General features: G+C 38.2%; 3 protein-coding genes across 12 annotated transcripts; 1 reads left to right on the top strand and 2 right to left on the bottom strand.

The window, feature by feature from the left end:
- Positions 1–20909: 20909 nt before the first annotated feature.
- Positions 20910–42261, top strand: TEX9 (testis expressed 9). 2 transcript variants are annotated; one of them, XM_021546305.3, is made up of 12 exons: positions 20910–20954; positions 21033–21118; positions 21938–22001; positions 23161–23231; positions 27029–27077; positions 28040–28125; positions 29591–29769; positions 33502–33584; positions 35868–36041; positions 39775–39909; positions 40402–40536; positions 42154–42261. In XM_021546305.3, exons 1-12 carry the CDS (start codon positions 20910–20912, stop codon positions 42229–42231), a joined length of 1185 nt encoding a protein of 394 aa, XP_021401980.3. In that variant the 3' UTR covers positions 42232–42261. The 2 variants fall into 2 exon arrangements, with proteins under 2 accessions (XP_021401980.3, XP_077642015.1); XM_077785889.1 differs by having other exon boundaries at positions 20910–21118.
- MNS1 (meiosis specific nuclear structural 1) lies at positions 41939–51499 on the bottom strand. Of its 2 annotated transcripts, none has more exons than XM_031505793.2 (10): positions 51432–51499; positions 50537–50626; positions 50207–50334; positions 49624–49726; positions 48561–48790; positions 47626–47842; positions 47440–47547; positions 46437–46694; positions 45399–45524; positions 41939–43817 (listed from the first exon to the last, which is right to left on the bottom strand). In XM_031505793.2, the coding sequence occupies exons 1-10, from the start codon at positions 51432–51434 to the stop codon at positions 43719–43721; spliced, it is 1362 nt and encodes a 453-aa protein (XP_031361653.2). In that variant the 5' UTR covers positions 51435–51499; the 3' UTR covers positions 41939–43718. The 2 variants fall into 2 exon arrangements, with proteins under 2 accessions (XP_031361653.2, XP_077642014.1); XM_077785888.1 differs by lacking the exon at positions 51432–51499 and adding an exon at positions 50781–50797.
- A 21014-nt stretch (positions 51500–72513) lies between these two features.
- ZNF280D (zinc finger protein 280D) lies at positions 72514–119461 on the bottom strand. Of its 8 annotated transcripts, none has more exons than XM_021546309.2 (18): positions 119309–119461; positions 115705–115922; positions 114479–114630; positions 110688–110753; positions 110206–110576; positions 105241–105358; positions 98092–98201; positions 96312–96541; positions 94205–94362; positions 93652–93752; positions 93413–93559; positions 92724–92858; positions 91052–91296; positions 89803–89943; positions 88087–88149; positions 87424–87542; positions 87214–87250; positions 72514–77700 (listed from the first exon to the last, which is right to left on the bottom strand). In XM_021546309.2, exons 3-18 carry the CDS (start codon positions 114621–114623, stop codon positions 77070–77072), a joined length of 2817 nt encoding a protein of 938 aa, XP_021401984.2. In that variant the 5' UTR covers positions 114624–114630; positions 115705–115922; positions 119309–119461; the 3' UTR covers positions 72514–77069. The 8 variants fall into 8 exon arrangements, 7 of the variants coding, with proteins under 7 accessions (XP_021401984.2, XP_021401983.2, XP_021401982.2 ...); XM_021546308.2 differs by having other exon boundaries at positions 115859–115922; XR_002466890.3 differs by lacking the exons at positions 115705–115922; positions 119309–119461 and adding exons at positions 84834–84931; positions 118505–118922 and having other exon boundaries at positions 77596–77700.
- Positions 119462–120920: the final 1459 nt, after the last annotated feature.

The following is a 120920-nucleotide window of genomic DNA, read 5'->3' as shown; positions in this document are numbered from 1 at the left end:
GCAAGGAAGGGGTCAGCTGCAGTTCACAGGGGCCTTGCCACCTGCACAAAATCATCACCCAAATTAGCCTGACACACTAATGCAGTGCTTCCAGGTATCTGATAGCAGGGAATGGGAGAGCACCAAATCCCCAAACACAGAGCCATATGGCATGGGAACCATGAATTTTAGCTATGTTGGTTCAAGATCTGAATCCCCAGATAAACTATGGATGTCCTTAATCTTACTGCTGCCTGAAGGATTTCTGGAAGATTTCCAAGTCATACAGCCTCCTGAGAAATTTGTTTGCATTTTCTCCTGTATGCAAATTGTCAATGCAGCAATCCAGCGATACTCAAGTGCTTGTGATTATGGCATTACCCTTTGATTCCCCATCTTGAGAGCAGGCAGCATCTTGAAAGATCAAACCGAGCCTGAGGACATACTAAGGATATTTGTTCTGAGAGAAGTTGCCCCCCACCAGAAATGGGGGAAAGGGAAATGCCCCCTGCAGCATGTAGAGCAGACAGGTAAACCCACACCACAGTAAAGCCTTCCATTTGGACCTTCTTATTTCAAGTCTCTTCTTGACAAGGCAGAGGAGTGTCCTGTCAAAGATCAAAGCAATCACACCTCCTCAGTTCTGGTTTATGCCCATCTGGTTTTAACACTTCAGTTCCTCTTGGTCAAAACTCCAGCTCTTCTCCTGCTCGTCTTCTGTCTGACAGCTCCACCACTTCTGAGCACCATTTCAGGACCCTCTTTTCCACTCAGTCTTTTGCCCCTGGGGCTGCCTCACGGGCTCTTCCCAACCTTTGTGTCAGCACGCCTGCTCTGCAGCCTCGGTGGCTGCTGGAGGCATCAGTGCCTCGCCTGGGAGCGCCGCTATCAGTGCCTCGTCAGGACGCAGCAGGAAACGTCTGGCCTCGGCTCCAGGACCATCTGCTAAAACCAGGCCTCCTCTGGCGGGAGTCCAACGCAAAGTAAACACAGTTTCACAGCCAGATTTCAAACAGCAAAATAACTGAGAAATATGGCTCACTGCTTCTGGTTTTCAAATTCAAAACACTGAAGTTCCTAGAAGCAAAAATCCTTTATGGATCTTAAGACTTCTTGGTTGCCAAATGGATCCATTACAACTAACACTATGGAGAAAGTGCAGTGATGTAGCAATTTTAGTTAGTTACACCTAATTAATTCAATGTATGCATTTGGTAATTTTTAAGATTATTTCTTTTTCAAGATCAGTGATGCAGAAAAATAAATTTGTTATACTGCAGATTTCAGCTTGCAGTATTTGTTTGTATGGGCAACAGTGGAGAAGAATTCTGAATCTTGCTACTGTACAATATTTTTCATGGTATAGGAGACAGAGAAGGGCTCAATGAAGTGTGAAGGATTTTTTTAAAAAGAACAGATTGCCATGTCTTTTAAAATAGGTCAAGTTTTTGGCCTACTTTCATTTAAAGTATCCCTTAAAGCAATTGGGTTGGAATATCCATGATAGTGACATTGCTTTTTTGTTTTTAGCTATGTTTATGTGTGGCTCTAGTTGTAAGGCAGAAATGTTCCAGTGTAAAACAATGGCAGACAAAGACCACGTATCTCCGGGAGCATTTGTGAACAAGTTACACCGAACAATAAAATTTCAGCAGCAGCTGCATTTTATCCTTATGTGGAATGTTATTCTGAAACATGTGACTGAGAAAAAGCAAACTATTAAATAAGGTGATGGCCAGTGAAGACAAAACCTGTAGATACAAACTTGTCAAACCTAATTTATTAGTTCTCCAAATTTCAGGAGGGTTTGCACTGTTGTTTGCTTTCCATCTTTAAATTAATTAAATAAATTCATAAACTTGATTTAAGCAGAAAGGAGAACTATAATAATGACAGGTAGACTGAAGATACACAAGATAGTACAAACCAAGGCCACCTATGTTGAATGGAGAAAAAATACAACAGTCAGCTGTCAAAACAAAAAGAATCTGTATGTGTACATTTAAATTTTGAAAACGGATGTTCAAGATATTTAAAGAGGGAGGAAATTCTGCATGCAATATTAATTAATAGGGAATAAATACCATCTGTCTTCTTTGTACAGAGCAGTCTGGTGTGTATTTTTATGGCTATATCTTTTCTCTAAGAACATAACAGGTATAATACATATATATTTATTATGTTACATAGATGTAATCAGTCTGCATAATACATATACCAGTAATTGCAGTTGGCCATAGTGCAGCTATATGGAGTGAGACAGGACATGAGGAGGATTTCCTCCAGCACAGCAGCCTGGAAAAAGGCCAGGTACAAATCAAGTGTAGTTGTGCTTGGCAACTACAAGGATATAGGACTTGCCACTTTAACTTCTCTCCCCTGAGGCTCAGGTGGGTGCTCAGCACATCCCTGCTAAGATGCAGGTTCTTCTCCTCATTAAGCTGATCCAGAATGGATAGTGCCCTTCATGCACAACCTGAAGCAGAATGTACCTTGTTGTGGTGGAACTCTGCATTGACCTATTGCACAGTAATAAACATCAGTTGGCTTACAGTGGTGTACAGTACTAAACACACTGAAGAGTTTGTCAGTGCACACTTTGGGAAAGGTACAGTCTGGAACAGCGGGGCCTGTGCACTGCTTGCACACTTGGAATACAAATTTTTTGCAGGCTGTATACTTCATTATGAAAACTGTTTGTGATTCCAGTTAAGCTGTGAGCAAGGGCAAAGGCTTGCCTGGTATTTGTCTCATTATAGTGTGGAAAGATAAATCAGCCTTTAACAACAGAGAAAGTTTTAAAAATACCTTTCTTTTAATAATTATAATTATTTTGCACTGAGATTTGTAGTTGTAACCACCATCATGAGTAGAACCTTTGTTTTGTACCTGATCCTACTCTACATCCTTTGCTGAGCAACCAGTGTGAACACACATGCCTTTGTGCGCACAGTTTGTGACATAAAAAGGCTCAAGAAAGGGAAATATGAACTTTCTTTTAGCAGAAAATCACAAAATGCAGGAAGAGTCATCTAGAGAGCTCCTAAGGATTCTGACTTGTGAACAACTCTTTTTCACATATTACTCCCACAGCTTCCTGCAAGACAAGAATATTATACACACAGGTCTGGTGTGAGTTTTCAAACTGGCAGTTCCTCCCAATGCTGTTCATATATCAAAATCACTTTCACTTCATAAGAGACCATAAATTCTTCTAATAATATTTCTAAGAATATTATTTTTGTCTGCTACACTTAAAATGATTGACAAAGATGCTGGGCAGATTTGTGATGCATTTGATATGGAACAGGAAAATGTTAGTGGCTCTGCAATTATCACACTTCCAATAGCTGGCAAAGATTTATCTTGAAAAAAATCTCACTGAAAAGTTTTCCTCAGCATGAATATGTGATTCCAGAATTACTCATAAGGAGTGGAGGACTAAATCTCATTGATTTATAATCTGAATCAAGGTAGGGGAAAGTTATATTATCTATTTGCATGAATTTATAAGCTTCACACAGAGTTTTACTCACCAGCATAGAGCTCAGTGGACCACAGGCATTATATTCTCTTATTAGGGTAAAATATAAGAAATGAAAGATGGTTTATTTAGGATACTGTACAAAGGTCCAGATTCTTAATGCCTTCATCTGCCTTTATAAGGCACTATGGAGTCCTGATGTCAGCAGCACATTCAGATTCCAGGTGCAAAACAGAAGATGTGAGTGGAACGCCTTCTGTGGAGCATGCACAACAATTACACTGCATGCTAAAGTAAGGCAACTTGCTCAGCTGTCTGAAGGACAGGATTTTATTCTGTTGGGCTAAAGCAACCTTCTGTGGGGTTGGATCCAAGAACGTTGAAAAGAAAATGTTGTTATTAGGGTTTTGAGAGAGGTACCAGTGAGATGGGGATGAAGCCAAAGAGCTGGTGAGAGAACCTGGTCCCTGGGCAGAGAACAGCCTGGGAAGGGGGTGGCAGGAAAACGCTGGGGAGCAGCTCCCGTGTCATTGAGCACAGCAGTGAATGAGTCAGCAGTGGTGGTGATGGTCTCCTCAGTACCTGTGGTCTTAACAGTGCTCAGCAAGAAAGCCAGTATCAAATCAGTTTAGATAAGAGAAGAATGGCATCCTTTATCAAGATACTTTATCAATGTCTTAATTAGCTGAACAGTTCTGTATCACTGCTCTTACAAATCAATACCACACAGAGCCAAGAAACAGCTGTTAGCCACTCTATCAGGTTTCTAACATTGCTCTAACAATTCAAAAGAAAAAAGGTATAATTTTTAATACAAGAGAATACTTCATGTCCTCTGCTGTTTTTAAGTGAACCTAAGAGATGATTCATGTATTTTATAAATATTATGTGTGAAATTATGGAAATTTACCTAAAAGGTGCCACTTTATGACTTATATGATCTGGGAATAGTAGGAAAGCATGTGGCTTATAATTAACAAAATACTGGACTTTACTATTTGGGATGGTGCTCAGGGTTTTTCAGCATTTTTCATCTGAACAGTTTCTAGTGGAGTGGCTCAGTTTACAAGCCAGTACACTTTGCAGCTGGATCTTTTTTATCATCATGCAAAAAGTAAAATAAATATATAGGCAGGTCACCTTCCTAACTTGATTTTCCTGACTCAAATAATTTTCTTTCCTTCATGAAGCAAGGAACAGATCTCTTTCAGCATTAAGAAGAAAGGAAGTAGGGGCAGCTTCCCTCTGCTCATTTGCTTTAACTTTGAGAATGAATTGATCACATTTTGTTCATTAAAAATTCCCATGTTGGGGCATTTCTCTGTTTGCTTTTTTTCTTAGTTTCCCCCCTTTCAGTTTTTCACAAGTCCTCTCCTCAAATTCTAGCAGAACCCAAAAATTCTAACTGTAGTTTTAGAATATTGCTATTTACATGATGTTCTAAGGGCCAGTGAGCCCAGGAGTAAGGCTTGCCTTAGATATAGGCTGTGTTCTGTCCACACACAGGAGGTAGGAGAAATAATGTTTAGTCCTTTTATTAACTTAGCAGGCACCCAACTTAGAGCTGTGCCTGTTCAGGCATCTAAAAACAGTTAGCACTGACTGTGCCCTCTGGCTTCCTGGCAGGGCTACTCCCATTCCAGTAACTTGATCTATTCACTCATGGTCACCATAACGCCAGCCAAGCACATGGAAAGAAGAGCATCTTTAGAAAATACTTCAATGGGTTAAAAAAACCAGCAGGTCTCAGCTACCAAAGCCATGTCTGGGATTCTTCCCTCTGCAGCACAGAAAGGGGGCTCAGTACCTTCTGGCTGTTTGCTACTTGAAGAGGAAAAGGATGATTGTGCAGATGACAAGTTGGTGCACAGAAAATCTGTTTTCAGAATTGCAGCAATTGACTAGTTTGAGTTGCTTTATTCCTCCAGTACCAAGGTAAGGGAGGAAGTAGAAAGGTATCAGCTCTGCTACTGGAACAAAGTTTGATTAACTAAGTGTTACAGGCCCAGATTCTGCCCTCACTGTGCTGAGCAGCTTAGAGCTGGTGATGCAGTTGCACAGCCATGTTAGAGGACAAACACTGTCATGGCACAGTTATAGAGCCTTATTACTAGTAATTTAACTGTCAGAAAGGAAACAATATACTGCATAAATGCCTGGTAGGTGGCTAGAAAATATTATGTTTTTAACCTTATCCACAGTGTATTTAATCTCAAATTACAGACGCAGATATAGAACACACTGGGGTTACTTTTAAACATGCAGACATGCCTCTCTGTAAGAGAGTGGGGTATTTACTTATTTTTTTTTTCATTTTGAGGGATTTCTTGAATAGAAATTTTAACAATCCCAGCACAGTTGTCTGTTGCAAAAAATACTATTCTGCTTTTGAGCAATTTCCTCTCTTTCTGAAAGCATAGACAAATTAATGAAGGATAATCATAGCTTACTCATAAAAACAATCTGTCAATATTTACATGGTGCTCTTTCATTTCGTGGTCTTTCTTTGCTGGTCTGATACTTCAGCTAAGCCCAGTACACATCACCAAGCTCTGGATCTAATAACTTCAGAAGATGGTATTTTGAAATGCATTTGCATCTGAAATTTGGAGGAAATCCAAAGGGGGAAAGAAAAAGTGTCCTGAGCATGATTCAAAATAATTGCTGAATGAGAGGTCAGGCTATAATAGGATAAAAAAATAGCAAAGGAAAATAAAGCAGGTGGCCAGAACCTAACTGGTGAGTCTGGTGAGATGAGCTGCTATGTGCAGCAATGAGAAGGCCTGTGAGTGCACTGGCAACTTCCTCAGACACTGACTGTAAAACTCCAAATTGACTTATACTTCTTTTCAAATAAGATGCAGCAAATACATAGTTATGTCAGGTCCATTTTAAACTCTTCTACTCTTCGAGGGTTTTGATATTAATCTTTAGGGGTCTAAAGAAATTCTGAGAAAGAAAAGAATTGGGCCTTGAAAACTCCCACCTCCAACAGCTGGTGCCAGAGGCACCGTCTGGAAGAAGAGCAGTTTAAGAGCTGTCAGATGGCTTTTCCATCTCACTGGCATTACAGCTTCATAGTTCTGACTTATTAGGGATCAAACACAGATATTGATAGCTATTTGGGCATAAATGTGACTTCTAAGACCAGCTTTTAGTGCAGCAGGAGCAGGCCCACTGCTTTAGCAGTGAAGCAAGGAGGGTGAACGCTCAGGCTCCTTTTCATGGCAAGAACTGCTGCTGCTTCTGAAACCCAGCTGCTTAGTACTGCAAAGGGTAACTCAGAGCAAGTATGAAACCAAAAGTACTGCCACACAGACACAGCATATTTCTTTCAGAAGGTTTTTACCCAGAATTATAGTTGATAGCTATAAAAGTCTTTCTCATCATGCTTTTTAATTTTTTTAATCATTCTTGCAAACCTGCTGCTTGGGGACTAAGCAAATAAATTTTATACATGGAACAATTTTATCAGAACTGATTAAATGAACACCCTCTTTCTTTCTTCATTGAAGATACCCCTCAAGATTTTTACAGTTATTGGGGCTGGCAGTAATGCACAGTCAGAGAAGGCACTTGGAATACAGCATGATGGGGGATGCTTTAAGGGGCAGCATACCTGAACTCGCTTATTGAACTGGTGTCTGAATCCTCCAGTTTAGGGAATAAAAATATGACACACAGCTTATTAAACCCCATAAATGGTTCCAAATAGTTTGTTTTCCAGGTATTTCTAAGTGGTTTGCTTATTTTGAATTTCTGGGACACTTCTGGATGACACAATCTTAGTATCAAATTATTGCCAAGTGTGCACAAGCCTCTTCCCAGAAGATCTGGCCCGGGGGTGAATAATGTACTTGGTGCATTTGCAACACAATTACAAGGCAGAGCACAGAGCATGCATTGCCCTGCTCCACTGTTTGCCTCAATTCAAACACTCACTCCAGCTACTCCGGATGAAGAAGCAGCTTTACAATTTTTCCCACAGTACACCTCCCTCCTAAAAATCTCCCACACAAGCATTCTGACTCCTGCAGCCCCACCAATGCTAGCGCATGTGGGAGGGCTGGCATTTTTGGTATAAGAACATTTGGAGCCTCTTTACAGTGTCTGCTCTGCTCCCTTGAATACATTTGCACTTAATCAGAGCAACATATGACAAAGGGTGGTCTGCTGTGAAAGGTACCCAGTGCACTTCGGCTTAATATCCCCTCATTTCATCCGGATAATGATGCTCTGTCTTCCCCCCAGATTCCTTCTTTTCCTCAAAACTGCTGAGTGAGAAAGACTAGAAGTTCCGTCTGAGGAAACTGAAAACAATAAAAGCTCTGGTCTGCTTAGGAAAAGTGCTGTAAGAGAGCCAGGCTCTATTATACTGTCAAATATAATGTAATAAAACATAATTAAAATTGAAGCAGTTGAGTTCATTTTCAAAGAGATGATGTGTGGAGATAAACGTTCTTCAGATAATTCTTATTAGTATTTTCACATATGTTATCCTGGTTTTCATATAAACATTGTATGATCTTATGTGGTATGTAGTCAAATAGCTGGAATCCATTAAAAGCATGCTCCAGCTGTGCAATCACTGTCCTCACAAAGGCACATTTTTATATGTGGTTAATGCCAGAAAGAATCTACAGTTTCAATTATAAGAACATCAAAATATGTTGTTTATTGCAGGAAAAAAAAAAGCATTTTCAGCAGTATAAAATATCCAGTCAACACCACATTGCTAAATCTAGATAATAGAAATCCCAGAGAAATTTGAGCTAAATCTGTCTGGATTATAGCTGTGGGATTATCTGAATGCTAAATTACTGTATATGTTTAACTCACAAACATGAGCACAGACTGTATAGGAATATGGATGACTATGCAGATTGCAATAAAACCCATCCCCAAGGGACTTTTTCATACACTAGGTAAACAACCCCTCTCAATTTATCAAGCTTTCTGGATTGAATTGATGCTCATTGATGTAATTTACTTTGCTGTTGCTGTGTAGAGGAATATGGTTAACATTAACAGATTTAGCCTAGAAAAATAACACAGGTTTTCTCTGTGCACCCTTCACAACGCAGAGAGTGCACTAATATTAATTTGCTGCTGTGCTTGTATAACTGAACTAAAGAAAATACAACTGTTGTTCGGTGTATAATTAAAAAACCAAATTACATGCAATATTGAAAGAAAAGATTAACCCTGATTGTCTTATTAAACCTTCCTTTCCCCTCCCCCCTTGTTTACACACCAGCGTTTCTGGCTTTCTAAGGATAAACAGTGAATGAACCTGGACTGACCTGACACATAGCATCTCTCAAACTTTCCCCTTGGATGATTCACAAATGCAGGATACTGTACAGGCTGAGCAAATTTTGAAGAGGTGAGACTGTCCAAGTGTGCCATGCCCCAGTCCCTCCTCCGCTGCAAGTGCAGTTACTGAGTACAAACATACATTCCTTCCCTTGCCAGTTTAGCTCAGTTTGACAACTGCAACTGAAATTAGCTTCAGTCCTGTTCATGCGGGAATTACTGTCATTCTTATTAATCTATCCCCACAAATTAGTTTTTATTGCTCTCTAGTGCTTTATTTACTATTCTGTGTGGCCATGCACAGCACAGCCCCATGGTACAGGAAGCAGTCGGGAGGGCTTTCCCAGGGAAGAAGGCTAGACAGTAATTGCTGCTTCCTGAACAGCTACCAGCTGATGTAGATATGGCCACTTTCATTTCCCTCTTTCTCATTCCAATAATACATGTAGTTCTGTAAACAGATTAAATACAATTTTGGATCCTGGGAAGCCATCAATGTAATCCTTTGGCCAAAGTACAAACAAACAGATCGGTCTTAGCCAGGGAGTTCAACTGAATCCAGATTTTAAGATACATAGTTTTTGGCAGAAAACAAATTCTGAAAAGTCACCCAAACCTCATGTTTTTACTGAGAAAGAGGGATTCTTATGAATAAATGCCATGGAAATTTGGGCATGATAGCTGTTTTTGTCAGACTGTGTGCATGTGCCACCACATCACAATGTCAGCACTCTCTGGTGTTCGAGATAATGAAACGCCCATTCCATTCTTCAGTTTTTTTCCCTCTACCAAAGGAGCAGTTTCCCACTATTTCTGCCACTATTTTGTCTGCTTTAGTGATGAATGTCTGAACACCAGCTGACCTACAAAAGTTTGGTTGTTACATGAACTGTCTGTGGACTAAAGCTCTCATGAAGCTTTACTAGTGGTGGCAACAATGAGATATTTTAAGAGTAAAAGCTTAAAGTCACCTAGACACAAATATCACAGCATGAGTGCAAAACTGAGTTAATGAGCTCAGGTCTACCTGTGTCAATGACTGCAATATGCACTGCAAAGACTCCAGATCACACAGCACCAGTCCCAAAATGGGTCTCTGGATCTTAGTCTCTGCCAGAAGAGTTACATAAAGAACAGAAAAACTTGAGAAACAGATAAGCCAAGTGAAGGAGTGCAAGTAGAAAACAGTTAATATTAACACTTTGAAAAATGGAGATAAACTCATGTAAAAAAGTAAATTTTAAAATAATTTGGAAAGACACAGTACTGCTTCATACCATGTTACTAACTCAAAGGATAAATAATTTTACAAACTGAAATGTTTGGAACAGATTTAAAGCAAAAGGAGAAATATTTTAAGTTTCAAACAGTACAGCATAGCCATAGTTAAAACAATAAAACAGAGTGCTTCATGTTACTTGCCAAACTAAGTCTGCTTCTCAAATCTGTTAGATATTCATGATGAAATTTGGTCTACTGTAGCCCAGACACAATTTAAACTATCCCCTCTGCCAGGAGAAACCAAACTTTAAAGGCAAGCACTAACTCAACTAGCATGGCTTTCTGGAAAAAGAAACATATTTTTATTAGCATGAGCAGTATTTCAGAAGATATATCAATTTCCAGTCAAAAAGAGATGAAACAAATCTCATCAGCAAGCTAGTTAGGTAACAGCTCACATGCTTATTACTATATATAAGCTTAACCATGTTTCTGAAACAGAGTTTCAACATTAGAATGAATCTCCAACGAAAAAATCTTTGTTAGATGAGATCCACAAAAATACTACGCAAGTTGGGAAAAGTATGTTTTCAGATTTACACAAATATTGCTTTCTTCAGCACAGCCCCTTCAGGTGGACAACTGCCCTTCTCACTCGAGTAGCTTTGTAAAACTCTGCTGACACAAACCTGGGTGCTGCTCTGTGGAACACTGAATGCTCAGAAACACAAGTGCCTGGTACTTACCAAAAAGTTGTTCAACACAGCCCAGAAAAAAGGAAGTTAATTTTAATTTCCTATTGGACAGCTGACCACATAAGGAAAAACACAATTATACACAACATGGAATAACATTACACACAGCTTCGTGGTTAATGTCAACACTGTTGGAAAGGCTGGAAAATAAACCAAAGCCTTAGTGGAGGTGGTTTCTCTGCTACAGGCCACCACTTGGTCATGGTGCCAGAGAAGCACAGGGAAAGGATGCATGATTGCAGTTCATGCTGTACTAAAAAGGAAAAATGAACTTATTTTTCACTGACATTACCTGCTTTTTTCCTCTTTCACAAGCAAAGATTTTTGAAGTCCTTAATTTTCCACTGAGTGCTGGTGAAGTGATTTCTTCTGTTCATTGCTTGATTTGAAAGAGTCATCAGGCAAACCTCCACTAACTCTGCTCATTGCTACTCACAACGTGTGCTCAACCCTTTGACAGCTCTCTTTGCTGTCCCAGCCTGGCTTTGGAGACCCTTTCTTTAGATCATTCACCAAGGCTAAAAGAGTTCTGACAACCATTTCTGGAAATGTCTTCCTTTTGCTCAGTTCTTGTGATCTCTAGCATCATCTCCCAAATCAGCCAAAGTTCTTTCTCTGATTTCCTCTGTACATGGGACAGGCAGTATTGTACTGTGTCCCAGGCCAGTGAACAGAGCAGAACACAGGAGTTACTCAGGCCGACTGAAGAGTTTGGAAGAGAAAATAAACCAGGGATGCTGTGAGCAAACCTCTGAGAGTCTGATACTGTCTCAGAAACTCCTCTGCTAAGTTGGGTTGTTACAAAATATTAAGATGATTTTATTGTATTCAGTATCTCCTTAACCTCATTTTAGTTTAAAACGACTCCACTTCTACTTGAATAAACCTTCTAATATTTAAAAAGAGGAGAAAGATTTATAAGTAACTTCATTAACTTTCCACAACCAGCATCACATTACTTTTAACTTGCTCGTTCCTAGGAAAAGTTTCGATGTTTGTTGTCACTGAACGCATTAAAATTCAGGTCAGAGATAATGACTTCCTCTACAAACAGTGCCTGTACAGTGAGTACAGTAGCTTTTCATCTATCAGCTGTGTGAGGTTTCAGTGCACTTTTGGACTAACTTTGCATTAAGGCTATCTCCTGCAATACAGCTGTTAGTTCAACCTGGTTAAGAAATGATAGGCAGGTGATCTGCACAGAAGTGAAGTCACTGTTCTGGAAGTAGCAGTTTATGACACTCTCAGTCCATAATTTATTAAGTTTTAATTCTACTTAAGTAACTTTTAAGAATCAATTTACAATGCAAATAGTACTACAGAATTTTACATCTCTACATCCCACTTGCTTCTTCTTATGCAGTGGCATGATCTTGCAAAATCTGAGCTCCCAACATTGAAGAAGGATGTCCAAATCTAAGGAAACAAAATTGCTGTTCTAATGGATCTTTTTCTTTTGATCAGGTTTTACAGAAAAGAACCTACAACCTAGTCTCTGAATTTCAACACCTTTGGAGTGCTCCTTTTACTCAGGACAGCAAAAGGTATAAGAGCTGAATTCATTCAAAATTAACTTTTGCCAGTTTTTGATTCCTTCCTACCTTCTTAACTAAGGGTTCAGAACATTTGAACACAGACATTCACTTAGTAATGATAATAAACTAGTTGACAATATATTTTAAAGGACTGAAAAGTCATTTATCTGTCACTACATTACTTGTGTATCTGTCCTAAGACACTCAATGAATTAAACACCTAAATTAAGGTAGAGATTAATCTTTGCTTAAGAAAGAAAACAGTAAGGTGTGATGGGATGGAAGTAAGGTTGCATTTTATTTGCAAATGCAATTAATACATTTTGTGTTATGTACTTGTTTTTTGTTAGGGACTTGAAACCTTAAATGCTTTGGGTTTTGGTTGGGTTTTTTTTTGTTTTATTTTTGGTTTTTTGTTTGTTTGTTTTTAACAGAAGACTTTCTCCATTAACTATTACCTCATGAGGCACAAATCCTGGGAAAACCTTAGTTGCAATATGGGAAAAAACTCATTTTGACCACACAACAGAAATCTTTAAAATCAGAAGGGCCAACCCTGAGAATTGAGCTCAGTGTTCAGTCTGGGGTTATTTTTGCCATAGACAGTTTTTTCATAGGACAGATGTTTCCCTGTGCCTAAATATCCCACAGTGGTTATGCCACAATCTTACCTCTGCATTCCATTTCACAAATCAATTCCATTAGAGAAATCCTTTAGTGTAGGCTAACTTGCACATTTTCTGACTGCTGAGATGCTAACTTCACAAGTTTATGAGCACATTCAATACATGTACCTTCCAAAAGACAGCCCAATTTGTGTTCATGTATAGAAAACAAAGCCTCTGTGCTTGTCCTGGTAACTGTGCTCACATCAGAGATGTTCCCTAATGCTGTACATGGATCTTGAATCAGGGACTGAGGCATCTGCAGCAAGAGCTGATTTTAATAGAAATTATGGGGCTCAGCATGCCTAAAAACTAGGCCTTGTATTTTTAAAAGCTATCAAACATTCTGTGTTAAAATAACATCTCCTTTTAGTATGGCAGTACAACAAAAAGAAACCCCCTATGAATTTCTGCTAGCTCTGCAAAAACAACAATTGCTGTCGGCATTTGTTTATGAAAAGAGGCAAAAGATAACAAACCAGCACTCTCCCCCAGCTGACAGGGAGCTACTCATCTTTTCCTCCAGCTAGTGAAAAAGCTCCTACCTCCCCTAAGCCAAAATAACCTTTCAGTGCAGTTTAATACCCTAATCAGTCATGTGTACTTATGCTGGCGGTATAAACAGGGGCACAGAGCTTGACTTTTAATTCCTTTTCTTACACTGGCACAAGTTTCCCACAGAGAGCAGGCGTTATCAAGGAAGCCAAGGGCTGAACTGGCACTACAGACTCAATGAGCATTTCTTTTATCAAGCAACACAGTATACACAAAAACATGTGTTATTCTAGTTTAGGGCCAACACTGAATGCTAACATTAGCACACTGAAAATGTTAGAACTTGTTTATACTTGATACGCAATATTAATTTGCTTGGCCATAGCCCACTATAGCCACTGAATATTTCAGAATATTTCACTGAATGAAAAATTAATAAAAATATGCAATTTGATAGAAAATGCCAGATATGTTGTACTGTTGTCAACACAGCAAAGTAACTTTGAAAGCCCTCACCGGCATTCACTGGTATTCATATACACACTCCAATACACAAAGCGGCAAATCCCATGAAAGCAACAGTATAAAATGTTTTTTCCAAATGAATTTTATGCTGTGTAGCAGAACATAATCTTCCAAGTAAAGAGGAACTGGATATAAGTGTGACACACCTATGCAGATAAAATATTCATGATGAGCACAAAACTATTTGGCTCTTTCAGGCTCTGGGGTTTTGGTTCTAAATACTCACTTGGATTTCTTATAGACAATGGCAGGGACAGGAACAATAAATGCAGCCCAGAAATGAAGGCTGGAATGAACAGGAATAGCATGGAGAGATTTGAACTTGCTCCTGTTATAACTGCAGGGCCCTCCATCTAGGTGGCAAGATAGTTTTTTACTCAAATCTGCCCTGTTAATTGAAAGCCTCTCTGTAGAAAATGAGTGATTTCTTAAAAGCACCTTGGTAGCTCTCTTTAAGTGGGGTTGTCTTCCTTAGACAGAGATCTTACACATAAAGTAACAGCCTTTTGGAATCAAATATAGTTGGAAATATTCAGTTTAATTTTATCACTAATTTGCAATAAGTAACATTAAATTTGTGGAGGAGGAGTCACTAATTTCTTTCAACTTATGTAGCTGTTGTTTAAAACAGGACAAGGAAATTATCTCATTTAGGGAAAAGCTATCCTTCCAGAGCAGACCAATGAACATCTAACAAAACTATCTGGTCGGAGGGTCTAAGAAGTAGATTTTGGTCCATGAGTGACATGCAAAATTCTTTCCTTTGTTCTATCTAACTTCACACATGACAGTACCTCAGGCAGGAAACAGCATAAGATTTCCATTTGCAGTGAAATGAAAGGTCACTCTGTAGCTTTGGGAACAAGCTCAGAAAAACCTTTGTGTGTGTTGCAGCAGCCCTCTGAGGGTACCCTCCATTAGAAAGGCTGCCTCTTACACAGGAGGAGGAACTTCCATCATTAGTGAAAGATATTTCTCCTTTACTTTGACATTGCCATGTTCTCAAATCCTCTGAACCGCTATACTGGAGGACCACATGCTTTTTTTGAATTTTCAGTGTGGCAGACCATTGCATTGATAAACTAACTTATCTGGTTTTTCAAAAAATACCAACTACCACTACAACAAAAAAATCACACAATTATCATAACAACCTGGTAATATTACGGTGGCCACTTTGAAGAGTGGTCTAAAGAGTATTTGCCAAACCTTTTGATCCCTAGTAATCAGAACAGAAGTGCCCAAAATCCAGAGATTAAAGGATTAGGCCTCAAGAAAGACTTGTGGTATTTCAAGAAAATGTGACTGATGCTCACCACTTATTTTTTTACAGTGCTGATGAGATTTAGTGTTTAAGGTCCTTTCCTGTTCAGACATAAAAGCTGCTGTAATCAGAGTATTACTAGGGAAAACTACTCTGGTTGGGAATTCAATATGTTTAAATTGTTGAGCCAAGGTTATTGTTTGGATTAGGTTAGGAAGGATGACACTGAAATAAGTAAGCCCCAATAGTGCAGTGAAGCAGAGAAGAACAAAGAAAAATGTTTATATTTGTGAACAGGAATCTGGATAGCACAAGTATGCTGGTTATAGCTATATAAAAAAATAACATAGACCAGCCTAGAAACTAGGTATTGTAAATGTCTACACAACTACTAGAAACAGGAAAAAAATACTTCCATGGCACTGAAATCTATACAAAAACAAAACTGGAGACAATGGAGATGGAAGAGACTTAATAGATCAGCCTGCCCATCCCCCAGCTCTGTTGTCCCTCAAAATCTGTGTACCTGGTTCTTACACACCGCCCCATCTTCTGCCACACAAAACTTGGCACACGCCAGTGACTGGCAGGATAACCACCAGGGTTATCCTGCCAAGAACAAAAGATACCAGGGTATAGGATGCCTGTCAGAAAGGGCTAAAGAACTTGCACACACTTCATATATTCAAACAGCAGCATTTTCACAGGATGAATAGACTATGGCTATGAATAATGCTTGGTCCTCTTTAAATTTTAGGGAGCCATGAGACATGCATGAGAAAATATCAGCACAAAAATACATTCCAATATACAATCATGCCATTTCAAACACCATTGGATTATTATTACTGATTAGGGAGAAATACCCAACAGCTGTCTGGGGAATTCCCTCAATGTCTGGATTATTGATTTAATAGCTACATATTGTCTAGATCCTACCATTCCACTAATGTCTGAAAATTCTGTACACAAGGCTGGTTTTGCTTTTTTTTTTCTATGATTGCACAATAATAATGTATTTTAGTCTGATTTTTAGATGAATTCAAGATTAGCTATAATACACTCTGTACAACAGAAATATGAAATAGCACTTTTTATCTTTTAGAATAAAAAACAAGATGAGTATTTAAAGCTAACAAAAACCAACCAAACAAGCAGCACCCCCCCCCCCAAAAAAAAAAACCCCAACCAAAACAAAATTGAAAATACCAACAGATCCAGGTTTCCAGAAATCTGCTAAGTATTAAAGTCCATTTAAAATTAATCCCAAAATTCTACTCTTCCCTCTCTCCCCTCCAGGAAATTGGAACTAGAAAAATGAAGGACAAATTTAAGGTAGGGAAACTATTCAAATGTGAAATGGCTGTAATGGATACAGTTGCTTAGGTTACAGTGATATGCCTTGGATTTAAGTTTGACATAGTCTCTGGCACGTTCGGAATAAATCAGTAAACAAACAACTGCCTGCTAGCTTGACATTATTTGCCTTCCTGTGCGAGTGCTGCAGTCAGCCTGTCTCCGGTTCCCTTCCTCGTGGCTGCCCGAGCCTGCCCGGCTTTGTGCAGCGGGAGGCTCCCCGTGCATGCCCCGCTCGGAGGAGGATGCTGTAAGAGCATCACGCCACGCAGAGCAGAGACGTGGCAGCCATGCACTGGAGCAGCCCCGTGGCAGTACACACCCCTGCGAGGCTGCAGCGCTCTGCTCCGAGCCCCGTGCCTGCACACAGGGCTGCACACAGGGCTGCAAACAGGGCTGCAAACAGGGCTGCACACAGGGCTGCACACAGGGCTGCACACAGGGCTGCAAACAGGGCTGCTCCGGGGCAGCACCATGCCCGGGCCTGAGGGAGGAAATGTGCTGCGGGAAACAACCCCTCGGGGGCTGCCTGACCCACTGCGGGGTAATGCCAGCAGTCAAAATGGTCCTGGGCAAACAAACCTGCTGACATGGAAGCACGAAGAGTTTGAGTCATACTGCCTTGCTGAAGCATCCCTCTTTCCTAGGATAGAGGTTTCTTCTAGTGGTGGAATCAACAGATGTATAAACAAGAGAGGCCTGTAGTAACAGCAGGTTAATCAAATTTAGCTCTACCACGTACCAAAGACAAAATACAGCCCTTGACATGGTTCTTGGTCTAAAAATTCTAAGCATTTGAGGCATCTGTATGTGCTATTTATTTGTTTACAACAGGCCTGACAATAAAAAAATCCCACAAAAACAAAAGCCAGCATCTCAACTGTTCTCTTTGGCCTGATACATTTGCAATAATTTTTACAGAAGAAAACACTGTACCAAACCACTACTATTCCTCTGTTTCTGACAAGTAATGTGATATACAGTGAAATCCTGTCCCCACTGATAGTTTTCTAGATCTCTACTAATCATCACAGCTTTTATGAAAAGAGAGAAAAATTCTGTATAATGAATCTTTAGGCAAATAAGAAGATACTACAAACAAAAATTGTGTCTAAAAAGCATGAAGATATTAGGCTCATATAAAAATCTCATACTTTTATATTTTTATTGAAGGAGGAAAGAGAGATCACAGAATTTGTGCCTATAGAAGGAAGAGGGCCATCGGTAACAATTAAATAATGTATGTGCTTTGGTTTAATCAAAAGTAAACACTGTATATTGATCCTCAGCAGTCTTCTGCAGTAAACTATTCTAACATCCCAGCATCTACACACACCCTTCTGTCCCAAACCACTCCTAACAGCTGTACTGACAGAGCTCTTCTGTTCCCTGACCTTCTCCTTTGCTGGAAGAAAACCAAAGGCAACACAGTGAACACCTTCATTTTGAATTTAACATTTCTGTTGCAGTAATTTAATTTTGGGATCTTATAATATTCAGAAAACTTAAAAATGAAACACTTGAAAAAAACAGAATGATGATGTACTACTCTAATCACAGAAGTCCCTAGAAAGAGGTCCCAGGTACAGATCATTATGATCACAAATACTACTCTGTTAAAAACCTGTCTCTAGCTTGATGTACACTCCTCCTCAAAATGACAAAAACATTTTCATTTTACAGACACTAAGTTTGAGTCAACCCTTAAAAAATTATTAAATGGAAAATGGGAATTTGCTAACAAATATTGTTGCCTAATCTTATACCATATACCAGTGTTATGCTTTCAAATACCTATATTTTTTCCCCCAGATAAATACTGAGATAAATTTTCCTATCTCCTTATGTATCTTGCTATTGGCTGTGGTATCTAATATAAGCCTATTCTCTACCCAGTTACCGACTATGTATTAGAGAATTAACCACAACTGTTAAGGTCACATCAGGTCAACTTTAAAGTGATAAAACCTTAATGGAGTAAGGGATCAAGAATGTAAAAAAATCTCTTATTTTTTCTAATTTTATTTTTGACATCTCTGGAGAAGTGCTTTAAAGTTCACTACCAAATACTTTTCTAAATGTACTGATCTTTTCGTATCGCTTCATATATAGGCAGTTGAAGTCTAAATCCAATTGATATGATATTTCAAAAAAATCAATCATATTAAATAAATCATGCTGTGGATCCAAGAAATATTGTGCAAATTTACAATCCTAATATATATGTATGTTACTAATCCAAGGGGGTTTTAAACAAAAAAAACCTTGTGTTGCTGTGTTTGTTCGTATATTTAATAATTTATGATATAATAAATTACCCTCTTTTGTTTATTAAGTCTTAGCGAAAAGCTGGCTAGAAAACCAGTTGCTCTAATCTCTCTAATCGCAACCATTGATTTTGTTGCCTCAGTATCTAACTAGAAGAGGTCTTCTAGCTAATACTTTTGGCATTTTAAGGTGTTATGCTCTTACAGCTGTTTTGTATAAGAACTTTAAAACAAGTAAAAGTATTAATAAGATGGTATTTTAGTTCTGCAAAAAGGAATAGTACTTTTTGGGAAAAAAGGTTCCTGTTTGGAAAGAGCATATTTCTCCTCTTAGCTTTCATCCTGACAACCTTTGTTTCTTTCTCTAGTTCCTCTGTTTCTCTTCAAATCTCCCAGGACGTCACGAGAGATATTTCTAAAACGTGACTTTGGTTATGATATGTTAATGTCTCATAGAATCTGTAATTTATTTCTTAACAAAGTCTTTTTCCTATGGAGGTTAGATCTCTACTGTTGACCTCACCCTTTTAGTTTTTCCAAACCAAAAGCACAAATGATGGAGTTACATTCTGATCTGTTTTTTTGGTTTTGGTTTTTTTGGGGGGGTTTTGAGTTTTTGTTGTTGTTGCTGTTGTTGGTTTTTAACTGCCACTGTTAACCCCTTGCTATTCTTATTAGTAAAAACATAAAAATTATGGAAATGGATTGACTTCTTGATGGATTTTTTTAAAGTCCTCATAACATTTTTCACAGGCTCACTCTTTTCCCTCTGTGTGTCAATACTATTGAATCATCATTAGTGCTAAACACTTTCATTTTCTATATTAATATTTCTAATTTTTGCCTTTCACTAATTATATTTGTCCTTTCATTTCACCTTATTTATCCATTACATTGCCTTTCTCAATGCTCAAAATTTTCAAGTACTTCTGCCTCGCAAATAATACTTCAGCAGATATCCTTCAGCACAGACCTTCTACTTTAAGCCAGCTAAACTCTTCTGATTTCCCTTGTGCAAATCTTTTAATTAAAATCATATACAGCCCACGTAACTCAGTAAAGACCCACATTATTCTTGTTCTATAGATACCTAGGGCAGCACAGTTGGGCTGTTGTTACATGCAGGGGGGCACAATCTACTAGGAAGTTGAGAAAGGATATGGGATTGAATGAGCAGGTGAGTGGGCAAGTAATCCGCAACCTACTTGGTGGTGCTGAGCAATGGGACACGAGGCACAGGCAGAAACTGAGGCACAGAAAGTTCCAGCTGAACTGAGGAAGAACTCCTTTACTGCACAGAGAGCAGGCACTGGAACCTGCTGTGAGCACCGAACAGGCTGCCCAGAGAGGGTGTGGAGTCTCCCTCCTGGAGGAACGCCAGAACCATCTGGACACAATCCTGTGCCATGTGCTCAGGGATGCCCTGACTGGGCTGGGAGGCTGGACCAGATGACCCTGCTGTGGCTCCTTCCAACCTGACCCGTTCTGTGCCTCTCAGCCTTTGTGACAGATGAGCGCAGCAACAGGCTCATGGGTGAGCAGAAAGAGAAATGCAGCAAAATCAAATTCTGTGTGGGTGAGGGACAAAAATAATGGAGGGATTCAAACAAGTGCTGGAGGACAAGGCTAAAACCAGGCGACAGTCACACAGGTGTGTGTATAGGAAATGCAAAGGGACGGCAGCACCACAGAGCTGTACAGAGGGTGGCACAGTTGCCGTCATGCCGCAGGCTAATGCACTGAAATGAGGGGACGCTGGCAGGACAAAGTGTAGCAAGGTCAGAAGGGCCGTAGTAAATATTTATTACACTAACACTGGTAATGGCCCCTCAGCCCTTTTCAGCGGTCCCTCACCTGACCCCGCGGCAGCCCAGCGCCATGCCGGGTGCCAGCTGGTCCGTGCGCACGGGCTGTGCCCGCGGCTGCCGCTGGGGCCCGACACGGACGGAGGGGAGGAGAGAGGGGAGGAGGGAGGGCGGGAGCGAGGGCGGGCGGCCGCCGGTTGCCCTGGCGAAGGCGACGCCACAGCGGCCTCGGCGCGGACAAAATGTCGGCGGTCGGCGCGGCGCGGCGGGGCGGGGACCTGCCCGGGGTAAGGCGGCGGCTCGGGCTGGGCGCGGGCAGCGGGGCCGCGCCCGGCCCGCCCGCTCACTGTCGCATCCTCCCGCAGGTGCAGAGGGCGGCCGGCAGCCCCCAGGCGCTGGCGGGGCCCGGCGCGCTGAGCGGAGCATGGCTGGCCAAGGAGGAGCAGTACAAGTAAGGAGGCCCTGCCCCGCTGGGGCCGGCGCACAGCCGGTCCCCGGTTCCCGGGTGCCGCGGCGCCGTCCCCGCAGAGGGCGGATGGCACCGCCCGGGGCCGCGGGACAGCGCCCAGCGCCCCTGCGTACCGCCGCCTCGGGCGGGCTCTAGGCCCCGACATGAGGTTCTGCACTTCGAACACTGACTTTAGTTATAAATTATGACTATATAAAAGCTTAAGGCTGTTTAAAAAAAGCTTAAAAGCTGTAAAGGTTTTAAATGGATGCTCTGTCCCTGTTACCTGTTATGCCCAGCCCCAGAGAATGGTGAGGGTGCACGGAGAGCCACATCAGACTCCGGCAGTCGCAGCACGAGAACATGTACGAGAACATGCAGGAACACCTCACTGCCATAACCTGTACATCCATATAGCAACACATCTTTAAATATGTGATAAGAAATGTAGTCCTACATGAGTCCTTCCCCAACCCCCACTGTTGGGTATACTGAAAAGAAGGACTGTGTTAAACATGGAAAATCTTTAGGAAATAAAGACATACAATGTATATTAAGAAATGGCACATCCAAAACCAAAGGTATCCTTCACCTCTCACAGTTACAGTCTGCTGTTTAATGGGCATACATGTTCTATTACTATTCATTTGGTTGGAACATAGGAAATTGTTGAAACATAACTTTTTAATACCTTGAAGTGTATTTCAGCATCCCTTTGTAGGAATAATTAAAATTTCACTTAGCTCAGACAAATTACTGTCACACTGACATTTATTCCTTTAAAATTTTTCAAAAACTCAGAAAAAATTCTTACTCTTTTAGGCGACTGAATGCAGAATTAGAAGCCAAAACAGAAAAACTGGTGCGTCAGGCTGAAGAACTAATGGTGAGTAGCAGACTATTAGGTAATTTAGTCTGGATTCACATGCACACAGATCTGAGCTTCAAAAGAAATTTAGACCTTGACTACTAAAAGTATGTTGCTTTCAAGTGCAAGGTAAGCTTTAATTTATTTATTTTCAAAGCTGTAAATTTGTATTAAAAATACATTAAAAAATAGTTTCTATGTAATTTAATCCAGTAGGTATTCACACAGCTGCCTACAGCACTTGTGCAGATACATACCTAAAACCACATTAAAAATTTGTTTAGTTGTTTAAGAAAAGTATCTGTAGGTGGTTTTATGCCTTAATATTTATGCCTTAAATACTTAAAATTAGTATTTGAAAACCAGATACTGTTATAGTAACGTAGTGAAATAATGATCTACACTGTTCAAGCTGAGATACAAAGAATAAGCAACATAAATAGAAAACATGAACTTAATAAGCAGGAAGCTTTCTCAAAACAGAAAAAGTTGATGTTTACTATCAGCATTATCCTTTAACATTGGTGTGGCTGTGTAGCAGATAGAGTCAAGACTTTATATCAAAGTTGGACAAATGAATAAAAAGGGAACGGGGCAGGTATGGTTGTACTCAAAACAGTTTGGAGAAGTTGTTCTGCATATTAGAAATATTCATTGTAAGTACACTCATTCAAATAAACAAGGCTTAAAAAGCAAATTACTAAGTATTTTAGAAAGCTGCACTTTTCCTACTGTTGAAACTTCAATTTTATGGGCTGTGAAAACATATTCTTCTCTTGAGCAGTGACAAGCTGAGGCTAAATGCTTGGCATTTGAACAGGAGCAGATGAAACAGCCAAAATAGCATCTAGTCTCTTTCCTTTTGAAAACAGTAACAACAAAACCCCTGTTCTTTTCTTCTCTAAATATAGCAGAAGATGAAATATTCTTAGGGTACTTAATATACCACATGGCACTGCCAGATTGCACAGATATACATTTAACAACAAAACAGCAATGGCATTTTCATTTTTAGACATCTTTTCCTGTGCTTCAAAAGTTCTTTTCCACAGTAGACTATAGTTTCCATTTTCCATAGTAGACTGTAGTTACTGTGATTTGTGATTTACAAATAGGTAATTCATCTTTAATGGATCATAGTCTCCCCAAATCAACTACTTTTCTTTTTTTAATGAAGAAAGGCCAACAGAAGATACTATCTCAGCCAGTTTCAGTACAGAGTAAGTCACCTGAAGATGACAGACAGAGGTATGTACTTTACAACTCCTGTGTATAATTGGTGGGGAACCTTACACTGATGCTGCATGCCTTGTGTCCTAATCATGCTCCTGTTTTATATATTTTTGCTCTGTACTGCATTGGTGGAGTCTAATTTTTTTCCTATTATTAAAAAAAAGTGATCCTAAGCAAGTGTTGTTCCTTGTTATTTCAAGGAAGGCCTAATTTTGCTGGAATGTTCTATCTAAGATATTAAGAAGTGCTGACCTTCGTAAAAGAGCAAAGTAAGGTCACAGGTTTCTTTGCAATACCAAACAGTAGGCAGTGTATGGTTTTTAACAGTTGAGCTGACAAAGACACTAGTTCACATTTACTTGGTGTAAACGTTCCTGGGACAGGAAATGCCTGAGGAAAACAAACAGAAAGCCCTAAGACAGGCAAACATTGAGCTGCCACCCTCTGGAATGTGGATACCATTACAGTGCTGGGCCCCGCATGCCTTTGGCCTGGGTGATCACAGCCTGAGTGTCCAAACCCCTCGGCTCCTGAGGGGGAACATGGCTGTATTCCCTTAGTCATTCAGAGCCATTATTATTTCCTTAGTTGTTCACGGTTTTGTGTATTGTAGGGTGGGAAATGGCTGAATTTAAGATAGACTAATAGAGTTTATCAAGGATCTGATCTGTAGGTTCCTAAATTTATGATGCCACTAATCTGGATAAGCAAGATACAGGAACAGACAACAAAATACTTCAAATGTTAAGCTACAGTTGGGAAACTTTTCAAGTAGAGTATATGAAGGTCTGATAAAGATGATCATTACTTTGGTGTAGAATAGAAGCAAAGTCATTGAGTTTTTCTGAAAGTAAAAGGGGTTTTCAGTACACAAAAAGATGTGACAGTAAGTCAGGTTCTATGATAGAAGCCTAACTACCAGCAAAAGTTTGCTACTACAATTAAAATGATTCCTGACCTATTTTAAAGTCATAGCTGAGGGAGTGAGGGGCAAGAAATTTAATGTGTTATCAGTCAGTACAATCATGCTTCTAAAATAAATTCTGGATCTCACTTTAGTTTTCTGTTCTGTTAGATGGATTTTGAATATTAGACAGAGAGTTTTTAAGAACTTCAAACTGGAGTTGAGTTTTAGGGCTGCTTTATTAAGTAACGTGATTGGAAGATTGAGCCCCACAAAGAGAATTCTTAGCTTTGATGGTACATGTTAGAAATAAATTGAAGTGTTGGAAGAATTAAAAAAAAAAAAAATATATAAAAAGAGCAATTAGCATGTCAGAGTATCAGCTGACCTACCAATTACCAACATAAATTAAAAAACCTTAAAACAACCACAGTCTGGTAAACATAGTGTTCTGGTAAACATTGATATGAGAGAAGACTGGAAATCCCATGTGGTAGTGAAAAAAATTAGAAATGTGTGCTAGGAATTAGGCACACTGATTATCCATGAGTGAACATCGAGGCCATTCAATTAGATTAGTTTGAAGTATTCCATATGTAATTAAAAATTCTTTTCTAAATTGTGCAAGCAAACAGGCCTTAAATCTGAAGGAAGCACTTGAGATATTTTTGAAATATCTCGTTAAAATTTCTGTTGATTCCTTTAGCGAGAATGAACACTAAAGCAACTAGAAAGAATGGAGGAACTGAAGCAAAGAAAGAGGTGGTATCGAGGGGAAAAATAACAAGTTGAAAGAACAAATGAGTAAGCAAAGTAGAAAAAAGACAACAAATATTTAAGTCACTCTCCAAGTCAATGTTGACTTGGAGTTGTTCTGGAGTTCTTGCAGCATGTTGTCGGAAGAGAAATCTAAATTACTTAGCAACAAAGGCGCTCCGGTGAGAGCGCACTGCAATGAGCTGTTGTTTACCCTTTCCCTCTCAGCCGCGGCCCGGCGGGCGGCGCTGGGCAGGGCCGCGCATGGGCAGCGCCGCCCGGCCGGCCGGGAGCGGGAGCGAGACCGGGAGCGAGACCGAGACCCGGCCGGGCGGGAGCGGGAGCGGGAGCGAGACCGAGACCGAGACCGAGACCCGGCCGGGCGGGAGCGAGACCCGGGGGCGAGACCCGGCCGGGCGGGAGCGAGACCCGGGGGCGAGACCCGGCCGGGCGGGAGCGAGACCCGGGAGCGAGACCCGGGGGCGAGACCCGGGGGCGAGACCCGGCCGGGCGGGAGCGGGAGCCGGAGCGAGACCCGGCCGGGCGGGTGCGCGCCCCCTTTCACCGACCCTGCAGCCACACAGCTGCACAGGGAGCTTGTAAAATGGGCTGCCGTGGGTGGGCAAGCAGGGAAGAACCATCAGGAGAATTTGAGAGATACAATAAAGCTGGCCTTTTGTTTTGCTTTGTTCGTGTTTGGGTTTTTCTGGTTTTGTTTGTTTTTTTAAGGATGCCCTAAGACAACAGATACAGTAGGAACAATTTACTCTATTGAGGGAAAGAATGTAATTATTTTCTTGAGTATAGACGGTGTTGCATTTAAATATTTTTCAGAGTAACATATAACTGCTATTTCTATGGCAGCAAATCCTCACCTTCTGCATGCTCCTAGAGCTAACCAATAGGGAGAAAGCTTGATGAAACTAGGGTAAATAGACAAAAACTAATCATCCTATTCTTGAAGTCTGTTGCCAGCCACACACAGATGATTTCTCCAGGTTGTTTTTTTGCGTTGGTTTTTTTTGTTGTTGTTGGGGTTTTTTTGGATTAATAAAATACGAAGCTTTGTGCAGATAATTCTTGTTGATGAATGTCTATGAAGTTTTTAAAGGCAAGATCTAAATGTTTGCTCAAATCAGCCTGGCAAAAAAATTAAGTGACTTGATGAGCCAGAAATTTAAATTTTATTGAAAATCTTTTATAAGCCAGTGTTTTAATTTAAGTAAAAAAAAATATAGAGTAGTTTAAAAATAGCCTTTCGTTGCAATAATATACATTCACATAACTCATTTTGAAAGCAGAATTATATCTACATATCTGTATATCTGTCTGACAAGGAATTTGACCTGAATAGTACACAGCATACTAACACTTTAGGCTTAATTTCCATAGACTTGAAAAATAATAATTTAACCTGAAATTCACTTACTTAGAAGCATAGTTTTCAGCCAAATAAACAGATAAGAAAGCTGATTTTTTTTTTAATTCTTGGTTTTATTCCTTGTCTGTAAAATAGATACCATATTTATAATACTTATTTCAGAGAAAATTCTATGGGCCTTAATTTATAAATTGCTCCACCTCATATTCCTCCGACAGTCCCTGTCAATTGACCTGAGAACAGTCAGTCTGATCCTGCTAGGACAGGTGGAAGATGTAGAGGACACTGGTTGTATCCTCACTTTGTTTGTATGAGTTCAGAGGTTTTATGCCATGTAGGTATTACCCAGTGAGCTGCTGGCAGTCTTTGGTTCTGGATTGTCCTGGGGAAGCTCTAACTCTGCTTCTTGGCTGAGTACTCCCTGCTGCAGGGAATTACTGATCTAACGAGCCAAATTCCAAGAGACAAGATCAGGATTCCAGCCTGAATTCCAAGACAAGATTAGGATTTTGATACATGAGTACTGTTGTATTAGATACCATAGACTCACCAGGTGATTTGTGTTGCAAAAGAGGTAGACTGGACAGACTGTGAATGACACTGAATTTATGCTTGAACTCAGTATATGTTCTCACCTTAGCTATATTGTTATTCTAGACCTAAAAAATGTTATTTTCCTGATTCTGACAAGGGGGGGTTGTATTTTAACTGCAAAGTGTTTATATTATTATAGATCAGTAAATTTTTACCTTTTTTTTTTTTTTAATGCAGAGATCTACTCTGTCCCGAAGTTTCATCTTTTACACACTCACTTGCAAAGGTACCAAAACTTTCCTTTTTGAATTATTTTCTAGCATAATTTCAAAAATATAATGACTTGTGGTTTTGAGGCTACACTGGGGACTTGCATGGGTGCAAAGCCAAAGGGAAGTGATGCCCAAAGCAGTGCTATAGGGACAGTGTTACCAGAGCTCCTCAGTGCCACTGGTGGTCAGGTGGACTTACATAATATTTAATTTTTGTATTCTGTTTTGTCTTCAGCATTGAGAGAAATGTTTAGTGTTTTGAACATCACATAAAGAATTCCAAGTGAAAAATATTAGAACATAATTAGTTTCTTGCTCTCTTCCCTCCCTCACCTGTATAATACTAAATGCAGTACTACCTTCTTCTAATAATAACTGTCTAGATAATAAACAAGTAGTCAGACTAACTGAATTTAGAAAATATAATTGAAAAATGAGATTAAGAACAATCTCAATAGTCTCTAACTACAACTATATCAAAACTTTCATGAGGTGAGCTGAAGCTTCTAAAATACTATCTGCAGTTATTTATCAGAATACAGTAGAAAACTCTCTAATTTTTAAAGAATATTTGTGTGAAAGTAACAAACATTGTTAAATCTTCCTTCAATGGGGACCTTATGAGATTAAAATAATGCATAAAATACCATATTTTTGAAGGTATGATAACAGTCCAGTAATTAATACCTTGATAAAAGCTCAGAGCCTTGCTTGTGCATAGATTTATTATGTGTGGAAAAACTCCCACGAGCCAATGACTATAGGGTGTATTACAGTTAGGGTGTAGAGACATAAAAGTTGCAAGCTAAAGATGACTGCAAATAAAATGGAGAAGTCATATTGAAAATTTGAAACGTATTCTTTGAAAACTTCCTTGAGTATAGATATATGAAGAAGAAAAAAAATCCATGAAAAAACTAGACAAAAAGTATTTCAATAATAATAATAATCCACTAATTTTTGAAAAAACTTTTAGGTAGAAAACAAGAAGAAACTTCCTTCTGTGCCCACAGCTCAGAATAGACCATACTCTTCAAGTAAGGGCAAAAGAACAACTTCAAGGTATATCAAACATCTAATTTGGTTTGTCATGAAATCTTTTAGTTGCTATTTTTGTCTATCAAGTTATTTTATGGATGTATGCTTTTATATTTATACAAGTAAATGTATCAAACATCCTCAATCAGCTCCACCAGGTGGCTATCTCTGTTCACTTGCACCAAAAATTATCAGTGAACATATGTGATTAATATTGCAGCAATGAAACAGTTGCTTTCGTTTTAGCACTTCTCAAGGCTGACAGCTGAATTCTGTAAATTCCTTCAGTGAAAGGAGGCCTAGTGAGCAAAAATGGAGCACCTGAGGCAATGTGGGCCAGCACAGTGGAGTGCTACAGCCTGATTTGTGATCAGACTGGTGCTGGGAAACATCAGGCCTTGAAAGGCCTCCTCTGTTGTAGTGAATGTTGGGCTCACAGGACCAAGGGCTCAGTAACATAACACAGCTTCCAGGGGCTCCCAGCTGAGAAGCTTCAGCTCTGGAGGTAGCAAATTCAAGGTTGTAAAAACAAATAATGGAGATCTGGACAAAGAGAGAAGAGTCAAAAAATCCCTAAGAGCCTGGGAGCAAATTAAAACTGCCATAAATTATGGCATAATACCAAAACAGGATGAAAATTGTCTGCAAGGTGGCAGGACATGGAACTGACAGGCTGAGGCTGTCTTACAGGAGTTGGAAATCCCTCTGGAGACCCTTCAGACCTCCCTTGGGCAGTTCAGGGGAGGTTGTCATGCTGGCACCCCATCATGAGGTTTGGAAGTGGAATTGTGCTGATACAGAGCCTGTGGGGCAATCAAAATGTTGTGAGAGTTAGCTAGGAGGAGTTTGGAGGCTGGAATGAGGATATGTTGGAATAAGAATTTAGGAGCGTCAGATCCTGTGAGAACTGAGATCACCTTTCTATAGGAGAAAGCTGAGGAGATATCCTGTCTAGGTGATGTGTTTCCCTGCATTTTAGTTTTATGAAAATGTTGATATGCAACTTCTAGGATCAGTGAAGTTTCCTAGGCTGAATAATGATGCAGAAAATGTCATAAGGTCGTACAGCCAGGAGCAACAGAGTTCTACAAAATAATGTGGCAGGGAGTGGAAAGAACAGAAATTACAACAGAGGATGAAGGATCTCCCCATGACAGTAGCCAAAGCAAATAGAACATTCTTCTCTTTCTGTGTGTTACTCTGATTTAGTTATGGATTTGTTAGATGAGAAGACCATGCCAGAATCTTTTCAGTTGAAAATTGTAGTGGTTTCTCTGCCTTCTACATTATAGTATGTAAAATCTTGTAATTGTTTTTGTGGAATATGGTAAAGGTATCTTACAGAAAGCAAATGAGAAATTGCCATTGATGCATCTTTCATATGAATGCAGGTAAATAACTGTACACTCTTAAATAGCAAATACTAAAAATATTTAACAAAAATATAATGTATTATAAATTTAAAATCTGGGGTTTTCATTTTTTTTAGTTCAATAATAAGAAACATGGAAGTACAAAGTGCTGATGGTGTTGCAGTACTGGAAGATTGCATAGGTTTTTCTTTAACAAAAACAATTAGCAAAGTTGAAGAAAAACTAAAGAAAGGAGTCTTACCAGACTGTCAAGATGATGATATTATTCCAAGGGCTGGAAATGAAATGGGAGCAGGTAAGTTTCCTTCCATGGTTAGTACAGTTATTCTTGCTTCATGACTGTTAGAAATGGGTTTTCCTGGGGAGAGAAAAAAGGAGTTTCTGTAAAAATTACAGGGAAAATGCTATAGTCCTTAACCTAAAGGAAAAGGGAAAGAAGGTTTTTTCCCTCTTTACATAGTCCTAGAGGAAGATCAGGTCACCTACAATTGATTATGCGGAAAAGTGAATTTTTATCTTCCTTTCCACCTCTATAGGAAATTATTTGGATGGTTACATATGTTGAGTAAGTGCATAACATTTGATTGCTTTCACTGGGGAAACAGAAGTACAGAATGCTAAGCTTCAAAAATACGAGCTTCAGTCTTTGCACAGACTCTGCCTTTGGAGGCAAAAGCCTTTCCTCAGACCAGTGCTGTGGATCTCAGCAAGTGGCTGAAACAAGGTAATGTTTCAGCTACAGTGCTTGAATTGGAATCCTCCAGATATTTTCCCACTCCAAATAGAGTGTTTAGTCTGTCCTAGAAACAGAACAGGGAAGGGATTGCAGCATTTGCCAGCAAGGCTAAAGGCATGACACACATTGGTCTTTTGGCTCTGATGTGATAAAAGTGAGTTTGTGTAGTTCCTTACAATGCTAAAGTGAGCATGAAGTTAAGAGATTCGCTGCAGTAGCTGGAAGTGCCTGAGCCCTCTCCTTTTAATCTAACAGCTTGATGTCAACAAGCATGCCAACACAGAAATAGCTTGGTTTCTAACCTCATGTAATTCTGTGTACATCTTCTGTTACCAAGTTTCCCATAACAGATCATCAGATAACGTTTTTATAGTTTTCTTCCTGAACCAAAAAGAAATTGCTTTGGCTTGCATTGGAAACTTCTACCAAATCAATTTAAGGCAACTCAAGAAGAGTTATTACTGGTGCCTTGTAATCAGGGACCAAGGGTATGTATTGGAGTATTGAGGACTGTTTCTGTAACTTCAATGATTAAATAAAAATCCTCTGGATTGATTTTTTGAATGTGATATTGACTGTTTAGAACACTCTAAATGTCTCCTTATTGTGGTAAATAAGGTATTTCAGAGCATTCCAGCAGTGTCAGGCTCTCAGAACAGTTAGGGTGCTCACAAGGAAGCAGGCACAGGTATTAAGCAGGCCCTGTTACAGAGAGGGCTCAGTGGGAGTCTCCATAATGGATTCCTTAGGCCTGTGCCCAGCTATTCAGGCCAGTGTGCTGATTAGGTTCCATAGTACTGTCCTTCCTTGAGCTTCTTGCAGCACTCTTCCTGGAATTGGGTTTCCCTGTCTTTATTTTATGATCAGAGGTTACCGCAGTGCTGCCAACACAGTTGCTTAGACATTATTTTAGTCTGGGACTGTTTGGAGGGGTGGTTATAATTCAACTCTGCAGTAACCAGCAATGATAGAAGCACACAGACCTAGAGAAGGCTGGACATGAAGCTCTATTTTTATCTAAGATACACTTACACATAGGAATAAAATACCTGAATATATTGTTGCATTTCATGTTAATCTTCCTCTTATCTCAAGAATTCAAGAAATCTGTTCTTTCTTGTAGGGTATCAGAGTCTCTCCGATTACCAGTCCCTAAAGTTGGTTACTTTATAACCTAAGACCATCCTATTAAGTGATTCTCCCCCCTATCAGCCTCATCAGGTGATTAAAATTGACCAGTTAGGAAGCTAATTGTTTAATTATCTTTACCCCTTGTCAGAATTCAGATTATTAGGATCATGGGCACCTCCCAAGGCTGATCCAATTCTAGTTGTGCACTTGAATTTTCACAGGTTTTACTGCTAAGTGCTCTTAATGACACAGAGCTGAATATGACAGAAGCTGTCTGTGGACTAATAGCTGGGTAAAAGAGGAAACAAAATAGTAAAAAGAACCAGTTTTTACAGGCAGTGGTATAGGCCTAGAGGAATCTGTCATGGAGCTTACATTGATAGCTGATAGATAAATTTGTCTATGTAACAATGATTTTAGGGTACTTAAAACTGATGAAGTATTGCAAAAAAATCTCATAGTACTGAGTGAGGTGGGGGAACACAAGTTTATATTCTGTATTAAAGAGTGCAGAGTAATACTGACAAGAAGCAGTTTTCCAATCCCACCTACTATACAACTCTAGTCACACCTACTACTGAGCTGGACTTACCTTAATTAGTAATAACTAAATAATCTCCAAAAGCATAAACTTACTGCCTGTTCACAGTGGAAAAGGCAATGAATTTTTAGAAATCCTTCAGAAGATAGCAGAAAACAGAATATTGTACTGTTACCATTACACTATTATATAAATGATGCTACCCTATTTTGAGAATGGCACAGTTCTGCCCACCCCATCTCAAATCCAGGATGTAGACCTCAAAAAAATGCATGTTCAGAGTGTACAGTGCAATGAATCTTCAGTTTGAAAACAAAACAATTAAAGGCAATATGAAAGTTCTTTAATGAAAACAGTAATGGTAAAGGGAAAGTTGTCTTTCTCTAATGCAAGCACTAGTAAATGCCACATTAAATTGGACTTAAAGTAAGTTACACAAAATGTTTTTCCTTCACACAAAGCATAATTAAATTAGCCAGCTCATTGCTACAGGATGTGGTAAATGCCAATCTACAGTATGTTTCATTAAGAAAATCAAATAACTTAATAGTACAGAAGTACCTGAAAGGGGATTAAACATGAAGGTTTCACTATGGTCTCCATCTTGATAGCCACTAATTATCAGAAGCTAGCAAGGATATAACAGGAGGAATAAAAGTCAGCCTGTATCTTATTTTTTCATGGTGTTTTCCTAAACTGTAATTATTGGCCTCTTCAGAGTTAGAGCTTAAGCTGCAATTGATGAGGGAAGGTGGGTGAAATTAAACAAATTCTTGTTACAGCAGATTTACCCATCCATTTTTCCAGTCTTAGCTCTAGGTCCTTATCCTTCACATTATTCTTTTCCTCTTGTAACTACTGGGAATAATGGTTTCTCCTGTGTTAGTTGGCTTGATCCTCAGACTGTTCGCATGCTTGTAGAAGTCCAGAGGAAGTTCCTTGTGAATGATCTGGCTAATAGGAAGTATGAGAGCAGACTGTTCCCACACAGCTTGTTTTGTCAGTCCATTTCTTAGCTTTCCAAGAGCAAGACAGTATGTCTTTTGGAAAAAATATCTGATTACATGGATTCAGTTTTAAACTATAAATTGAAGAATGTTAGCAGTATACTTTTAAAAAGCATAGAGTACTGTGTGGGAGGGATATTTACATGTTAGGAGGGGTTTGCAGCCTACATCAAATTCCTTGTTGTGCACAGGTTAAAATTACTTTGGCTGTAACTAAAGAAGTTTTAACTCCCATCTGGATTGCAATAGAGACATGCCCTAGTTTTGTTGACTTCAAACTCAAGAAGTGCTGCCATGTACAGCATGGTATGATGCAAGTTTTCAGTAAGTTTCAATGTTGAGCATCATGAGTCTTTTACAATTTAAAGATGTCAAGTTCAGTCATTAGAAGGAAAAAAATCTATACAGAGCTTTGCCTAAGAATGAGAAATCTGCAAACACATTTTAGAAATAGGAGTTTTTCTTTGCCTATTTCTCTTCAATAATTATAAACATTGTCATGTGGTTTTAAATGCAAGAAGATGAAAGTGAGTTCTTGCATCAGTTTTGGTTCTTGCCCGCATTAAATAATGAGTACTTATGTATATTAAATGTAACCTTTTATGTTCACAGAAGCTCAAATCAGATTTCTTAAGGCAAAGTTACGTGTGATGCAGGAAGACTTGGCAAATACGGTGTTTGAATGCAGGAAAAAGGTAAGGGATCAATTTTTTAATCCAGAAAAGGAATAGGTTCCTTTTTAACAAATAATCCCAAAACAGAATTCTCTCAACTTTTCTGTTTCAAGTATTAAGAGTTAAAGTTCTATTTTTTTAAATACCATATGAATTTAGAGTCAGGGGTGGTAATTTCTGTATAAGTGTGATCTTGGGCTAAAACCTTTCAAAATGCACTTAATGGAAAATAATTTCAGGCAGGAGAGAACCACTGGGAACAAAGACATGCCCCACCTATAGGGCCACTGTGGTTCTGCAAAGTCTCAAAGCATCTTCCTGCTGGGAAGGAGAGCGGAGCCTGAGAAAAAGGAGGAAGAAACAGCAATGGTGAAATGCAGATTGTGGAGTACAGAGAGAAGGGGAGGGGTGTCCAGAGCTGGCTGCTGGCATGAGATGGATGTTTAGGGTAGAATGAGAAATAGACCAACTTGAGAAATAGAAAATCTTGATAAATACAGTCAGGTGCTTTCAGTGTCATCAGTGGATCAAAGTATGGAAAGAGCTTCCATTCTAAGTGGAATATTGTAATCAAAATATAAATTAGGCTTTCTCTGTTCTCAAGAGTACAGTTGATGCAGAGGACAGTATATGGAATTGCATACCTGGGCAGATCAGCCTGAACCTAAGACATTGTGAAGCTACACTGATATTTCACTGTTAGAATGTACAAGTGAGCTTTATGATCTGCACTGCCTGGCAGTATATTTTAAAGTGATGCTCAAACAGCTCTTGAATTGTAAAAACTTAAGTAGTTCATATCTGTCTGCCAGAGAGATCACTTCTTATTCATGTATTTGTAATCAAACAACGTTTCTGAACTAATGTTCCATTTTACCTAACTGGACTATTTTTGGTTGTGGTCTCTTAACTTCAGAATGCTTTTTTCCACCTATTCCCCAGGCCCAAAAGTGATGATGACATTAAGAACATATGGCAAAACACCTATATATTTTCTTACAAGCTTTTAATTTAGTGGTAAGGAGCAGGATTATAGTAAATGAGTTTTTTGAGATAAGTACATGAACAAAATCCTTAGAAGTAATTAGATTTTGATATTTTTTATCTGTACTTTATTTTTATCAACACAGGTACTTCTGCATTTCAATACTTCTATGCTGTGATCAGAAGAAAGTTGGTACATTAGGTTTTAAAGACATTTTCAAATCAAATATAATATTGTCAGTAGCTATTGTACTTCATCATTCCTTGCCAAAATCACTACAGAATTCAGTGACTGTAGCAGATGACAGAAGACAACCTTGTACTTATTCTTGTCCTGCTCCCTTAGCACTTTGTATGTAAATGTATCATTTTTGGTTCTGGATTCTCTGATGTAAAAATAACTTTATTACATTCAAAGGGTCACAAAAATTTATATTTTGGCAAAGCCTTGAGATAGATTCTGTGTTTGGTTCCAATTCACAGTCCAGTTGTTACAAGGAAGCAGTAAATCTGTTTTAATTTAAGAGGTGAGAGTTTTTGAGGTGCATGAAGTCATGAGAAGCTTAGGATAAAGCATACAGATTTCCCAGGTGGGAAGTTTCTATTCCAAGGGACTGAAAGAACAGCAGAGAGAGACTTTTTTTCACAGAAATTCCATTTCTGTATGTGCCTTGGTTTCTTTTCCTTAAAGAAAAGCAGGGCATAATGTGCCTCTGAAATAATCTACATTAGTATTCACTTACAATGTTTGAAAGGTTATAAAAGAAAAATGCCTTGAATGATAATGCTTAATGTGGGATGTAATTGCCAGTAGGTCATGAATCTAAGGCGGGACTCACTTCATGTTAAGAGAATCTTAAATTTGAATACTTGATGTATCCTGGATCATTAGCTTGCTTTTAAGTCAAAACCAGATAATCTCCTGAAACATAATGGAGTGGTTTATCAGTAATTATATTCTCTTTTTCCCGTAATTTTTCCTAATATGTGCATTTAGCTATTCTCACAAAAAAATCTATGTACCACTGTTATTCGTATAATTCGATAACATTTTGATTTTCAAAACCTTTGTGCTATGGGAAATGTTTTATATACTGCTACAAGACAGTTTCAAGTAAATGACTGCAGAATATTAAAGTGTTACTGGTTTTTAAAGTATTGTCTTGGTAAAATGATGTTTTGTTTCCTTAGTCTTGTTGCTATTTCTAAATCTATAGCACATATATTCTTCCTTTTATTTACGAGACATTATTACTGCATTAGCCTCCTGCTTCCTTGCAATAATTTAGTTGGTTTTTTTTGCTAATTACTGCCATACAGGATGATGAAAATCAGAATTTAGGAACTCGGCTTAAAGATACTGAAGAAGAAAACTCAAGACTGCAACGAACAATCAGCCTGCAGCAGTCTCAGATTGAGAAGTACAAAATGTTGTCACAAGAAGCAAACAAAAAAACTGAAGGGTTACAACAAGAGGTCACTGCACTAGAAAAGGTATTGCAGATATTAGTCTTATTTATCTCAAAAAATGGAAAAACCCACATCAAATTTTCCTCTGTTCTCTGTTGGAATGATAGAGCCATGCCCAAAGATCTCATTAGTGTTTCAATGTCTGTTAATTTATAAATTGTATTCTTAAATAGCCTAATTTTTTTGAGAAAGAAATAACACATTTTGCTAACTGTTTTTCTTCTGCTTTTACAGTCATATATTTCTGTTCTAAAATTAAATTCCTATGCAAAAGACACAGAAGAGACAAAATAATCTTTTCAGAAACTGCTGTCAAATTTAAAAACAAATCCTAAAAAGTACAAGGAAATTCCATTTTTTGGGTTTTAATTATAATTTTTTAAAATTTGCTTCTGTAACTTCTATTGTAAGCTATAGAACTTAGTGAACTTTTTTTAAAAAGCACCTGCAGCTTATAATAGCATCTTGTGTAGTTAAAGGAAGGGATGTGCTTGTTGTGGCACTGTTGGAAAAGCAGGCCCTGCAGTGTGGCTGAGCCCAAGTGAGCGTGGCTGCTGTCCCGCAGCGGGGCCGTGCCTGCTGCAGCAGATGGCTGTGTACACAGCTTGCTTTGTTTGGAACTTAATCTTAAGGGCAGCATGTGTTTTTCTTTAATTACTCAGAGCTAGAGAGGTTGACTTCAAAAGCATGTAATACATGCAGTATTGGGTAGTACTTGTAATACAGCTGGAAGAATGTTTCAGTTAAAAAAATTGAGGAAAACAGAACACAGCTCAGCCCATCAAAGGTTCATACTTCTATTAAATCATAGTATGGATTTATGTGGACAAGCTTTTATTGTAATGTTTCATAGTTCTGGCATTTTAAAACTAACATAGTCTTTGTGGTTTTTTTGTGCAGATACTTGGAGGTTTTAAATTTCCTTAAACTGATTGTGATTCTGTGAGGAAAAATACTCAGTACTAGTGTTTATGCTATTCATCAGCTCACAGTCTGTAGGGCTTAGAGATTTACAGTAATTCAGTTCCTTCTCTTAAAGCAAGACATGACAAATTATATTCAAACCATCCAGGACATAAGTTTGTTTAACCTGTACTTACAACCTTGCAGTTTCCACCACTTCCTTGCACACAGTCACAATTAGAAAGTATTTAGGAAATGGGATGAAACGTTTATTCACTTGCCCTGTACAGGCACCATAGCCAGAATATGGTCACTTCCCTCACTGTCTTTGCTTTGGATTTACCATCCTCAGTTTCTTCAATTGCTCTTCATAGATAGTGTTTTCTAAAATTCATCAAGGTTGCCAATTAGTCATGGTAATGAAAAACAGTGGTAACCCTTTAAAATACTAAGCAAAAAAAGCAGGTATATGTAATGAAAGAGTCTCTGCTAATTTAGAAGTTATTTTACTTTTTTTTTTTCTGTAATAAATTATCTAACTAAAAAAGCCATGCATGTAAAAATAATTTTGCAGTAATTGCTTAAATCTCTAGTGGATTTAGAAATCTAAAAGCTGCTCTATTTTTTAGGTATGAAGGTATTCAACCCTGTTTAATTAATGTAGTGTAGATCAATTCTAACCATGTTTAAAAGCAATTTCCTGTGAACGCAGGCTTGAAATGGTGCTACTGTGCTGCTGAATCCTCATGACTCTTTCAGTCTAGAGAAAGTTTTCTGTATAGCTGAGAGCACAAATGTAACCTGTGATTTTTGGGCTTTTTTTTTCTGTTGTTGCAATGTTAGCAATGGTAGACCTAAGGTGTGATACATGCATCTCCAGATTCCTTAGATTATGAAGTTTTTAAAATTCATTAATCCCCCAGGTACTTTTTGTATGTGCCTAGGCAAAGATTCTCACCTGCTTTTCACAATTTACCTGAAACATGGCAACTACTTCATTATTTTTATATTTTCTTCTTTTGGTGTTCAGTCTCTGTAAACATTACTGCTGCAGCACCCATCTAAGGTAGTAACTGAATTCTGATGCTCCCAGAAATTTCCATCTTTTTCTTTTCAGCATTCCAGTTTTTTTCTACTTACTTGATATCATAAATGCTATCACTTTTCTCATCTCTTTTTCACCACTGGTCTACAAGAACGTTCCTTTCTTTGTGTTCTCTCTCTTGTTCAGCCAGGCTCTAATGTTAGATAGTGGTCTGAGAAACACCCAAATTGTACTCTTTTTTTAACCTTTTGTGCAGGGGGTTATCACTTGCCTTGAAGAAAGTGAAGAAAGGCTTGATGTTAAGTACAACTTCTCTCAAAACTGTTTTCTGGGGAGGTGTTGCAGAGCTTCCTAAAGATTGCAGTGCTGCCTGCACTGCTGCTGGGAGGACAGAAGGCCTTGTGAGGGTTACTGTGGGCCATCACAGCCCCTGCTGATACTCAAGTGCCTCAGCCGTGGCAGAACAGTGGGGAAAATGCAGAAACTGAAATGGGATGCAATTTTAAAACACAGTAGTTTATCCTCCACCTTCTTAGAGAAATATTGTATGAGAAGATGAATCCAGCTTTGACTTAAAGTATTGAAGAAATGGCAGAAACCTTGACTAGTTACAAAATAAAACATTTATTTCAGGCATTTTTTAGATTAAAAACTTGGAGTCTAATGTATTTAACAATATATCCTTGCTAGATGACTTGGAAAAAAGTCCTTGATAAGGTATTATGTATGACAGTAAATGTCAAAAATCCCTAAAAGAATTCTTAGAATTCTTTCATTAAATGATCTGATTAGCTGATAAGTAATTGCATTGCATGTAGACTATTTTTTTGGTCATTAAATGCTTGAAAGACTATTCCAAAGCTTTTCATATTAATGCAGAATAAAATACATAATACAAAAGATGTAATAGACTTCATTCACAAGTCCATCATCTTGATACAAGACAAAAAGTATTTCTTGTATAAATGATGTGGACGTCTTGAGTAACCACCACAGAACAGGTGCAGATTTGAGAAAATAGAACAGTTGCTCAGGAGCGAGGCAGTCTGAAGGCGCCTCATTATCAGTAAGGCCCCTCTCGACCTTGGTCTGGTTGAAAGAAACTTCTGTGCCCATTACTAAAAATTTGATACTTTGAAGAAAAAGTCTATTTCATAAAACACAAGCTGTGCTCTTTTTGCCAGAGTTGTTTATTTCTTTTACTTTGTATGTTATCTATATTCCCTGATCTTATTATTCTGTTCCTCAAGTTGGTTTCTTTCATTTCCCCACTTCCAGCACTATGAAATACTGTCAGCAGAGTCAAGAGACAACTGCTTTGATTGGTGCTTTAACACTTGATGAACTATTTTCTGCCAGATGAAATAGTTACTACCCTCAGCCATCTGCAGTAGGCTGCTTTAACTTCTTGGTGGTGATTGCATGTAGCATCTCTAGGGCAAAGAGGTGAAAGGAGCCGGTGGGAAGAAGCAGCTGGGAACATGAGCCACCATTTCAAATCTATCACAGAGTGGACACAGTGATGTTTTTTTCTCTTTTTCTGACTGATCATACAAGGTTTTTCAGTCTTAGATGATCAGCTTCACAATTTACCCCAAGAGATGCTTAAAAAAAATAAAGATGAGAAGGATCCTTTTTCAAGATTTCAAAGGAGAAGGGGTTGTTTTAATGGCAGTATTGTCTTTGAGATAGATTCTATTACAGGCAAAAGAAGTTCACAGACTCTTCAGCTTTCAAGGGTGAGCCTTTTTGTGTGTTGTTGATACAGCATAATGTTTTTATTGGGTTTGTCCTTTGCTTCTTAAATAGGAATTGGAGAGTCTGAAGCGTGCCCAAAAGCAGGCTGCAGCCACTCAGAATGCAACAGAGGTTCGTTTAAACAGGGCCTTGGAAGAAGTGGAGAAGTATAAACTAGAGCTGAATAAACTGAAGCAAAGCAACAAGGTACTGTGGCTTAGGAAAGCAATTTCCAGTCTGTAGTCACTCAGTAATGCTAAATTGAGACAAAAAGCTTGATGGGATTTGGAAGCTTCATATCTCTTAGAGGCAGCCCCAAAATTAACTTGGAGCAAGTCACAAAATACCTCAATAAGTTAACTTAGAGGATACTACTGCAACCTCTGCAGGAAGAAGAAATGTACAGAATGAAGTTAAAGCCTTTCTGATTTTCCTCATTTGTGTGAAAATGAGACATGTTTAGAAAGAGGGAGAAGTACACATATACACCTAACATATACAAAGGCAAACCACAGCTCTTATTGCCAAGATTTTCTTTTCTTTTTAAGATTTAATGTGGGAGTATTTTGATTAGTCCTGTTTCTTTTCAGAAGTGTCATGTGCAGCTACTGTTTGTCATTTTCTTATGTAATGCCAGGTTTCATTGGTTAAAGCACCATTTTCATAATTAATATGTTTCTCCTTTTCTTCCCTTGGTAGGATGTAGCTAACCAAGAACTCAAAATGATTGAAGAATTAAAAACAGAAAACAAGAAACTGCAGAAACAAAAAGGAGAACTAATTACAGGTTTTAAAAAGCAGTTAAAGTTAATTGATATTTTGAAGAGACAAAAGGTAAGGAGTAGACTATGGGTGTATTTCAGTTAATAACCTCTAGCTAAATGCATTGTCCAGTAAAGTAATCCTGAAAACTGTGAGTTTACATGGAAGGAAATTAAAATGAGAGGAATGTATACTAAGAGATATTGCCCAAATCAAATGATTTTACACTTACTAGTTCCATCACACTTCTCACTTAAAATACTTGGGATGTGTGCAGTCATTTCCATGTTTTCCTTCTGAGGCTGCATGAGACATGTAGAGCTATGGCCTGGACAGGACCTTAACACGAGAGTGGATGACCTCCAATTGCTTACTCTGCTGAATCTTATGGGATTCATTTTGGGATGGAGTCAATGCACTTCTTGCACTCTCAAAGCAAAGCTGTAAGACAGCTAAAGCAAGTAATGTATGATGGCTTCTTGAGCAGAACCCCCTTTAAGAAGGGTCAGCCTTAGAGATAAGAAAGTAGAACATTTTAATTACCCTTTGAGTACTCAGTGATCACCAGACATTCAGTAAACACTTCTGAAGCTGTTGAGCCGCAAGAGGAAGAATAGTTCTGTATGAAGTGGCAACTTAAGTTGTGTATTTTGCACCCTGAGCCTAAGAGCTGGGAATTGCAATATGAAACTACACTCTTAAATCTGGAATACCTCCCCAATGCAGGGCAAAGGAGGACAGGTAAGTGGAACAAGAGGAAGTGGGGCTGCTTATGTATTTCCAGTGCAAGAGAATTTTTCTGGCAGCAACAGGACACAAAGATCTTGGGGATTCACCTAAAAGAAACTGTGCTAGCTTAGCCTTTGGCTGGCCCTTCCAGCTCCGCAATTTTATTTTGAGAAAGAAAACTGCACAGCATTCACTCAAAATATGTTCTTCCAAATGAGGTAGTTCGTTGTCCTCTGGAACATGAATTTACTGAAATGGGTGTCACAGAGCAGCATTTCTGTTTGACTGGGAACCAAACTCATGGTCCAGACAAATGTCACAAACTGCATTAAATATATTTTTAAGCAATTACAAATACTGTATCAGAACTGCAGATACGAGAGAAAGCCACTTACCTTTTCTCACAAAAAGTGTTACAGAAGAAGGATGCTGTGAGTTATCCTTTCTGAAGAGACTGACTGGAGGAACGTGTAAGAGACTGGGGCTAACCCTGCCCCTTGCAGCTTCTGGCAGAAGGCACTGGGGAAGGGCAGCTGAAGCTCACATGTGCTCAGTATTCACAATCAGTGGAAGGACATCAAGTCTGCTTCAAACAGGCCTTTTGTTGAATGAATTAGAAAAACCTGATTTAGGCTGTTTGTGTAATATTTGTGTGGCAGGTTCATAAGCACAGAGCAGACAGAGCCTGAAGAATGATAGATGGAAAAATTCCCCAAAGACATTAAATATCAGGAGTAGGATGAGATTTACTTTGTAATAGCTTTAATGTTAAATTGTATATTGATCAGCTTGAAAGAATGTGGACCAGTTTTTTCTTACATATGTCCTTCAGAAGTCACAAGAATTGTCAGATTTTCAGGAATTTCTGTGCTTTATTAAAACCCATACAATATCCCAGTTAGCCAGGATTTTGTATTGGTCATTCACACTATTTTACCTTCTGCTCACTTTTTTTTTTAGATGCATATTGAAGCTGCCAAGATGCTTTCTTTTACCGAAGAGGAATTCATGAAAGCTCTTGAGTGGGGAAATTATTGATCCTATTAAATAACTCATACTTCAAAGATGAGTCAGATGGTACATTATTTTGAGACTGTCTATGACTCCTTGTTAATAGTTTATAACTGTTTATCCCACTGAATTTATTTTGTTGATTTTTCTTATGTTTAAATAGTTAAACTTTTGTAAGCCTCATAGCTTGTGTTGTAATATCGTATGAAACACAAATTTCTACTTCATTGTCAAGCCAAGCTGCTCATTCTGTAAGGAGCAGAGAAGCACAGACCATGCAAGGATATTCCAACAAGTGAACTTTGTTATCAGATTGCTCTGTTCTAGCATTTAAAACTGTACCTTACCTATGGTCATATTTAGTCCAAGGAAGTCAGGATTTAGTCTCAGAAAATTCCTTGTTGCAACAGAAATAAACTAACCAGTGATCAAGTTGAGAAGAAAATGTCATGTCCTTTTTAAAACACGTGGTTGGAAAATTGGCCTTGTCTGTTCTCTGTAACAGATCTCCCCACAAAGCTAGCTGGTCTGGCATCTAATTTAAGCACCAACAGCTCTTTTATAGGAACGACCATAACTTGTTCTAGCAATTACATTTTGGCGCCCCTGGCTGGCATAACCATACATGAGACTTGCCCTTCATTGCCCAGACAGACTCCACAGTCCCATGGAGCTGTATTGTGTAAAACTGTTCCTTCAGTCAAGGTGAAAGTATGAAACCTTTCCCTGGCCATCAGCTGCTTCTTTGGGTTACAGGCAGGAGCAATGACTCCATATTCACAGGTGCTCTACAAGCATCACATCCATAAAAATTTAATAAAAATTTAATTATTCATCATTGTAATAAATAACTAGAAAACAGATTCAGGGTAGATGAGCTGAGCCTATTGTGTGTACAATAATGAATAGGAGCAATACAAGCCTGTGCTGCTTACATGAACCTCTGCCACATCTCAGCTATTTCAATGGATTCGACCCTCAGAGTGAGTAATAAGGACATGGGACAAAACCAGTCAGTTTATGCACTGAAATAAAGGTAGAAACAGTAGTTCTGACCTCAGAATGACACAACATATCTGCTTAGATCCTATCAGTGAAGTAACCTCAGACCTACCTCGTGGACATGATACACACTACATTTGAATGAGGATTGTAGTAGTGTAATGCCAGTGCAGCCACATCTTCCCAGAACTAGTGCATTAGGAGAATCCTTTAGTCCAGACTGGAATACACATGCTAGGTTAGGTTTCTGCTGTGTTGCTGAAGAAAACAATTCTAACATTATTATGTGACTAAGAATAATTGAGAACTCCAGAACAGTTTATTGGTGAAAAATGCAAGTGGAGCACACACTTCTATAAAACTAACTGCTTATCCGTTTAGAACTTTGATTTTAAAATGAAGGCTGTTAATTCTATTAAAAAGGAATTCCTCACTGTTAAAAGCAAATGGAAGTTTTCACTGGGAATCAGATGACACCTAGTGGCAAAGCAGGAGCTGAGCTGGGGGAAGGTTCAGCTCTCTTCTGAAAGTTCATTACCTCTTCTCTGCTGGTAAGCCAACCTGAAATCTTCTCCAAGCATGTTAATGTCGTTTTCGTCTTTGAGTATTCCCTGCATTAACAGGAAAGAAACATCAGAGAAGACAGAGCAGAGAGATTACTATGGATCTCTGAAATTTTCTATAGAAGAAAATATGGAATCCATAATGGTATCCATAATACTATGTTACCTTTAAAGCAACCTGAAAACTATCACAAAACCTGAACAGGTGAGTTACAAATTGGTGCCCCCTTTTTTTTATTTCTGCCAAAAGACAACATTTAGCTGCATTCTCTTGCTCACAGGAGTGATTAGAGTCAGTACAGCAGAGGGGCAGGTTTAGTAAAATCAAGCAATTGCAGTGAAAAGAGGCCCTGGCTGGGCTGGGGCTCTGTCTTGCCCTTTACTGTGTTGGAATTAACTCGTACAAAGAAATAACTTGGGAAACCAAGTAGTGCTGGACAACTTAATCAAAAACAATGTTTTTGGGAAGAGAAGGTTCATGCAAAAATCTACATTTCTAATTAATTCTAAATTGATTTTACTGCTAAAAATATGTATGATCCACAGAACATACCTTGCAGCATTTTAAAAAGAGGAAAAAAGTTACAAATTGCAATTATATTGGAAAATATTATATATTATATTGGAAAATATTTATATTGGAAAATATTATATTGGAAAGTTTCCTATTTGGTAGCACTTTGCTGTTTAACCATTTTGAGTCAAGTAATGTGGTATAGAAGAATACCCAACTTCAAGAAACAATGTTGAAGCAGAGAACAGAAAAGTAGAACATTATACATGGCACACGTGTGAGCCTTGGACACTGAAATTGCCAAGGCTTCCTACAACAGCAAATTCAAGCCAGAAAAGTTTATCAAAATGTTGTCAATATGTGTTATCCTTTAATTAAACCCACATTAGAGAGCAACTCACTCCAAGTGTTACAAATTCCTGCACCAATTATTGTAGTAATATTTGAATTAAAGTTAAATTCTGCTCTACTTAACGTTTTCCAGTATTGCAGAATTTCTTTACCTGCTGCATAGTTCCCTCTCTACTGTAAATGCATTTTTACATCCCTAAGGCAGCACTCAGTTTATTTGTGTACCATTGGGAGATATTTGCAATTATGAAGGCCAATACAAAATACATTGTAGTTTATTCCTATTGCAAAAACTGCTTCCATCTTTTTAACTTTTAAAAACACAGGGATGAACAGAGCAAGCTCTGCAATGCTTCTGTAAATGCTACAGTTGATTGCACTGCTACAGAATTCATAGTTATGGGATACTTGGCAGACAAGCCAGAGAGCTGCAAGAAATTGCTGCCAAAACCCTAACCAAGAAATTTGGTGGAAACAAGTTTTAAGATGTAGTGGACTCCTTTCTAGCTAGAGAAGCCCTGCTGTAGAACTCGGGTTCCGTATTTCAAATACTGGATGTGCAAAGTGCTGTGGAAGCTTTCAGCGAGTTCTGTACAAGGCATCAATAGTGCCAGAGGAAGACGTGAATGCAGGTGAGCTGACACTGTAAGGACATCCACTGACTCCAGGAACTGCCACAGTTCTGCAACCTCAACCTGAACTATCCAGGAGAAATCCAATTTACAGGACAGACATTAAAAGTATTTAAAATACAATTTACTTACTCGAGGAAGATAACCCAGCAATTTCCATGCATGCTCTTTCAAGAGTTTCTGTCTCTCCTCTTCAATAATTGCACGGATACTTTCTTGTCTTCTCTTCTCTAGCTCTCTTTCTTCAAGTTCACGCTCCTACAATAAACAAATTTTAACAAATTTTCCTAAGATCTGTTTCAGCTCAGTGAACATTTGTTTCCACCACTCTCCACAACAGCATAAAGAGAAAAAATTTCAGCTGAGTAAATTTTGAACTTCCACATACTCATTCCTGGTCACAGGAAATTCTTTTGAGAAGGATGGAAAAGTGTATGGAAAACCCCACAAAGCATTGTTTAAACAATACCTGTCTGCCAGTTGGAAAACAATCTCAGACAAAAGAGAAAACTGAATGGCAGGTCATGGGGTGAGTCTGCTATCCAAGTGTTTGGTGTCAGAAGCCCTTTTGAAGGCAGGCAATGTTCAGTTCTGGTGGCTTTTTGGCTGTCAGAAGAGTTAGTCTGTTCCAGCCCTACTGCTGTAATCCAGGAAAAGGAACAACAGGTGTGAATTCTCACACTGATGACTGGAAATTGCAATTCACATTACACAGGTGATTTATACCCTATACACAGGTCTGAAAACAGCAGTATGGGATTCTATGTCTTGCTTTCAGTTTACACCTTTTCTTCCTCTGATCTCAATAAAAGAGACTTAACTTCAAAGCAAGGCTAGGCCTTCCCCTGCTCCCGTGTCATTATCAGTGCAGCTGACCAGGGATGTGGAACTGGACAGCAGTTGTGTTGCTGATCTCATGGCTCCTTAAGAGGTATTTGCAGTACACAGCTACACAGGAGGGCAGGAATGTTGTGACCCCAACCTTGGAGCTACAAAAAAAGTTAGCTCTAAAGATACTTTTTTCTTGTTAGAAACCAAAATAAAGTCCTAGTTCCCCCTCTGCACTTCCTATCACGTTTCCCTACCAACACCAGCATTGTTCCTTAGGATAGCACAAGTATTCCCATATTAAACATTGTGCTCAAACAAAGGTGCATGTCAAACTCTTACTTTTTCTGCAATACACTGTTTGCGACGGTCCTCAAGAATTTTTTCCACGGCCATTTTGTGTTCAAGCTGTTTCATTCTCCGTTTCTGCGCGTTCAGCTGCTCAATGCGATCTTCCTCGGCCAGCTTAGCCAAAATCCGCTGCCGGAGAGCTTCCTCCTCTTCTCTCATAGCTTGTTGTGCTGCTGCCTTTAGAGCAAGTTGCTTTTCATATGCTTGCTGTAAGTCTAGGCGCTGCCTTATTCTCTTTTCAATTTCTGCCTATAAAGGAATTTAGTAAAATGCAGTATTACTGAAAATAATCTGAAAAATTCTCAGCAGCAGCAGCCAATCTACTCCATTTATCTTGGAATAAATTTACTGTAGCTCTTACCTTCTAGCATAACTAACTGGAGCAAACATTCCATATCTGACAGTGCTCTCCAGTACTAATCAGCTTGGCAAATGTCACAAGATTCTCAAAATTAAGTCCAAAACCAAAGGGGATTTTTTTTTTCCCACTATGATGAAGGGAATCAACAAGACAGTCATCCTGAACAACACTCTAAAAATAGCAGTGTTTGGAATCTCAACCTGTGTTACATTTTGTCATCCACAGCAAGGTAAGACGAAGTGTGTCCAGGTCCATAGGAAATACACATGCAGAAAAAAAGCAGTTAATTAAACTGCTTAGCTTAAATCTAAACTTGAAAGTATACTGATATTCTCCTTCACAAGATAAATAAATGAATAAATGAGGCCATAAGAGGTATTCAGAACCTTCACTTGCCTTTCTGGTTGAAATTAAATACATTAGGAACAGAAAAGGAAACTCAAAGAACAAAATTTTCGCTCCAAAACCTAAGCTAATCTATAAACTGCCTGACTAAGAACATTTAGATAATAGAGGTGAAAATAAGTATTTTGTGCTAGAACATAACTTGAAACCCCAAAGTCACAAACAACACTGCAGACTTAGAAATTCAAAGTGTGGAAAAAAACACTTCATGTACCTGCCAGCACTTACCATCTCCTTCCTCCTTTCCATCTCTTCTTGTTCTTCCAGATACAGATCTTGGCGGATTTGTTCCCATTCTTTACGCCTCTGTTCTTCTCTTTCCATGGTCTTGGCAACCTATTACAAGAAGGAAAGGTTTCTAAATGAAACACAAAAACATACAACAATATTTTCTACAATTTCAATTTTTGATACCATGTTTTGAACTCTCTGCTTTTTCTCCTCAGTGTCTCGAACTTTAGCCATCCAACTGTCTTCTCTTTGTTGTTGCATGTTGGCAAACTCCATAATTTTCCTATTTTCTTCTTCCATCTCTTCCTGTTTCCTTTTCCTCCAGATAGCTTGTTCTTTTATAAACTCTTCAATATATGTCTGAGTTTCTCTTATTTTATCTAACTTCCGTTGTTTTTCCCTGTAGAAGATGCAAAAAAACTGTTCAAATAATTATTTAACATATTGCAGAGTAACATTTAACCAGATGCTCACCATTAACAACATATTCCTGAGACTAAGATTTAAATTACTCTCTTTAACCATTCAGCTAGAAACTAGATAGCTTGAAAATAGTTAGTAATAAACTGCCCCAAGAAGGGAATCTCATGTCTAACACCTTTCTGGAAGGCAGACTGTACACCAAAGTACACACTGCTGCTGCATTTTATACATGCCCATCAAAGAGAAAGAAGAAAAGAAAGCCCAATAGCACCACAAACCCTACATTTTTTATTTACACTAAACTCTCCCCCCCACACACAAGACCTTGCCCTCAGAAACTTCCTGCCCTGTTCCCAAGACATGAAAACAAAGCATCTGGTGGCAAGGCAGGGACACAAGGAGAGGCAGAAATATGTAATATGCTGTTGCGCTCAACATGATGGGGTCAACAGAAGCCCTCCTGCAAGTAAGCTGGATTTCATATTTGGGGAACAAGGACACGAGATTGTGACAATGTGAGGTTTTAATAGGAGCATTCATGCAAGTCAGTCTCTTGTTACTAAAATGTGACCAAGGGAAACTAAAATGGGCCTTAGTGTATTTGGAATAGGTGCATACAAATCAGCTTTCTGTGCAGAATTGTATGAGTTGCTTTGTTTTAAATTAATAAATAATAAAAATTCAAAGTAACTAACATTTGGTCTTCTTCATAGATCTTTTTTACAATTTCATCAATCATATGTTTCTCTCTTAGAAACTCTTCATAAGCCTCTTGCTTCTTCTTCTCCTGTTCCTCAACCTGTTTGTCCAGTTCTTGATGGTACGTTTTCTTCTCCTGGTTTCGCCTCAGTTCTGCAGACATTTCTTCTTTCAGATACCTGTCATACTCTTCCTTCATCTCTTGGGCTACTTCATCCTCCCATTTCTAGGGGAAAAAAGGCAACGCAAAATTCCTTTTCACTCTCTCTACTACAGCTTGTAATGAAAAAATACACAGTGTGGAAAGGAATTATACAGGATTACTAGAAATGAAAGTCTTCCAACTCAATCTATAAATACAGAGCCTTAACACGCTTAATAGCTTAATCCAGTCAGTAGAACCCTTGAAGGGCACTTGCAAGATCTGACCAACTTGAGGTGCATTAAAAATACTTAAAGAACAAAGTATTGAGCATTTGAGCACAGGTGGGACTCACTCACATCAGCACAATGACTGGAATGAGGCTGGGCTACAGAGAACACCTTCAATGAGCACATTGCTGTACAGCAATTGCCTGCACTGAGCCCAGTATAAAGCATTAACATCATCAGAATCATCTGCCTGATCACCAATACCTTTCTATAGATAAATACAAATTTGCAAGTCTTTCTGAAGTAACCCAGATCACTGTTTGGAAAGAGTAACATTGTTTTCAACAACCAGACTCTAAGGTAAGGATTCACCACTGTAAACACTTACTGTACAAAGGGTATCATAGTTTTGACTTGGATAAATACTACAAAACCAGTAAAATAACAGCTATAACCAGTCATACAGCTAATTCAATCACTAAATCACTACTCCTTCAATTGCAATGGCAAAGTAAACATTTTTCTTATAGCTAGTTATTACTGGTTAATTAATCCTTCATAACAAAAAAATATTTTTAATAACACTGAATGCTCGAACAATATTTTAGATAAAAAAGATCAAAGGAAAAATTTTCTACACAATCTATACAGAGTTATGGGACTCAGGTGCTGAGATACACTAATTACCATTTTCTCACTGTATATAGCTTTTTTTTCAGCAATCTGTGCAGCTCGTTCTTTATTCATATAAGCAGATTTCAGCTTTCTTTCTAACTCTCGAAGTTCAAGACTGGAGGGGAAAAAAAATTATCCTATTACAAGGGGGTTGGTATCTAGGGGAAGAAATTAAGTTTCCATCAGTATTTAAACACAGTATTTTTCATTGGAGTAACACAGATGAAAAAATATTGCTCTAGTTAAAGAGCAGAAAAAGAAAAAAATAATTTAAAAATAAGAGTTACCTATATTTCTACATGTGCTATCAACAGTTCTACACACTTCACTTCTAAGCATATAAGCACAGGCACATATACATACACATGTATGCTCACAGATATGCCAAATTGTACATATACATATATTCGAAATGAAAATTTTGTGGATCAACCTTTTTTATTGAATTTTTTTTTTTAAATCAACTTATTATCATACTTTGATCTCAAAGTAACTTTTCCTTCCGCGTCTGAGTCGTCTCCACTCCTGCTCCAGCTTTCCCAAATCTGATAACAGGAGCAGCCAATTTGATACAGCTGGGAAATTTCTGAATTACCTGTTTGCTCTGACTTGTTGCCTGATCTTCTCATCTTTAATTTTCTCGAGGTCCCGCCTTGCCAGCTCAGCCGCCAGCTTTTGCTCTCGCTCCAGCTGCAGAGCTCTTTGCTTTCTGTTCTCTTCTGCCTGATGAGAACAAACAATTTCCGTACCAACACTCGCACGAGCAAATTTGGGAGAAGGCAAGGAGACCGTGCAGTCAAGCAAGACTTTCCAACTCAGTAAATAATTGTTAATGGGAAAAGCTTTGACAGCCAAAGGTAAAGCCAGGCGAACTCTTCTCCTCAGCCTTCCCCCTCCCTGGGCGCGGGCACCCCGCAGCGCTTACCGCGCGCAGCGCCTCATCCAGCCGCCGCTCCCGCTCCAGCTCGGCGCGCAGCCGGGCGGTGCGCCGGCCCCACTCCCGCTCCTCGGAGCCCTGCGGGCGGCAAGGGCGAGGCGGTGGCGCGGGACAGCCGCGGGACCCGCTCCCTGCCGCCCCCCGAGCGGCTCCCCTCGTCATGCCGCCCCGGTCCCGCTCCCTCACAGTCCCGCTCCCCTCACGATCCCACTCCTCAGTCTCGCTCCCTCACGGTGCCCCTCGCCATGCCGCCCCAGTCTCTCTCCCCTCACGGTGCCCCTCGCCATGCCGCCCCAGTCTCTCTCCCCTCACGGCTCCCCTCGCCATGCCGCCCCAGTCTCACTCCCCTCACGGTGCCCCTCGCCATGCCGCCCCAGTCTCTCTCCCCTCACGGCTCCCCTCGCCATGCCGCCCCGGTCTCGCTCCCTCACGGTTCCCCTCGCCATGCCGCCCCAGTCTCTCTCTCCCCTCACGGCTCCCCTCGCCATGCCGCTCCAGTCTCTCTCCCCTCACGGCTCCCCTCGCCATGCCGCTCCAGTCTCTCTCCCCTCACGGTGCCCCTCGCCATGCCGCCCCGGTCTCGCTCCCTCACGGTTCCCCTCGCCATGCCGCCCCAGTCTCTCTCTCCCCTCACGGCTCCCCTCGCCATGCCGCTCCAGTCTCGCTCCCTCACGGTTCCCCTCGCCATGCCGCTCCAGTCTCTCTCCCCTCACGGCTCCCCTCGCCATGCCGCCCCACTCCCGCTCCCTCACGGTGCCCCTCGCCATGCCGCCCCGGTCCCGCTCCCTCACGGGGCCCCTCGCCATGCCGCCCCACTCCCGCTCCCCTCACGGTGCCCCTCGCCATGCCGCCCCGGTCTCGCTCCCTCACGGTGCCCCGTTACCATCCCGCCGGCCGTTGCCGTGGCAACTCGCGGCGCCGCCGGGCTCCAGGACGCGGTTTCAGTTCCGGGTATCGCCCTCGCTGATTGGCCGAGATGGCGAGCCGACCCTGCGCGTCATCGCCAGTGGGCGGGGCCAATGGAGGTGACGTCACGCGGGGTATTTAAATGCGTTTCTTGACTCGTGGTTTTAAATTAATGCACTTGACTCGCCTCTGTACACAAACCCCAGGGGGCAGCGTTTAATTAGGAATTTGTCTCCTTCGCAGCGATGACGATGAATCTCCACCAGCTATGGGAGATACAGGCACCGGGCAGAACACAACAGCCAGAACATGAACCATAATTCTGGTAGTTACTTGGTACAGAGTATGCTTTATTTAAGAAAATGCAGCCCTCAATATTCCTTACACAGAGCACAACTGCTCCCTACAGTTTTCTTGGACTGACTCTGCTCCAGGAAGGAAACAACGTGGTGGCAACCAACTCCCCAGACTCTCCCCACCCACTTTCTCACCCTAATGTTCTTTTCCACATAGTTGAGTCAAACAAAAGACATTTAAGCTTCTTTAACACAGTATTTCAAATTCATTAACGTCACCTACTTTATAAAATTAATGTGATTCCAAGGCATTGACTTAGAAAGAAGGAATCTTTTAACTATTCTTGCACAGCAGTGACTTTGAGTGCTCAAGGTTTGGAGGTGGCAAGACTGGGGCAATAAAGATGCAAAATATATTTTTGCTGTCCCTTCTCCTCAATAAACACCTATGTGCCTCACTGGAAATAAACAGAATTTTCCTTCTTACCAAACGAAAGAACAAAATTAAATCCCTACCCTTCACTTCATGAAATAAAAGCAAATAACCTTGAGATGTAAAATGTCATCTTTTTTCACATGACATCTTCCTTTTGGAACAGCAACCCTCTAGAAGAAGAGCATAAACATACCCTGAGTCAGTCTCCAGGACACCAGAGCACTCAGACAGAAAAGTGTGAGTAAAAATGCTTGAGCAAAATATATACCAGAGACCAATGGATCAGTTGACAAAGTTATTTTTAAAATTAAGAGGTGGCTTGTATTTACATGTAAAGTATTTGCCAGCAGTGTATATTTCACGGAAGAGACAGAACACAGGACTAATACCCTGAAAGATTCCCAATGGAAAAAATATTTTGAGGTTTCCAGTCCTTGGAGCCTTTACTGTATTTTTACTTCTCATACATTTGCTGAAGTGTGCTTAAAATACAAGGAAGAAAAAAAAAAATGCAACAGAGAATTCTTGTGCTCTCAATATCTTATAGCAGTTTGTGCTCAGAATCTCTTACCTTTAATGGCCTGATTGTTTTCCCCAACATAAATTAAGGCACAGGGACAGCTCAGTAAAATGCCTGCAGATTTCCAGAGGAACATAAGTAACCTTCCAGCACAGTCACTGCATGTAGAGAACAAGGAGGGGAAAATAACCCAGAAACTCCACAGAAACACCCAATATGTCCTTGCCTTGTTCTTCCATTAAACTGAGTATGTAAGAGATAGAAAACAATTGTTTCTCTCAGCTTAGACGCAACTGTGGGTTTCATCTCTTGAGAGCACCCCCAGGAAATGCAGGCTGCTGTCCTAAAGCTTGGGTATCTTCATTTTTTTGTTCCCTCCCTTTACATCCAGCCAGAAGCTCAGTTTGTAGCCCCTGCTGCTCTCCGGCCCCCGGGCTCTGGCTGCGCCTCCCTGTTGGTTCTCTGCTCACCCACACCTGGCCAGCCATTCCTGTGCCAGGCCCTCTTGGCACCTCCTGTTCTCCTCCTCATCAAGGTCATCTCAGTCAGGAGCTCCTCCTCCACCTGAGAGGGAAGCACCTGGCTTTGCTTCTCCTCCTCCCAGCTCTGCAATCACAGCAAGTCACTGCTCCCTGGAGCCTCCCTCGCACCTTCTTATTTGGGAAGAAATCGAGCACTGAGCTGAAAACAGACCCACCTTCTCCTCATGTCAAAAGCAGAGCTCCTTGATGGCACTGATTCATTTCTCAGTTAAAGACCTAAGAATCTGACACTGCAGAGCAGAGTTCAGTCCAGACAGAATTGCTCTGCTCTTTTAAAGGAGAATAAAAATGCACTGTTTCAGCTATGTCAGACTTCTTATAAATCAGTGTGTTTATATTTAAGTTTTCTTTCCATTATAGTGTTTTTAGAATAACAGATAATCAAATATCTGCCTTCCTGTAGTATGGAAAGGAATGAGTCCCAGCTGCATAACTGCTATCAAACTCCTGTTGCATACAGCATTTATTTGCAGCAGCCTGGTTACAGGTATAGGTCAGTGACCTGATTCTCATTTCTTTTTCCTAAGAGCATTAAACCCTCCTAGAGCCTGAAAAGCTTTTAGATAATCAGCAGCCAACTGTACAAATGTAGAGTTAAACTCAGCAGTACTTTCTCAGTATTAACACAGCTTCTTAATAAATGAGTCAGTTCTTAACCTCAGTATTAGCACCCACTGATGACCTCCTGACAGCAAAGTGAAGACTGCTGAGAAGTGCTAATGGTAAAAACGATGAAATGGAGCATTAAAGGGAACAAGTAAGTTCCCTTTATTTAGCAGTTTCAGTTGAAGGTGATATAGGAACACATAACAGGAAAGGTCATTAAATGAAAATGGTGAAGCCATTTTGCAGGTTTATCTCTTTTCTAGGGCATTTTACCAGATGATCATAACATGAGACAGTGACAAATGCATTCCAGCTGAGATAAGATATGTGGGTCATGCTGACTTTGCAACATTAAAAACCACTATTGGGGATAGCACAGCTTCTCTGTGAGGTAATTTACCTTCTTTGGATGAAAAGATAAATGTGAATTAACAGGCAAGAGACTGAAACATCTGAGCTGTGCTATTGATCTACTAAGGACCTAGATAAGTCACAGAGAAACTAATGCTTGCTTTGCTTGAGATTAGTGATGGATGGGACAGCAGATTTAGCAGCTAAGGGGCTATCACTGTCAACAAAGACTTAGCACTAATTTTTTCTTTTTTAATTATCTTGCAGTAGTAGGGAAAATATGCCCCATAGCAGCAGTAGGCAAAAGCAATCTTTTACTCATGACATTATGGACTCTAAACTAAAATATTACAAGAAACAAAAATACTCAGTGCTTCAAATATGTTCAACAAAAATACATCTGTTTCTGATTACACAAATGTGGGTTTAATAAGTATTTAGCTGTAGGACTCAGTTTTCTGAGAGGAACACACACGTGCTTTCTGCTGAGAATATCAGGCTTTCTGCTTCGCTTCTATGAATTTTTTTTAAATACCTTGTCCAGCGAATATAGTTCTTCTGCAAAGAATATTGTAACACACTGCAATAATGACACTTCTCGTTTTTGCAGCAAGACCTTTATCCCTTACCTATCATAACCAATGGAAGAGACCAGATATCCTATGTTCAAGCAAAAGGACTGAGTCCTTACTCGGGAAACTGAATGGAAATGTCTTTTAGAAGAGAATCTAAAGGTTTATGAGTATGAAAGTTCTGTTTGTAAAAGTTTTTTTAAAAACTATCTATTTACTGAGATTTTGACATGGGACCTCTTATACAACTATTTGTCAAAAAGTGTCCTTGAAGATAACAAGCTTCACTTGCAACTTTTTGTTTGAAAGGAAAGATTAGATTTTTTTCTATTTTAGCCTATCCTTGTCTCTTCTGTGAGGAGTGTAGAGGTATTTGTGTAACCAGCCTGCAAGCTCTTCTGCCCAAGTGCCCAACTGAATGGGCAGAGGGAAAACTAAAACCAGTCATGGCCTCCACCCAGTGATCATCCCCACCATGATTTTGGCTGTCATTAAGCACTGAACACGGCTTCTTTTTCAGCATTTTGTATGCAATGCCATCAGAACATACACCTCTGGACTGAAGATTTGTAATTTCCAAGGCTGAATAACATATTGAAAATAAGCTATTAAGTGTTAAGCTTTACTACTCTTCCTATAGCAGCACCCATAAAAGAGCATACACTGAGCAAAAGGGTGAGATAGTTCCTGGGGACTGCCCACTCCCTGGGAAGCACCAAGTCCAGGTGTGGCCATGTGTTCTAACTTAAGTGCAGACTTGAAAGCACCAGGAAATGTACTTAGAAGTAAGCAGAACCCCTTTCAATCCTGTAACACACCACCAAACACAATTAATTCCAAAGAGTTCCGTTCAGCTTTTGTGAATAATTAAAAAGCTGAGGAGCTCCAAAGGGGAGCTTAGCAAAGAGCAGAATACTAAGAAAAAAGATGTCTGCTGCCAACAACAGAGTATTAAACAAATTAATCTGTAGCCATAACCTCAAACCAACCAACGGAAAGGGCAACTGAAGGGCAATAACAGAAAACAAACATCAGTCCCAGAAAGGGCTGAGAGCAAGGTGAAAGTCATTCTGCTGCCTGCATCCATCTCTCCTGCTGGCATCTTCTCCTGCCCAGCAGCCTTGGCAGAGTGTCATGATGAGCTCCAGGCTGGTGGAGGCTCTGCTTCCCTGCCCCACACAAGGATGTGTCTGGAGGAGTCCTGGGGCATGTTTAGTAAAATCACTGATGTTTTATTCAAGAGCTTTTAGAGAGGAGAAGAGAACACAGTGGTTACTGATTTTGCTGCTGCTAAAACAGCAATTTCGTGCTCCAACAAAAATTCCTCAGTGAAGCGGTGAATTAGCTCTGCATTGCTGTGGGCCAGACAAAGCCCACAGATTTCTGTCAGTGAAATGCTCCCAGCACAGCGTTACCCACAGGCTTTGCTGTGCATCAATCCTCATGTCTCATTCAAAAAGTGCTCCTGTAAGCCAAGCTCATTGGTAGTACCAAGATGATCACAGTTGGTACACAGGCACCAGCTGATTTTGGTTCCAGAGCTCCTGCAGGAAAGCAGGGCCTCTCTCCATGTCTGCACTGAGATGAGGGAGCAAGCTGTCTTCTTTCACTGAGAAAATTTGAGATCATATCATGGAACTGTTAAAAATAAGAAAACAATATTATAGAAGGATTTCCACCAGTGAGCAACATTCGCTTCCCCCTTGGTATCTTAAGTCAGATTGTTTTCTTGAAATCAGAAAACAGTGTTCCACACACATACAGTGATGAATAACTACAGAGTGTGGCTGTGTGCTTACACCTTGCACAATAAGGAACCTAGTTTTGTCTCTAGTTATATCTCTAGAATTCAGAAATCAAACCTAATCTAATTTGCTACAGCTGGACACCACCTGCAGAGTACTGTTTAAGTACTCTGAACATTACATACTTATCTTTTAAATATTGATAATGCCATTTTTCATTTATGTGACATGAAGTCCCACAGGGAATAATTATGCTAATAAACCTTAATGATTCTTGCAAATAAATGATCAAACAAAATTGCTACTGTTGATTTATATTAATGGATGCCTTCAGGAGAAGATTTGTCAGGATGTGCTGCTTCTTGAATCCCAATTCATCTTATTTAGCAGAAGAATGTACATAGTTTGTAAAACAGATTAAGTGTTTAAAATATAATGTGTTCATGCAGTTTCTGCAGTTCATAACACTCAAGAACTATTATCTTGCCTTATGGCAAATCTTCATTAAAGGCTTCTTTGTATACAACCTTTGTCAGTCCTTTTTTTTCCCCTCCTTTTGTCCCCTATGGCTAAAAAGTCCTTCCTCAGGAGATCTCTAACTTAACCTTTCTGTCACTCACACAAGAATCAGTGGTCACTGTGCTGAACTAACAGATAAACACCACTGTTGAACAACTGTGCTTTTACTGTAGTCCAGAAACATGCTTGGTGCTTTAATAAGGGCACACAACCTGAAAATAAGTGACCTATAGAATTTTACAAGATATATTAAGATGAGCAGTTTCTACTTTTCCTCTATTGTCTCATTCCCAACCACCCATACTTTCGAAATTTTAACCAAGTTCATTTGGAAAACATTTTACACAGACTTGCCCTTCAGATAGTATGTATGTTTGAAAGCAGTACCCATTGACTTTTTTTGCTTTAGCTAATAAATAACCATTTCTTGACTCCCTATCTATTCAGATGTTTACTAGAGATACAACTGTGGTTCAAGAACCTCATGGTAGTATTTTCAGAGGAATTACTTCTACCTTCTCTGATCTCCATTACCTGTTTAGTATTTTCTTCCCATCCCACAGGTGTTTGTACTACAAAGTACTCTTTCAAGCACTCCTAATTCCTCAATTTTTCCTCTTGTTGTGAAGCATTTTCCAGGGCTTGCCTCACTTTATTTACATGTGAGTACTATTACTCCTCTTCCTTCTCTGTCAGTGGGTTTGGAATGATGTCTCTCATCAGGTTTCTCCAGGATCCAAGAGCTCTGTTGAGACCTGATTTTTGCAGACAGAAGAAGCAAAAAGTATGACTAACCCAATATCTCTGTTAAATGAGATTCTTCATTGCTCCTCCAACATGGAAACCTTTCTCTTAAATTGCCTCATCTCTTCTTTGCAGGTTGTTTTACTGTGTGGTGATCAGGTGAATCCCAAAGCACATAATTTTTAGTTGCTTGTTACTTATTTGAAATCCAGTCACTCCTTATTCTTACATCATCTGGCCAGACATGTCTGTTTTTATATACTATAGATATTATAATTTAAATTACTTGATCCTTAACAGTTAGTTCATGCATTTTAGTTAAAATATATTTACAATTAAATAATGAAACATTCACTTAGACCTTCTTCATGTATGTAAACGGAGATTCCAAATGGATGTCACAATCAATTTGCTAGGAACACACACACATTCTTTAGTGCTTATACAGTGGATTAATTCTGGTTTAATATTAATTTATTTTTATCCTTTGTCTTCTAAATAATTAATGTAAATAATTAATGTTTATTGACTTTCAAGTTCCCACTGCAACAGGACTCTTCACTGGCAGCAGCATAAAACAAAATTGCTTTTATCTAGAGTGCAAGATTCACTTTCTAAGTGTTTTCCTCTTTTTAAAACAGACTTGAAAGGAACAATTCATTCTTATCTACTTGTTATGCAATGCATGATAGTTTCCTGAAGGACTATGCATTTTTATTTAATTTCTTATGGGGGGGGAGGGGGGGGCGGCTTTCTTCTTCTGAATTTCAGTATTTGAAAAACTTACTGTCTTTGCCTTCCAGACAGCAAACATCCACCTTGCCTGGCTCCCAGGCTGGCTTAGCAAGTCATGGCAAAGCATTTTGTCACTCTGCACACAGCCTAGGATGGGAAAGGTGTCCAGCCAGGCCAGACCTAAGGTGTAGAAGGGAGTCTCCATGTGCAAATCCTTCTCTGGACACCTTCAGCTTGAGGACAGAAGCCTGAGTCCCTGTAGCAGTTTGTACTCAACTGAAAGCAAGAAAACAGCTAACCAATAATAATCAAAATGTGCCTTCAAAGTGGGATGTGAAAATGTAAAGTGAGGTATATCTTAAATAAAATAGCCAGTGGTTTTGGATATAGAAGATCCATCTTCCATGCCCTCAGCTGCATCAGATAGAGAATTTGTTCCTTTTTCCTCCAGAAGCCATGAATAAAATATATTATTTTCATCCCAAAATGTATGGAAACCCTTCTTAATAGTAATTTTCTGGCCAGTCCTTGTCAGTGATAAATGAATATTAATGTTACATTTATAGGCTCTACTAAGCTGTATTTTACTTTATTTAAGATTCAAACAGTTTAAATTGATCTGAGTAAAACCTGAAAAAATCCTAGACATTTGCTGACATTTATTTTCTAAATAATATTGCTAAAAATTTATAGTTCAGCAATAAAACAGGCAGAGCTTACAAGAAAATTATATAATAATAATGCTAAACATAAGTTTAGTCATGTCATACTGTAAGGCAAAGCTCTGTAATGAACTCAAAATGAACTATGGCAGAAACATAACAAATAGACAAGAATAACAATACCAGTATACAACAAATACCAAACCACACATTTTTGTGTCATCTCTACCTACAAACAAAAGATGTTTCCTGTGAATTCCCTTTATGCTCTGCAGATTTCATTTACACAAAGTTTTGAACCTGTTCTAGTTGGTAATCTTCTAAGTGTAATGAGATGTGGTAATTAGGATGCTTAAATGTAAAGCCATGAAATAACATGACATTCATGACATACACCCAATCTATTCTGCAGGACTCTTTCAGGTACTTTTTAAATTGTTGATACCCTGGAAACAGCAACATTTTTTAAATGGGTCAAGTAAGTTTTAACCTTACTAAATTAGAGAATTAACATATTCATAGCATTCCATAACGTTGTTCAGGTGGAGGAGCTGTCTCTCATACCCCTCTTCAGGACTGACAGAGGAAAAGAAGGTCTCCCCAGGCCACATTTGAGGGCATGCTGCCCAGGGAGACAAAGTCACAGCATACAAACACTGATTCACCAAGGAACAGAAAGGGAAAATGAGCTTTGGTACCTGCTTGCATCAGACTCTGTCCAGCCCTGGGAGAGGATCCTGGCCTGGGGAGAGCTCTTCTACTAAGACAAACCAGAACCTGAAACAACACAACAGAACCACATTCCTGGACACCACCCTCAGCACTCTCAATTCTGACTCCAGCTGTGTGCTCTGACCTGGTCTCAGGCTTCCTAGACACCTACTTTTCTCACAGTAACATCACAGGCACTTGTCCTTCTTGGACCTGGGAGCAGAGGCTGCACTGGTTACAGCTGTCTGAATGCAGTGCTGCCTAGACCTGCCTAAAAATCACCAAAGTGACTATTTTCCTACATAGTATATCTTTAAAATTCACTATTAGAAAAGACTAAAATACACTCTAGGCCTTGGCTTAATTTAAGAGTTTGCTGCTCTTCCTTCCACAGAAGTGCCTTGTTTCCCTGGACAAGTTTCTGTGTGACTCACCATTTCCATAACCTCAGCCTCACATTCATGAATGCACCAAGGCTATTGAATATTTATCAGATTTTGGACTTTTTTTTTCCCCTGAAAGATTTGCATTTAAATAAATGACAACAAAAGAGAGAGCTGAAAAGAGTCTTCCAGAACTCCCCCACATTACCTCTTTCAACTTTTGTACCATCATTGCAGTCATTGTCTACCAAATCTTCCCAGGCAGACAGAGAATATATTACTGTTGCGAAAAACAAGATGCAGTTTAGGAACAATAACTGCAAGCAATTACATGAGTTTACAACATGAATATTTTTATGATACTTGTAGGTTTTTATTGCTATTATTAAAAAGTCTACATATTTGCTTAATCCTTCATTGAAACTAATGGTGAATATGCTGTTTATATTTTTTTGTTATTTTATTTGATTTCTTTTTCTGGAAGATGCGCTGCTAGAAAATCTGAACTTCTCTTGCTTTAATTAATTTAAAATTAACTTCCTCAGCATAATCTTTTTCTATCCTCTCCCTAGGTGATAGCCACTCTTCTCAAAAGAGAGTTTTCTGGCAGCATTCCCTCCCCATTTTTGGTGCAAATGCCACCAATGAGGACCTGCCACTCTCTTTGGTGCCAAGAGAACTGAGAGGTTTCTGTTGGACTGGCTCCAACAAGGGTGAAAATCAGAGCTTCTGCATGTTCCTTCAAGCAACAGAAAAGAAGCACCACGATCTCGCCTGCCTACTCTTTACACAGGCTTTTCCTTTCCCACAGGCATCCCTGCAACACCAAACATCCACAGAGCAGGGAATAAGCTCAAGACCAGAGACACGGAGACTTGTGCTGCCAATGGAAAAGGCTGCTTAGGACACAGAGAGCTGTGTGGAAAAGCCTGGAATCCATTTTCCCTTCACCCTCGCCTAGTAATGCAGAGAAAGGGAAGATGAAAGTGAAGGAAAAAAAAATTAATAAAAAAGTAATTACAAAAAAAAACCAATTTTGAGAGCTTGAAGCTGCCTCTGAGGGTCTGCAAAACAGAGGCAAACTCTGCTAAACATCCACTAACCTCAGAGCAACAGCTGAGTTCATCTTCCTATCCCTACCACTACCCAAACTCCAGAGAGAAAGAAACATGAGCAACCTGAGCAACGAGTCCCACCTGAGGAAACCTGCACCAGGTAAAGGCAGCACCAGAACATGGACCAGAAGCATTTGGGTGTGTGATGCCATGCTTGTAAACGTAATTTCAAAGGCAGCCTTTGCTTTTGCAAGGGATTTTTTGGCCTTGCTGTTACCATGATGTGTTTAGAGGGTCAAGGACAGAGCAGCAATTACTCCCAATGCCACAGCTGGGGGATAGGATGTCTGTAAGAACCAGAAATCCTGTCCCTTTACTGGTCATTTTACCAGTCCTAATGTACCTGCAGCTGCTAAGCTGCACTGCAAGAATATTGAATTTGTACAGCTCCTTCATGCTGGCAATTGCACTAGTTATAGAAATGTATTACAAAAGCACAAAGAAAGGCAGGATCTATTAAACCCCCAAGGGGACACCATAAGAACTTCCAGAACAGCAACTTCCAGACCATCACACTGCATTTGTTCTGGTGGCAAATGCTAACACTGGGGCTTTTCACCTTATATATTTATTAGAACTAATCCATACCTTTGTAAACTCAGAGTAATTTCTATCCTGAGGAATAGCATCTTCTCATTCTAAATCCACTTTAATGATCACGCCTACCCCATTCCACTGAGACTGTTCAGAGGAAGAGACTCTAATCTATTTAGCTTCACGAAGGGTATCTCTCTGACACGTGCTCTCCTAATAGACCATTTATCAGGATGAAGGGTGATCCCCAGAGAGTGCAGACAGCAGGACCAGCCTAGCCTGAGTGACAGTCTGTCCAGCAGAGATTGACTTTAATGAAGCGCAGAATAAACAGGAAGATTAAGAGAGTGCAAAAATCAGTGACAAGTTTTGAGTCCACCTGGGCAGCTTACTGTGCAGCACAGATCTGTCACTGAGTTATAAATGTTATATATCTGTTTGGTTGCTAAGGATCAAACACAGCAATCCCACACACATTACAAGAGAAAGCTTCCCCCTTGGTTCTCACCCTTGAGAAAGGGTACCTGCTTTAAAGCCAGAAACACTGGGTTTAAACACCCTCAGAAAGCTGAGGGTGGACTGGACTCTGGCAGTTGTCTAGTCTGACCCTCTGCTCAGAACTGGGCCATTTTCCAGTATGCTACTCAGGGATATTCCAAGTAACTAATTTTCAGTTGACAATCTTTTATAAATATTCATTATGGAGTTTGTTTCCAGTGACAGAAATGTAGTGACAGTATGGCTAAGTATGGGATCCATCTTAGCAAAACTCAGACCACAGCATCCCCCAAAATCTTGTTACTGATAATGGCTAGAAGGCAGGTGTGCCTGCCAGTTAGAAACATCTACCTCAGGGTGAGATCGTGTCAGCAGCTCCCTGCACTGCTTCTTAATGGAAAAAGATCAACTCAGACACAGACGTCTTTGGACAATGACTTGCATCCACAAACATCAGGCACATAGCCCTGAGGTGTAGCCAAGGCTCATTTTTCATTGTGACAACTGTGACTCTTAGGCCAGACATCTTTCCAGCATCTTCAAACTTTTTTCTTTTGTTTGACTTGGATAAAAATTCATAAACAGAGGCTGAAGCTACAAATGGAGAGAAGTTTTTCACCTAGTGTTAAGCTTCAAATGTGGAGAGGATTCTTACTACTACACCACCTCACAGCTAGAAAAGCCCTATTAGAGTGTATACTACCACCAGCAAGTAAGAATCATGTTAAATCTTGTCTCTTGATGATGGTGTAAAGACACCACTTTGGTAAAGCAAAGAATCAATCTTTCTGCAGAAGCTAATCTTGAAGAAAACACACACATTACTGGCAAGATACTTTACCCCTAAAAACCTGGAGTTTGAGGTCTACTTTCTAGAGCAGAATTAAGTCACTATTAAATACTTTCAAACTTTTGAGTTGCTCATGCAACTCAAACTCTTGACTGAGACAAAGCAGAAGTTTCCAAACAGAAGCATAACTTCAATACATACTGTTGCTGCCTAATATCAGTACCACCTATAGCTTTTTACACAAAGCGGCTATGTAAAAATCAGCTTTATAGATGTAGTTCTAGAGTTCACACTGTCTAGTTTATTTCCCTGTAAAAAGCCTGTTTTGTCTGTGCCAGTATTCATATATGACATCCAGCCCAACAGACAATGGTTGCTCCACTATATAGCCTTCTGTATGTGTTTGTTTTTTAAAAGCACAATACATAAGGTGTGAGCACAAGAAAAGAAGCTGGATGTAAAACAAGCAGTACAAGAAATATTTCAGGATCCTCGTCTGCCCATGCTGTAATTGTGCATGGCCAACAGATGATGGCACCAAAATTCAGTCTGTTATCAAATGCTACTTGGGAATTGACAAAGTGCTTCGGCAAATACATCAAAATAAATGTACTGTAGCTAATTTAAAGTGCATAAAATAGACACAAATAAGGGGAGGATGGAATGCACCTTTTACAGTAAATTATCCCTTTTCTCTGCTGCCTCTTTGCCCACATCTCAAAGACTTCATCTTTCAAAGTATGCATTGTCATGGTCTGACTTCTGAGGGACACTATGGACAGATACTCATATTAATGGCATCATCATACCTTCAGCCTTTGCTAATCTTGTGTTCTATACAGCAGTAAGAATGCTCTTAAAAGCACAGGCTAACTATACGATCAAATGCACAAGCAAGAATGTGAACCTCCAGAATATGCTTCCCAATGCATAAATAATTTGGCTGTTAGAAGTCAAAAATGTACTACCCCATCATGGATATTTCCATGAGTTTATTCAATCTTTCTCAATTGCTCTGGTTTAAACACGATCCGTTGGCCAGCACTTGAAAAACCATCTGGTGTATAAATATTCATAAATTAATTTATGAGAAATACAGTCTCCTTTCACTGTTTCTCAGGTAAACATCAGGTGCAGCTTTAAAGAAGCAGCAGCAGTACAGTTTTAAAGCTGCAAGAACTGTATATGTGCTTTAAGATTTGACAACCTGATGAGCAATAGTATTTCTAATGCTGATTATACCTTAAAGGAGGGAGGCAGGTGTTAAATAACTAAACAAAGTAAAACAAACACTTTGGTGTTTAACAATTTGCTGGATTTAGCCTTTCCAGAGGTTTAATGGAAGCTATGTTGTTTTAGAAATGTTTTCTGTTTGCCATATGTTTGCAGAGCCATCATTAAAACTGTAATTTTATTATTGGAATGAGCCTCAAAAAGATTGTGTCCCAGCATCACCTCCTGGAACCAAAGGTCAGATCAGCATTTTGCTCAAGGTATTAAGCTCTGCTATGCCTCAAGCAAGACAAAGAGATACATGAATTCTGGAAGGCCAAAACCCCATCAGCTTGTTAGAAGTATAATTAGTAGGTTGAATTCTGCAGTCCATAATAATGCTAGTGGCTACAAAATTTTAAAGGGTAAAACTCACTGATATTTCACAAGGGGTATTTAAAATAATAAAATAAAAAAAGCACAAAGATTAATTATGGAATATGAAGAGTAAAACATTTTTTGACACCTGACACATTCATACATTCCTACTGCCAAAAGGACTGCATTGAAATTTGAAAGCTTACAACTGCATTTTCTGTGTTTAGAGATCACTGTGAAAGCTATTTCTATAACCTGTGCATTTATCCCTGCTGGCTCATTCATTTACTGATAGGACTGTCATTTGTTGACAGACAGTAATGAAGGTATTAGTAGCTGCTTTACCCTGCTTTGTACATTTTATATACCTTTCCTCATTAAAGAATATTTTGACACATTAGAACAAGACAACATTATTCTTTATGCTTGATGCACAGGTAACCTCTTTTTACTAGTATATTCCTATGTTTAAAAAAAGCAAATATTTTTATTATTAGAAACTGTGCATTCTCTGCTTTTAAGTTATGTCAGGAAAAGGCTTTAGATGAGATGTCAAAATCTGGTTATTCAAATATGCAAATATGACTTTTATACCATCAAAAATAATAACAAGATTCAAAACCTACCTAAAACCTACCTTTGTTACTCAAGTAAAGTATGTTGCAGGGGATTTTTTTTTTTTTTTTTTTTGTAACTCCAAAGTTGTCTGTACTGTTCTAAAGTAAATCTTCTGTTCTATATGACTGCTGCTTCTCCCTATATTTTTAGTATTATACCTTGGTCACTTGCTCAGGAACAGCCTTGTAAATGGAAAACGCTGGAATGGACATTAGGAAGTACTTTGTTTCTACAAAAGATACTATATATTCTCTGCTTAATCTTGATGTTCATCAATGGCTAATTTTAGAAAGTTGCTTCTTCATGTCTCAGACTTGGATCCATTAAAATCCTTCCTTTCTCCAACCTCCCACTGTCAACTTCTTACAGGATTTTTTTGTTAAGTAGGTAATATTTATATGGTATAGTTTTTTCTTACCTAGTCAGCAAAAAGTATACCATGTATACTGGGTTGGGCTTCTGCACACAGCTGTGAAGTTAAAAATGACAATAACAGGGGTTGGGATTGAAAGGCTGAAGTTGCACAGCTAAAATAGCATTGTTAATTACCACTTCCCTAAGTAGCTAAAATAAAAGGCAAGAGCAGACTAGAAGTGATTTTGTTCAGATGAAGTATTTTACATGTTTTCCTTGCATTACTGTTTTTTTTCCTCACAACACCACACATCAATTACTGAACTACTGAAGTCTATCTCTGTCAATGTCTAAGTGCTTAGGTACCACTTCATCACAAAACGTGAGCTTTGACTGATGAGAAAGCAGCCTCTCTCATATACAGGCTGTATAATCAAATATTATCATGGAATCATAGCATGGTTTGGGTAGGAAGGAAGGAAGGAATGGATCATCTAGCTCCAGCCCCATTATGCCCCACCCAGCCCCATCACTGCCACTGTGCCAATGCTGCTCAGCTTCCCAGCTCTGCCAGGACTGCTCTGCCCTCCCAGGCACTGCACCTGAGCTGCTGGGAGTTCACTCCAGTGCAATACATCCTGAGCTGCCCGCACTGAGCATGAACCAAGGCAGGCAAGACTGCTTCTATAGGAAGCTCAGTCAGAGGTCAGGTGAAAACATCCATTAGCACATCTATTTACACATAATGTGCAGAACAAAGGCCCTGGAATTAGTAATCCTCAAAGCAATACAATACTAGTCCAATATCTGGCTAAATCCTCCAGGAAAATACAGTTACCAAAGCTGCAATTCCAACTAATATAAATAAAAGAGAGGAACTGGAAGGTCAGGGGAGGAGCCTGTTACTGGTAGTAAAGCACCAGAAGTATAAATAGAATTAATTTTTCCACTCCTAGAACATAGCTCAGTGATAAGGGGATAGGGAAGATGAAAATCTCAGGTGCTTCAAGGAGCTGCAGCTTCCTGGCCACATAAGAAAAAAAAAGTCCTTTGTTTTAAAGAAATGCACAAGGATTATAGTGCTGTATTTATCTTTGTCCATCTTTTTAATCACATCCAAAATACCATGCTCTGTTCTTCTGGGACAAACATATGTGTGTTCATGTATCTGTGTATTTTAGTAATATATATAGAACTAATCCAGTGGTCTGATGAGAAATGCGCATTACATTTAAATGAGCAAAGGGAATAACAAAGAAAACAGCTAAATCCCATTACAGGTGTCTGTGAGGAAGAGAATACTGATGTGAAGCTCCAGTTTGAGAATTTTAACAGCTGTCAACATTAAAATACCCCAGTGGGAATTAGGAGAGTAAAGCCTTTAACAAATCTTGCAGGTTACTGATGTTTGCCCTGTGCATCTACAGAGGGCTGAAATTAATGCAGCAAGATTTAAACTCTATCCTAAAGTGGTTTAGGATAATTTTGCATTCTGGTAAAACTCATCTTCATCATCCAGAATGAATGCCTGTCTTTTACCAAGAGAAATCTAGTAAATGCAGCATTTTCAACCTTCTGAACGCTCAGACCAATATAAGCAACCAGAGGACTAAAAGTACTGTTCTCACTCTTAAAAAATGTAGCAAGATTTAAATTGTAAGTTACTGGTAGCTCCTATTCACTTGATTTAGTTACGCCACTAGAAATGTGAGCTAGGCTCAATAACAGAGCATACAGTAATGTTCAATGAACTTAATTTCTGTTAATAACAAAAATATATATAGAGAGAGACCCTCCTTAAGAAGAGATATTTGTATAGAACTATGGGAAGAACTATGTGGCTTTCTGCAATATGAAGCACTATTCAAATATTCACTATCAATATTCAAACAGAAAATAAACACTACGGGATCCAAACTACAGCAGCGTTTGGCTTTCAAGATTCAGAGATGCTTGAATTTTAATGCTTGGTTAAACCACTTCAGTATTTTAAACTATACATGATTCTCAAAACTTCTGTAAATAATGAACAGTTGAAACAGTTTCCATCTGCTCTGGTAACAAAGAATTTTCCTTCTAGTCACTTGGCAAAAAAGGATTCTGATATTGTGCTCTTTTATTCATTGATCTATCCAGGTAATTTTCAATTAGTAAAGTAAATAATTACAGGTTCCAAGAAGACATAATGCTTATTAACAGTCTTGCAATCCATTAGAATACTCACTGCAGAACAAAATGAGCCCTTCCTATGTTCACTTGTCCCTAAAAGAAAAAATATAGAAATAAAAATAATAATAAAAATATTTAAAACAGTTTATGTTAATGTGTTTGTGAGAGAAGGAAAGAGTAGTTTTAGCTTTCTGTGCCAAAGGTGACAAAACTACGCCACTGGTGAAGTCAAGCCTGTTAATTGTTATTTTGAGGGTTAGTCACAACTATTGCAAATGAAGGGCCATTTTCTATCACTTGTAATAAAAGAGACAGATCCAGAAATAGGTTAAGAACCATCATACAAATGAAAGGTAATTTGTGCACATACCTAAAATCTCACGTGTGAATCCACAAATATCAGGGTTGCAAACTGCTATTTCAAATTCAGCATATTTAAAACATAACAGAACTTTTGTTAAGTAACATGTTTACCCAATTATCAACCATCTAAGTGAGCAAGGAAAATTGGGTCCAAGAGAGACTCTCTTCCTAAAGTCTACCTTCTGCAATGAAATCTAAAATGTGGTTAAACTAATTTTTTTAGCTAACTACAACACAATAGTATTTGGCTAAGCCTGCAGAGTTCCAGGGATTATTAACTCTTTGCTAGTAAATGTAACCATTAAATTAATTTTTTGCAGACTGATGAAAGCAGAAAACATCAAATTGATGATCTAAGCTAAATAAAGCACTACTCTAATTTCTTAAAGGAGCCAAACTTATCCAGTGACTGAAGCACAGGGAGCATGTGCTACTCATCCCAAAGCTGTTTGAAGGTTAAATGACAACAGGCTACATCTTGCAGCACTAACTCATCAACTGCCATGGAGAAATCTGCTTAAGTACAGAGTGCTGGGGATGGTTTGCAGTGTGTACTCTTCAGAATGTTGCTAGAGAAATGAGGCAGTTACAAGTATATTTGAGAGAAAGGACTTGACTGCAATTAGGGAAGAAGTGTGCATTAAAGGCTTTTAAAATTTAATATGGATACCAAATGACATATTATTTTTCTTTCCTTAACAAACAACAAAAATCCTATGACCTAAAATAAGCTTCTTTAAAACTTATAACAGCAGCTATTACTCTGTGGCTGTATTGTACTATCACCCTAAAAATACCACCCAATGAAGTCTTGCTGAACTTGCTCTCCAAATATGAACCAATCCCTATCCTAAAGAGTTTGTAGTTTGCATGTTATAAAGTCTAATTATAATGTGAGCACAAACCACAAAACCTCCTACAAGTGGCAAAAATCTGAAAAATCAAGATAATTACAACCCTTGCTCATCCTGATTTTTTGGGCTATTTTTAGAACAGCATAGGCTAATGTGCTTTGAGCTTTTTTATATTTGCATTAAGTCCTCTGTGATTCCTCCTCTGAAATGTGTGCATATGCCGAGTCCATGTGAGATGCTACCACTGGTGCTTGTCATAAGAATTAAATCCCTCTCAAGCTTGTTTACAGCTCAGCACTTGTCATACTGCTCCCCTGAGCTTCATGCCTGGTTGGGTTTTTTCTTTCTCTTTGGCTTTGTGAAAGATTTAATTTCTTTTTTGTTTATGTGTGTACTTACACTTGCAGGTGCAGAACTGAAAAAAATCACTGTACCCAGATGTCCTGAAGCTGCAGTAGCATACATACAGCTGAAATTAAGGATAAAAACTGTAGCAGATAAAACCAACTTTCTCATACATTCTGTAACATATTTAATAAACTTATCGTGTTTCATTGACAAGAAGACTCTCAAATTCCAATCTAGGAGAACCAGAATATTTTGCAGTTGTTTTCTTTGCCCTTTTGCCAAGTTTTTCAACATTTGAACATGGTCCAATTACTCCTATTTTCAGTTTCACTAATATCCTCTTATAATGGTTACAATCTCTATCACCTCTACAGCTACTGCAAACCAAGCTCTCTTAGCTCATTACTGAGTATGTTGAAGCTCACAGTTTCACCCAAATTTTCACTCATAATTGGAAAATTATATTGTATTGTTAGAAAATCCCCACAAACACAAAACAAAAAACCCGAAACCAACAACAAAAAAACCAAAGAAAAAACAAACCCTAAACAACCCTCTTTCTTGTGTAGTAACGGGAGCAGTCATTGTCAGGATTGCCTGTAGGGACTCCAGTTCTGATCTCTCGTACCACGTCCAGTTAAGCACATCTCCATTTCACAACTGTCACTGGTTAACCCGGCAATTTATTTACCCTCCACATAACTGCAATAGTCCATGGAAGGGTGAAAATACCAGTAAGCTGTGGTTTCACAGGCACCTACTGCAGTCATCCCTCTACACACAGAGCAACGCCTTGTCTGCTTCACCTTCACAGCAGCTGCAGGCAGAGCCCTTCCCAGGCAGTAGAAGGGCTGCTCACACCTTTGCTCCATGTCAGCACTTGCCTGGAAAGCTTTTCCATATGCGTGTTCCCAGGCAATCCAGTTTATTCACACAACTACATGTGGAACAAAAGAATTCTTCTGTGAACTTTTTTCTGATCAACTTTTACCTTTTGACTTTTCTCGTCATGCACATTTTACAACACAGAACTTGCTGACAATGGGAATAACAAAAATACAAGCATCTGATGCAGAACCCACTGGAATTTTAAAGGGCACTCTTGTGAAACCTAAACAGATGAATCTGCATTTTTTTTTAGCTGTTTTCAGCTTCAGTAATTTCCTCTAGAGCTCCACTGGACACTATGTGGAAGAGCCTGATCAATGGTTCTGTGGCATGACCTCTACAATCACAGCATTCTACCTGCTGGCACAGTGGGGAAGTCACTTTTTTTACTTTTATACCCAAGTATTTATTTGGTTTTCTCTAGATTTCCAGCAAGCATAAGTGTTTCCTTCTCTGCATGTTCAGCAGGGTAAATGAAGCTGACCCAAAGACTGAGACAAAAGTTGATAGTGGGTAATACAAGTGAGCTGCAGAAAATGCTTTTCCCCTCCTCATAGCCAGATACATTGCAATGATATATATTTCACTTGATGGACAGGGACTATGTTTGGACCAAGTAAACTTCATAAATTATTGATTTTTAACTAATTGGTGTACATTAAACTCAAGAATATCAGTTTACAGCCAGGTCAAATCTTTGTGCTATGATGTAACTGGTAAGAGTTTTGCCTGATGCTGCACAGAATCTCTTATTTCTTAATAGAGATGTCTACTCTCATTAACCAAACTCTTTATTAAATAAAAGACTAAAAGTAGAAGCATTTTCCTTCTACATGTTCTATATTCCATTCACAGTAAAGTGCCCATTTTCTGCTGCATCTTACTGATCTTTTATTGCAATGAGGCATCTTGGTAATCCAGTAACACTCTGTTAGCTTTGTATTTTCTCTGGAGATTCTGTTCACAATTCCTATCACCTTTAGCATAACCTATAAGGAAGAGAATACAGCTATTATGGCAAAGAGACAGGTCACAGTAGATATATTTTACCCACGCTAATTAAGGATAAGCAAAAGACTGAGCTCCTAAACATTTTTTTTGTACTTCCCTCTCCTTGTTCTTGTATGTTTTGCTAAAGAGATGTGGACCAAGAAATTCTCATAACAGTTCAAGTAGACTGCAAGTTCTCTCAAACAATACATTTTTTGATGGAAATAACCAACACATTTGTAAGGACTGTGTAAACACATATAAACCATAAATTATGTGAGAGGGCAACATATTTTTATTACTGTCAAAATATGAATAGCAATTAGATGCAACAGTATATTAAAAGCTTCCAAGACAGCTGAGTAGCTCACCTAGTCAAGAAGAGTGCTTCGATTAGTAAAAGGCTCTAATTCAAATATGAGGGCAATTTTAGAACAAACTGTTTAGACAACTTTATGCTCAAAACAGCTTAAGGATTGCTGCTCAACTCTCATTTTTAATGTGATAAAAACAAAATCCTCTTTGTGTTTTATTACTCTGTTCAGGTACACCAGGGAAAATAAAATCAAGTTATGTTATCATTATAATTGCACATAACTGTGTGTGTGTACACAAAGAAAAGTAATAGGAATGCAGGAGTAGTCCAGTGTAGCTAAGGCTTCACATGACTTCCTACACTGCCACCATTTGTCTATCAAGTTCTGTGTTTCTGAAGTTTTCCTGTAAGGCTGCATTATTCCCAATTACTCAGTCCCAGGATTCATTTTGACTACCTCTAGTTTGTCCCATTTAAATGATACCTAACAAATACACTGGATTTCATTAAATAACCTGGGAAATGATACTCTGTGCCTTCAGCTTGCTAGCCCCAAGAAGTAGTGAAGTCTTTCCAAGATTAGGTGGAAAGACAAATCTCGCCTGAAAATCTGAGAAACTGGTGCACAAAATTCAGTCCTCATTTCAGGCAGTAAACATACAGGTAATTTAAATACATACAATTTAAAAACTATTAAGCATTCATGTTCCAATTCTACAGCAGTAAAAAAGAAAACAAGGGCTTCAATTGGTTGCTAGAATATCATGACAGATCCATACGAAAAACACAAGAGGCTGTAAGGAACAGACCTGCAGGTGATTTTCCTTTAATCAAAAGGACTAATTCTTAATTACACTATTTATGAGCAAAGGTTACATATGAAGGTTACAATTTCAATACTGTCAGTATGAGACAACTTCCTTCATAAAGAAACCACTTTATTCACAAAAATTTTTGGAGAAAACAGCCCTTTTGACTTAATTGTCTAACACTGAGACTTTAGTGAACTTGAGTATGAAATGCAATTTATTTACATTACATTCATAACATAAGCAACCTAGCAATGCTGCTTAAAAATAGAGAATTGCTTGCTGAAAAGCTACCAGTTTTGATCACAGACTTGATCTTATTTTGGCCTGATTACAGCTCACACATGTAATTTGAGCAGTCCTTAATATGATCATAAATTTGCCCAAACATAAATGCAGATACAGATAAAACATCACAGTTATCTTTCTGGTTGTCAGAAAAAACTCAGCCTTCCCTGATATAATGGTTTCAACAGGAAAGAGCCCCTCAACAAACCCAGCACATTTTTATATCAATAAACACATTAACTTTATAGCACCTTGAAGGCACAACTAAACATTTTCCACTTTTCTTTAATCTGGTGCAAAAACGAAATACCAACTTTACAAGGTTAATTTGGGTCAACGAAATGACTGAGTACAAAATTTTGATTAGCTGTCTTAGAGCTATAACAGTCCAAAACTCAAAGGAACTCTGTGTAGTGTCTGTAAGCTAATATGAAATACCAGTCAACATACTTCCCCTTTTAGGACAGAATTAATTGGGAAAATTAAGAGTCAAAATCCTACATAAAAACAATGCTCAGAGGAGATCATGCCATCCTTCATTGAGGGACTAAGAACTGTCCTTTTGAACTACATTAAAACTGGAATAAACATTTTCTTCAAAGCAAAAATCATTCAATGTAATCATAAAACATACTTACCTTTTTCTTTTATTAAAGGCATATGAAGCATCAAAATATACAGGATACAACTAGACTAAGTAAGTTCACAAGCTGCAAAAACCAACACTAATGAAAACAAAAAGAGAACAATTAGGTATAAATTTGACCACCACAAAAAAAATTTAAATCTAACAAAATTCTGCTGTCACAGCCTATGGTCACAGTCTTTGATGGAGTATTTGTGTATCTAACAGTACAAAAACCTGACTTTTCTGCATGCCAGCATATAAATAACAATGCTTAATGCCTGCAGAAAAGCTTTAAGATCTTTTAAGGTGTTGTAGAATACAAGCATTTTTCAAGATTCTTTACCCTGACATTTAGTTTTTGATTCCTTCTAGAAGTAGCATGACAGAAATGAGATTTAACACATATTGCCCAAGGCTCTTCTCTCTCCCTACCCAAGGAAAAGCAGGTAGCTTTATTATAAAAACTTTCTTCTTTAGAATACATCACCCAATATTTATAATTCAGTATGTGCTACAATTGGATTTTTTTTTTTTTTTGCATTTACTCAGCCATTCCATTTAGAAAATCTGAATTACAGGTGAACCAAAGGTTCTCTCCCAAGCTGCACAAGGCAAACAGACACTGGTTGCACTTGAGGAAAATCCAAATGACTGAATGTTCACAGATCATCATGATGACTGCAGTTTTCTATTAAATGACAATAATGTAAACAGCATACATGTGGGACATGAATTCCTTAAAAATAAGCACAATATAAACAAGCTGGGGTGAGGGGAAAGGGTGATTCTACTATGGACACCAAGAATTAAGTGACTGGTTTTTGGTAAGGCAATGAAAACTACAGGTGAAATGTCTTCTCCAGGACAAAAAGAGAGGTGACACACTAAGACCTACTGATGGCTAGATGGAAAAAAACTTTTACTCAGAAATAACAAATTGAATCATATGCAGTTATGTTCAGTTAACTAAAAATGCATAATGAAAACCTGATCCTCCACAGCAGCTTCTGCCAAAAGTACCAATTCAACTTCACTCTTCTGTGGGAAACTACCCAAATAACATTATAGAAATTTATCATTGTATTTGTGCAGTTCCTTACAGTGTTTATGAGCAAATCTATTACTTCATATAGGAAAAATAGTAACGAGTTTTAGTTTTCCTCCTTCACAAAAATACCATGCCAGTATTTCCATGATATTCCTTCCCTGTATATGAAAAGCTGATGATCTTGCTAGAACAATCAAATTCTTTCACCTCTTCTTTCAGAAGGACTAGAAGATATTTGAGTGGTTTTTGCCTGACATTACTTTTTGCATAAGCATTATCAACATGGTTTGAAACAAATGACATTTTATGTAACAAGCAGCTGAGATGATATGGATATAATTCTGCCAAATACACAGGTGTTTGAGTTCTATTTATCACCTTTTCTCAACACTATGTGGCCAAATCCTTCCAAATTCTTATTAAAATGCTAAATGTTTTAAAAGTTTAAATGCATAATAAAAGACACATGGAAATTTCAAGTATCGCAAATGGTTCCAGCTGAACTTTATCTTTTCTAACACCACATATCAGAGAGTTACCCAAAATATATAATTTGCATGGAAGATCACCAATCAGATTTAAATACTACAGACTTCCCTGGGTTACAACACAGATGCATTCAGAACTCCCTTGGTAACATACCCTTCCAGTTTTGTAGTTGATTACCTCCTTTAAATTGCATAAAATAAAGCTTCACATTGAGTAACCTTGCATGTGTAAAAGCATGAACACATCAGACTGGTTAACCAAACCACTATTTAATGATTTCACTAAAATCTTTAAAGAACAAAGGAATAATGCAACTTATTCTTCTCAGCTTTTTCATGTATTGTGGTATTTGAAATTCTTCAAGAGGCAGATCTCAAAGAGCTGTGAATACATAAACTGTTCCACTTTTCTTTTTTAGAAGTCTTCTACAAGTGCATGGATGACAACGAAGATGCAGTCCAAAATTAAAATTATACTTCTCTCTAGAGCTTGAAGGAACTTCTGAGGCTGTTGAGATCTGGTTTATTTAGAGGTCCCAGTAGTAAGCTGGATGGTCTCTAGATTTTAATACTGTTAGACTCACTTAGCAGCTGAGTTTGGTGAACTTAAGAGGACAATGCAAACTTCAGTTGCAGGCTGATGGGCCAGAAAAATATCTGTATAGTCTGCAAAGGTTAGCACATCGTATCACAATACACAGGTACAAAAAAAAATTTATGCATAGGCACTTGCTCAATTCTAAAATAAAACAAATGAACAGACCACCCAAAACCTAATGAAAATCCCCAATAAACCATAGTTCTAAAAATCACAAAAATGAAGTTACTTATTTTTTAGGAACTGTCACTAAATCTTTTTAAAAAGCAGGAGAAGGCTATGCCCAAAGTTTCAAGTTGAGCATAAAATCATACACAAAGACAAATTTTTGTTGCAAATATTTACTCAAAAAGTAATAATTTACAGCAGTACTTTAACAGCTGTTCAAAACATTTAACATTCATTAAAAACAAAACTGTAAGTCAAAAGCACATTCTGAATGTTTCAAATGGAGCAATAAAATCAAAGGAGCAAGCTACTGTTAATCATATGCATTCCTAAATCTAGCTAACTAGAAGACAAAAATAACCCCCAAAACCAAAAAAACAAAGCAAAACCAGCAGCCATCTTTCTGTACATAACTTAGACAAAAGTCCTGAAATTGAACTGTACAATTCTACTTTATATGCCCTTGTGTCCTAGTTGTAAGTTAGCCAGTAGCAGCTGCAAAATGGCAAAAATGCATGCCAGGTGGTTTTCCCAGTTTGGAGTTTTCATTATTTTTGCTTAAAACCATTTTACATCAAACCATACTTTGGTGTGACTTACAGACCATTCCTATGGGTCTATAGCTAAGAGTAATTAAACCAATGGTAAAAGCCTAACAGCTACAGTACTTTCAGCATTATGTCCTACTTTGTACACCTATGTTCAGTATTTCTGCACAGCCTGCACAGTGAAAACCCCACACATATATTTTTTATTGTAATAATTTCACTTTCACTGAAAGTTTATTAAGGTAAGTTTACAGCCTGGCAGAATTACACCTGTACAGAGGTGCATGAATTCATATACTTCTGTTTACGTGCTTTTACAGACAGGAATGTGACACCAAGTTCCAAGGTTTATATTTACCTAAACTATCAGTAGACCAATAACCTCCATTATAAGTGTGCTCCATATCAGCATCAGAAGTTAATTCCTACTCAATCCCCAGTTCAATAATATTCACACTAAAGAATTTAGAAAAATACTTTCTGGGCGAACAAATCACCTTATCCTGGGCTAACTATAAAAAAATTAGAATTTATACCTCTTTTCAAGTAGCAATCTAATAATATATCACATCCAAGAGACAGGAAGATATATTTTAACATGTTACCTTTTTGAAGCTTAATGAATTCAGTCATACATACACATACATGCTACCTCCATATGCAAACTTCCCTTTGGTGTCTCTTTCTCTTCTCCTCCCTCTTAACATTTTTTAAGTCTTTAGCATCCATGAGCACACTCATCAGGTGTTCTTACCATAGTTTAAAACAAACAAAAAAAAATTAACACAGTTTCAGCTTGCTTCATTCTCATCTGTCTTGTTTGCAGTTTCCATTCTGCTGGGATTGCTTTCTCTAGAAGTCTCATCTGTTTGTTCAGCGAGCTGTCCTGCTTTCTTTGATGACGATGCGACATTACCTTTCTGGAGAATTTCAGTAGCTTCATGCTCTAGTACTTCTGATGGAGTTAAAGGCTCCAAATGAATACTGCCTTGTTCACTTATGTCTGAACTAACAGATTCAGGTTCATCCCTCTTTCTGAGGAACTGCTCAAAGCTGACATCTTCACCCAGTGTCAGCTTTAAGTCCCTCACATTCTTGGCTGAAAGTGCAGTTTCATCCCAGGTACGCACTTTAGTCTGCTCATTCAGGACAATGTCACCTGAACTTTGGCACATTTTCATCTCGCTTTCATCATGAATACATTTCTGTTTGTCATTTAATAACTGTTCACTATTAGCTGAATCACAGTATGCTCTTTTCTCATGTAAAGAATTCTTTGAGCTGTTGCCAGGGAGTTCCAAACTACAAACATTTTCTGTATTTGACAGTGATGAGTCTTCCCTCTTTTCAACAGATGCAACTTTTTTTGTTTGATTTCTACTGCATTCTTTTGTTTCATCTGAAGAGTTGTGCTCTTGTTTGCTGAAAAAAAACAAAACAACTTATTTTTAGATATGATTTTTATAATTTTATGTTATAAATGAAATAAACCAATGCCTGGATATACTCTGCAAAGTACACTAAGAGAGGTATTGAAGATTTCCTCTTTGGGATTTGTCATGAGGCTTCATAGGAAGAAAGGCAGAATTTAACTAACAGCTGCATTTTTCTCATCTATTACAAACTCAACTTTGTATTTAGCAGTCAATTAATATTCCAATTCTTGTATTTCAGCTCAAGAAAGAAAGATTGCCTTCGTGTGGCACATGTAATTTCCCAAAATAACACCTGTAGTTCCTCTACCTGCAAGCCTCTTTGACACAGATGCAGATTAAATTGCTTTTTACTTTTATACCAGTAATTGACTCTGCAATACTCATGAGAATAAAGCTAACAGCTGGAAATCGAAATTAACAAATCCAAAATTTATTTGAGCAATCACATCTGGATTCACTGAAAAAGTAAATCTGTGAAGCAGCATTTTCAGTCACCTTTCAGAGTAAAACTGTGTGTTTATAAAGAGGAAGCACAGAAATAGAGAAGTTCAATTTTTTTCTATAAAGATTAAATCTGGTAAAAGTTTAATACAATTTTTAATCATTCTCAAGTTTTTCAGAATGATAAGCAGATTGAATTACCTAAAATGATGATGGTGACAGACAAAAGAAAGTGTGGGGGAGAGGAAAGAAAAAGCTGGAAGAAAAAGAATTTATCTGATTTCAGATATAAATTCTATATACAAAGTGAAATTAAGTGCAAATTCTCTCAAATGAACTTTTTAAATTTAAATGGAAAGTAACAATCTGAACAGTAACATGCAGGAAAAAAAGCTGTGAGAAACAACAATCGCACCACTTCGCTTATTAATCAAAATGCCTTTTTATTTTTTCAAATACTTTTAAACACTTTTTGGCTAAAGTTTTTTGACTCAAATTCTGTAAGCCACACACAGTTCAGAACTCTTAAAAGGAAGAACCAACTCCTTGCTACATGTCTTCTCGTATCTTTTCAAGCTGAAAACCTACATATGTTCTACTCATCCTTTAAATTGAATTTAAACTAATTTAAAACAATTCCAGTGATTCACTTATATGATAAATGATACTGAGTTCTACAGAAAATGGCTCTTCTGGAAAAGGAGCTACAACCATTCAGAAATCTGTTTTCAAGTTTTACTTTTATTCAAGTAAAGTAATAAAAGAATATGCCATTTCCTACTTCTACTCTAGGTCAGAGGAATAATTTGAGTAGGACCAAAAAACTGTTGGGATATCCTTCAGTGGTGAAATTTTGGTGGTCACTGAAGTAGTCATAGGAATCTTTTAATCCTGTTACACTAACTTTCCATTTATTATAAGGAACCAACTCAAGAGCTAGGCCAAACTCTTTACCAAATTACAACCTGTATTTGCTACTTTTGTCAAACAAATGTTTGGGTTTGGGGGTTTTTCCTCATTTAGTGGAGTAGCTAAAGAATAGATGACATACTTGAATACACAATTACGTATCCAAGTTCTCTCTCAAACATCTAGAAAGAAAATGGCAAAAAAGGTAATATTGGAAGGAAAACTCAAGACTAAGTTCCAGTATAAAAGCCAATGCTCAGAAGCACCCATCAGCTGAAGCTGACATAACCAGTTTGCCATAACTGTTCCAAATTTCTTCATCTATTCCAGAGAAACACTTCAATTATACAGACCCATATAAACACTAGTTCAATATTTACAACTGTTTTCATATGAAAATCTAGTCATCTCTTCATGAACTAGTGCATACACATATGACCTTTAGCTGCTATTTTTCAACAAGCAGCTTGAGGGCAAGATGAGCTGCACAGCTAACAGGCACAATATTGTGCTTTATGTGGGAAGTTTATAAGCAAAAACAAAACAAAAAAAAAGTTTTAAATAAAGGGATGACTAATAACTAATTATCCCACAAACAGCAGTGTTTCCACACTGAAAAACCCAGATGGATTATATACATGTGCATACACAGAGACAAGATTCACATCAAGAAACTCCTCAAAGAACAAATATGCCCATAACATATAAAACAGATTGATTACAATCTTTTTCACCTTCTAGTAACCAAAATCTCAGCTTCATCCACCCAGCCCCCTTTTCTCATTCATTTTTGCCAAAACACAGAACGGGAGGAACAAGTGGTAGGGGAAGAAAATAAACATATACACACATATTGTTGTGCAACAATCACATCCCAAAAACAATTATCCACAAACAACAATGATCTTTCAGCTCACTAAGCACATCAATAAGTTCCTTTAGATAGGACAGTTCTCCAAAGAAATAATTTCCCTCTGCAATGAACTGCAGATGAATCAGCAGACCATAGTGATTGTGATAATCTAAAATACCACACTAAAAGAAAAATCATACAAGATAGTGAGCATTCTTTTATTCTAATTCTACCCAAGGAATGATCTCCTCACCTGAAAGGCCTTTTAAATCATGACTGAAGTAATTTAAGATCTGAAATGGTAAATTAAGTGCATAAAGCTACCTGACAAAAACAATCCCCAATATAAATTCAGTTTTCTTTCATTTGTCTTCCATAGCCCAAACACCCAGAACAGAGCTGTAGTTTACTTTAGGACAACTGTAAAACATTGCAGCTGACCTCCAACTACTATCTGGAGGGGATGATTCCTGCAAAATACCTTTACAGGCACCTCCATACATTAGATGAGCTATAAATTATTTAAATTTATTGACTTTGAAAACCACATTAATTAAACAGCTTATCACAACATCACCAAAATTGATTTTCTGTGTTTCTGTAAGAAAATGTTATCACAGAGATAGTAGGAAGTATCTCCTACAAACTTGTTAAGTCATCAGTTCTAACAAAATCTAACCTTTCAAAGGTTTCTTACAGAAAAAAAAGAAAAAGCAAACAAGCCCCTCAAAACTGCTTATGCCTAAAACTTCTTTGTTGATGTTGCATTAAAGGCAAATTTAATCTGCTGAAGTATGGTGCTACCTCTATTATATTTAGATAATGTTATTAATCATAAATTAAATTATTCACAACCTCAGCAAATCTTAATGGTTGACATAAAAAACAGCTTTACCACGTAAATTTTATGAAAACTGTATACTAATATTAGATTGATCAACCACATGTATATTCCTAAATCCAAAAAAGCAGTCTAACCCCAGACCTTTTAAAGAATTTAAGCACATAGTATCAGCACACCATGAATACTTTCTAACATTAATGTTCTAGCAGCTAACTAGCATCTTAAACGGTAGCATAAACAATCACATATTATTATTTATTATATCTTAATATGCAACATTAGATGGCAAAAATATCTACAAAAAAGGACTGGTTTCAGTACCACTGTAAAAATACTCTTCTAATTAACAGCCAAATAATCAGGATGAATCAAACGAGAACATACTTTTTTTGGGCCAGGAATTCAAATACTCTGAAGTATGGAATCATGAGTAGCCACATCAGTATAAGATGATGCAACACCAAATATTTAGCTTTACTTCTTTAATGATTTATATGCAAGAACTTAAACATATTAGAAATAACCATGTGTCATAAAACAGTCATTCCTGTTAGACTCACTTAGACATGAATAGTTCAGGTACTGCATATCCAAGAACAAAACATACTGTTTTTCTTGTCTCGATAAAGTTTTGCCACTAAATGTAATGTGTGTGAATTTGATCTAATATCTATAGATTATTTAAAATCTATTACAAATGTTATTTTACATTACCAAATTTGAGAAATTTTTGTGTTCATGTTTTATACCTTACAGAGTAGATTCCAACTGGCTCATTTATGTTGGTTTGGAAATGAGGAGAGTTCATTACATTTCATTATAACCACATCTTTTTTATTATGGTTTACTTTGGATTCATGACATATACTCTCTACCTTAATTTTATTTATGTATAGCTTTTGATAAAACAGTTCCTTCTAATTTGTGATGTTCCCAACATTTTTATAATACAAGCAATCTTAAATCCCATAGATCTCAAACACCAACAAAGGCAATACTTTCTCACATCTGTGAAGTCACAGTGCTTCTGAAAAGAACATTATGAAAATAAACCAAAGATTGTGACTACCTCCAGTAAGTACAGCCTGCTGGTCCAACAGTTTTGAGCAACTCTGAAACCTTCCTAGAACTCTACAAGAATTCTTCATTCTGCATTAATTTCTAGTTAAGAACAATGAAAAAATGCCCTTTAACTGTCAATCCTCTAAAAAAGTTGTGCATAAAAAAGGAGCAGCTGAGCACATAATTTCACCTTGAGATAGTAAACAGAATGGATCAGCCATAAAACCAGAGACTCAGCAAAATCAAGGAAGAACATTGATTTAGACACCTTGAAGTCTACATTCAGTTTGATCTGAAACTTTTAAGAGACACCTAGAAGTAATAGAAAAGATCTGGACTCAGTAACAAAACCTAGACTCTAAAATGCAGTTAAGTACAAATAGGAATATTCCCATTTCTGAATGCAGTTAAGTACAAATAGGAATATTCCCATTTCTGAAATTCAGTCTCATTGCTTGTCCTGCTCTCACACAATAAAACTGTATATATTTGCACATACATACAAAGCTCAAATCAGGAGCCACTGTCTTCCCAGCAATCTCTCATGTTTTCTCAAAATCAACGCTCACTGGGTAAGCAGAACAAACTCAGATGGAATCTTTATCAAACATTTCTTTTTTGTCCACACCTAACCAAAAGTAATTTCTTCTGGGATGACTGTAGCTTCAAGAATTTCTAGAAATCAACTTTAAATGGCTCAGTATATCTTCCAGACACTCAACTGAATCATACACAGCATTAAAAATTTTAAATTTATTTGCACCCAAAAGAATGGAAAGGTCATTGGGTTTGGGATTTTTTGGTTTTGTTTTTTTTTAATTAATCCCACCTTCTTGCAAAAATTCCCTATTTTGAAAGATGTAACTTTAAATGCCACACAGTTACATTCAACAGAATAACACAAACAAACATTCACTTTGTTTGTACAACTTTTCTAACAAAGATAAGACAAACTGGCTAGTCAGGCAGTGACACTCAATGTCCTAAAAATAAAAAAAGAGGTTAAGCCACATACAAATGAAATCTTAATTCTTTGACCATAAAATTCTTTGACTGGTTATATCATGCATATTCATGCTCTGCCCTTGCAGATATGGTCCAATATGTTGCATTATTCATGTAAATTGTTGGGATCATAAGATATTTAATACTAAATCAGGCAGGTTTATTTTAATGATTTAGAAGTGCTTTTATGAGTTTGCCACATGAGTAACTTTTTCAAGATTTTCACACAGATGGAAACAGGATGTCACAAGGCCAATTGATTCTACATGAACCATTTCCACAAATCTCTGAGATCTCTAAGTACCCTAATAAGTGTTTAAAATGCAAGCTTGAAACTTAAATTTCTGTAGCAGAGCTGCAAAAGAACTGAAGGACAATATTCCAAATAAGCATTTAAAAGACGTAGACTTCACATAACTTCAAATCCAAGTGTCTATCTAGTGTCGCCTCTGGGAAATACTTAGAGAATGTTTCTGAAAGCCTGCAAAAACCTGCAATCACATTCCATTCTTCTTGTTGTCAGAAACCTGAATAAAAGTGAAATATGAATTCAACTTCCTCTGAAATGAACAGCATGCTCACAATGAAAACACAAACCCACTATGCTTTTTTGAATGCTGCTGTGTCAAAACAGAATTAAGTCCTGCAAGAAAAACCTGTAGTAGGTAAGTGATGCTTGAAGCTGAACAGCAGCATTCAAGATGGAACACAGAAGGAAAAACGGTAGCAAAAATAGCAAGACTTTAGAGTATTGAATAAGTGTGAAGATGCTTAGTCACAAAATATGTGGAAGAGACAATGGATGACAGGATCCTTTTCATTATTAGCAACAGTAAACAGCTGCAGAAGCTCACTATCACCAGACTTGTGACTGAGTACTAAAAGTCAAGAGGACAAAAAAACTGGTCAAAATGAATTAATCTCAAATAATTCAATTATTCAGGAAAAGTAAGTGCTGCAAATCAAGAACAGCTTGCATTCACCAAAACTGAACTCTCACAACTAGGAAGTTATATCAGTGACAGATTCCAAAGTGAGGTAAGCTTTATCTATTATACTGTTTTCAGGCTAGGAAATGAGAGATTCAACCAAAACATATCCACTGTAAACAGGAGGCTGAGTTTGGAGGAACATTACAAGTTCATCATGGCAAAAGCAAAGCTCATCAAATATCCTGATGGATAAACTTGCCATAGATAATCTAGAACTGAAGACTAAATCAGAAGCAGTAAAATCAAAAGCAGCAAATGTCCCAGCAGCTTGAATAGAGCACCCTTGAAGATGAGAGATGACACCAAAAGAAGAAGGTGTGAAATCAACTGGAACTGTAGCTACTCCACCCTCAGAATCAAGGCTCAATAAATGTATGTACTTCCATTACATGCTTTCCACCTCTCACAGTATTCTGGCATAAAAAGAAGCGTACCTACCAGAGAGCAAAGCAGCTATTAAATTCTTTCGGCCAAGACTCAGTTTATGTAGTTACATGCAACAGAAGACATTCAAATCATATTTTGCCACTATGTATCATAAAGTCACTGGCACAAAAAAATGTAACTTACTTGAATGTTAAGTAGATCAGGACTTGTATGCTTTAGTGAACACCCAAAAAACGACAAAGCCTTTTAGTTTCAAAAGGTGGGATCAAGTTCAGAACAAAATGGGCTTTGACATCAGCCCATATACATCACCATTTACTCGCTACTCTAGCTTGGGATAATACTGATAGACTGGAGCAAGGAAGAAATGCTGCACATGAGCAGCAAAGGAACACTGCATCATGTAAGTGACACTCCTGGTAAGCCTCTCTTCAACAGAGTACAGCCCCCAAAAAGCTGCCAATCAATGCTGTAAAGCAGAGAACATTATCAAAAAGGGCCTTTGACTACAATATTGAGAGAAAAGACCAGACCTGCTGTCTAAAAGATGCAAGAAGAGAATACCACAGCTTCAGTGCATGAAGAAAAAAGAAAAGGTCTGGTCAGATCCTTGTTTGCTTACATACCAAAATAATCCCAAGCTGGACTGGGTTCAATTTTCTGGTCCACAATGATGTATCAGTGAGCCAAGGCAGTATAGGATACCTGCTCACTTTCAACTGCCCTGCAACAAAAATGTCTGCTGTCAGTTCATTTAAAAATATGTTAATTGTTGTGCAAAGCAGAGAGTTGAGCAATTAGAAGAATACTTGCATAGTTATTAAATCTTACTTCCTCAGCACAAGGTGGATCACCAAATAAACAAGAAGACTTATGTAGAGCAAAAACTTAAAAAACAAATTCTGCTGGAACATCCCCAGCTAGGTTATCTGTATTACTAATGGCAGGATTCTGGTCCAAAGACAGGCTCTGTAACAGTACACAGAGTTCATGGAACATGTCTGATCATTAGCAATAAAGATGAGTTTTAAAATGCATACAGACAATCCAATATATATTAAAAGACACCAAAAGATACCATCTCAGAGACGCAAGAGAAGATCCAAAAGTGTTCAAGATCGTAATTGAGTCATTATTTCCAATGATGAAGTGATTCTGAAGAGTCCCATAAACAAGTCATTGAATTATAGGCCAAAGAATTGGAAGAAACATTCAGAGATGATTGAGAAACTATACAGCAGAAGTTATGAATATTACCTGCAAGTTCCTCTTCTTCCAAAGAAACCAATGAGTAACACTAAGAACCAGCCCACAAAAAGATGAACATTTTTTCTGTACTCTGTACAGCAAATTATCAATTAAAGGATCTGCTACAGAATACTCATACTCTTCAGTTTAGTAATGATATATTCTTGTCCAAAGTATGAGAGAACTCGCATATAGAACAGGACAAGATTCACTGAAATTAATGAAGTCTATAAGCCTGATAGTTTCAAAAAACACCATCAAGGATTTTCTGTCACTTCTTGTGGTACCAGTAACTAATTTTATGTCAGCATCAAAACTCTCAAAAATAATGGCTATCTGCATCAGTCCTACTCTAACATCTTGCAGAAACAAACCTGCATATACTCTTGACTTTACTTCAAATCTTTTCCGTGCTCATCCATCTGCTTCTGAGTAGTACACATATACCCATATATCCAACATTCTTACATATTTCCATGTCTCTGTAATGTATTCAAGACAGCAAGATCCTTTTGCAGTACTGACAATAGCCTGCCACAGCTGTATTAGTGTATAAGCTGTACATCTTCAGCCACCACTCAACCTATCTATAACCTTTCCTTCCCTAAACTTCAGCAGACATTAATTCCCAACACCTAAGGCAGCTCAAAATACAAAAGCTAACATTTCCACAAGTATCATAGCTCAACACTTCATTTTGTCATTGTTCAAGTTTCACTGAAAGCTTAACTACTAGAGGACTCCCTCTTACTAGCCACTTTCTGGAGACTAAGAAAGAAAATACTTAATAAATATTAAATAATCTATGTGGGGTATCTCCAAAACTCAGTGAAAGCTGATTTATGCTTAGAGGCGTAAGAACTTATCACTCTGTTAGAAGTTTTAGAATCCTGCTAAAGGCTAGATGGGTTATCAGGGTTAAACCATTTTCTTCTATCTCTTAAAATATTTCTTCGCAGTCTGACATTTTTGATTCTGTATTCTGAAATGGTATGAAGAAAACACAAATGTTTGAATTAACTGACACACCTCTAAATCTTGAAGTAAGGTATAAACAGGCTGATAAACTACACTGTAAAGCCTAAGAAACTGTTCCAGGATAATCAGGGAGAGCTTAGCATGTCTGATTCTCCTAAAGTTTAAAAAAACCCAAACGAACATAATTTGAAACACAATCTCCACAATTCTGCACATTCTTCCTCAAATCCTTAAAAAACCTTGATTAATACATCTTTAAAAGCCAGAATAAAAAAAGCTAATACAAAACAGTATGCCTTTATCATATGAAGAACATAATTTTAAAAATAATTCCTAATTATTTTTAAATATTAAGACTGAATTTATCCTACTTCAGTAAAGGACATTCCATATTGTATTCATATTCATGTTACATAAAGAATATAAACCACTAATTTTATAAAGCTAGTACTAAGTAGAAGTAACAATCTCATTGTGTATAGACAGGTCAGAATTGAGAAGTTCCAACATTGCAATGATTATTAATCTTTCTTCAAACTGAACAAAAGCCTGATTTTGTTTTAGCTGCAATGGGTAATTGCTTTATCTCTTTATTCTTGTAGTTGTAGACATGGTAAGATGAAAAAGCACTAGTACAGTAAAGGCTTGTTCATCCATACATTTCAAATTCTATGGAACTCAAAAGAAACCCAAGTTCAAAGTGCAAATTTTGGCCATTTATCACTAAATTAATAGAAAAAAAAAACCAAACAAAACATTAAGCAGTAAAATAAAACTTACTGAGACACTTGTGCAGCAGTTGCATTATCTGTGGAAACTGGGAATAAAAACAAAGGATTTAATTAAGAATATTTTTAAATGTGGAAATAGAGAAGTACTCAAATGCAATTACAGAAATCATGCAACTCAAAATAGGAATGTGATAATAAAAGAGACATCCACATGTAAGTATTTACATACTGTATAAAAAAAGACAACTCGTGTACTCACCTTTCTCTACAATAACTTGACAAGTATGAGTCTGGTTCTCACTCAGATGTGTGGCCATGTTATCCAAGCCAGAAACATCAGCCAGGAAATCACAGTTGAGACACACTACAGTCACACCTCTAGGAAATAAAAATCAAAAAGGAAGTATAATTACAATATGGTCATGGAAACACTCTTCTTAACTTACAGCAACTGGACAGACTATTAAAAAAAAAATCAACTTCAGATGAGATGATTCACAAAAACGTTATCTTACTTTTTCTACTGCAACTAGTATCAGGAAATTCCCATCAATGAGCAGGGCATCTCCATGCTGGATATAGTACAAAGAACATGACTTTAGACAGAAATTTATCTGTAGAGCATGAGTTTCTGTTTGGATGGTTGTTTATTTCTTTCCCTAACCCCCTCTCCATTTTTCATCTTATGAATAATCAAAAATTAATAACAATTAAAAAATTAAAACTGCTCAGAATTAAGTTCATAAATGTGGACAAATAAGTATTTGGCACTGACCAGAACATTGCTATTGGAAAACCTAATGGTTTTATTTCTCTGCTCTAAATTGTGGAAACTCAGGAGGTTATAACCTCAACCTAAGTTATTGGTTCAACATCAGAAAGTAAAACCATAATGATCTCTAAGTGAAAAAAGCTGAATTACCGTAGCTCTTCTGAATGCTTCTTAAAGATCCAAAACCTTTTACTTGGACGAGCACTGTGAAAACTGAATATATGAAAACATTACCACTTAGGCTGGTTTTCTTCAATACATTACTCCACATAACCCCTTCACTAGTCATGATACTGCAATTTGCTCATGACAAAACATGAAAAAAGAAGCCTAAGTTACTGAAATGCATGATTCTTAAACATTAAATTGCTTAAAGCTTACAAACTTGTTGTAAATCTCAGCTCTAGCTTAAACCATTGACTCCCCTGTAAATGAGTTTGGGAGGTGAAAATCTAAACTTCACCGGCACAGTCCTGGAAGAACATACTTTTACTGTTTCCAGCAGCAATTTTGAAGAACCGTGGCTGTAGCTATAGAGTGCACCACTAAAGAGCTAAAACTTGGCTGATCTTGTGCTTCCTAAAGAGATGGCTTTCAATGAGAAATGAAATTTTCAGATAACCTGTAAGTTGTCTCTTATGCAGGTTAAGTATGTGCCAACACTGTTCTCTACCATGGAATAACGTGCAGGCAGCCAAGTACAGGGGCTGCTCCTCCACAAACACCCTCCCTCTTAACAGCCTTCCTCCTCACCACCACCTTCTCCTCACACTCAACCAAGAGATGATGGTAGGTGCTGTAAAGCATCACATTAGGAGATGCACTAGGGTTAGATGCATCAAGAAGACAAAGGATTGGCAATTTTACTGCATGGATGATGAATTTGACCTGCCATCCAGACCACTGGCAACTATAGGAACAATTTACCTAAGATCCCTCTTTCCCCTTCCAGAGTAATTTTTTTTTATTCTACAGTTAGAATTAAGCACCTTAGTATTTTTTTAAGCATGCCAACAATGATTACAGACATAAAATTATGTAAACTATTTCAGCATAGGACTTCTATAAACACTGAAATTAGAGAGAATAGGTCAATATAAAGTGTATCTAAAAATCCAGATCACAGATTCAAGAATCCTAGCATTCACAAATGCCAAGGAATTTCCTATGTACATGAATTCAGAAAGAAAATCACATTCACTATTTTCCACAATACAGTTGGCTTCTTCAGGGCACAGGAGTAAGAAGCAGTGTTTTAAAATTTTGTTTTACTGTCACTGCTATGTGAACTGTATCTAATTATTGTATAGTATAACTCTATGGCTCTGAAAACAATGCATTTGTTTTCTTTACAAGCTTTTTTACAGCTGTCATCACTAATACTCTACACTGCCCCACATCTGCTAACAAAATGAGATGTTATTTCTATGGATGACCAGAAGTAGTGTAAGGAAAAGTATCCACTTGAGTTTGCTATTTGAGATATCCTTCACATGTGAGTACAAACCTCACTAGTGATAGCTAAGGCCTGTATGCATTCAGCACTTGCAAAATCAGAGCCATTCAATCTGAAAGCCAGAAAACATGCAATGATTAGTCATTATTTGCCCAGTCAGGCTGGAAGTCATTATGGAAGATACTATAGAAACTCTGAAGCAAAGGTATAATAGTGCCTGAACCACTGGATTTTGAAAGCAAAACAAGAATGTGGAGTTTAATACTCTACTAAAAAGTAAAAAATCCAACCTTATGCATTTCCCTGCCAGTCTGAGGACCTAGCTCAGAATTGACCTAACAAACACTTCACACCTTACATTAACTTATGAAGTATTTACTAAGCCAGTAAAAACTTTGAAGAGTTCTCACCTCATCATGTGATTCACATAGGCTTTGCTACAGCTGGTGTTGTATCTGCATAAACTGCAGTGGACGTAAGCAGGAAAGTGACTCGCAAAATCTTTTATTCCTGAGAAACACTCAATGCATTTGTGAGTTCCCCCATGATACCTAACAGTAACATGAAAAAGTTATCAGTTAATAGCAACATTTTCAGAAGAGATAAGTATTTCACACTTTTTGCTTTAAGTAAGTAGCAAGCTTGCCTATACCAGGGAAAAATGAGGAACTTAAATATGTATCAGCTAAATACTTAAAAGTTACACTAGCACAAATGAAGAAAACTTTGCTTTTACTTGAACTATGATTTAATTATGATCCTAACAAAAAAGTGAAAGTTAATATAAGTATCTGTTATTGGCCACTCCTGGAAACAAGAGATTATGCAGTGGATGAGAACCTCCAACTTCAGGTGCTACTGTTGTCTCTATGTACTTGAGAAGTATTTCCAATAATTATTTCCATCCATCACCATGCACAAAAAAAGCCTTTGGCTTTTCTATCACCCCAGTATTACCCACAAGCTCTAAAAAAGCTACAAAGCAAGAATATAATCCTGCTCTTCCTCAGTTTCATTGATTGTTTCTGTTTCTCTCCCAGAGCTACACACTGAGAAAGTTAGAAACTGGAGGGGTGACATCTTCCATCTGTAACTCATGCTAACTCATCATAACCAATGAAATTACACTCCAGTGTAATAAATAGTCCATAAAACATCCATGAAAATTGTAACATAAGGACAGCAAACCCCAATAAATTGTCAAGGTAAGGACAGCATTCTCCCAATAACTTGCTTTTCCTTCCTTGATTTTTTAATTAGCTCCCTAAAATGCTGTATCTCCTAGGATAGACAGGATTTTATCTTTTAACTAACAGGTTCAAATAAATAATTAAAAGGAAATCGGGAAAAAATAGGAAAAAAAAAAGAAAAATAAAAAGAAAGGCTCCATGCAGAGAAAATTTCTAAACGTGGCAAAGAGAAGTTTCCAGAACACATGTTCTTCCATCATAAAGTAGTCTGCCATCACCAAAAACAGTGAATGGAGATTTAGAACTACAACCACAGTATCAGTATGTGCAAAGTTTACGCATCTGGTTTCTTGGCAAACCTGAGGTGCCAGGTCTTCCATATTACAGCATTAAAGTTACTGAAAGACCATTAGATGATCAGTTATTTATGTTCAAAGCCTACTTAACAATTTTAATGGTAGTATTTTACCTTAGCTTATGAAACGCTATATTTGTAGGTTCTTTTTTTTTTCTGCTGTTCGTCCATGTGTTTTGTTTCCTTGATGTAGATTGTTTAGATTTTCCTCTTGATTTGCTTGTATTTGATTTGTTATGATTTTTAGTTGTCGTATTTTTAGCCTTAGGTGATAACTGAAATGTGGAACTGCTTGTACTAACAGAAGATGTAGCTGATGATCCTGACTGATGAGATCCCAAAGATGCTCGAATAGTCACCTATAATATGAAATTTAAAAAAAAATTCTGTTCAGATATAAGCTCTCCAAGTTCCTAATTCTGTTTGTCTCAAAGTTTAAGCCACTTTACAGCATAAATCATAGCATAAGAAATTCTCGTGATTTAAGATTACTCTGAAAACTACATAACACTGAAAATACTGTTGGAGTTAATCTCTAATGGCCAACTGGATGCTTAGAAAGTTCATTTTGGTAGAAATAGTTAGTCATGCCAAAACACGTTGTTTTCTTTCCAGGGCTGCAACTGGCTAGATCCTGCTTTCTTGAATGAAGAAAAGTAGCAAAAGTGTCAGGCCAAATAGCCCTACTTAGAAGAATATCAAACCATCCCACCAGTGCCTGGATTTAACAAAAATGTCCTGTTTCTTACTGCCTCATAATGAGCCAGTCTACTCCCTCCAGATATGTTTGCTCCTCATCCTAGAACTCAAAGGAGTAATTCTGGTTCCTGACCTCTCATCTGCTATTCTTGAACTCCTTTGTCATGCTCTCAAATGTGATTTTGACTTACAATATGATTCCTTCTTCAGTATTATCATTTGCATCCTGTCAAGGTCTACTGACATGAAGTTTAACATAACATAAACTTTTATTCAGTCATAAAGACCCTGAAATCTTTAAAAAATTGAGATATCATTGCAGAGTAAAGAATTGGTGCTTTACATTCCTTCTGCCAAACAAGGCAATCAACAGCAACTGATGTAATTTCCCTTCCTGATTCTACAGCAAATGAACTGTGAAGAGCTGATCAAAATAACTTTTCTTCCTTGCAACTGAAAGGACATATATTTTGACACTCTACCAAAAAACTGTTGGAAAAAGTCCTCCCAAAATCTACAAGAAAATCCTAGTCTAAGTAGTTCCTTCTTGAGAAATGAAAGACTGACTTAAAGACAGTGTAAGTGTTCTGAGAGGACCCAGGTTTTCCTCACATACCTTCAAATGATGAAGCTAAAGAAGACCTGGTGAACCCAGTTTTAAGCATATATAGTCTATGCAGAAATAGGTCTTGCATTTTTTTCATGGTTTTTTGCCATCACTTTCCCTAGGCTGAAAACCCTTCACAAGAAATGATGCAGAAGGAGCTCCCAGCACAAGAAAGTATAAATGGAAAGGGACAAATTAACCATCCGCTCAAGAAGGCAGCAGCTCTGACTGGACTATACGTAGGTGTATGGAACAATGGATCACCAGGAAGAAACCACAAACTGTGCCTTCAAACAGGAGCATTTTTTAGAGTTTTAAAAATGAGGGGAAAACCCAAAACCTAACACACACAAAAAATACAATCCCAACACTTTGTTTGGGAAAAGAAAGGAGAAAAGCACTTCTTTCTATTCTACTCTTTTCTCTACCAAGACCTTTTTTTCCCTTTGTCCCCTCAAGTTTTCCTGCATGAACACTCACCTTTGTTCCAGGAGGCAAGCCTTCTAATTGCTTGGGTTTCCTAAATGTTCGGTGATGCTGAGTCTTGTGATCCATTTTTTCTTTGCATGTTAAAAATTGCAGTCTGCATTTAGTGCAACGGTATATTCCCTTTTTCTGTTAAAGACAAATGACAATTTGTAGTAATCATGGGTGGCATGACAAAACTCTAGCCCTAGCTTGTCTCAATAAATGCTCATGCAGTTCCCTAAACACCAACTAAACAAAAAAACTCCTAATACTATACAAAGATAAGATACTCTGTAGGAATTAGATACTTGAAAATGCAAGGCAGGACAGTTACTAAGAGGAGGAGGAATCAGATTCCCAGTTGCAAGACACTTCATTATCCTTTTCTTTATTTGAACTAGTGGAGGGTTTGCTAGTAACCTCGAGTAAAGCAGAATCAAATCACTACAATATAATGAAGAAACCAAATAGCAAAAAGATTCTTCCAAGGATATTCAGAGATTACTTTAAACAGGAAGCTGCTATCATGCAAAAACAAGACAATTCCCTTAAAGATTTCTGAAATTCTTCTAATGTATTCTTATTAACTACTCTTACCCAGTAACAACCATACAAACCAGTCACATCTGTTTTTTCAGAGAGAGATTCCTTATATGTATTTAGCATTTTTCTAGCATTAAGGATTGAAAAAATCTGCTTACCTGATGCCTCATATAATGATGCATATACGGTGCTCCAATTTTAATAACTTTGAGGCAAAATGGGCATAGCAGATGTTTTGTGTTTTCATGAACTGTTCTAAAATGTGTTTCTACATCTGAAAAAGCTGAAGATCTGTAGCTGCACACCTAAAATAATAAATTAGACTTATTTGTTACAAGTTTACTGACAGTGAAGACAGGGGAGTGGTGTAATCTAAATACAAGTCACTCTGAGATACCTGGCAAACATACGGCATTTCACCTGGCTTATGATTGTCCTTCATATGTTGCAAAAGAACTTGCTCTGTTTCAAATGATAATTCACAGATTTTACAAATCGCTAGAAAAAGTGAAAAATAAGAAAAAAGTAAAAATGTTATAGGGGTCATATGTACATAAATTATAATACATATATATATGTGAAATATATATATATATCACTAAAAGTAGAGAAATCTAATGGTCATTCTACTCTTTAGAAGAAACTCCCTGCACAGTTTCAGAAAGACAGAAAGGCAAGGGCCTTAAGCATGAGGTCTTAAAATAGTTTTCAATTAAAAATAAAAAAATAAACAAAAAAATGCAAGAAAAAAACAAAGGCTGTTAAAAATACTTTTTTGCATATATATTGCTCTCAAAAGAAAAAGGGCTCTGTTCCTATGTTAAATCTCAGATTATTGTTATTCGAATACAGCATATTTATTCTGAAATTACAATCCCGGAAATAAACACTAGGAAATTTCTAAAAATTTTGGCTTAGAAAAAAATTCAGTGTGACAGGACCCAACTCACTGGACGACTCGTAAGGCGTGTGTGTACTCTCAATGTGGCACTGCAGCTGGAATGGCGTGGGGAACTGTCTGTAACAGTGCTGGCAGGTGGTGTGGCTTTCCCAGCTTTCATTGCTTTGCTTCTCAAGCTCCAAGTGATGTTTCATGTGGTTCATAAACCTTTAAATTACAGTGAATAGGTGCAAAAAACTACATTTTAACATTCCTTATACATATCATATGTAAGATGTACAGGATTCTTTAGAAATTTTACTCGGTAAACACTTCTCAATTTTAAAAAAATTAAGTAGTAAGTGCTAAAAAAAACCACGCAACAAACGTAAAGCTGACTAGCAATTTTGACTTTAGGGAACACGCATGAAGTCTAAAACATGTTGTAAAATTAAATCAATTACATTTCTCATGTTTGCTTAGACAAAATTCTTGCCTTGAAATATAGGGAAATAAGTAAAGACAAGAAGAATCCATCATTCACACTTCATTCACCACCAGCACTCTCAAAGCCCCATTCTGAAACATGTGTAACTTTAGCTCTGCTGAAAAGTATTACATAGCAAGAATGTATCTGCAATTTGGACATGACAATTGTATGTGAAACCATGGCAGAAGTTCCTAGAACATTCTTTGTCTAAGGTATTTAGGCCTGATGTTGAATTATGAAGGACAGTTATCAAAACCGCCCCTGTGCCGCCAACATTCAGAGTGGGAGAAACTGGTATGGTACTACTTTAAGTTACCAGCTTTTCCTCATTAATCTGTCCATCTGTCTGAAGTAGGAACCTATTCTGGCTGAGAAGTCCAGGCACCCATGTTCAGTTCATCAATCAGACTGAAGAGGAACTATTAAACTGAAGTCACACTCACAAAAGGAATGTAGACCTTGGAACTAGAAAAAAACAAATGAGCAAGGAGAATAGTCTCTTGAGCTCAACCCTGTATTATCATGCAGTTGCTTAAAAAACAGAAACAAGAAAACCAGAAAAAGCCAACAGTCTATCCAGTTTTCTAAGCAGAGAAAAGAAACTGACACTATTACTGCATAACACCTTCACAGAAAATTACTGCAACAGTATGTCCAACCACAGATCTTTTAAAGAAGGCTGGGGATTACCATGATGAATCACTTTCTGCTTTTCTGAATTTAAGTAAAAAAAGCTATCCATTAATTAGGATGGTAAAGATGTATTTATTTTGTCCACTATATATAAAAGTGCAAAATAAACCTCGGAATAAAAATTCTTAAGTTATAGAACTATGGAATAAAGCCACAAGGTTACACCCAAAATTAATATGGCTAAAGTCAATGCTACAGAAATTTAAAAAAAACGGCTTGTACATTTTTAATGATTTGCTGTGGAACACATAAGCACCACAGCACCAATTGCTTACAATATAATGCTGAGTAGAAAATAGTGCCTATTTAATGATTAATAGCAAATGTCATTGTTTTAATTACAGAAAACTTGTTTTTTTTCAATAATATGTGTCTAATGTTAGCATAAAACTGCTCATTTTAACTTGCAGACTGTGCCCTTTGAAACAATAGCCCATTTTTCAATTTTACATTCTGCTACTTCAGCTTCCCTTGAAGAGTGCATGTAAAAAAGTTCAGTGACCTTAACTTCCAAAGGAACGATGACACAAACTTGTCTACCTACTAAAACAGCTTACTGGGGTTTTATCAGCATTTGGAAGTAAAATTACTCCAACAAAATAACAGATGTTACATAAGTGAACTACTGACTATTAGTCATTGTGCATCCCTAAAGGGAATTAACACTCGCATCTACCAATATCGCCATCAATCCAGATGGCAAATTGTAAAATCCTTTGCGTTACCCTTTCTAACCCCAATGTCCTACAACTGCTCTTATCAAAACTCTATGTTTATGTCAGACACCACTAAAATTCATACTCCAATCTGTAAAAAGTTTCAAGTTATGGCCATACATGCAAAGTAAAAATTAATTCAATTTTTGTTTAGTCACCCAATTCTATCAGATTTCAGTATGAAAGGAACTCTACTCCGGACACACAGAATTTTAATACATGAGACTATTATAGACTGTAAGTGATTAACAAATAATTAAGGAAATTAGTTCAAATACCTTATGTTATTTTTGAGAACTTTGAGACAACTGATGCATTTAAAAGTCGTATGAGTCTTCTGCTCCTGTTGTACCTGCTGGAGGTCACCTTCATCCTTCCCATAATAAAAGTCATTCACTAACATAATCAGCTTTCCTTTCTCAGATTCAGTGGTCTTGCTTGTTGTGCTCAAACACTCTGTTTTGACCATTTCTGAGAAAAAGTTATTTACCATATCTGGACAACAATACTGAATGCAAACAGGGAGAAGAGATGAGACAGACGGAAACAAAGGGATCAGTCTCACCAAACTGCATCAATGACAACAGCATTTTAAAAACTGAAGGCACTAATGAGATGCAAAGCTTAATTCTCTGACACACTGAGTATAGTCATATTCAATTTTGAACAGTAGCTCATCTTTAACTAGTGTTTAAGTAATAAAACACTATATATTATAAAACTTAAGAGGAAGATTCTCATAGGTTCACGTAAGATAAATTTAATCAAGCAAATAATTCCAGTGTTGTCTTATTCTTGCAAAAAAACCCTATTTCACTTACATTTTATAAAAAGAAAGAAAAAAGCAGCTTTCATGCAAGTATTTTGCTGACAAGCCAAGTTTTTTGAAAAGTTAATGGGAAGTTTTGTTCTTTACTATTTCTTAGAGAAGAATGTATGTTGAAACCTTTAAAAGTTCTTTCCAGCATTAGTAAAAAATTCAGAATTCTGAATCACATAATAGACATTGTTCAGGCTTCTTTATGTTGAAGTATACATAAAAATGCTTAGTCCAAAAGCCATCTCATGAAACTTATCACTTAAAAAGTAAAACATACTTCATAAAGAAGATGCTATGCAGTTTCCAACAAAATTAGAATGTTTCAGAGGACAAATTTTTCTCCTGCCAAATAATGGTTCTTACCATGCAGGACTACTTTCCGTAGGCCTACTAGTAAGGAGCAATGTCATGCTGTGGAATTGTAATTCAGTATCCTAAGTAAACACACTTCTTCAGTGGTTCCTTCATTCAGTTGATGTACTCTGTGCAAAAGCTATTCTGTACAAATAATGATTAGAAAGAGTTAAAACCCTTGGGTTTTTTTCCACTGCTACCTGTATTTCTTAATTTTATGTTTCAGAGCCGAAGGAGACAGCAATTACTATTTAGGGTATTGTAACAGTGTAAATCAGAACCATCTGTGAGAACAGTAACTCAGATCCTCACAAATTTGTGTTATACAGTAGCTGATACTCCTTTTTGTTTTGGATATTCACATTGTAGACAGACTGCAAAGCCATTTCTCTGTCCCGGAAATGAAATATATATGCCTGAGAATTGTGAAAATCTTTGCCAAATGATAAATATTTTTCAGGAAACAATGTTTCCAGAAATAGCAGAAGTAGTATCACAAGCAAATAAAATGACACTCAGTTTCCAAAAGTTTTGTTTACCACAGTGTTTGAGTATGAACTACAAATTAAAATTCTTCCCTACTCTTTTATCTATTAAGTATCAAGTATTTTTATCTTGCTGTACCAAGTGATACATCAAGAAAAACAGCAAGTTTACATTGTCACCTTTGTGTCAGCTGCAATCTCATACAGAGGTGGGTCACCTGGCTGCTTATTCTCATAGACACTTTCAGCAGATTGGAAACATGAGCCAAAAAGTAGCAAGATTTAGAGCTGCCCTGCTCCTCTCCTGCTCTCCATGACTTTGAGCATTTGGCTCTGGTTGATAACAGAGAGAAGTCCACAAAGTTTGCTATAATGCTTACCAGCCCCAAAATATTTTACCTTCATATGATTTTTCAGAGGATCCATAAGATTGAAATGTATATTACATTTTGGACAAGCTCGTGGAAAAGGTCCTCCATTTTTAATGGTGCTGGATGCAGCGTTTGTCCCTGTAAAATTTAGAAAACAAAGACTCAGAATTCACAAACAGAATACTCAATTTAGTAGTAGTGGTAGTATTCAAGTAAAATATGCTATTTCAAATAAAAACTATTACCATCAATAAAGCTGTAGTAACCATGAGCAGGCTTTACAAGCATCTTTTAACTATTCATCCTTTTTCCCAAACTGACTTGGAGTTTGGTCTGTTTGACATAGACTGATAAACAGATTTTACAAAATCTTACCAACAAGGAAAAACACATGAGGAGATGAAGGCAGCATGATAGGAAGAAAGCATTTCTTCTGTGCACTACCAGCCCACCCCATCCTGGATAGGATGGATTTTTGATGTTTTTGTTTCACAAACTTTTCAAATGAATATGCAAAGCCTGTTTTCTGCCACAAACTGATCATTATCACAATAGGGTTCAGATAACTGGTTTTGGAAAGGAATTTCACCATTTGGATCTCAATTATGAGGCTATTTCTTACTGGATATTTGTTGAAATCTTGGCTTATTCAAGTGCATTATTTCTGTTAAGCAAAGATGTCTTTGGAGAACCTAGAGAATAAATCCTCTAAATTAATAATTACTCCCAGTAATTAAAGGAAATAATGCTTCTCTTATCAACATAAATTATTAATACCTTTTGAGCAAAAGAGTTATTAAAGCTTTGCATTAGTTTAAACTTCAATGAATAAACTAAGCTTTGAGTTTTCTCCAAACTGTCAAAAAAAATCAGAACAAGAGCTACTTTTCCAGATGAAATTCTCATGCATTCTCAAGTCATTCACAGATTTGGAGAACTGCATACTAAGTAAGTAGTTTAGAAGTTAAACACAGGAAACAACATCTTGACAGTAAGAGTCAACTGTTCCCTGTGAGGCCTATGAAAAGATGTAACAAAAACAAATATAAGGGAATTAGTAAGTGTATGAGTTAAGAGATGACCATGCAATGGTGTTATACATTTTTACATAAAAATAGTCCTGCTTAGACAATAAATAAACTGGAATTTTCCTGAAGATAACAGTTTTGCTAAGAATCATGATTAAGTAGAAAGTCCTTCACATGAGTGGATGGTCATGTAAAAGATTACTACAAAAGAGCACTGCAAGTCTTCACTATTACAGTTGGAAAAAACATTTTGACACATCAGAGCTAAGTGCAAACAGAGTTGAAGAAAACCAGTTCTGCAGCAAAACCTTGTGTTCTGCAGTGCTTCAGTGCTGGATTCTGTGACAGATTAGAAATTGCTATGCCAGGATGGGATGGCTTAGAGACAAACTCAGCAAAATAAGGTTCTCAATGAATATGATCAACATCTTTTTTTACTGAATTTAGCAGGATCATTCAGTTATCTTTTTTTACTATAGGCTGCAGCACAATATCTATTTCACCCAAAAGAGGGTGGAGGCAATGTTTTTGCTGAAATGTTCATGTTATAGCCAGGTCCTTCTGGTAGCTTGAAAGAGCAATGAACTCTAAATAAAAAATGCAAAAAACCCAAATCTGAAATTATTCCAAATAACCATTTTAACATTATACGACAGAAGATGTCTTGGAAATGCCTCAAAAGTCAAGAATAAATCCTGGCCTATTACAATCACTAGAAAGCACTTTTGGGCTCACGACAAAAATGCACCTAATAGTTAATACTCTGAAACAGCCAGACGAGCTCTCTTCTTGCAGGGAAGGAGAAATCTTTCCAATAACATTGTTTCTTTGAAATAGACCTTCTCCCCTCCGACTACTATTTCAAACTATATCAGAAACACTGCTGGAAAAAACAAAAGGTGGAAAACTCCAAAGTACACTTTCAATAATTAGTTAAAGTGCAGATTCATAAAATAATTTAGGTTGTACCTTTGGAGGTGGTTTCCTGCAACTTCCCAGTCAAAGCAAGTCTAATCTTATGCTCAGAGTGTAAGAGTCCAATCAACTTCTGAGTATCTCCAAGGATGGGGATTCCACAATCTAATTTGTTACTACCTTGCCTGGCATTGCTAAAATGATTTTTTCCTTCCTCTAATCAGAATTAGTTAATAAATTCAGCAGTCATAGAATTAAGTCAAGAATTCTTTCAATCTTGATTTTCTGGCTGGCTGTGTTTTGGAGTTTCAACCCCCTACTCCCATCTTTGACACAGAAAATCTGAACTAAGAGAATGAGGTCAGGGGCATTTATTTTTATAATCTGTCTTCAAATTACTTATTACTGCTCTATAAAATTCAAACCTACCTACTAAACAATAAATGTCTAAAATCTGAACAGCTAATAACCTCAGGTAAATTAATTTGCAAAGGTACATAAATCCTTCCATAGAATAGCTATTTTTATTTTACAACATAAGAACAGTTACTTGCTTACACTGCCTTAAGAGCATTAAAAACACTGGCCACTGAAACACTACAGATGTGTTAGCTTTTTCCATGACACAGAGGCAGCACTGCCAGCTAATCCATTCCATCTTCCTACCATTTGAAGATCCATTTTGCACCTGTGCAACTGTTGGACAGTTACCTGTAGGTGAAACAGCCAAGTTGCTTCTAGCACCACCCTCAATAAGCCTGGTCTGTTTTGGAGTTACACTGTTGCCTTCAGAAGCAAGCAGGAGGTTTAGATACAAAACCACTCTCATTTAGACCTACAGTACTTTAATTTAAAGAACCTCATTTTCTTCCCATGGTAATTAGAACACATTATGATGCAATTTAGAGTCCATACAAAGCAGTTTAAATATTTTCCTAAGCTAATATGCCATACTGAAGTTAAGAAAATATCCAACTCAGACTGAAGGCCCAGGCCAGTGAAGCAGGAAAGGGTAAATGCAAGAGATACAGACCCACTTGTGAAACTCCAGTAAATCATACTGTGGCCACCTGAATTCATTTGACCTACTTTTCACACCTTGACCCACTCTAATCTGAGACAAGATGAGTTCACAGTAATAAAGTTAAGCAAAGCAGTTGCAATGCCCACTATCTGGAACAAGCTCTGTGCTTCTGATGAAAAGCACCTCTCCTTTTTCTCTGGTTCTGCGTTAATGCTGTTTTAGTTTCTTATATAACTCTGTAAACTTCAGTTTGTATGCAAAATGAAAAAAGTGTTGTAACTTCTAATGACCAACCACAGCACATCTATCTGTTCTCTTCTGAAAGAACATCACATGTCCCTACGGTTTGCAGTATTTCTTCTGAAGAAAATCAGTAAAAACAAATAAAAAAACCAAAACAAAACTCCACAACAACAAAACCTAACAAAACCTAAACCCCACGAAAAAAAAAAAACAAAAAACAACACCCCACAACAAAAAAAAATCCACCAACAACTTTGAAATTGGGAGGTTGAATGGCTGATGAACATGCCCATAAATACTCAGCTCCATCTTGTCAGAAACCCATGTCTCTGTCACTGTAAGATTACTCCTGATTATATGAAGTCAATACAGAGATCAGTCCTCAAGTAACATGAAAGACACAGTTACAAACCAAGAAGTCTGAAGCACCAGCACAGGTCTAGTAAACCTCTCACAATGACAGACTGCAAATAGTCTTAAGACTGTAATAAAATATGTCAAAGGCCTCAGTTCTAGACAGAGTGCTCTAAGCTAAGTACATTCTGGTCTATTCTTCCCACTACAATGACATAGCTGCTCCAATGATTTCTCAGGGTGTAACAAGAAGCTCATCAAGCAGAGATACTTTGTGTCACACCAAATTATTCAAACTTCTGAGAAGAAACAAAATAGCCCTCTGGTACCCATAGCTGTGTTCACTCATTGGAAACTATCTAAACTTGGCCAATAGTCTGGAGAATCTCCCCAATCAATGCATATAGGTAGACTCCAAGCAGGGAATCCTGATTAACGTCTTGAAGAATTTGCCACACTGTGCCTCAAACATGAGAAAATGTAATTCACTTACATTATAGATATATAGATACCTAAACATCCTAACATTCTCCTTTGTAGTACACCTTTCCTTCTTTTTGACATAAACATATCAAGCTTAAATGCCTCACTCTATGCATTGTTTACGTAAGGTTCATTCATTCACACATTCACAAAATCATCAGGTTATTAATTACACGGTATAACTTCCTAGGGGGGTTTAACTTACCTACACACCATGTTCAGTTCATGAGCTGCTTACACAGACATGTGTCGTGTTCAGCAAAGGCTTCCATACAGCTGGTGTGACCTTACCATTCCTCCGTATCACTTGAGGCTATCTGAGCATCTAGCCACCAACCTACAGCAGGAACTGCTGCTGTTGTGTATTAAACTATGCGTAGCTCTGCAATGAGGGATGGGGAAAAGACACAAGGTCTGACTGCGTTTACAAGGATCTTCAGTGACGTATTTTATTTGACTGCAGAAAACCCTATTTGGAAACAAGAACTATTTTCATACGTTAAAAATAGTGTTCATAAATCCAATTTTAAAAGCTTAACACGTTGTGATAACAATTTTGAAGACATATTTATAAAGGTGAGTAGTTATAGTCTATAGAACTCTGACTAGTAAATTCTCTTTCAGAAGAACTATAGTAATACGCACATGTGCGTTTTAGTTCTGCTGTTCATGTAAAAAATAATTAGGCCTGTTTTGAAAATTAATCAAACCAACTCCAAGTATTATTTAATATCTTGCTGGTATAAATCAGATTGATATCTCTTATCATGAAAGTGCCTCTCTCAGCTGGAATATGGACATGAACTAACCACATTTCAGGCTAGTTTGTTCAATTCTCTACACAGCAAGTCACAGGGACTCCAAGTACTCAGGACAGCAGGGAAAAGCAATAGCCAAATAATTATTTTTTAGTCACTTTGTGCTACTAGTGAACACTTCTGTAGCTATTACCCAAGAGCTGGCTGTGCTCATACACACAATATTCCTGTGTACCACATCCATGATGGCAAAGAAAGAGCAAAGTATACTGGCTGCAGCACCACCTTGCTGACAGGTTTCTGAACTCAGAACACCACTGTAAAAACCTTAATGCTGCTCTGTGCACTGTGCTGGCTGGGACTGATTTTATACATGATAGAAAAAGACATCAGAAATAGTAACCTAGAATGGAAGCACCAAATGTACTGTGATACCAGAATAGGCACATGAAAGCCAAATTGCTTCAGGCCTCTTAGTGCACTGTCCTAAACCAACACCTCCCTTTAATCTGGAACTATATGGATGCAGTCCAGTCAACTCCACACGACAGGTCTTTCAGTCACAGCAATTTCTCGCTCCTCCTAGTGGGTGAAGTTTGTGGGACAATGTTCTCACAGTACTCTCAGAAAGCAAGCTACATTTTACACACATCCCCAGTGCCATCTGACCTGCATGGAAGAGTTACCAATGCCATTTACACAAACACCACCACCTATTTTAACAGCCTAAGAAGATGCTTGGTTAGTGTCCATTAGCAACCTACCATTTCCCTGCTTAATGCTCAGAAAGAAATATTTATGCTACACTGAACTAAAAAATGTTTCTTGTGATCGATGTATATTGTAAGTTATATTGTCCTGCAGAGCATCAAAGGCCAGTTCCCAAAAGGATTCTGCTTTTAAATACGTATTCCAGAATGTCTTGTGCTCACAGTGCTGTATTTGAATTAGGGAAGCATAGCACCGACACAAGTATGCTTTGGCATACATGAACATGAATTCAATCTCATTACATGGCCTCACCAAGCAAGCCAAGCCACACAATACACAGACACTTCCTTTCTGCAAAGTGAAATGGATCTTAAATTTGCCTTCTGTGTCAAAAATATTAGTGTTTCATGCCACAATAATAAAACTTTTTTAACTTTCAAATCCTATTGCCATCTTACAGAAATAAACATAGACTAAGTATGGCACATTTTAAATGCTTTGAATTGCAACTTTCAGTGCTTATAAGCATTTTATTGTTTTCTCAGTGAGAGACTAACACAAGTATACAAGCAAGTCTCCAAAGTTCAAAAAACCAAACCCCACAAACAATTAAACTTTAATACCTGTCCTTTGGAGAAGAAGGGCTTGAATATTGAACTATTTGCAAAAAAAAAAACATTTCTTACTTGACTAAAAGCTATTTAACCTGAGACACCAACAGAACGGCTGGACACAAGCAAAAAAATACACTGCTAACTGTTCACCGATACATTTCTGGAGTGAATGCCTAAACTAAAAATGCAAAATCATCACATGAAGCTGAGCATACTAACTATCCCTCTGTCCTATGTAGCTTCTTAATATGACTAGTCAGGCCATTCATTGCACTTAAGAAGTGCAGGGAAGAATCAGAAGTCATTGTCATCCATAATTTACAAGACAGAAAAATGGGATTCTGGTCAGTTATTACAAAAGTACAATCCTTCAAAAAGGAGGAGGGAAGTCCCAAGTTGTAGCCTTCTTAAGACTGAATACACTGCATGCTTAAAATCTACTTCATCTGCTGTGACACGCACTCACAAAAAAGGTGCTTTTTGGCTTCTTTTTTAACAGATTAAATTAAAAATTTACTGCTAGTTGGAAAAAAAAAGGTTTTGTTGTCAAATTACATACTCTCTCCCTCCCCTCCTTGTCAGGAATGATCATCTCCTGCATATATCAGCCAGAAAACCAAGATCATCATTACAGGGAATCCGTTCAGCAGACTCAGTTCTTCAGGTATTGTTCACAGCCCCTCTTTTGCTAACAGTCTTTTCCTATTCCCACAGGCCAAAGAGTGATGAGTATACTGAAAACAAACCTTTATCTGTCAATAAAGATACACTGGATCTGGCAATGCTTTTTCCCATCTAAATGAGCATTATAAGAAGACATCAGCTGATTTTATAGTCAGTCTAATGCACTGAAAAGCAAAGTCTGACAACACAAAACCCCAGAGTTTATTTCATCAAACATTATACAGTGTTAAGTACAGGGGGAAAAGTAGCCATACTATATTACAGAAATCCTACTTAAAGTTATAACCCATAGATCTGCTCTAGAGTTAAAGGACATTAGGTTGGTTGGTTCTTTCTCTTATCAACTACTACAGTTATACTCACCTGTTACATTCACTGTTGGCCCAGTCTGGTACTGTGGAACTCCCGAGTTCTGTCTCACACCAAACAGTATACCAGATGTATTATCTGGTGCATCTGGTGGAGAATCCATAATATAATCCTAATAAGATATTTTCAAGAGGGAAAAGAAATATGAGGTTTAATATTTTTTTACTTGCATGCTTCAAAGGGTTTAAAAACATATGATTTCTTAAAAGTACTCAGAAGAAAATCAAGTTCATTACAATCTCCCCAAAACAGTTTCTTTTGATATTTTAATGAAGTTGCAATTCTCACCTGTGCTTGTTAGTTTTTACAGCTGTGTATTCAGAATAGTAAAAATAATTGTAAGCTCAGAAACCGCTTCCCATTCACATTTGTGCTACTTATTTGAAAACATCCCTGTGTTTTTAAAACATTTTCCACATTTGAAAACTACCCTCATGTACACCAAACTTAATGGAAAGAAATCTAAAGGAGCACAAGTACATAAACAGGTATGATAATCTGGTTCAGGACTCCTAAATACCAGAACAAAAAGGAAGATGCTGCTCCCCCCATCCTGCCTTTTTATTGCACATCTCCTTAAAAGAAGACCGTTCAGGACCTTAATAAAGAGCTACTCTTTCTTCTGGGCAGTCACCTAATCCACCTAACCAAATTAAAGCTGGATGTTCAGGAGTAGCTGTGGAAATAGGTACTGAATTTCTGTGCTGTATTTGCTATTAGTAACAGCTACATGAGCTGCAGTCACAACAGAGGAGGTGTTACTGAAGTCACAACAGTTTCAGAAGAGCCAGTGAAAGGACAGCAAAGCACCTCAGCCTGCAGGCCACACCTCAAGCACAACTAATGCTCAGGGGATAAACTTGTGGCAGGCTCCTAGTGCAGAGCCCTGTGCAGGCCATTTACATCTGAAATGTGTCCAATACAACAGCTACATACAAACACTGCATCTCTTACTAGTCTGTCATTTCTTTGGTTTTATGTCCTGCCAATATTTTAATTTTCAACAAGACCATAGTTTGGGTATTCTGATGGCATGGATACATCTCAGTATATACTAAACGTATCCAGCAAGCAAAAAAACCCCAAAAAACAAAAACCTGACAATTTCATAGCCAAATTTTCAAAAAGTCCTTTTCTGTTAACAGGTATTATTTTAACATAATTTTGCTCTGTCATTTTACATACAAATCCCCCAGTGTTGTCCAATGCTTTAGAAAACATATTAAAAAAAACCAAAAACCTTTACCACACTGATGAAACAAAAAAATAGCCCCAAAAACCAAAAAAACCAACCAAATAAAATATCAAACTAACATGTACAGGTCCTCTCACATGCAGAAAGGCAAAACCCTACATCTTTGTAAGTTAATTTCCTAGGGCTCAAGTGAAGAGAAATATTACATTACTACTTTTAATAGTGGTGACTACTACTACGAAATACTACTACTATTCCTCATTACTACTAGTGACAATACTGGGTTCATAGTCTGCGTCCTAGATTTTCAACTATGGAAGCCTATATGGCAATTGGTAACTAAACCCACCCTGAATAGTTACAATGCATAGTACTGGACCTTTGTTCTCTCAAAATGGCCTAGGAACAACCAGAACCGGAGTCACACTAACTGAGAAAAGTGCCTAGGAAGTACGGGAAAGACAGAATTGGCTGTGGCTTAGTGGAGAGCATTCCGAGCACTGAATTACAGAACATAATCACTGCTAAGGACATTTTTTTCTTAAAGAGGACAGTCCTATGCTATGAAATGCAACAGTAGCTCTGACTGAATTAAAACTGCTGCAAAGTGTATAACTGAAATAAAAATCAACTCAACTTCTGGAACTGCACAACAGTTAGTACACAGCATGTAGTACAGTAACAAGACAAAAACCAGACTGACTTAGGAAGTCAGCAAATCAAGCTTGTGATTAGAAAGGGGTATTTCAATGATAAAACTGGAATACCAAACAACACAATAGACAAATTATGGACCTGTTGAGCAATCAAGGAGATGTGTTTCATCCCAGTCAGCAATCAAAAGCAGCCACACAGATTTCCCACAGAAATCTTATGATATCCTGAGATTAAAAAATATTGCATTGTATTTTGAATGTAAAAGCACTCCAAAAGATGTTCAGCTAAAAAGGGGTCCTATCAGTGTCTACTTATACCTCACAGTGATCTTCTCAACATGGTATTTTCAAAGGTAACTTTCAACACCTGGAAGTTGAAGGTCCATTGGTCAAACACTTTCCAGAAAAACTTATTTGAAGCTTTTACCACTTACAAAGAATCAAGCTGGGAAGAAACAGAACGTGTATGAACAAAACTGTCACAGAAAGCCCAAGGCAGAAAATCATCACTGTAAAACAGCAGCCCCCAGTGAAATAAACACTAGATGGGGAGCAGCTGAGGAATCAAAAAATCCTAAGGAGCTCTTAAATGAATAAAATTCAAACTAAAGACATGAGCTAAAATAAGGCAAGTATAAATATAACACTAGGAACAGCAAATTACATCATGGGGCAGGAGTGATTAAAAATCACAAAACTTTGCCCAAGACACTAAATTATAGTACCTCTCTAAGAAAAAGGCATATCAGACAAGTTTCTTCCTCTACAAAAAGTATAACACCATCAAGTGGTAATAACAATATAAACAAATTCTATCATTCTGAAACTGAAAATACAGTTCTGAATCTAGAAGAGTTAAGCTGAAGATATGGAAGATTCACCATGTTTTAAGCAAGGAAAGAAAACCCAAACAGAAAACTCTTCAAGGTACTCAAGAATTTAACATCCAAAGAACAGGATATTACATTTAAGACACCTTAAAAAAATTAAGGGCTCATGAAAACCATTATCAAAATGTTAACACTGTAAAGAAAGTGTCTAAGACCATAACTTCAACAAACAGCAGAAGCTTTAAGAGACCACAGAATCTGTACTGGATCTCCCAGATAAGGATGCATTACTTTCTAAAGCATGTCAGTCTAACATGGAATAGACAGAAATTATTTATACATGGCTAGAGAACTTCTTCCATGTCCTATGGCTGCAACTTCTTCAAACAGCAGTTTCTCTACTCTGCCATGGAAAAACAACCTGCAGATTTTGACAAAGTCCCCCCTATAAATACTTAAGTAAAGCCTCATCTGTAACATAAATTCAATGAACGAGAAAGAAGTATCACAAAAATTAGTACACTGCAGGCTTTCTTTAAAGGAAATCACTGTATTGATGAGCTATATCCAGCCTACATATAACCCGTGGAAAAGTTCAGGTTTCCTAGCTCTGTTTAGTCTGGGGTTGTCATAAAAACACTGTAGAAGCCCCTACCAGCTTTGTCTGGAACAGAAACATGAGCGTGTGTGTGTGAGGGAAGTAAAGGAGAGGGCTTTCTTCTACAGTAAAGATTCTGCAGGACATACTAGCACACCTTTAGAGGATTTAATAATGCATACTATGTCATCAGCAAACTTATAAAAAACTTCATAGACTTGTAATATGTGTGTATATCATGTAAAGTTCCAAACCTTTCTGTACTAATCTGTCCTGCTTAATAAAGATTTAAGATGACTAAAGAAGCAACCTGGATATCCTACTGATATCTGGACTTTTAATTATATAATTTCTTAGGCCTTCTTAACAGTGGCAGACTTATTTAGCTTACCTGCTTCACCAGACACACCCACAATTTCTCTCTGTAAACTATCAGTCAGTTGCTAAAGACTCAAAACTGGAAAGTATGAGTATTTTTCCTGCTGAATTTGCCAAAGATTCAGCTAGCCAGTTGATAGGCAATAATTAAATTGCTTTGTTTTAGTTCTGTTTTTCTTAAAATGCAGCATCACATCAGCAATTATTTAGCCACAAGTCTTAAGAACACCCAATTCCAATCCTCACGTTTTAATGGCCTAACTCTGTTAATTCAGTCTGCTTGCTCTGCTCACCAAATGCAGAATCCATTAGGCTGCATGATTTTTATTTACACCAAAAGGCTAACAACTGAAACAACCTCAGGTATGTGTATTTGCAGGGACAATGGGATGGTTCATACTGTCAAGCTTCATTTTGACCTGACAATAGTAGCTAATATTATAAGTACATGGTCTGAACAGTTTCAGCATGAATTATTTTCAATGAAGGTATTGCATCATAGTTTGCCTCATACAAATATGGAATTTTAATCCTCATTCTTTCTCTCTCACATATGTCCAACAGATAAGGCAACAAACCAGCATCTACCGCAACTCCCTCATGGCAACATTTTGGGGTTATGTGGCAATCCAGGAAGGTCTACGACACATCACCTATGTGCACAATTCCCTTAGGCTTTTCAAGCAAAACAAGTATGTTACCAAACTGCTTCACCTGCTATCATTCAACTTTTGGTTGCTTAAACTTCTTATCAAACTATTGTTTCACAATGCTTTCACTGATGTGCCACATGAATGAAAAAGCAAAACCCACTAAGGAACTACTACTACAGCATTCTCTTAAGAATCAAAAATCCCAAGGCAAGGCACTGCAAAAACAGGTGGAAAACCCACAAAGTTGCCTTACACACTAAATGCAAGCTATTTAAAAATTAAATTATCAATGCAGAAGATTAATGTCTGAGCACAGAAATCTGAAAGATTTAGAGAATGAATTTGCAACACTTCTCCATGGAACATAAAGAATCTAAATAGTACTAATTTCTCTAGTTCTAGGATTTTCATTTAATGCCATTTTACTCTTACTAAAGCTATCATCTTTGCATCTTCCAAATCAGTATTTCCAAATATATCTTTTAATTTACCAGTGCAAGGTTATGGTCCTAGAATGTTTACAGCTTACATAATGCTAGTTTATAATCTAGTTCATATCTTTAAAGCACTAGACTGAGTCAGTATGTTTTTTTCATTAATTTATTCAAAAGTAATCATACCTTTTATGTCTTAAATGAAAAAGATTTACCTGGTTGAGTATTACAGGCTGTGCTGTTGCAGGAGTCTCTGGCCTGGATACAGGTTGAGCCACTACAGGAACTGTGATATTTCTTGATACTGGCTGTGTTGTCACTGGAATGGTTACAGGTCTGCTAACAGGCTGTGCTATTCCAGAACTTGACCCAGGCACCTGCTGCATCGACAAACATCCAGCAATTGGTCTCTGCAGTGTTTGTGAAGTTCCCGAAACATTCACTGCGACAGCCAAAGGCTGAACTGCCACCAAGCTGCTCGCATGTCTGGGCACAGTCTGAAAGACTGATGGGGCAGGCATGGCACCCGGGCTGGAGGCAGGCGTCACGTAATGCTGACTCTCAGACTTGAATGTAGTGACTGTACCTGTTGCAAAGGATTCCAAAGTTATCTTTATGTAATTTTGCAGTCAAATATTTCATAACTGTTGTGGATTTTTTTTTTTTTTGTAATTACCATATTAGGACAATAAAGTACCTCTACTGGGTGCACCATTCTGTATCCCCCTTCGTGGTGAGCTGAGGTTGACTCTGTTCAATATATCTGTCAAAAGTTACATTTATCTTAATCGCAAATAAATTAATAGCTTCATTGCTTTTGAAATTTAAAAGCTGCATTTATATACACTAATTATGCCAATTAGGATTTGGCTTATAAATTAAAATATTATTTCTAAAACAAAAACCTTGCAAAAACAAGTGTCATTTGTACAAATTAGAATATGTTCTTCTACTCCTCTTTGGTTAAGTTAGTTCACTTAAGAATCTCAAAGTTTATTCTCTTGGAGAAAGGTTAACACAAAGGAAGAATACAAACAACAACAAAAAAAGGACATGGCATTAGCATTTCAATTTGCTGATTATAGTGCATTCATTTACATCTCTTTCTCACATATATATAATGTTTCGCAAATACTAGAACTGCCCTACATTAAAGGAAACATTTTCTCTAAATCAGTAATGATATCATTTGCTTCTGTATTACCAAACACAGCACTTACAAGCTGGATTTTAGACTTCATGATATCCATTTTCCAATGTGAAAGGAAAATCAACAGATCAGCAACCAAAGGAGTTGTATTAGAATTGCATTACAAAAGCACTGATTTTCTTATGTAGCCTACACGGTAGTCTGTATCCAGTCTGTATCTAGCTCAGCAGGATCACATGCAATTTCTTAAATTACATTTACTCCCTAACTAATGCCACTCTCATTCCCCAACCTTTTATGTCTTAGTCTTAGACAATTTCAGAAAGTTAGAAAAATATTCATCAAATCAAAATACTCTTCTACTCCCAGATTCTCAGTTCCATTAGTGTTGCTGACAAGTTGCTTTCACTGACCTGTGAAAATATGCATACAAAATTAGGTTGATTCTGTAATATCTAACCTGCAAGGCTTGAAGTAACTTCTCAAACTAGGGTCAAATGACATCAGGTTCTCAAACAATAGCTCTCAGAGTACCTACACTTTTGTGTTTAACAACCTTAAGGCTACCAGCAGCAGCTCATTAGTATACACTTCACCAGTTAATAAATATATCTAATACCAGTAGAGCTCAGAACACTACAGCTTTCAACCTGCCGCCTGCATTTAGATCATACTAATAAAAAAGCAACTGCAACCAACATAGTCAAACAGGTTTGCATTTTTTAAGATATGACAAAATTTAGTCCTATAATAGTAATACTATTTTTACTTCAACATAACGATACCTACAAACCAGGATTAAATTGTTTTGGTATTTAGCTGAATACATAAATTTTGTGAATGTTAACAAATCTATACCTCATACATGAATTCCGGAGTGAAATTAAACTAAAGCACCATCTACCTACAAAAGAAACTTTTATAGAAGTTATGTCTTACAAAGCATAGTCAAGACATCTGACGTGCACACATTCTAAATTACAAAGGTAGATTTTATTGCTTTTAAAAAGAACATTTCAGAAAGCCAGTTAATTGAAATTATATACTACATTTACATGACTCAACTGATTCATCATAGACTTGATGTGCACTTTCCCCACTTCCATCGAAGTTTAGGTAAAACAGAACTGAAGCACAAGCATGCTGACATGCAGAGTAACATTTTAAAACAGTAACAAATTACAGGTTTGTATCATTGTGAAACAGGAAGCAAGAACAACAAGCGGTAACTGCAGGAAAAATGAGCAGTAGCAGAAAAAGGTAAAGGGAACAAAGTGTGAACTACTTTTCATCTCAGCCAAAACAGTCCTCCAGCAGATCAGAAGGAACATGTCATACTACACAGCTCTCTGACAGCAGGTCCAAGTTGGGGTTTTTACTATTTCCTTCAAGTTTTTCACACAGTCTGTACAAAAACTAGTAATTGTACTGTCAGGAAAAGGCCAAGAAAATACAGTGAGTTGTAGAAACTACACCTTTCAGAAAAATTAAGACCTATATGTGAGTTTCTATTTGTCATCAATTTTTCATCTGATCAGGTGCAAACTAAACAGTGATAAGCAAAGCTGAGCTCACGATATCTTGCCTATCACCAAAAACAAACTGAAGCCTGACTAGTGCCAGGTAGTACTACTTACAAGCCAGAGAAGAACTGAGGTCATTCTTCCATAGCTGTTTTTGATAGTGAAGTAGAAGATTAAGAAGAGAAAAGTTGAGGAAAGGGAAGGAAAAAAGATAAAGTAACAAGTTATACCGTAAGTGATTCTACTTGTGTCAGGACCGAGTATGGACACCACTAGAATAAGAAGCAAACTGTTTTAAGTCTCCATCTTTTACCAAAGTTCTGGAAGTTTACAGAATCATACCAAATTTTTCACCTGAATTATTTCTATTCTTTCACTACAAAAAACAAACTTGGAGGCTACAACAATTGCAATCAAACTTGGCATGAATATTATTACAACACATGTGTTGTAATAGTGCCTTAAAATAGTTGTTGTAAGCCATGACCTACTGCCAATGACCAACAGCAATCCAGAGGTCTCTGGACCATCCAGAAAACAGGGTATTTTTCAAACATTCTATATGCTTGTAACTGCAGAAAATTTAAGAATATTTAAAAATTAGTCTTCAAATTTTCAGAGTATTTTTAAAATATTCACTATTAAAAAAATATTTTCTGGTGAGAGTACTTAAATATCAGATTCTGTAATCATGTGATATTTAAAATAATTTTTTAATTTTTTTAACCTTGTGTAAAAAACCTTAAACTTGCTATCCTAATAAGCAAAAAAGTAATAGATGCAAGATGAAAGTATTATGAACTAAAATGACTGAACAGCTGATAACAGCTCTGAAATCCACGCAGCAGAGTGTGACAAACAGCCTCGTGTAACATTTTGTCTTGAGATCCTTTACTGCAAATTATACACCTCCAGAAAGCTACTATGGAAATCTTGGATACAAGCATTAGCAGAGATGAGGCAGAAACTGTGAGGAGTAAACCTCACCAGACAAAGTCTTGGATATGTGACTGCTAGGGAGACCTTAGGTCACAGCTCTTAAAAACTGACCACAAGACAGATACACAAATAAAACCCTTTAATTACTAAAGTTAATTAAAATAACAAGAAAAAAATTGCCTTCTTTACTTACCTGCCAAAGCCCAAGCATAGGACAAACATGACATCTCCTGTCATCACAACCACCTAACCTCACTCCCTACACTGCCTACATTTAGGAGAAAACTAAGGAACTTGATGAAAAATCTCTATTTCACAAAGGATGGGTAAATTTACCAATAAAAACCTTGTAATTAATTCACAGACAGGCTTTCAGTATTTTCATATTAGTCACTTCCCAGATTGTGCTTTTATTATAGACACTGAAGACAGTTACCTTGGTTTTGTCAGAATGATAATCACCAACATGTGAAATGAGGGGTGGAGAAAAAAAAGTGTGTAACAGGAAGACTTAAATTCATGCACATTCTTTTAGGAGCGAGACACTCCCAAATATATAACTAAATTTTAACTATAAGTATTACATGCATGATTTCAACATTGTATATACTGGCTTTTAAACTCTGTCGCTAATGCTAACGCCTTCAAATGTCCTTATTTTGACCTCACAGATTTAAGGTTAGAAGTAACCAAAGCTGTGCATAACCTGGGATTTAAGACAGAATTTCTTAAGAATTCTGATTTTCAGAAAGACGTATAGCTTTAAGGTGTGGAATGTCGTAAGTCATACTATTAAGAAGTCTATACTTCCAAACTAAGTTTAACTTTCTATACCTCGAAAGATCTGTTTTAAATTATGGAAAAGTGTTGTCTTACATGTAGTAGCTGGCTTTGAGCTGGAGATTTCCCCAACAAAGATTGGCTCATCGTCATCGTCCTCATCATCTTCTTCCACTTCTCTAACTCGCTGTTGCCAGGGTTCTAGCTCCTCTTCTTCACATTCCATAAATAATTCTGCCATCTTGAGACTAGTCAGTAAAAAAAAAAAAAAAAAAAAACACAAAAAAACAAACAAAAAAAACACCGACATATACCAAAACATTCAGTACTTTCATGAAATATTTCACTGTTCAATAAGGAATACTGCAGTTGCCAATAATTCCCAATAGAACAGTCTCCCTCCCTCCATGTTCTCTACAGGTTGACCATGATCTGACATAGGAGGTCTTCAAAGACTGACGCCACATTACCATTCTCACAATTACTTGGATGCTCATTGCTATTGAAAAGACCAAAGATATCCTCCACAGAATTTAAGCTTTTTAGTATAAAACAGCAGTAACTATCAGAGAAAGCCTCTGACAGCACAGTGAAAGGTATCTTTAAAAAAATACTCCTATTCCAGGTAAGTGATTCACAAGTGAATGGCCTTCTACAAAGCACGTAACTGAGTTAGTGAAACATTAATTACAGTTTTATTGTCTTTGCAGCTTAAAAACCCAAAACAAAATCCCACTCGAACTCACAGCCTCCCAATTTTTCTAAGATTTTGACAAGGCTTCCCATAAGGTCATATTTTCTTTAAACCCCAACAAAACACACAAAATTCCCAAAAACCCACAAAACAACATTAACAAGAACAAGCAAACCACCCACAAAAAACACCTCAAACAAAAGAACACAACAGCAAAATCCTCAAGCCATACCTACAATGCATTGCATATTCTTTCCATTAGCAATTAAGACATGAAAAAAATTTTGCATAGACCTCATTAGATGGAGTCCCTCATACCTATAGATATTTTCTTGCATTAAAAGAAGTCATGTACAAAACTAGTCATGAAAAATATGTACCTTTTGGAATTAACCAAATTTACAGCAGCATGTCTTATCACAATTGATTTTTGTTTTTTAAATAAACAAAGATGGCCAATAAAGTTTTCTTCTTTTAACATTCTTTAACATAACCTTGAATGTATTTCTGAACAACAAAATAAATAAGAAATTTTGCTATTTCTTTACATGGAGTACCAATAATATAGTAAGACTGCAAAAATAATTACTCTGTAACAGCTTATCACGGGGGAGCAATCATCCTCTACCTGTATGAGAATGGGGCTGCTGGTGTTACCACATGTAAAGAGTTGAGATTAAATAAAGGAGCAAAATGCCCTAGGTGACTTTATGATGCTTGCACCCCCTCCTGCCTGCTCTGTTGATGATGGGTTTTATTTGTCTGGCCAGGACTAGACTCACTACACAAAGCTGAACTCCTCCTTTGCTTCCTCATCAGCTTCAGGTACTGAAGTCGGACATGGTGCTAGGAAAGAAGAGAACAGGACACTAAACTAAATTATTGTATAGGGGAAAGAGGTAGATTCTGAAGTGAATTTCCACTTGACAGAGATGACACAGGCCACATGCCAGGTCCTGGAAAGAAAATCAAGCCTAACTCTATAAATTTTTCTTCTCTGTAGGACATGCTTTAGAACACTTTTTTTTGTTTTTAAGTAACACAGAGACTTTAAGCAAAATAAATTACTATTTCAGAGACTTCTACAGAACAGGCAACATATATGAGCAGTGCTTTTATTTTAAGAATTTAGTTTTACTTGACCTCAGAGAAAAAAGGGAATAAATTATACAATGTGCTCAGAAGATGCAATGCAATTTATACTAAAAACACAAAATAGGCACAAGCAATGATATGTTAGCAGAATCCTGAAAAGATACATATGATAACCTCACCTACACTATAACACAGCTGATTTTTTTCTTCAGTACAGTTAAAAGAAATTTGATAACATAGCCATGGGCTTTTAGAAAGTGACACCAACTGGTGATATGGGTATTTCATTTTATGCATCATGATATATAAATTAAGATAGTCTTAAAGGTGACTCAAAATGCAGAGCATCTTCTAAAAGGCAAGTATCATGATTCATTTTACATCTTTTAACTTAATTTTTTTTAATTACAACATCATAATTTGAAGCCAAGCTTTCAATTACTTCTTTTTACCTGAGAAGAAAGCTGGCCTAATGAGTTCCTGCCCTGCTCCTGCACTGCATCCGCAGTTGTGCCAGCCCAACTTTGCACATAACTATGGTGTGAAGCAGGGCAGGTTAAAAATAACCTGGCCTAGTAACAGTTTTAACAGCACAACTAAAATGTCAAAAATCTGTAACCTGAACAATCAAAATTGCAGTAAGGGGTAATTGACTGGATTAGAGGAGATGCGCAGGAACAGCTCCTGCAAGTGGTCACCATTGCCAAAGGAAACACCTACATCTATTTTTAGAGTACAAATAGCTTACATTAACACAGAAAATGTATTCTAGGAATCCCGCTAGCAGTGCTCTCAAAGACAAAACCAACAGTGACTCCTTCCCCCACACTGCTCAAATATTTCCCAGTGGTGGTGTAGACACCAGTGTAAGAAAAATAAACCAACTGACAACAGACTTGGTCTTCCTCATTTTTTAATGTGCATAAGCATGTATTCATGTTTATACACACAATTCCTTAAAAGATAGTCCATGGAACTGAGAGGTCCAAAATCCAATCCCATACTATATGCATAGACTCAAAGAAAGTGTTGAAACCACTATTGTTCACGATTTTGATGCTTTACTTTACAAGTTCTTTAAAACACTTTAAAAATAACATTATAGACTATATCAAGATACTGCTTTAAAAAGTAACTGCCCATCTAAAACTAAGCACAACCATGGAAGTTCATTAGGCAGGTACAAATAATCAACAACCTGCAAAAACACAAGTTCCTGGAACCCTATTATAGTTACTAGAAACGCAATGAACTAAAAACTTGATACAGGACAGATCACAAAATGAGAGCTCATTGCCATAAACAGCAATAAGCTTCTGATGAAATAACTGTTTTAAAAGCACTATTTCAGCCATCTTTATTGTGGCAGTTAGTTACTAAAAATACCTAACTTTATTAAAAGTAATTTGTATTTATAACCTCTTTTTCTAAAGTTAGGATTTAAAAGCACTCACAGAGAAACAACAAAAAATGATCTAACAAGTAAATGTATCAAGAGTCTAACAGCTGTAGTGAAAACAGCAGAATGATCTGTAGAAGAGCACCATAAGGATGGACAGAAATTGGTGCTATAGAAAATCACGGTAGGTACAGCAGGACTCAAGAGTTATTGAAAATCCAATTATCTTCAAATGGGAATTTGTCTGTTCCACTGTTAAGCTCAAGTGAGCCTTCCAATACTCAAAATTTCCTTGGATTGGCTTAAAAATAAAATAGCTAAAATGAAGTTGGTAGTGGGCTTAAAGACTGAGGAGGACATTTACACAAAACAGAAATTTTTCAGACTAGCCTTGTCATTTTTCATAATAGAATCACAGAATATTCCAAGCTGGAAAGGTCCCACAAAGATCAGTGTCCAACTCTTAGTCCTGCACATGACATCCCTAACAATCCTACCATGTGCCTGTGAGCATTGACAAAACTCTTCTGGAACTGTAAGGTTTGGTGCTGTAACCACTTCACTGAGGAGCCTCTTCCAGTGCCCAACCACTCTCTGGGTGAAGAATCTTCTTCCAAAATCTAACCTAAATCTCCCCTGGCACAACTTGAAACCATTCCCTTGAGCCCTGTCACTGGTCACTACAGAGACCAGTGTCTGTCCCTCCTCTTCCCCTCATGAGGGCTGCCATGAGGGCTCCCCTCAGTCTCCCCTTCTCTAGGCTGAACAGACCAAGTGACCTCAGCCGCTTCTCGTATGGCTATCATCTGTTACTCAAGAAATTTTTTTTCCCCACTTTAATAGCTGCATTTCAAATGCCCAGAGAAGTTATTTTGTTTACAACACAGATCATACAATGGACTACGTGATGTATTTCTCAGATAAAGTTCCATACAGGCACAAAACTTTGCACCACATTAGTTGATGAAGGGTGTGCAATCCACAGGTCCACCAGGACTGGAAACAACTGGGTTTTAATTGAGGGCTGCATTTGTTCAGAAGCAAAGAAACAATGATCAAGCTGAAACTGCACCTGAAAATTGTAAAAGAACAAAGTATAAACCCACTTCCCTCTAACACAAACCGCAGCGGCCGAGCTGCCCTCTGTGCCACGAGAAGGCACAAGCTCCGCCTAGGGAAGGGCAATATCGGCGGTGCCAGCCCGCCAAGCAGCTCACGCCGCCGAGCCGCAGCGGTACCAGGCCGTGGGAGCAGCCGAGTCCCGAGGGCAGCCGAGCAGCTGCCGCTCCAGCCCGACCGCCCCGCGTCCCGCCCCCGCGCGGGTGACCGCCGGCACTCGGCTCAAGCTGGGGACTCCGGTCTGGGCGAGGCCCGCACGGCAGAACCGCGACCGGCGGGAAAGAGGCCGAGCCGAGCCGCGCCGCGCCGCCGGCACCGCTGCTGCCGTTAACGCCCGGGGCCCATGGAGGGCCCCACGCGGCCAACTACGGGCGGAGCAAGCCCAGCCCGGGCCGCCCTCGAGGGCAGATCCATCCGGTGCCAGCGCGGCCCGCGGGCGGCTCGCGGGGGCCCTCATAGCGCGGGGGCCCCGCTCGGGGACGCCAGGCCACGCTCCGACCTAAGATGGCGCCGGTCTCGCCGGCGACAATCCCCCCGCGTCCGTCCCCGCCGAGCGCCGCTCCCGCCACCCAGGGAGCGCGGCAGGGCGGGCCGGGGGCATGGAGCGGGCTGACCTTACCGTGCTGCGCTGCGCGTCCGTAGGGGCCGCGGCGGGACCGCCACTCCCTGCCGCCCGGGCCGGCGGGGGATGGGGCAGCGCCGACTGAGGCGCCTCGCTCACCTCACCGGGGCGCGGCGCCACCTCAGCGCCGCCGCCGCCGCCGAGGGAACGCGGGAGGGAGGCGGGGGCGGCCGCGGCCCCGCGCGCTGCCTGACGGGAACCGCGGGTCGGACACATCGCGGTGCCCGCGATCGGGGCGGGGCCGGGCCGGGGCGGGGCCGGCGCCATGTGCTGGGCCTCACACCCCGGGACGGCATCGCCGACACGTATTGGGCCTCACAGCCTGGCATAACACCGCTGCCATGTCCCGCGCCTCGTAGGCTGGCATAACACTGCCGCAATGTATTGGGCCTCACAGCCTGGTTATAACACTGCCGCCATGTCCCGCGCCTCACAGCCTGGTGTAACACCGCCGCCATGTCCCGCGCTTCATAGGCTGGTATTACACCGCTGCCATGTCCCAGACCTCACAGCCTGGTGTAACACCGCTGCCGTGTCCCGTGCCTCACAGCCTGGTGTTACACCGCCGCAATGTATTGGGCCTCACAGCTTGGCGTAACGCTGCTGCCATGTCCCACTCCTCACAGCCTGGCATAATACCACCATGGTGTCTTGGGCCTCACAGCCTGGTATAACACCACCGCCATGTCCCGCACCTCACAGCCTGGTGTTATACCGCTGCCATGTATTGGGCCTCACAGCTTGGCATAACACCGCTGCCATGTCCCGTGCCTCATAGGCTGGTGTTACACCGCTGCCATGTCCCGCACCTCACAGCCTGGTATTTCACCACTGCCATGTCCTGCCCCTCACAGTCCCACTACCAGGAACTGCTGCTGGTTTTGGGCCTCATGCCCCGGTACTGCTCTGCTGCCATGGGCCAGGCCTCATGCCCAGCAGCCCCAGCCTTGTGCTGCCTGCTCTCTGCTTCATTGGGGCACACAGGGCCACTGCCATGCTGTTAGGAAACCAGCCAGTCCCCTGAGGCTGGGGACTGAACAGATTGAGAGCAGCCCTGCCAAGAAGGAATTGGAAGTGCTGGAAGTGCTGTTGGATTCAAGGGTTAACATGAGCTGTCACTGCCCACTTAAAGCCCAGAAAGCCAAGCGTGGCCTGGGCCTCATCCAAAGCAGTGTGGGCAGCGTGGGAGGGAGGATTCTGCCCCTCCACTGTGGTGAGGCTCCACCTCCAGTACTGCATCTCTTTCTGGGGTCCTAGCACAGGAAAGGCATTGATGTGTTGGACCAAGTCCAGAGAAGGCCACCAAATTGATCAGAGGTACAGAGACCTCTCCTGTGAGGAAAGGCTTTAGAGATTCGAGATTTTTTCAGCCTGGAAAATACAAGATTTTCATAGTAACCTAACTGCAACCTTTCTGTAAGTGAAGGGAACTTCCAGGAAAGATGAGGCAAACTGTTTACCACGAGCATGCAGTGACAGGACAAGGTGGAATAGGTTCAAATTAAAAAAGAGTAGGTTTGGATTGGATATTAAGGGAAAAATCCTTACTGTGAGGGTGGTGAAGCTCTGGAATGGGTTGCCCAGGGAAATTGTGGCTGTCTCATCTCTG

This window comes from Lonchura striata, chromosome 11 (assembly GCF_046129695.1).
Source record: "Lonchura striata isolate bLonStr1 chromosome 11, bLonStr1.mat, whole genome shotgun sequence".
Lineage (NCBI taxonomy): Eukaryota > Metazoa > Chordata > Aves > Passeriformes > Estrildidae > Lonchura > Lonchura striata.
Note: the sequence above shows the minus strand (reverse complement) of the source record. Positions and strands in the feature narration are given on the sequence as shown.

What these genes read in the sequence shown, in the direction of transcription:
- MNS1 (XM_077785888.1), bottom strand. An exon ending in TGGATGAGGCGCTGCGCGCG is followed by an intron (nt 50,335 to 50,536) that starts GTAAGCGCTGCG and finishes TGTTCTCATCAG; the next exon opens with GCAGAAGAGAACAGAAAGCA. An exon ending in TGGAAAGGAGGAAGGAGATG is followed by an intron (nt 46,695 to 47,439) that starts GTAAGTGCTGGC and finishes ATTCCTTTATAG; the next exon opens with GCAGAAATTGAAAAGAGAAT.
- TEX9 (XM_077785889.1), top strand. Translation starts at nt 20,910, where the DNA reads ATGTCGGCGGTCGGCGCGGCGCGGCGGGGCGGGGACCTGCCCGGGGTA. An exon ending in GCCAAGGAGGAGCAGTACAA is followed by an intron (nt 21,119 to 21,937) that starts GTAAGGAGGCCC and finishes TTACTCTTTTAG; the next exon opens with GCGACTGAATGCAGAATTAG. An exon ending in ATATTTTGAAGAGACAAAAG is followed by an intron (nt 40,537 to 42,153) that starts GTAAGGAGTAGA and finishes TTTTTTTTTTAG; the next exon opens with ATGCATATTGAAGCTGCCAA.
- ZNF280D (XM_021546306.3), bottom strand. Translation starts at nt 118,527, where the DNA reads ATGTGGTGCAAAGTTTTGTGCCT. An exon ending in TGGTGCAAAGTTTTGTGCCT is followed by an intron (nt 114,631 to 118,504) that starts GTATGGAACTTT and finishes TTTACTGACTAG; the next exon opens with TCTCAAGATGGCAGAATTAT. An exon ending in GAATGGTGCACCCAGTAGAG is followed by an intron (nt 110,577 to 110,687) that starts GTACTTTATTGT and finishes CCTTTGCAACAG; the next exon opens with GTACAGTCACTACATTCAAG.